The sequence below is a fragment of the Maylandia zebra genome, linkage group LG20 (genome assembly GCF_041146795.1).
Source record: "Maylandia zebra isolate NMK-2024a linkage group LG20, Mzebra_GT3a, whole genome shotgun sequence".
In the NCBI taxonomy this organism is placed as follows: domain Eukaryota; kingdom Metazoa; phylum Chordata; class Actinopteri; order Cichliformes; family Cichlidae; genus Maylandia; species Maylandia zebra.
The window spans coordinates 4,942,019-5,086,197 of NC_135186.1; the positions used below are offsets into that span (position 1 = coordinate 4,942,019).

The 144,179-nt window shown below is 42.1% G+C and overlaps 5 protein-coding genes and 1 long non-coding RNA gene across 9 annotated transcripts in view; 5 read left to right on the forward strand and 1 right to left on the reverse strand.

The window, feature by feature from the left end:
• Positions 1-28,234: 28,234 nt before the first annotated feature.
• Positions 28,235-29,678, forward strand: foxl2l (forkhead box L2-like). The gene has a single exon (XM_004554201.2). The coding sequence runs from the start codon at positions 28,318-28,320 to the stop codon at positions 29,122-29,124; it is 807 nt and encodes a 268-aa protein (XP_004554258.1). The 5' UTR covers positions 28,235-28,317; the 3' UTR covers positions 29,125-29,678.
• A 645-nt stretch (positions 29,679-30,323) lies between these two features.
• Positions 30,324-42,439, forward strand: tmem201 (transmembrane protein 201). Its single transcript, XM_004554200.3, has 11 exons — positions 30,324-30,514; positions 30,935-31,055; positions 31,150-31,344; positions 31,432-31,611; positions 32,471-32,835; positions 32,927-33,127; positions 38,376-38,578; positions 39,344-39,406; positions 39,533-39,823; positions 40,034-40,162; positions 40,636-42,439. Exons 1-11 carry the CDS (start codon positions 30,387-30,389, stop codon positions 40,731-40,733), a joined length of 1,974 nt encoding a protein of 657 aa, XP_004554257.3. The 5' UTR covers positions 30,324-30,386; the 3' UTR covers positions 40,734-42,439.
• Positions 39,626-70,224, reverse strand: LOC143414276 (uncharacterized). The gene is made up of 4 exons (XR_013094795.1): positions 69,869-70,224; positions 69,584-69,783; positions 40,018-40,183; positions 39,626-39,806 (listed from the first exon to the last, which is right to left on the reverse strand). It is a non-coding gene; the product is annotated as an uncharacterized LOC143414276 (long non-coding RNA).
• On the forward strand, positions 48,969-68,485 carry pik3cd (phosphatidylinositol-4,5-bisphosphate 3-kinase, catalytic subunit delta). The gene is made up of 23 exons (XM_004554198.3): positions 48,969-49,309; positions 50,123-50,320; positions 51,065-51,293; positions 52,636-52,862; positions 53,187-53,363; positions 54,414-54,569; positions 55,043-55,132; positions 56,139-56,360; positions 59,403-59,499; positions 59,809-59,939; positions 60,228-60,278; positions 60,381-60,548; positions 61,307-61,428; positions 61,518-61,661; positions 61,777-61,876; positions 61,968-62,134; positions 62,490-62,599; positions 62,767-62,845; positions 62,941-63,108; positions 64,288-64,411; positions 64,614-64,759; positions 65,066-65,198; positions 65,285-68,485. The coding sequence occupies exons 2-23, from the start codon at positions 50,180-50,182 to the stop codon at positions 65,420-65,422; spliced, it is 3,120 nt and encodes a 1,039-aa protein (XP_004554255.1). The 5' UTR covers positions 48,969-49,309; positions 50,123-50,179; the 3' UTR covers positions 65,423-68,485.
• ctnnbip1 (catenin, beta interacting protein 1) lies at positions 69,692-94,951 on the forward strand. Its single transcript, XM_004554197.6, has 4 exons — positions 69,692-69,841; positions 80,226-80,340; positions 80,836-80,926; positions 91,631-94,951. Exons 2-4 carry the CDS (start codon positions 80,245-80,247, stop codon positions 91,687-91,689), a joined length of 246 nt encoding a protein of 81 aa, XP_004554254.1. The 5' UTR covers positions 69,692-69,841; positions 80,226-80,244; the 3' UTR covers positions 91,690-94,951.
• A 25,840-nt stretch (positions 94,952-120,791) lies between these two features.
• clstn1 (calsyntenin 1) overlaps positions 120,792-144,179 on the forward strand; it is a 44,090-nt gene continuing 20,702 nt past the window's right edge. For 2 of the 4 annotated variants that reach the window (XM_004554195.4, XM_004554194.4), the window contains exon 1: positions 120,793-121,074. In XM_004554195.4, the coding sequence (XP_004554252.2) occupies positions 120,993-121,074 (82 nt within the window). In that variant the 5' untranslated portion in view covers positions 120,793-120,992. Of the gene's footprint in view, positions 121,075-144,179 lie in introns of all 4 variants that reach the window. The other 2 variants (XM_004554193.5, XM_004554196.5) reach the window with 2 other exon arrangements.

Below are 144,179 nucleotides of genomic sequence, written 5' to 3' on the forward strand. Positions count from 1 at the left end.
CAGCACAGGATGCTTGGTAATTCACAAAAGGAAAACAAAGGTTGATCGATTGATTGGTAAACAAACAGGCCCTGGGAGCCCGGGCCTGCTTATCTTCCACATGTGGCATCTCCATCCGTCATACCTTATTATCAGAGCTGGGTCGAGAGGCTTGATGGGGATGATTACCACTACTTAAATGCCTGCTTTCAAACCTTAAGACATTGCAAACATAAGGACAAACTTTTAAACTTCCTCAAACATAGAATGGAAAATAATTTCTTAGTAGAAAATATTTTTTTCCTGCTTCTTTGTGTGCACTCAAAAGAATATTTATGCCCAAAATGCTGACTTAAGTCACTGGATTACATGTAAAATTCCCATCTAATTTGATACATAAGTAAAATAATAAATGTAATGGAATCTGATCAAATAAAAATTACTTGATTGGCAAACATGCTGTTTAAATAAAGCATATTTTCCTTAATGATTTCTGTTAAATGAATAAAGTTTTTATTTTAAATATTTCATCTGCAGTTTAATCAAAGTTATTGCTTCATGCTAATGAGGGTCATTAATATTGTCATAATGAGGGTGGAATGAGGACCCACATATGTAAATGCAAGGAAAAACAAAAAATAACCCTACAAAAATAAAAGTTCACAAAAAAGTGCCATGACGGAAATGCAAAGAGTATCACAAGAGACAGGAGTTAAATCCAGAATGAGGCACGAGACCTAATGAGGAGATAAGTAATAAATAATATTAATAGCAATAACAATTTTGGGGGGACTTTAATCAGCACTCTGCATATTACAAAGCATAAAGCTACACATGAGAACTCTTTAATAATTATTGATTTTTATTGATATTTATTGCATGTATTTATTGAGCTTTTAAATCAGTTTGTCTTCAAGAAGGTTGAACAGCTCTTCAGTGTACAGTAGACAGATGCTGCAAGATAAAAAGGCAGCACTAGCAAGAAATGTAATGGATTACTATGTGTTTGGGGAGAAAGGTGTGGGTAAATGTGTTTTTGCGATTATTGTGAATAAGAGTGCTGATTTTATTCCAAGAGGAATCATGGTGTGGCACTCACTCACCTGTTTTGCCTTGTGTCCTTTCCACGGTGTTCAGGTAAGCATGTCCCTGGTGGTCTGAACCCAGTTTAAAGCTTCTGGGAGAGACACATATAATACGCAAAGTTATTCTGAGAAGCTAGGAAACACCCCGAGCCAAATGTATTGAACCACATGTAGTTCATCAGCAGCAGAAGTAGCTGCGCTCGAGCTGTATAGAGGTTTCATAATAATCTGAAACCCATCTTCACCGTGACTCCTACTGGACACTTTTGCTATCAACGAGTCTTCATGTTGCTGCTGAACAGCAATATGAAGCTGAACGGGCTGCACAAAGGAAAAGCTACATATAAAACTAGATAGTCCATAATTGTGATCGGTACATGTTTTGGGGAAATCCACACAGCAGGATGTGACTGTAGGGAACAGTGTGTGTCAGCAAATTTTATTTTTCCCTTTTGTGTTTCATTGGCTTCGTAATTCAGTCCAGTGCACAAGAAACACTTTTTTTAAATCAAAGAAAACTGTTTATTTTGTTAGCCAAATAGGTTTTGTAAATTTGATTGTCACCGACTTTTTAGTTAAAATGCTGTAAGTACAGCCCACTAATCTTTGGGAATGAATGTAGCGAACTGAGAAAATCAAGTAACAATGTTTAAATCTGTCACGTGTAAAACTGAGTCCGTTTCTTCTTTTCTTTCTTTTTTTAAAGAAATCATCTTCCTAGCCTTGAAAAAAATTGATTTCACATTGCACACTTGCAGATGTGAAATAAATGTGCAGAAATGATAGTTATTCATTATTTATTTATTTTTACTTTTTTTCCAGGCTGTAAAGCTGTGGATATGCAACTCATCCCTGCTGATAACCTACTGGATCATGTCCACTTCAAACAAATACATCAGTGAGGGACCTTTTGATCTCTACAGGTCCATCAGCAGTCACACTCTGGATATTTTGGGTTTCACAAAACATTTACCACAGACTTGTCTGTTGATTCGTTTGCAGTGGTTTCTGGTGCAGATCCTGCTGCTGCTGACTTTCTGTGAGACTGAATTGTCATTAGACTTGTTCTACACTCGTTCAATCAAAGGTAGTGGCAGCAGGGAGTCACCTGTCAAAAATGAGGTGAAACACACCAAGACAGTTAGCCATGGTCAGGTGACATGTAAGCGTCAATACTGACAATCCCTAGTAATCCCCTACTGATCCTCACTATTAACATGAATTGTTTGATAAATTTAAAGAAAAAAAGGTGGTCTACCAAATCCTGCAGTGACTGTAGCCGATAGCTGCATAATGGTCATTTGTCACAGGCTTGATTATTAACCCTTAACAAGGGAGTAGGAAACACAGGAGGACCAGTAACACGAAGGGAGGAATCAGACAGACAAGGAAACACTGAAGGAACAAAACTACCACAAGACTAGAACCCAAACTGATAACCATAAGGTAAAAGCAAAACTCTTCTTAATAATGATAATGTCAAACTAAATCTCATATTCTATAGAATAATAAAGGGATCCAAAGTTCACCAAATACAAGAATTAAACCTCACTATGACAAAGAACACCAAACATAAGCCAAGACTCAAATATATTATTTTATAATCCAAAAAAGAAAAAGATGAAAACCTCCAGGACCACATCCAAGGACCACGAGAGTCACTGATGAGCAGCTCATATGGAACATGTGTATTTAATAAAAACAAAATGTGGGTCAAAATTAGATCTCCGTGGTTATTTTTTATTTTATTTTATTTTTTGTAAATCAATCACCGCAGAATCACTCTTTTTTTTTTTTTTATAGGTGTAACACGAGTAACCTAAACTTCACATGTGACTGAGAATGTCTCATAGTGTCTTGGCCCCAGTAACTATATATAACTTAGATGATAAAAGGTGTTTATAAAGTGGAATTACAACCAGCTCCGGGCTAAAGATCTGCTGAACATTGTGTAACATTTTCACATTGTTATAATGTTCCATATTTATATGAATGATCAAAGTTAGTGAAAATAGCACACGTCAAAAGCATGGCGGGTAAATAGACACATATTGCACATTCTCTTGTAACACTGGAGCCAAGCTCTGGCTTCATCAAATACAGATGCCTGGATGATCAACTTGACAATGTGCGTGTGCAAAAGCACGTCTGAAAGCAGTAAAGGAACATCTGTGATTGAACAGCTCTGACACTGTTAGGCGTTGGTTGTGCAAAAGCTACTAATAACATCTACGCTGGCAGCTAAAAGAAAAACTTAAGTTTGAGATACAGTCCCAGGATCTATGAGTGATATGTAATGGTTGCCTTTCATTTGTTTAACAAGCAGGCCCCACCCCAGGCTATGGTCTGGGTCAGAGAGTAAAGATAGTCATCTCTTACATACCCAGGTGTCAGGATGGTGTAACCCTCCCTTTACTCTTTTTGTGCTCTCCTCTGCATAGCAATGAGAAGTAAATTGCAATATGTTTGAACTGTCGATGTGGGCGAGCGAGGATTGTTGAGGAGGTGAGGTCTGCATATTAAGAAAACACGGAGCGAGAACAGGCATCTGAAAAGACCTTTGAAAGAGAATCAATTAATTTTCATTTACCTCCATTAGCACTGGGCTGGGATTTGCATCTGTGAACCCATTGCCAAACTGGCAGTGGTCTTTTTAGCTGAGGGAGAGGGCCACATTAAGCTAATGATGGGGGGCAGAGGCAGAGACAAAGGGCTGTATGCGTGGGAGGGCAGGCCTGGCCGTCCTCTTCTCTCATTAGCACCTCAGTGCCCTGCACTGCTGTCACACGGTGAGCCCTCACAGGCAGATCATTAACCACTAGTTTGAATGTGAATCTTACATAGACTGAGAATTTTTTTAAAAAAAGGGGGAAAAACAGAGTGTTCTCATCTACTGAGCACCAGAGGTTTTATGGTTTGGTTTGTGGTTCTTTCTGCAAGCCTATGTGCTGTATTGAACATATTATGCACAGAAGCCAGCGATGCAACAATAAAATTTGGATCTAAGTAATCACAGGCACTGTTTCAAGACTGCTGCAGTTACTTCAATGCTTTCTGTGCGCATTACCCTTGTGCCATTTCATTAAAAGGGACATCTGAGTCAGATATATGCTTTGAAGTGAAAGTGAGGCATCATTAATCAATAATGTGGAAATCTGGAAAATGGTAGTTGCTGACAGTTGAAGAAAGTGAGTGATTAAAATGTCATCTTTTTTTTGCAAAACTGCATCATGCAAATGAGGAAATCACAAATCTGCATATACACTTAAAAATATCTTCACACTCAAAGATGAAGCAATAACTTTGAGTAGAAGGCAACTGAAATATATCAAATCAAGGTTTAATTCGTTAAAAGTATGTAATGAAAATTGTCTTTTCATTAAAAAACCAAGAGACAATTCCAGCATTTTAATAATTCCATGACTGCCGTGGAAATATGTATCTTAACTGAGCATGTTGATATTCTTCAGAAATATCTTATAGCATGCAGACATGCACCACAAACATAAAGTTTACAAAAGGCTTTTTGAAAGTAAGTGATCGGAGCAGCAGTAGGTGACATTAAAGCGATGCTGTAAGGGTGGATGCCTGCGGAGGAGGGTCATCTTTGCAACACCGCTGCGCAGGGCCTTGCCTCCACGCGCTGGGAGGAACCCAGACAGTATGAAATTGAGCGGAAAGCATGAGCAGAGAAGAGGATGAAAGGAAAAATGGGAGAAGGGAGCAGACAGGGTCACAGATGTGACATTACATTAACAATAGGAATGGCAGGGGTGAAAGTGTGCAGACAAGCAAAGCTGTCTCGCAGCTGCTTGCTTTACCTGTCTATTAAAAGGGAACATATTTCTTCCCTTCTTTGCAGGGAGAAACATATTTATTAGCCCTAAAGGGTCGGTGGGTGGGTGGGTGGGTGGGGGAGGCTTTTATAGCTGTTTGATTGTTAGACAGGAGCCAATAAACTTTTCATTTTGCATACATATCAAGTATTCTATTGGGGCAGAATGCATATAAGTATTAGCCATTAACAGATTTGTAAGCAAATTAATGTTAAGGAAAAAAAACTCGACATTTGGATGAACCTCTACCCAGAGAGTTTTAAGATATTTATGAGCACACGGTGATACATTAAAAGCCCAGACAGATATTGAAGTGACCTCGAGCCCTTTCCTGTACTCAGGCAGCCCCGTTCTGAAACAAAGCAGACATGACCAGAGGAGAGGGGGAGAAATCAGATGGCTTAATTGTTCCTTGACAATTAGGCCATCACTCAAGAGAACACTGAGAAACCCAGCAAAAGTAGCAAAAAGGAGGAGGGGACTGAAGAAAGGGATGAAAGAAGAGGGCTCTAAAACACCCACTGAGTGAGAGGGAGTGAGAGGGAGAGAGGGAGAGGGCCCGGCTATTGAGGACCCGACAGGGCAAAAAGGAGCAAAAAGCAATTTACAATACTGTACAATGCTGTTCTGCACCATTAAGTGGCATGGAGGGCAGGGCTGGGACAATGGGCTTCTGTCCCCGAGGAGAAGGCCAGCCGCTCCAGAGGAGTCCTCCTTTTCAACCCATATGTCTGTGGGTGCCTCACAGGATGCTCCTCCTGCCATGGCCGCATGCTCAGCATCTGGACACATAAGGTCCACCGTCTCTCTGCAGTGACCAGTGCAGCGCTGGGGAGGGCAGCAGGGTTTCCCCGGTAACATAGTAGTGATACACAAGGATTCAGGGCAGCACTCGAGAGATTAAGGAAAGGAAGTACTTCTAGTCCGATTGTATTGGATTTAGAGCCAGAAAAATCACAGCGCAAACACCAAACACGAACGAATCCCATGGCAACAACAAGCTCGGCTTATTAAAAAAAGAACGTCGCCTACACAGTGACAAAACACGTGTAATAAAGTTTTCTAAGGCGCTGCAGATGAAAGGCATCAGAGTGTGGATAACAAAGTTCCTAATTGCAAAACCCTTGGACATCATCTCTGATTTCTTAGTTTTTTCAGGGTACTCCTTCACACGTGTTTGTAACACATTTATTTGCATCAGTGTCACAGTTGGACAGTTTATAAAAGGACCACTCGCACCAAAGCTTTTGTCCAAACAAAAAAAAAAGAAGTGTTTTTTTCAAGGAAAAATCCAATTGCTTCTAAACAAAAGCAGATGCATGTCTAAACCATTTACATTACTTTAGCTAGTGTATTTTCCTTCATGCCCAAAGCAACTGTGACTCCTGCCTCCTTTGGATTGGTGACAAAGAGCTGTCAGAATGATAGATTATGAAGCTGCTGCCTGAAATTCAAACAAGGAGCCTGCCTTAACTCCTGTCCACCCTTAAACAGACCCACAAAACCCCCTCCAAAGGAGAAAAATATAAGCAGAACGACCACAAGAGAAAAGAAGTTGGGGGCGAGCCTGGAGAAGAAGAATCTTAACAAGTGTTTACCCTCTTTCTGTTGCCAGGCTGTGGAGCAATAACCTACCGTAGCGAAAGGCAGTGCCTGATCCAGGAAGAAAGGCTTCAGTCTGCGGGGTCAGGGGTCACTAACTCCACCATTGTGTCTGACAGGGCAAGCACACTCCAGCTTTTCTCCAGCTTTGAAAGACCCATGATGGGGGTGGAAAGATAGGCCTGAAAACACTGGGTCAGGACCAGGGACTTTATGGTAGATGAGGAAGAAAGATTCGGACCCCAAAGGTTAAATGAAGAGCGAAAGGGCCCTTCTGTCCAATTACCGAGGGACAAATGCTCTTCGCGACCCATCGGGGTCAAAGTTCAGCCGAGCCATTGGCAGAGGCACACTCTGGTGTTTTGTGGACCAGATGAGATGAACCTCCACTGTGTTTATCTAAGTGACACCCTGACCGATGGTAAAAGCATAAATAATCAGGGTGGTGAGGGGTGATGTGCGCTGCCACTTAGCAGAATTAATTTATAGTCCAGTACTTTGTGGCAACACTTGGCCGCACTGTGGAGCAATTCATGGAAAGGCTCTTGCAACTCTTTCACAGACAACATGAGTAAAAATATTCAAGAGGAAATTTTAAGCGAGGAATGCCAAGAATGAGGATATTCGGCTGATAAGTAACAGAGCATAATATATGCTGAGATTTAACCGCGGAAAATAGAAAAAGGGGGCACATTAATGAAAAAGCCATCCCACCCCTCCCCTTCGTCGAGCACTCAGTCAACCCAGTCAATAGTTCTCCTAATCATGTGCCCATCTCAGTCTCGGGCGGCACTTGTGGTGTTAATACCTGCTGATACAAAGGCCCAGTGGAGCAGCACGGTGAGAGCGCCCCATATCCGGAGATGACTGGATTAGAGTGTTTGAGAACCTGTGGGCCGCCGTGGATTAAGTCTGTGAGTTTTTTCATTTACATTTGTTAGGTTAACAAGCACGGTACAGTCATAAAATGTATTCAAGCACCTTTCTGTAATTTCTTTTTTATACTTCCTTAAACCTGAAAACAGTACGTTTTGTGAGAGTGACAGAAAGATCAGCTACTTTGAACAAATTTTGCTATTCTTTAGATAAATACAGATTAAGTACAGTGACGTATGCGCTGATAGAGAATGAAAAGCAATATTTGAGCTCTGTGACTGAACCCTTTATTGATTCAATTAAATACAGGACATTCATTAGAAAGCAGAATTGAATCTGTGGTCATACAAATGCCCGGATGCCCTGGCAGTGCTGGGTAGTTTACGTCTGATTTTGCAAAATCTCTAGAGGATAGAGAATGAACCTGAGAACAATCCATCAAAGGCCTGAGATGCGGCCACCTGGAACACACTGAGAACTATGAAAGCTTTAAATCCCTTCCTCTGCAGAATCCATTTAGCATGGCTTTGCCACACTCGCAGGGGGGTGCTTCGGCTGGATACCAGGCGTGGTACTGCTAGGATAAATTATGCATCCAGTGTTTGTGTGTGTAATTCCTCGCTTGTGTTTTCTGTGTGTGTGACTGTGGGTTTGTGTCGTGAATGTAGAGGATTTTCCCCCCTCTGAGTCTCCGCACTGCAGGTCCTCTCCATCCCTCATGAGCCAGCATAAGCTTGTTGGACACACATCGGAGCAGTGAAGGGGAGTTACTGGGAGTGAGCCTGGCTCCCAGGGTCTTACAGGCCCTTAGAAGGAGTGGGATGACCTATAATCAGGGATCAGGAGTCCGAGCTGCAGCTGGAAGCCCACAGGAGCACTGACTATGGCCGAGGCCCCCAGGTCATACTACCAGCTGGGCTGTCCACCTTGAGCCACTTCACTGAGGCAGACTTAGGCCGGATGAAGTGCTCAGTGCAGGCATGAGGTGTACTTTTATTACAGAGTCTTAACATTCATCTGCAAAGTCTTCATCTGCATAGTCTGAACGACATCAGCAGCATGTTGTACCAGCAGTCTCACTCGCTTCCACCTAAATCTCCTTTTTATCTTCTTGTTTGCCTTTTTGACCCCTCACATCTGAAACTTAAGTTTCAAAAACAATAAGTCAAGTGTTCTGGCAGTGACTGGTGGAAAACTTTTGGGTGAACTTGCTTTCATTGTTATCGTTACTGAAGGTAGTGCCAAGATGGAATGATGAGATGTCAAACTGAATGACGTTAAATGCTGAAAGCTTCTCTGCTTGGGGTCAGTGCATTTGCCAACACTGAATTCTCAAGGACTCAGTGCACTGAAAGGGGTACTCCATTTGTTTAACACTGGACGTCTTTACCATATTTATATTTAATAAAAATATTAGATTCATGCAACAAAGAATGATCCAAATCAAATGTGCAGATGACAGTTTTAAACTCTTTTTTTTTTATCACATAACCCTGAAAAAAAGATCATACATTTTCCATGTTAATCTTCCTAAATGCCCAGTTTTCTCTGGAAAGCTTCTTCCAGGATTTCACAAGATGTTAAACTGTTGTTCAGAGGAAAAGGACAAAAAATGAATCACCCTTTCAACTGATCTTTAAGCGGAAAATTAATCAATTAACAATTAAGCCCTCTTAAACATAAAGTCACATAAAGTGCAGTGAAAAAGTTTTGGTCATATGTAGAAGTTGCTTTTAATCATATTTTTAAAAAATGCATTCATAAGCTAATTTTGAATTTGATGACAGCAACAAGTCTTAAAAAAATTGGGACATGGCCATGTTTAACACGGTGTGGCATCCTCACTTCTTTTAACAACGGTCTGCAAAACATCTGGGAACTGAGGAGACCAGCTGCTGGAGGAAAGTTGTCCCATTCTTTTCTGATATTGGATTGTAGCTGCTAAACACTGCTGGGTTTCTTTGTTGCATTTTACATTTCATGATGTGCCAAATTCTTTTGGTTAGTGAAAAGTCTGGACTGCAGGCACTGGGATGCTTCTGTGACAAAGTCATGCTGTTGTAATAGATGCTGGTTGCAGTTTAGCATTGTCTTGTTGAAATATGCAAGGCCTTCCCTGCAAAATGCATCATCTGGATGGGAGCATATGTTGCTTTAAAACCTGTATACACCTGTCAGCATTGATTGGTATCCTTCTAAATGTGCAAGCTGCCATTTCCACAGGGACTAATCCATAGTCCCCCATACCATTAGAGATGCAGACTTTAGGACTGAGTGATGCTAACAAGCCAGATGCACCCTCTCCGCTTTAGTTTAGAGGAGGAGCCATGCACGCGTCCAAATATGAATTTTAAATTTCAGTTGGTCTGAACACAGAACCGTTTTCCACTTTTCCTCAGTCTATTTTAAATGAGCCCTGACCGAGAGAAGACGTACAGCCTGATATCACTGTGTTGGTGTTGTGCATGTAATTTGACAGTGAGCCAAACTTTATAATATATCTATTTCTTTTTTATATTGCATAAATTGACAAAGAAGTATCACCAGTTGATCCAGAAGAGAGTTTTGTATGAACTCTTTTCCCCACGTTGCAAAGCTATGACATCACAACACTGCGAAAAGTCAGTTGCAATGATGATCCCTGACCAACATGACACTGCAGGAACAACACCGACATAGTGATATCAGATATACCGTTCACAGGATTATTTTTGGAAGTGTTCCTGACCCAATGCACTGATTTACATGACAAAATCATGCCTGTTTTAAATGCTGTGCTTCCTGTTATGTACTGATAAGATATTCAAAGTCTTTCCAATTTTAATGTTGAGAAACACTGCTCTGAAATAATCCCATCTTCACTACTGAAAAACTTTCTCTAAGATGCTCTTTTAACGGAGAGATCACTTAACATCGATGGATCCTCTGTAGGGGTCGTCAAGAGCCCCAAATTCCTTGGTATTCACCTGGTGGAGAACCTCTCCTGATCCCTTAACACCAGCTCCATAACTAAGAATTGCCAACAGCGTCTCTACTTCCTGCGGAAGCTGAGAAAAGCCCATCTCCCAACACCCATTCTCGCTACCTTCTACAGAGGGACTATTGAAAGCATCCTGAGCAGCTGCATCACTGTCTGGTATGGTAACTACACCGTATTGGATCACAATACCCTACAATGGATAGTGAGAACAGCTGAGAAGATCATTGGAGCATCTCTTCCCTCCATCACAGACACCTATTGCACCAGCTGCATCTGTAAAGCCACCAGCATTGTGAAGGACCCCACGCACCCCTCACACACACTCTTCACCCTGCTGCCTTCTGGCGAGAGCTACCAGAACATTCTGGCCCTCACTGCCAGACTGCAAAACCTTCTTCCTGAACACCCAGTGACTGGACTGACATACACACACATACCTTTGTATAAGTCACTACCTCAAACACTTATCTGCACAATTTCATACACGCACACACCCACACACCTTCATACATCGAGTTACTTTTTGCACAATGCTCAATGTTTTTGCACAACCCACTGTCATTGTTGCACTCTTGCGTCTGCACTGTCTGGTTTTGCACTGTCTTTGTTTTTTTGCAATTTATGCAATTTTTGCACACTTGCACTTACATAATCTTGTGTTGATTGTCTGTTATATGTTGCACCATGGCCTTGGAGGAACGTTGTCTCGCTTTACTGTGTACTGTAACACTGCACATGGTTGGAATGACAATAAAGCCACTTGACTGACTTGAATTGACTAATAGCTGATCATCCTACTGACCTGTTTCCAGTTTACCTAATTTGCAAACTGCTCCTCCAGGTCCAACATTTTTTTTGTGCTATGTTACTGACATGAAATTCAAAATCAGCTAATATTTTTCATGAAGTTTTCTATGCCTGTTTTCTATGTTCTGTTGTGAATAAGATACGTGTTTATGAGAGTTGCAAATCACTGCATTGTGTTTTTATTTACACTTTAAACAGTGTCCCAACATTTTTGGAATTGGTGTTGTCCACAAATTTAATGGATTTTTGCTCATTATCAGAAAGAAAAATTTTATAATTTGTCCTATGTCTCCACAGTCTACTTTTACTCTTTGGTTTCCATACTTATTATATTATTTTATTATACAATTATTATATTATTCAAGACAAAGATACAAAGATTAACATGCACTTGCCCACTGGGAGCATGGGAATAGCTGGTTTCACACATGAACTCCAGACAATGTCGAAAGAATCAGGTCGACACCCTGTCTGCAGATGGCCTTTCTTACGTGCAAAACACAACAGGAGATTCTCTGCTTCTAAAACGGCCTCACTACTGGAAATTTTTGTCTGGGAGTTGCCTCAGTGGGAGGCGTGCAGAAAGCAACACGCAGGGACAATTTGCTTGTTCTGAATTCACGGGACTATTACCTCCTCTGTTCTCACAAGCACAATCGGACATCACGCTGACTCTGCAATGGGGAGCTGGCAGGTTAAAGACCATTTAATGCCCAATTTGACTACACTGGACATTAGAAAACTATGCTATGGACACACACACACAGACAGGCGACCACGATACACTCTCCTGCCACCTAGGGGAATGCAACCCCCTCCCCTCTGTCACCCACCATGAGGATTAGCCCCCTGCCCCCACCTCCCTGTGCACTACCATCCCCACTTGCCCTATTATCATATTTGATCCACACTCACCCCGCTTTACTTATTTCACCCTCCAATATACACCACCAGCAAGGCATGCCCCCTTTTCTTTGACCACTCTTAGGGAGAAGAAGAGGAGGATGAAGAGGCAGGGGCTTTCATGGGGAACAATCTGCCAGGGAGACGAAGAATGAGCGGGCACTCAATTAAGGGCTGCCCATTGAGACTGCGGAGTGAGCCTGAATGTGGGCCCCTCCAAAGGAATGGAGTCCCATGAATAGATTGTGGGCCTTCATGAAATATTAAAGAGCGGACGGATTTCCCACAATATTTGTACACCTCCCTTTGTGGGGATTTCTCCCTCCATTGAGCCTGAAACTGTTAACACATCCGCTCTGAAGCACGGCCCGCAGACTGTGCTGAAGAGCCCCACAGTCCAAGCATCAAACCCTCCCCACCTTTAACTCTTTCTCCCTGTCCCCTTTACCACATCTGTCTCTTTCCTTTTGTCTTTCTTTCCCCATCTCTCACTTTTGCTTTCTTTCTTCCATAGCCTTGCCCATGAGATATTCATGGAGGGGATTACAGCAGTTTTAATCACCACCTGTTCTCACTGCAGCACTGTGTTGTGGCATGCCAGGCCAAGAAGCAAGCACCCCTCCAGTATTAAAGGGTCACGGTGCTAACTGGTGACCCCTGTCTCCACTAACACAAGCCTGACAGTGAAAGCCAGCCAGACGGCTAACAACTCTCAGCATTTCTTATCTCAAAGATACCCACAAACAAGTGTGCGGGAAACGCAAAACTCAAAGAAGCCTCGCAGTTTTGAACAAAGTGAAACAATTCCTTGATAAAGATGCACTTCGTACTCTGTACTGTACCCTGGTTCTTCCATATCTTACATATTGTGTGGAAGTGTGGGGAAATACATATAAAAATACAACTAATCCATTAGTCACAGTACAGAAACGAGCACTGCGTATTATTCACAAGGCTGGTTATCTAGATCATACTCACAAATTCTTTCTTCAGGCAAAGTTACTTAAATTCCAGGATCTGGTTAATTACAATACATCCATAATTTTGTATAAAGCTTTTACTAAACTTTTACCGGCAAATTTACAAACTAGATTTGAAATTCGAGAAAAGGTTTATAATGTGAGAGGCTTTGGAGAATTCAAATTACCCAGAACTCGAACAACCCGTAAAGGCTTTTGTGTGTCTGTATGTGGTGTGAAAATCTGGAACAGTCTGAGTTTACAATTGAAACAATGCAAAAATATTCATAGATTTAAATTTCTCTACAAACAGTTGGTCTGGTCACAGTATACTCAATGATGGGTTTTAGTGTGCTCTGTAATGTCTGTCCTCTTACCATTGCTGGTATGGATTCCAAAATAAAAAATAAAAAATAAAGTGTGCGTATGTATGTACATATATGTACTTGTGTGTGTAGATATATATGTATGTATATGTATGTGTGTCTGTTACTTGTAGTTATTACTGCCTGTTACCTGTGGTAATGCAATTTATAATTTATATATTCTGTATTCAGTTATGAAGGCTCTAATTGCTGGTTGCGAGCTGCCGCTTAGATGCTTGTATCTGCCCGGGGCTGTTGATGGGTCTGTATGCAATGATGGGCGTAGCTGCGGGAAGTTTATTGTTTTTTTTTGTTGATGAGTGAGTATAGGGGTGGGATTTAATAAGTTTTCTTCGTCCCACTCCTTTTTCAGGCAAGTTTTGTTTTTTGTTTTGTGTATTTTATGTTCAATATAGGTATTTGTTGTGCCTGAAAATGAATAAATAAATGAAAATGAATGAAATGAAAGGTGCAAAATATCAAATAAGGTGTCTTTAGCTGGCCTTAATCAGTCATCATTGTATGAGACACCAACTTACTGCAATGCAACTCAGCAAAAGTTAGATTCTCCTGCATACACACACTCTCTGTCTCTCTCTGTCTCTCTCTGTCTCTCACACACACACACACACACACACACACACACACACACACACACACACAGGGATCAAGTTGAGTGGAGCTGTATAGAGAGTGAGAGCTATGTGGTTAAGTAGGTGGTTAAAGCTGCCATTAGCATCAGAATGACCACATATTCTGCCATGAGTCAACATTAGTTTGTGTCAGAATTGAGGGGTTGAGGACAGGCCAGCGACTCTCACTGACAAGGGTACTTTGTTCATAGTTTGATTCATGGGGCTTAGATGATTTGTAAATGTGTGAAAGTGTAAATGAGGATGTTACTGTTGCTCAGGTTTTTGGGTTGGTTGTGGGGGGTAGTGACTAGGACACTTCAGGCGATTATGACCTGATAATATTTGTTCATATCTGACCTCTTGCACGCACTTTTAATTTTCTAAATATTTTACAGGTTAAGCATTCAACATGAAGGCCTGTTGAGTAGCTTCAGCCAAGTAAAACACACTCTAACGGAAAATGCCAAAGGCAAGCAAGGCATCCATGCTTCTCCAGCTCTTTACTGCTTGAAAGCCGACCAGGAGCAACCCTTGAAATCCTTTTCTGGACTGAGCAATTTCTGTGATATCTCAGGCCTGCTTATAGAACAAAATGACTGAGTGTGCTTTACTCTTGGAAGAATCCAGAAACTATTCTAATGGTCATCAAACCAAGTATTTATTGCTACATACTGTCAAAACTTGTCCTTAAGAGTACAGGGGAGGTCTTCAAATGTCGTCTTTATGGGGGAAAGATCTAGAATAGACTGCACCGCCATCCAATACGCATACCACATACCAGCTCTTTTTGGATGAAATAGTTTTGTCTTTAATTTTGCTTACAAAGAATTGCCCCAAAAGGCTTTTAAAAAGGACAGCACGATGGTGTGGTGAATAGTCCTGGGTTTGAGTCTACCAGCTGGCCCCCTACCCCGTCCACTCTGGGTACTCCGGCTGCCCAACCACAATCAAAAGATATGTTAGACTAATTGGCAATGCTAAATCTGCCATAGGTATGAATGTGAGGGGTTGCCTGGCTTTTTCTCTGCTGGGTGTATCCTGCCTCTCACTCTGTGACAGCTGGGATGAACTCCAGCTCCATGCAGCCCCGAACTGGACGAGCCAAAGAAAATGAATGGATGAAGTTCTGATTTCAAACGTTGCCCTCGATAGCACACAAATTGGTGTCTCTAGAAACATTTAGAGCTTCTTGACCACTGCTTGTAGCTCTTTGGGTCCAAATGATGTTGGTGTTATATTAAATAACTCTTCCCTGATGGACATTTCCACATTTAATATGTCATAGAATAGAAGAAAAGTTGTAAATCAAACAGGTAATGAATTTATCCTACTTACTTTCAGATTTTTTTACATACACGTGAATACAACAGTGCAGTCGTTATTATTATAAATACACCCTGTGGTCTCCCTTCTGTGCTTTATCCTAAAGTAAGAGCTCTAAGAAAGACCTTCTGTATTGGAGATGTGACAGAAATCTAACAGAAAGTAAAAGTATGGCCTGATATTGTTAGAAGTAAATAAAACAAAAAGCTTTCTTTTTTGATGGTTTGTTTTTGTTTTGGAATAATCTGGATGAACTGACCTTATGAGCAACTTGTCTGTGTTCATCCAAAAGTTTAACTCTTCAGGTTAAACTTCACTATAGAGCGTGTAGTCGCACTAGACTGCTGCCCACTCCAGCAGAGACCCAGCTGTGGAGCGCATTGGAGAGCAGGACGCTTGGTCTGGCCTCCATATGCTAGGGTCTGGGGTCCAGGCTGTCAGCGTAGCTCCAGCACATGGAGGGCTGTTGGGGGTGTTGTGAGGTTGTGTGTGGTGGTCGGGGGGGGGGGGGGGGGGGCTGCCGTTCCACCAGCATTGTACCATGAGGACAAGAGCTGAGCACTACCCAGCAGGAGAGTTGGGGGGGTTTCTAAAGAGAGATCAACTGGAGCTCCTTTTCTCACACCCAGCTCACTTTGCCCTGCTCCGTGTCTCCTCCCTCCCGTTCCTCAGCAGATTGATACACTGGCTGAAATGTAATTTTCTTGTGTGTCTCATATGAAACTGCGTTCTTCTGTTTGCTTCGCCTTCCCACCCACTCATCTGACCGATTCTCGAAGTGGAATTGAGCTGCTTTGTTTCTCAGGCATCTTGTCTACATCTACATCAAAGTCAGTCGTGAGAAGATGGTTAAAAAAAATAAAAGAAAGAAAAGGAGTAGGGGGCCAGGGACGAGACAAATCTCTTTGGCTTTCCCTCCACACAATGGTTCTCATTTGAATTTCCCCATATATTGCTGATCACCAGTCTGAATGGTGCCCCTGATGAAGTGTTGTTTTTGTGGTTCCACACATGAATTCCAAAAACCCCAGGGATACATTTTCCTCTTTTTGTCTTTGCCTTCAAAGTTATTTGGAACGGGACGTGATGGAATGAAGAAACTGAGAGGTCAACAGGTCCAAACGCTCGATGCTGCTTACCAAACTTCTCACCGTGTCAAAGAGCATTTAAACTGACTGCAAACTAAGCTGAACAAATTTCAAGCAATCAGACTTTGACATTTTGTTTTAATGAACTTTCTGACGGGTTACACCTACAGGCAATCCATGCATAAAGCTCCATCCTGTCTACATCTTTATTTTTGATGACTGAAGTTAGTATTTTCATAAACCTGAAAATGCATCAGCTTATGCCGCAGTCACTTGTTTGAAGCCTGTGAAGATATATTCCAGCATTATTTCTCTGTTTATGTTAGTCTGCTATTTAACATAATATTATCTCATTTTATTTTAAGAGGCTGTATAGATAAGCTTAAGATATTATATAGCATTAGTGATTCTTGGCTCAGTTTAATATGTATAAATCACTTCACAGTGTAAAGGTATCCGCACATTCATTATCCTTAAGTACCGGGAGGTGTCACCCAATTTCACGTTGCAGGCTTGAACGCGTCACTCTGCTGCCCCCTGCTGTCAGAACTTAGAAGAACCGTGGAGGCGTATATTTTTTTGATGTCATGTATCAGTATCTACATTACAGGCTTTTTTTGTGACTGATATACACGTATACATCTGCAATCTTCTGAATAAATTGCACGCTTACCTTTTTTATTCTTAGGTTTTCCTTTTTTTTGGTTTGCAACTTATTTATTTGGTTATTTACAACCATAACTCAAAAAATGCTGGGACTCTAGCAAAAATGTAAAAAAGAAACTAAATGCAATTATTTGCATATCTTATAAACCCATATTTTCTTCAGAAAGAACATTAAAAGCTTATTAAGTATTTAAAATGAGATAATGTAACATTTTTAGATGATTGATGGGGCAGTGCCATGTTTACCACTGTGTAACATCCTCTCTTCTAACAGCAGCCCATAAACATCCAGGAACTGAGGAGACCAGCTGCTGGACGTCTGGGAGAGGAATGTTGTCCCAGTTTTGTCTGATACAAAATCCTAGCTGTTCATAAGTCCTGGGTTTTCTTTGTTGCATGTTTTGTTTCATGATTTTTAATTTGATTTTCATGAGTGCAAGCAGGTCAGTTCATTACCCAGACTCTTTCATGAAGGAGTATGTGTTTTAACATTAGCGTGCTGAAATAAGCACGACACTGTCTAAATGACACATCTGGATGTTCCTCCCCGCTTTAAGATTTCCAAGTTTCAATTGGTTTGAACACAGAACAGTTTTTCACTTTGCCTGAATCTATTTTAAATGAGCTTTGGCCCAGAAGCTGCGGATGTCACAGTGAACCGTGTTCACAGAACTATTTCTGGAAGTCTTCCTGGGCCTGTATAGTGATCTCTATGACAGAATCATGACCATTTATAATGCAGAGTTGCCTGAGGGCCTGAAGATCACAGGCATAAAATATTGATTTTCGGACGTGACCCTTTGCGCAGAAATGTCTCCAGATTTTCTGAATCTCTTTTGATGAATTTCTTTTGATGACACTATGCACAGCAGACAGAGACAGATCTTAATAATTTTACATTATTTGAACATTATTCTGAAATAGTTTCATAATTTGTGGAGACGGCTTTTTGCAGAATGATGAAGCTCTGCCCATATTTACTTCTGGGAAGCTCAGAAGTCCTTTATCCAGTCATGTTACTGACCTGTTGCCAGTTAGCCTAAATATTTGCACATTTTCCCCCCAGTTATCTCTTTTTAAGACAATTTACTTTTCTACAGTCCCAACTTTCTTGGAATTGGGGTTCTAATTTTATTATTTTCATCCTGTGGATCGGTAAACGCTTTTTAAAGATGGAAATAACTTTTTTTGTGTAAACTTTATTGTTTATTAGATCGTGGTTATTACTCTTCTGTAAAGTGACCCAAAACACCGAGTATGGTGAATTTTGGGTGACGATGATAGAAATTTTTCCTACTCATTTATGTTAGGGCAAGCACGTTTGTGCCACCTCTACTGTAATTTGGTATAATTCTGCATGCATATTTGTCTTCTCCCTTTCAGCCGTCCAGTGAAAAAGCTGCACTCATCAGTGAAAGCAGCTGTAATGGTTATGTCTAAGACAAGGGATTTTAGAGTCCACATCTGTTTTGGTGTCATGTGTGCAATGTATTGATCCATACAGGTACTATATTTGTATTTTAACTCCAAGCTACAAGTGTGAACTTTAGAAGCAATCAGCTCATGTGATAACCGTGACAGGGTTATAGGGTTAGCAATATCTCTGGTCCAAAATTCAGCCAGTCCATGAACATTTTTGTGGTTGACTGGGTTTCTGCACACACCAAGAGTTTCAGAATCAGAATCAGAATCAGAATACTTTATTGATCCCTGGGGGAAATTATTTTTTGTTACAGTGCTCCATTTTAAACCAACATTAAGACAAGACAGACAATACGCTAACTAAGAATAGTACAATATATACATATATATACATACATACATACATAAGTCACTTATAAATAAATAGTTGGAAAAGAAACATGTGTAGTTGTAGCAGCAAACAGTGTGTTAAGTGGATGCGTTGTACAGGGAGATGGCCACAGGCAGGAAAGATTTCCTGTGTCGTTCAGTGGTGCTTTTCGGTAATCTCAGTCTCTCACTGAACGAGCTCCTGTGACTGACCAACATGTCATGGAGTGGGTGGGAGGTGTTATCCAACATTGTCTTTATCTTGGACAGCATCCGCCTCTCCGACACCACCTTGAGGGAGTCCAGCTCCATCCCCACAACATTGCTGGCCTTACGGATCAGTTTATTAAGTCTGTTGGCATCTGCGACCCTCAGCCTGCTCCCCCAGCATGCAACAGCATAGAGGATCGCACTGGCCACCACAGACTCATAGAAAATCCTCAGCATTTTCTGGCAGATGTTGAAGGACCTCAGTCGCCTCAAAAAATAGAGACGACTCTGGCCCTTCCTGTAAAGTGCTGTGGTGTTTTTAGCCCAGTCCAGTTTATTGTCAATGTGTACTCCAAGGTATTTATAGTCCTCCACAATGTCAACACTGACCCCCTGGATTGAAACAGGGGTCAAGTGTTTCCTGGTCTTCCTGAAGTCCACGATCAGTTCCTTGGTCTTTGCCACGTTGAGCTGCAGATGATTCTGCTCACACCACGTGACAAAGGAGTCGACCACAGCCCGGTACTCTGTCTCATCATCCCTGCTGATGCATCCAACCACCGCAGAGTCATCAGAAAACTTCTGAAGATGGCAGGTCTCTGTGCAGTGGCTGAAGTCTGAGTTTGATCTAGATACTATAAGTTGAGGCATTTACACTACAAGGTGTGCTTATTTTCTATAAACAGAGAGTACCATTAAAGAGTCGATTCCTGATTTGGTTTAGTGCTTCAAAAAAAAAGACCTTAAAAAGATCAAAAATCCAGCTCACTTGAAACAGAGGTGTCAATCTCACTTTCCATTTGACACTGTCCTGGATGAGGGTTGAGGACAGGCTGGCGTGCAGTCTGGTCTTTGTTATAACAAGCACTGTGTCTTGAGAAGACCTACACATCTGTATTCACTGCCAATATGTATAAAAGAGAGTGTGTTTTAGTTACTTTACCTTTAATTGGAACCAGTTCAGCCTATAAGGCCAAACTGGAACAAAGGTCCACCTTTTCCTTTCTTTTCTTATTTTAAATTCAATAGCTAATACTAAAAGTTTTTAAAATAAATTAAAAGATTGTTTTCAGAAAGAAAAAAAACTACATAAGATATTCATTTGTAAGGGATAATTGTGGTTTAAATATTGCGTCACTGATGGCTTCTAGATTCTGAGGTAGGTTCTGGGGTAAGTAGTTCTACATATTACTTTGATCATGCCGTTTCCTCTTTAGTTCACCAAAATTAAATGCTGGTTTAAGCTGTGTTTAGTCCTTACATTTCCATTCTGCAATTTTACAGACAAATGAGAAGTCAGCTGTTTGGTAGTCAACTGGTTACATGGTATGCCACATAAATGCATCCTTCAAGAGTTAAGTCTTGCCTGACACTTCAATAATAGTTTACTCCCTTGTTTTTATTTCTATTTTATACTGTACAAGCAATCAAAGCAAAAGACAAAAAGCAAAATAACCCAAAATTGGAAAAAAACAATCTGCCTCAGCTTGCTCACAGTAATCTGTCCACACGATGGCGAAGGAGAGTAAAAAAAGGATAACGAATGCCTGTTGGTGTGTGCCAGGACCAGGTTTTTAAAGGTTTTTAAAGCAGAAAACGTGGATCATGTGCACATCCAACCGAACTGAGACATATGGAGAATTACTCTTCTTTCTTTTTCATGTGTTTAAAATGTATGTTAAAAAAAGGTGAAATGGTCATTTGTATTACATTTCCTGTACGTGCTGCAATCCTGTCTTTAAGAATGTGTGTTAATTGTTTAGGAATGTACTATCTTAAGTTGATCTAATACAGCAGGTAGAGATCTAAATGTTTTTGTTATTGTTGACTGTGTATACATATGCTGCTTTTTTTTCATGGATGTTTGCATCTTGGGAGACTTACGGTAGCATATTGCATGTTTATAACTAACATTTCAGAGCATTTTCATTTTTCTTCATATACTTAAATGATTTTTGCAGTGAAATTGAGCAAAAAAGAAGAAGAAGAAGAAGAAGAGAACACATTTTAATTGCAAAAAAGGACAACTAAGGTAATGCACAAGAGCGCTAAGAGGACTAAAGCACAAGGAAAAATGACAACGCATTCTCATGTGGGAACATGCTTAGTGATCATTCAACCATGGCTAGAATTTGGCAGTGTCCTTATCACATAAGTGAGATCTAACTTGAATCACTCATCTCATGCCAATGAGGAAGGGCACTGAGTCAGGCAGAAATCATTTATCATTGAGATGTCATGATCTTTGCTTTTATTTTGTGGTCTTATGTAGTCGTAGCTCTTCTGTGGAAAGGGGGGGAAAAAGGGAAGAAAAGGTGAGTGTAGTGTAGCAAAAACAGCTTCAAACCAAGAGCGCACATGTGGCAGCAGGCTAATCTAGAAAACAAGAAAGAAAACAAGTCAAACAGGACAGTTGTCAGTTTGATTTAGTCCAGTACTTTTTAGGTCCGATACTAACAAGTTCCTGTAGATGACTGATTCCATCCCTGATTGTGCAAGCTGAACACTAACTATGCGACTGTAAGACTATTTAATGCTACACTGAGGCTTTTAGCCTCATCCCAGTGACAAAGGAGTTTCCACTTTCAATCTGTCATTGAGGTATTCATGTTGACTTTGTCTTGGCAGAGTTCTTATTGTAATATCTGACATGAGGGTTCAACAAGGTTAGTCTTGATGCATTCTCAATCATCCAGGAAAGTAAATCTCCAAAAGTTCTGTTCATCTGGACGTAGCTTTTTGTGGGAGAAACGTTTCGTCACTCATCCAAGTGACTTCTTCAGTCTCATCTGACTGCAGGTTTCCCCGAATCTTATAAACAGTACATTTGCATAATGACTGAAACCAGCCCACTGAGGGAACAATGGGCTGGGAGGTCAGAAACCTGCAGTCAGCTAAGACTGAAGAAGTCACTTGGATGAGTGACGAAACGTTTCTCCCACAAAACGCTACGTCCAGATGAACAGAATCAACTTTTGGAGAAGGTTAATTTAGCTGTAGACCTGAAGCCAAGGGATACAAACGACAAAGAAAATGTGAAAGAAATTTGCCAGATTACCTGCCAGAGTAAATCATGGATTTAAATATATGTATATGTTTAACAACCAAGAACACTGGCATTCACTTATACCTCAGTAGTGTTGGTTCGAGTTGGGAGTGGTTTGCTGGAGATGTGGGCTGCAGGACCAGACTGGCACAGGGCTGGCTGTCGGGCAGTCATGTAGAACCCCACAGAGCAATGTACTCTGGGAGGTGGTACAGGTCAGTGGTAGCGTGAACTGAACGGGGAAGTGGTGTAACCCGTCTGAGAGCACGCCACTCCTGGTGTGAGAATGTAGCCAAAAAGCAATAGCAGACAAGCAAAAGACATGATGGTAATTATCACCTGTCATGTGACACATACAGCCATTCTGTAAACACAGAGGATTATCAGTGTTTCACGTGGTATTACATTTGTGATTTAGCATTTGATTTAGCACTGTTGAATCTGATTAGTTTTGAAAAAATGTTGACTTTTTGGTTTGTTTGAGAGCCAACATTGTCTGGTCTGTCACTACCAGAGCAAAGTCAGGCATCTTGTAATCCGCGGATTAGGAAGGTCTGGGAGTGGTGCCTGAAATGACTACTAAAGGAGCAGGCTGCGGTTTACCATATGTGCTTGTGTTCAGACAGAAGCCTCAACACATGCAGTTATTTCCTTTCATCACTGATGCACCTTTGCAGGTGCCCCAATGACAAGTCACTTCCAAACTGCTCTTCCCACTGTACTCAAATATAGACATGCGTAACACTCATTATTTTCTCCACACAGTTTAGTGGTCAGCCCCTTGTGCTGTGTTATGGTTATGAATTACTCACAAGTCAGTTATTAATGGAAACTAAAGCTATTCTCATTTTTGTAATGAAAACTAACTAATTAATTCGTTTCGGGGCATGGTCTTCACCTGGCTCACTGTCACTCTGTCAGCAGACACCCAGAGCGATCGTTAATGCGAGTAACATCTGTGTTTTTCCTACTATTGCAAACCAAAAACATCAGGTGTGAAAAAGCGGTCTGGTGTGCAGGGTTATCTAGACAGTGCATAGCCCAAAGCAAATTCATTATTGTGCATTGATGGTTAAAGTATGTAAAAATGAATGAATAGTGATGGCAGCATGAGAAGTGTAGTGGTGGGAAAACGTGGGTAACTGAACATCACTCATCTCACTTATAAACGTCTGAGTATCGTGTTTCACAAACCTGAGCAGGTTCAGACCTTTTTTAGCCTCTTAGCAGATACAGCATTGTACCATGTGTCAATCAATCTTTATACCCATGTCAGCATGCAGGAAGAACAGGAGGAAAGGTGTTGAGCCACCTGATCTGTTACGAGAGTTTGGTTTTCTGGACTAGTACAGTTCTGTAGCCACTGTCTATGCATAAAAGGTATTCATGGTATGACTGCAGGGGAGTTCCTGATTGTAGCAAGGTGAAAAGTCTCTGTTTTTCTTTCAAGTACCTGTCCTGGCAACTGGTACAGTAGCTTGCCAAAAACCGGTGTGGCAGAAGCATTCTACTGAGCAATGCTTCGATGTAAAAGTGCTCCGACCACTTTACTGCTTTGACTTTGACTTTTCTTTATTGTTGCATTGCTGATCTCCAGGAAAGAAATTTCAAGCACAAATGAGAAAGACTAGCTTTTCTTAGATTATTAAAATATGCATCTTATTTATATTACAAAACTTTAACTCCTCTCAGTGAGCTTACAGACTAATCAATCAAATTACAGTTTACATCCATATTGGTCTGGACTCATATACAGTCGTGGTCAGAAGTTTTCAGACAGTCATCATGGGTATGAATTTTATAGTGATTTGTAGGTTTTAATAACTTAATTGAACTCTTCTTTTATGAGAGTGGAAAGACTGTACATAATACAACTTTAGTGACTTTAGAAAACAACAACTGGGTGAAAAGGTTTTGAATTTATTTTGGATTTTCTCTAATCCACACAGGATGAAAAGTATACTAATACTGGGTTAAATGTTCCTTAGTAAGTTACACATGGACTCTGACACATTTGGCACCCATCAACAAGCTTCTTGTATAACACTCGCTTGATATTTGACTATTCTTCTTGGAATAATTGGTAGAGTTGATTTAAATTAGTTGGTTTGTTGGCATGGACTCTGCTTTTAGGCAAATTTTAGACAGAAGTGACACTGAGGCTTTGGGAAGGGCCATACATCCAACGAAATTAGAAATATGATCAGTCTGTCCTTCTGTTCCTCAAATCATTATGTCACAATTAAATTTGCCTTTGGGATATACTGGTCACTTTATCCTATTAGACATTTGTGTGGAACTTTGACATAACTAGCAGCGCGTAGCTTGAACCAATCCCACAGGGCAAGAGTACTAAGTGCCACCATTGCACACGTTCATATCTGGAGTCAATTTAGAATTTAACTCACGCTAACTGTGGAAACAAGTTCCTGGAGAGAACATGGAAATTCCACACAGAAAAACCCCAGACTGTTAGTAGATTTGAACTCAGGACCTTCTTGCGTTTGGGCAACAGTGCTAACTGCTGCACGTAGCATGGAAATGTGTTTCATGGTGGTCACAGTAACCTTCATCTATTACCACCGAATTCAAACCAGTTCATCCTCGATTTAATTTCTCACATATTTAAAGAAACTCTGTCGTGGGTTAGATGAAATATCAGGCTCATGAGAATGAAATAGACCGTAGGAAAACATAATAATAAAAAAATTTCTTTTGGACTTCATTAAATCTGCTTAGTTGCTTTCCATCCTAAAGTAATGCTTCTGCACCCATACGTGAATGGTACATTAATGATGGTATTATTTATTTAAATTTTTTTTATAGCTGTTACTACTTTGTTGACTGATGCATGTATTTATTGTTTATTAGAAAGTCATAGTAAAAGTTGCTGAATTGGCTTACAGGAAGACGTTATCTAATACCCCAATAAACTCTTAATATCTATTTGTATCTTCAAGAGAGCTTAATTGTGAAAAAGTGAAAGTACTCTGCACAGGAATCATAATCTATTGTGAAACACCAACACTTTAAATGAAGAAGTATGGTTGGAACAGACTGCAACAATCTCATTTTAAAGTCAACTTCAGCATATTACTTTAAATCTGAAGGCTGTTTAACACTTGCAAACATGGTTGCAGTTCTCTGGTGCAGCCTTAAACCATTTTTGCCTCTGTTATTGTTCTGGGTCAGAACTGAGAGTAGTGTTCATGATCTTTGTTTTTGGCAGTTTTGTTGCATTCTTCTTTAATCTCAGATAGTTTCAGGTACACAGATTGTGTTTAGCCTGGCGCCTGTCTTCACTCATGTAACATCAGGAAGTAAATCTATCTTTTTCTCTGAGAAAATGCACAGTAGGCAATCTAATTTCCCTTTGACGTTTTTACATCTCTGCCCAGGGCACAATAATTATTAGTTTTCCATTACTCCATTCTGTCGACACCTCAAAATTGCCTTGAGGGGATTTCTTTAATTTTGTCAAAAAATATATGATTAAGCTACTTTCACAGAGCCCTGAATTTTGAATTTTTCTACACATTTCTGAAGACCGCATATGCAATAATGAAAGTCTGTATGATGTCAGATTAAAGCTACGGTCAAACTGAGTAGCGAGCAGCTAACATTCTGGTTTATTCACTGCTTGTGAGTCATGCCTGTTATCTCCTCCGCAATATATCCATGCAGCTACCTTGCCTAAACTACAAGGAGTATTTCCAACACTGAGAATGCATCTGAAAAACATTACTTCCAGGTGTGAGAAAAACTGAGAAAAACTGATAACGGTGTAGAATATTCTAAGCTCATTTTTCCTGAATTGCAAGAAGTTCATGTGTTTGGCTGGCAAGTTAGAATCAGTGGTTAAACCTCAAATTCATTATGACCACACAAAACACATGATCATTACTCAAGAACTCACACATATTATTATTATTATTATTATTATTATTATTATTATTATTATTATTATCAATGGTAGTAGTTTTACTATTTTGCTTCTGGGGATCCAGACTGTTGTCATTCTTTAAGCAATAGTTTTCCAGTGGCAGGCCTAAAAAAACTATCTACAGCAGATTAACAGTATCTGAAAGTCATGTCCTTAACAGCTAAAAATAGGTCTAGCAAAGACCTGATACATGACCTACATCTGACCCTTCATTTAATCCCTCTACTGTTCACTAAAAACTCATCAGAAATAGTCTCAGTGGTAGGGTGGCTGTCAAGAAGGCAAAAGGCTTTGGTATGCCAAATTACACAAGAACTGGACTAAAAATCAGTAGCAACATGTCTTGTGATTAATCTAAATTTAAAACTTCTGGCTCAAATTATCATCAACGTGTACTGAGGAGGTCAGGAGAGAAACACAACAGCAAGTGTCTAAAGGCGTCTTTAAAACAGGGTGGAGGCTCTGTCAGTGGTTTTGGAGTCGTGTCAAAACTGATGAAAATATAAATGAAGAAAAGTCAGATTTTGATGCACCATGCAGTACTATCTCAAAAGCCTCTGATCGATATCGACCTCATATTTCAGCCCCGAAATTACCCCAAAGTCATTGCCACTGCAGTTAAAGCAAACCTGGTTCAAAAACACAACAGAAGTCTATCAAACCTCAAAATTATTAAAGCAATGTGGAATCATCCCAACAGAGAACAGAACAAAGAAGAGAACTAATGAAATATCCCTTAAGAAACCTGGAGAACTACTTATTTAGAGTACATCAAGAAATTACAAGAAATCTTTCCTAAGAGAGTTCAGACTTTGTTGAATGCTTTGTAGAAATATATACAAACTCTGTTTTTCCCCCTTTGAAACTGTATTTCCATGTATGTTTTCACATGATTAAATAAATCACTGCACCTTTTTAACATTTTCCAAGTAAACTATTAAAAAATAAGTGTGGACCATTGCACAGAAAACAATCGATTGCACTCATATTTGATCACATACATGCAAACTATCTGGTGCAAAATGTCGTTTACAGTATATGGTGCCCTGACCTGCAGACTTGCTCAGTGTAATACATATTTTCATAACTTTTAATAGAAAACTTCAGATGTGTTGTGTTTATATGCACTATGAGAGTTAAAAGCACATTTTAGACAGTATAAATAATCAAAATATTATATGAGTGTACTTAACTTTATTAAACAAATATAATGGTGAAAGCACCATTCATTAAATATTAATAGATTTACAGTAACAACAGAAGCCAACTGAAATACCCTCAAATCCTCTGCAAACACATACTAGTTTTCTTTCCACTGGTTGCTCTCCTATTGAGATCAGTGTTTCCCTATCAGTTCAGGGGAGACAGACTGTCTGGTGAGAGTAGGTGATCATTATCTACTGTCCTCAGCGGACAGACAGGCCTGCTGTTCATGCCTCACTGTATGTGGGTGGTATGCTGAGCTCTGATACCTGTGCTGCTAGTACCTCTGTGCTTGTAGCAACATTAGGAGCTGGAAAGCCCCAACCACCACGTGTCTCAGAGCTGAAACAATGTGTAAAACTGTAAAAAGGCAGCTGACTGTAACAGATCACAGATCAATGCAAATGTGTGCACGTTTGTGCTGCTGTTAAGACTTATTTTAATAGTACATTTTGTCATTATTGTGCAGCATGCTTTAACGTCTTCGACAAGTTCAAATAAAATAGTAAAACTATGTGAAGAGCATTGCTTTTAGCAAAATGTCATATATAAACAGCTTTCTTGAGTTGTTAGTTTAGGGAAGATCAAATCTACAGTTTAATATTACATATGTTTTCCCACCTGTTGCCTTTCCTAAGGTCGTGGAGATCAAATGTAGATAAGATTTTAGGATTGCTGTGTGTTAGAACATTACTTGTCACTCACGTAAACTCAGTACACCTAAATAAGTCTTTGATCGCCCCGCTTCAAAAGGGGGAATATTTTTGACTGAAGTTAAAACACAGCCTCTTGACCCCTGCTTCAACCTAAACAGCCTCCACGGTTTCACACACAATGGCATAAACAGTGTGAGAAACCCGGTGAGATCAAAGCGGGCAACAACAGCTGCGCGGTACCTGTGGGAGGAGTGTGTGTATGTGTCCGTGTGCACCTGCAGACACAATCATAGAGCTGCCTTGCTTACCGGGCAGATAGCAGTCGCAGCCGGACCCACAAACAAACCGATAGCTTACCTGAGTCATGGATGCAGAGAAGTCCCCCCAAGGTGCGCAGATTCTGGACATCGGCTCAAACTCGCCCCCTTGTGAGCCTAAAGGTGCGCAGGAGACCGGACAGCTGGAGAAGCCGCCGTATTCATACGTGGCTCTCATCGCCATGGCCATCAAGGACAGCGAGAACAAGAGACAGACTCTGAGCGGGATCTATCAGTATATAGTGTCCAAGTTCCCCTACTACGAGAGGAACAAGAAAGGTTGGCAAAACAGCATAAGACACAATTTGTCTCTCAACGAGTGCTTCGTCAAGGTGCCCAGGGACAGCGGAGGGGACAGAAAGGGCAACTACTGGATGCTGGACCCCGCATTTCAGGACATGTTTGAGAAGGGAAACTACCGACGGCGGAGGAGGGTGCGGAGACCCTACAGACCCCCGAGTGTGCCTTACCTGGGCGGGAATCCCGTGGAGTACTCTGAGTCGCTCTACCTGCAGCCTTACGTGAGCAGCTCCTGGAGCATGTGCCAGCCCGGCTCGACCCCACCGACGGGATATGCGTCAGCTACGGTCAGCACGGGACACAGCCGCAGCGTGTCCCCGGGCACCTCCATGACCTCCTACTGCACCCCTCCTCCCCACTTTCACCATCCTCACTACGGCGCTTACCGCCGCCACCCGCCCGTGCTGGTCCCCCACAACGGGTATCCTTACGGCGGGGTGACCCAACCGATGAGCCCGGATGGAGGCACCGTTTCCGTGGCTTGCAGCTACCAGCAGTTCACCTCCTACGGCAGGCCAGCGGACCCAGCCCTGGCTTATTTAATGGACCAGTAGGACTTTTGAGTTATTTTGTGCTTTGATGGCAAGTTCACATCTGAGTTCGCCTCTCACCATTTCAGTTCGGCTGTCACTGGTTTGTCAGGTACTTGGTTTAGTTTGGCAGTTTCATATGTCTGTTATAAATAATGCTGTTGATGATTTTGTTTGTATAGATTTTGTACAGTTTTTATAAAGTTTGGGTTTTTGTAAGAATTACAGACGGCAGGTCTACCATATACCATGTCATTTTATTTCAAACTTGCCCCCATCAAGTGTGAACGGCAGGAAGACAGCTGATCTAAGGGTCTGAGGTTTGAGGTTTGCATTTTTATTTTGTAATTTTTTTTTTTACTGCGGGTTATGGGCTTACAAATAAGCAAACTTTTGTTCTTTTTCTCTGTTTTTTTTATATTGGTATATAATTTTGAATAGGCCTGTACGTTTGCTGTAACGTTATTTATTTGTTTTCTCCGGATTTATCCAAATGTGTGAGCTGCTATAAAAGATGAATGACATTCAAGCACTGACCCGTTTTCTCATTCGATTGTGAATGTTTGTTTGATGTAAAATACATCACGTTTGTTCAAATAAAGTTATTTTTGCATCAGAAACTTCACCCTCTCCAATTTGTTATCATTATTATTCATTTATTAATGATGATGATGATGATTATTGTAGAAGACTTGATACATTTTAAGCGAGGCTACCTGAAAATGCAGGTTTTAAAATGGATATTAGCTGTAATATTTCACAGACCTGTATGCTTTGTTTAAACTGTTTCTAAGTATTGAAGGTTTTTACTTGTGTAAAGTGATGGAAACTTTTTCAAGCGGAAGTACTTTGATACTGAGGAAATATAGGAAAACCTGATATTTCTAAGAAAAGTTCGGAAGCCAATAACAATAACAGTTAATAAAGTTTTATGTCCCGAACACGCTTTTTAATCTGGGTTAATACCCTGTCCCGCATTCCAACAAGATCATAGCATGTATCCTCTGCACAGCTATTTACTTACCGTCGAGGAAAAACATGCTTAGTTTCTTTCATTTTTAATTTGTTTTACTTTAATAAACACCGCCACCAAAATGTGTTATTGGGCGCAAATGAAAAGCAGCATCGTAAGCGTTAGAGTGGACAGCAAGGATTTAATGAACCCTATTGGAATGCGTCCAGGTATTGACGTACTTTCCGTTTCCGTTACAGGGGCGTGAACAAAAGGAATCGTTTGCCGCGTGCGCGCTCGCGCCGTGTTTTGCAATCTTAAAACACTACGTTTAATGTTTTTGCGAAAAAAGATGGAGACGCTTAGCAAGCTTCTGCTGGAATACCCCGAATTAATGTACAGCGGAGTCGGAGCTACGGCGTTTGTCGCCGGCGGAGCGCTCATATATAAAATTGCCACCAGGTAACTTCTCCGACTTCTGGCACCGCGGCGGTGTGTTTGTAGCTAACGCTACATTCACGCTAGCACAAGTTAATGTGTGTGGAATAAAAGAAACACACCAGTTGATTTTTTTAATTGTGACATTAAAGAAATAGTGCTTCCTGTCCTGCTCCTATTGCTCCTCTGGAGAGATCTGTGTATTTACGCTAGCCCGGGCGCTCACTTTAAGAGCAGCTGTGCCGCTAACTAACTTGATGCTTTGCAGTTTTGTGAGTCCAACTTTAGCTAACCCCGTTTGATGTTTACAGTTAGTATTTATGTCACGTGACATCAATACAATGGGCATATTCAGATGTCTCAGGCTAGGTTAAGTATTTTTGCATAACTGAACAGCAGCGGTTGCCACTGAATAACACGCTGGATTTACCTTGTTGCTTACAGAAAGAAGCCCACCCATGCAAGTGTTAACTGCTGGTTCTGTAATCAGAACACAGTTGTGCCCTATGGGAACAGGAACTGCTGGGATTGCCCCAATTGTGACCAGTACAATGGCTTCCAGGAGGTAAGTGTTATACACTATGTAACTTGTTTCTTAAGTGTGGTAATTCTTTTTCTCTAACGCATATACATTTTTTTAAAACTGTCTGTGTTTTCAGAATGGGGACTACAACAAGCCCATTCCTGCTCAGTACATGGAGCATCTAAATCATGGCATATCTGGAAGCCTTCCTTCATCGGAGACACCTAAGACTCTGCAGTGGGTCAACTGTCAGATGCTGCTTTGCCGGAAGTGTAATAACAACCAGTCTGCAAAGATCAAACAGTTGGCCTCATATATCCCGAGGGATGATGTATGCACTTTGTTTCTGTCACATCATAGTATTGCCCAACATGCTGTTCTGAAGAATAACACCAAATGCCATTTCTTTCTCCCGTAGGAGAACTACGATGAGGAAATTGAAGCCTACAAGCATCACCTGGAGCAGACTTATAAGTTATGCAGGCCATGTCAGACAGCAGTGGAGTACTACATTAAATATCAGAACCGCCAGCTTCGTACGGTGCTTCTTAATAATCAGCTGCGGCGCACCCGGGAGTCAGACATGGGCTTTGTAAAGGTCAGTGCAACCCAATCTCACCCAATCAGGCAATATTGTGAATTATTTAATAAAAAAAAAAATCACACATAAAAGACACTAAATGACCAAATGCTGTAGCATGCAGGGTGTTTGACCTTTAGCCAGATACTAAATAACATGATTATTTTAGCTGAGACGAGCAGGAAACTGCCTTAATTTTAACTTTTTTTCTGTGATACCATCTTGTTGCTTTTTCATGTTTAACATAATTTGTTCATCTTGAAATGTAAGAGGGAAACTTTCATCCTTTTGCTCTTTGTTGTTACACCTAATGACATAATGCCTTATCAGTAGCTATTTAGTGTGCATTCGGATCCTCTTTGACCTACTCAAACAAAATAGGCAAGTGTTCAAACAGTGAAGCGATCAACAGGTTTCTTGTTTTCATGGGTCTGCTGATAAGGATTAGCGCTTTGACACAGTCAAGTCCTGCTTTTCAGCGTTTAAAGTGATTAATCAATTGTTACCGCTTCTGCTCCAGTGTGATCTGTGACGTTAGGCGTCATGTCTAATTTCAGGTTGTGTGAGGATACGAGTGAACGATATTTAACCACTGCTGTGGCTTTAATGGAGTGCATTAAACTTTGACTTTCTTATTCACACTAGTGATTCATTAATGTGGTGCAGTCCTGTTACCCGTTTCTTGGTAAAGCACTGAACTATAACTAACAGTGCTTTCAGTTCGTTTAATTGGCATTCAGACCCCTGTTGTAGACTTTATTAACACTATGTTGACATTGTATGCTATTAATTTCAGTATGCTGTGAAAATGTCACAATAAGAGCCTGTTTTTTTTTTTTTTGTTTTCTTTGTTTGGTTTGTTTTTGTCCTCCTGCAGAGTGCCCAGTCCCTGTCCTCTCCCATGGGAGTCGTACTCTTGCGGGGCCTTGCCTTCCTAATATGTGCTTTCCTTGCTGCCACAATTTTCTGTGAATTGCCAGACCAGCCTTCGTCACCTGATGGCTCGCAGACATTAAGTGGTGGGGTTGTTCCTCCAAAGCCTCAAGTCCACAATGAGTCTACCCACACTGATAACAGCAGCAGAGTGTCGCCTGTGTGGCAGAGTCTCCTGGAGCTGATCCCAGACAAGGCCATAGAAAATGCCGAGCTTGCGTGGCAGCATGGGAAGGACAACCAGCTGGCTGTAGTCTCTGTTGGCCTGTTAACTTGTCTCACTGGTATCTTCTTAGCTGGACCTGCAAGGTAAGCAGCCACCATTTTATTTGCCTTTGGATGGACTGTTCATAGTTCCCAGTTTAATTAAAACAAAAAAACTAATCTTGCTGCATTTCAGGTTGAGGAGAATTGATGCTGTAGCCTCTGTCCTGTGGTTCTTCATCCTGTGCCTCTACATGGCCGAGAGCTACATGACTGATGCCTTGAGCTGGATGTACACAACGAAGCTTGTTGGCGTCTCCCTCTGTTGCCTCGTCAGCTTTGCTGCTGCCGTGGCAACTCGTAAACCGCTGGGCGCACGGAGAGCCAGATACCGAAGGTCAGAACCTGAGCAGTACTGTTCACATTGTATTTGAAACCGTGGATTATACAAAAACATGCCGTCTTTCCATGAATGCTTCGCATTCATAAGCATCGGATCAAAAAGCATCAATCTAACAAGTGTTATTGGTGTATTTTTAATGTTGTCATTTCTTTTCATTTCTGTCACTGTCTGTTTTTAAACCTTCAATCTTCCAGCTCTGTGTGAGAATGACTGTGATGTTCTGACATGTGAATGATAATCTCCAGATATGGCACACGACCTGAAGCTAGTCCCTTCTCCTTACCAAATCCCACCTTCAGCCACACAGCCACGTGCTGAGCAGGTGCTTGATGCATCAATTTTTGGCAGTTAAAACAATTTTGCATCAGATAATATTGTTACCTCATGGTAGTGCTTTGTCCTTCTGCTTTGAATAATTGTTATTGTCATTGTTTTTTATCTATTCACTGAGAGAAGCAATGAGGAAACATTTCAGTAATCATAATATCATAAAGGTATTATTTATAAGCTTACTCTAATTATTATCAGTTATAAAGTCCTAAGAAGGTTAACAAGTAAACTTTACAGGACCTTCTGACATTTCAACCTATTGGTGTTCTCTATTCAAATGACTGATTATGTATTTAGCATCATTATTACTGCACCATATATGTGAAAAAAATGATGTTTAAATAAGCTCGTTTTTGCAACCAGTATATTGGGTTATTAACATTTTTGGTTTTAGCTACTATTAACTGCTTTACACTTTACTAGATTGTTTTGAATGTACTCGTTTAACACTGTTAAAGCTGTGGGGCTTCTAACTACAACTCACTGCATGAAATACTAATTTGTGTAAACACTTTATACCACACATAAGATGTGGTATTTGCGTAATCACACTCTTTCTCTATCGCTTCACATCACCTACAATTTTTATTGGCGTTGGATATTTTCTAATGCAGCCTGTTCTGGTGTTTTTACCTCATGTCTTTGGCAGCACCAGGAGGTGACGTGGAGCATGATGTGTAGTGATGTTAGCTGACAGAAAATTTGCATGCCTGCAAAATCTGCGAATTTTAATCGACATTTACTATTGTAGTTTGTTTATTTATTCATTTATTTATTTTACAATGGTTTAAGTATTTAGCTGCCCGAGTTTGTTATTCCCAAATTCTGCAGTTTTTCTCCTGTCTCCATTATTGTTGTGACCTTGTACCCTTTTGATTTACTTTTAGAACATTCAGTATTCGTCTAAAGTTGCATGATCTTGACTTTAAGCAATTTTTGCAAATACACATTTTCTTTGAACTGTATCATGCAGAATTGGCCAATATTTGGCCTTGCAGTGGCATTAGTTCACCTTGAGACAGTAGCATGAAGTTTCTCAGTGTACTTGGCAGATCGGTTGTTTGTTTCTTAAAGCTTCTTTGAGAACTTATCAGTTCTTCTGTAGATTGCCTTTGTTACTTGTCTCACTTAACACTGAGTCCAGTATTAAAATCGGTTCTCTCCGGTGGTTATTCATTCATCAGCAGGGCTCCTTGCGTTGTCTTGAGTTTTCGATACTCTTACTGGTCGCTTCGTTACTTACTGATTGCTAGTACCAGTTGGACCCCCTTTTGCCTTCAGATCCATGTTAATTCTTCAAAACAGATTTAAGAGGTGCTGGAAACTTTCCTCAGAGATTTTGGTCCATATTGATATGATAACCTCACACAATCTCCCGTTTCACCTCATCCCAAAGGTACTCTATTGGATTGAGCTCTGGTGACTATGGAAGTCATTTGAGTGCAGTGAACTCGCCGTCATGTTCAAGAAACAAGTTTGAGATTATTTGAATTTTTTGACGTGGTCTGTTAAGATGGCGACACTGGCCATAAAGGGATTGACATCCAGCATAAAATCTTGGCCAAATCAAACATGCAGATCATGAATACATTTAGTATTAGGCCTTTTTCCATTACTTCCTACTCGACTTGGCACGACTCGTTCTTCATTACTAAAGAGTACCAGCTAATATGGTTGAGGTCGTTATAGCAACGCGGTGGAACATCCATTGACATCATTTATTTGCGACATAACAAAGGTGGACGTCGAGGCGATGTGATACCTGCTGCTCGGCCTGTGGATTTTTGTCAGGTCCGTGGTGTTGTTTCTCTGTCGTTTCCCTTGTTTCCAGGTTACAAAAATGGCGGTTTTCAATTCCGTGAAGGAGATTCTCTCCTGACTCATCATGTGACACCACTGACTAGCTGATCAGTGGTATGCAGTCTGTTTAAATCACATTTTCAGATCGCCTCAGAACCCTGGTCGCTTGGAATACTGGTCAAGTAGGTACCAAAAAAAGTGAGCCCATGCGAATCGTAGCCTCAGTTTACGGTTCTTAGCTGTTGGAGATCAGCGATGCTGTAGCCCATCTGCTTCAAGGTTCAGTGGGTTTTGCATTTAGAGATGCTCTTCTACATACCTTGGTTTTAACAAATTGTTGTTTTGGTCGCTGCTCCCTTCCTATCAGCTTGAAGAATTATGGTCATTGATCTCTGATTTCTGGGGTTCAACAAAGCTTTTTCACCCAGAGACCTGGCACTCACTGGGCATTTTCTCTTTTTCACACCATTCTCTGTAATGGTTATATTGGAATATCCCAGTATATTAGCAGTTTCTGAAATACCCAGACCGTTGAACAGGTTTGTGTGTGTGTGTGTATCCGGCTGTATGTTTGGGCTCATTGTGACATCGAGGAATGATCAGAGCCCATCAGAGGCCTCTGATGGTGCAGCATGATAAAGATCTGCATATGCAAAGTGTTCAATGGTTTTGGAGAGTATTTATGTGTACTTCTTTGTGTCATATTTTGATGCTTTTAGCTGTGGGCTCAAAACTCAAGTTCAAAATAGCCTGTAGGTGACTACCTGACAGGTACTTGGCTTGTTTCAGCATTTGAGGTATCTTGTGTAAGCATCAGTTCCTGGTGCCCCACCCCTCTTTCATTTTTAATCGGTGCTCCACTCAGCAACATCTTGGAGTCTTTTCTCAGGATCAATCTTAAATTGTCCTGCACAAGCTCTAAATGAGGCGATTTACAGCTAAAATGACGACCTTACATCACTCACAACCGTATTAGCTTCCATTATAACTAATGCTACCTTTGCCAGTATTTTAACAAGTTGATATGTGATAAACACTAATGACCGTTTTAAGTGCACGTGCTAACATTTCATCTAACTTGTTTGAGTTTCATAGTTATGTTTTACTTGTGTTGGATGTAGGGGGTATTTATTTTACTCTGATGTGAGAAGGTGTTACAAAATAATGGGAGACAAGGTGCTTAGATTGTGATTGCTCATCAGTTTTGTAGTGTTGTAACTGTGGGTTTAAACTGTGTTGCGCTGTTCTGTTGAGAGATTTATGTTGTCAAACCAGCGCCTGTGGTGTAGTAGACTTCACATGCTTTGAGTCTAAGATGGTAGATGATTGATCAAGTTATGAACTTGTGTGACTTTTCACACCTGATATACATCAAAAAAGCACAATGCAATGCTGTATAGTGCCGCAGTTTTTAAAAAGAAGAAAAAAAAAGTCATACTGGCTGTTTATACTGTGACGTTAATTGCTAACGACTTGAAGGCTTTTTTTTGTTTTGTTTTTTGAACTGCCGCATGTGACAAACTACATCTTAAACTCAAAAGTAACGTTCATCACAGAACAAAACAAGCTGTATTGGTTAGTTGTGTGACGTACAGGGTGTATCAAAAAGAACCATCACGAATTCAAAGCGCTTTAATCCTGCAGCCGTTCACCGATAACGGCCGAAACGCATACCGTTAAAAAGACGGGGCTTGTCGGTTTTAATGCGGTCGCTGGTAGCACCAGCAGCTGCAGTGGCCCCAGACATGCTCATACAAATATGGGAGTTTGACTATCGTTTGGACATGTGCCATGCGTCCAGAGGGGGGCCAAATTAAGGACAACATTGTATGTAAAAAATTTTATATTCAGCCATGTAGTTTAAAATTTACCACAAGCTTTTATGTCCAATATTTAAAACGATAAATAAATAAATCCTTTTGAAACTGAATGATTCGTCTTGCTACACCCTGTATTTGGACCATTGTGTGTACTAAGGGTAAGAAAGAAAGTATTTTTACCGTTTGGTTTGCATGTTTTTTTAAATGATATTTGCATAATGTCTGGTTTGAGTGTTTCTATTTCTGCGTGTTATTTTTTTTTAGAGAACTCCTGTTTCTACCTGATGAGCTGTATGACTGTAGACCTCTTTGTGTCAAGTGTCTAGCTCTAGAAGCACTATGTTCAAAGTGTTAACTGTAGAATTAAGCTACTATATGTGACAAATTATTGTACTTCATTATTATACTACTGTTACTATTTATCCCAAGTATGTTTATCTAAATATTTTAGTAGCGTCTGTTGGAGAAACACTTGGTACTTTTTTAAAAAAGGACCCGTTGTTATGCGAAATCTTGATACTTTTTTACAGTTTATCACAGTTTGATCACCGACGATGTGTTTATATATCCTGTAACAGCCTCAGAAAGGAGCTCCATCCCTGCTCAAAGGTTTCCTGCAACATGCTCGATGAAACACTTTGCGTTTTGGGTGCTTAAATGGTTCATTTGGGTATCTTGCTTTTAATGATGTGCTCCATTTCGGAGGCTTTGTGGTAATGCTTGCTGTACATGGAATATAATAAACGACTGATAAAAGGAATTGTCTTCTGCTTGTTTTTCCACCAGCATCCTGTCTCCTTCTGCATGTCTCTTTCCAGTCTGTAAAACTTTATTACTCAACTTTGGAGGCAGTGGAAATAATCAGAAGTGACCTGATTATACAAAGAAGCTTTATGTCGCTGCTCTGTGTGGACCCATGAGTGTGTGAAGCGTTTCTCTCGTCTCTCCCCGTCAGCTGCTGCGTGCTGTCACACAGCTGCTGCAGCGTTTCAGCGACAGCCTTGTCGTAGCCTGCCTCCATTAGTGCTGACATTAAGGGGTTGTCAGAGCTCATTTCTAAGTGTGTCCCCAGTTTTCTTCTCGCACTTGGTCTTTAAATCAGCATATGTTTAATTGTGGTAAGCAGGTAAAATTCTTAATTGTGTTTACACTATTTGCTCTATCAGTACCCAATTTCCTCTCCTCAGAAGTATTATGTTAGACTTTCTGTATGTAAGTATTTGTATGTTTTTGCTGCTGTGTTACAACTTTAATTTCAGGTAGTAGACCATTCCGTTGCTCTTGTGTTGCAGATACCTTGCAGGCAGCTCCACAGTCCCTCCTTTGAGCTCCACCGATGTGGCGGACACTTTCATCCCCACTCCGCCCCCTAACCTCTCCCAGCTCATCAACCGCCACCACGGTCGTCACGAGCGGAAGGCTTCCCCCTCCTCTCTGCCCGGGCGTCTCAACAGAGCCCTGTGCCTCGGCACCATGCCCTCCCTCACCAGGACAGGTAGCGTGGGATGTTTTCCCTTTCAGTTTGTGCTCGTGCTGACAGATATTTCTGTGTAATCCTTCTAATGGCTTGTTGGCGTTTATCTGTGGTCTAACGGCTCAAAAAATAACATTTCAGCAAAGGGAACCGACACATCTGTGCAAATTAATCAAGTAGCTTCAGGTGTAGGTTGGGTTTAGTATTTGGAATTGTTTGTTTTTACAGTCAGTTACACTGTAGCACTTTGCATGCTCATGAGGTTTCTAATTACGTAGCTCAGTTTTTATGGAATATCAGCTGAAATATTGCCTCTGTTTACACAAACGTATCTACAGTATTTGCATTTCTTACTAAGAGGTCATTTATGCTGAAGTGTTTGCATAAATATACATTATTTTTTTAGACACTATGCAATGGAGACAGGATTTTTCAGAAATCTCTGGCACATCTGTGCTTAAATTTCTCAATTTTATTTAAAATGCAAACATTAAAAAATGTGTGTTTGCAGTGTAAAGCGTATGTTTTAGGAGCAGTCGTGGTCCTACAGTAGGCGGCCCATTTGCAGCTGCTTAATCTGACAGATTTGTCACTAATTATTTACTAATATTGTGGATTTTTAGTGTGAAGACTATCAATTTTTCTTTGAATGTGATAAACTAAAACCTGAGTCTCAGCATGAAGTTGTGTAGTTTTAGGTTTATGAGAAATGCTGATGCAGGTTTAAGTGAAAACATCAGTTTGTGGTGAAAAGTTTTATTCATTTATTTATTTTTTAATTTTCAGATTCTGGTTACCTGTTTAGTGGAAGCAGACCAGCCTCACAGTACAAAGATTCACAATCTTCAGGTATTGAAAGTCCTGGCGATTCTGTGACCTCTGTTCAGTTTTTCATTGTAAGCAACAGCTCGGTGCTTTTTTCACTAAGACGTTGCTTAGTGAAAACATTTTTCACCGCTCTCTTTTTTGGCACAGACTACTTTTCGCTCAAGTCTGGGAGCCGCCCATCATCCCCGGGTCCCTCCCCAGCTCCTTCGGTAGCTGGTTCTGTTACATCCAGTTCAGGTTCTGCCAGACAACGGCGTCCCCTCATCAGCCCTGCTCGTCTCAACATTGGTGGCCAGAGACTCCGGCTTTTCTCAGCAGAGCCAGAACCCACGCTCATGTTCCCACCTGCGTCTCCATCACATCTCCTGTCTGAGCCGACCCCTTCGGTTTACAGCGGCTGCTTTTCACCCGATGTGTCACCCTTTCAAAGTCAAAATGGCAAGTATACATAAGGCTGACTGTTATAGGAAGACTTCTGGCAATATTTCTTATTTTGTTTGTCTGTTATTCCTGAAACTACCACCAGGTGGCAATATAAACTTTTTTGGGGGGGGGGCAAATCCACCACACAATGAAACAAATCGACTTGTGAACATGTTTAGATGGTTTGGTTTGTGGTTTAATGATTTTACCTGATTGGCCTTGCAGATTTGAGCTCCTTGTTAAGAGACGATAGTGTGATTGAAGAGGAAGAGAAGCGAAGCAGCTCCTCAGGTTCTTCTGCTTGCCTGGTCGGTACTACAACTCAGTGTCCAGAGGGCAGGCGTTCTCCAAAAGGTAAGCAGTTTGATTTCAACCCTGCAGGGAGATGGATGTATCTATGTCAGAAAATTTAATATTTGTATCATGCCTGTTGGCTAACTGGGTTTTAAAAGACTTCAGTCTGCTTGGGCTGATACATGAGAATGTCTGTGTGTATCATTTGAAGCTGCTTTTGATCTCTGTAGATCTCTACAGTGACTGCAAACAGATTTCCTCTTAAAGCAATTTCAGTTTAAGTGACGGGAACTAATGCAGCATCCCATGTATGAGGGACAGAATATTAAGAACACTGCTACCACACAGCTACCTGTGGGTCTTTGCTTCATTAAAATCAATTCAATGAACTTGATTGTAGTTTCTGTAACTTCTTCTCTATTTGTTCTGATTTAAAGGAGGGGGGAAAGTATTTTGTGACGCAGACACAAAATGTAAAACCAGATGTGGTTTGATGATAGGGCTCATGGCTCACGTTTGCCTTTTCTCTCCAGATTTTGCAAAGCGTCTCATATGGCCGGGGCTTCTGTTTGCAAGCCTGACTGCCAACCTGTTCTTCGGCTGCCTCTACATGTACAACAACTGGAGATGAGTGTCGACAGAGCTGCTGCTGCTGCCCCGTACAGAGCAAGTGTGCCTCTGGCCCCTTGACTAACCTGTTGTTCCTGCGCAACGAGAGGACATACAGCAGTGCAAGAAAATATCACCTCTCTGGTGCTTTACCTACTGTTTGCCGATGCAAATTGCAGATGTCAGAAGAACTGTGCAGTAAAATCAGATCTTATATTTGTGAGTCATTAGTGCTCAAACGTGAAATGGGTTTTGTTTTTGCCTTTTGATCACTGCTCCTCTTACACAAAGACAGGTGCAAATGATAAGAAGGGGCAAAAAACAAAAAAAAGATGAAATTGCACTGATGGCTTTTTAAAACCTGCGCTGTGAATTGTGCAATAAACATGTACTGTTCAGTCGACACTGCTTGGGCACAAAGTCGCGTCTTACCTACTTACACTGACCGAGTGCATTACCTCCCTCAACTGAACATCGCTGGATCTCTACAGCAGCCAGAAACTGGTAAATGTTAAGCGACATGTTTTCTTGTGGTTTAGGTTTTGTTTTATTGGTATTTGTACTGGTGCCATTACATGTCAGCTGAGGAAAGTAAAAAGTGGTGCTCCGTTATTGTTGGCCTATTTAGGGTCAAAATAATTCCTAACATTTCCATCTCATAAACATTTCTCAGCAGTTCACTACAAAAAGGGTTCTCACCAAAGCGATTCAGTTTCGGTTCTTTCTTACTGTAAAGCTATTCATAAGCAAGTTTGTAAGTGTGACAGCTCCTAAGGTCAAGTGTGGTTTAAAAATAAAAAAACATTTCCAGTATATGGAAGAAATTATGTTTGCTGTCTCTCTGTCTGCACAAGCAAGCCGCAGAGAGGGAAGTTTTCCTGCCAACTCAGCTGTGAACTAATTTATACATTACTTTTGTTATTACTCATAGTCAAGCATGTACGTTATTACAGATTGGAAATATTTTTGCACTTGTTTTTCTGAATTGGCGGACGTGTTCTACTTTACGTGATTTAAAAATTGTTTGAAATTGAGAGCACGGATGTTTGATTGTTATTTGTGTGCATGTTAATCAACCGATTCTCAGAAAACTTGTGCATTTTTAGACTCGCAAGCTGCAATTAAATAGGTTTGTGTTTCTTTTGCATGTGATGCAAAACAAAAGTCGTATGAAATTTGGAAAGATTTTGTTCTGTTCAGCTGATTATTGAATTATTAAGTGAGTAATTTGACTTTGTTGCAATATTAAGTTTACTTATTGGTTTATGCAAAGTTACTTTGAACCAAAGTTATAAATTATTACATTTGTCTGGCAATAGTTGTAGAAAACTATCAATGGACGGCTTTCTAATGATTTGTAGTGTTCATTTTAATCATTCAGTGTTGTATGCAGATATTTGTGCTTGACTTTTTTTTTTTTTTTTCCTGACTCTAAATTGACTCAGTCATTGAAAAAGTATGAAATGTGCTAAAATCTTGATGCTTTCTTAAATCCCAGTTAATTTTCTCTGGAATGGACAAGCTATCATTATTTTTATTCACTTGAAAGTCAGTTTGTTTGAACATGTATTTGAACTTAACTGTTTTGTTTCGCAGCCTACGTCATCAGTTTTTAAAATCAGAGGTTGTCTAGTTGTTATTCCCTTGTACTAAGCAACACGTTTGATCTGTAATTGTGGAACAACAGTGGTTTCATGTGGACCTGTGCTTTTTTTTTTTTTTTTTTTTTTTTTTTTTTTTTTAAATAAATAAATAAAATTCTTTCCCTAATTACCTCTGTGTAATTACACCTGCTCTATCAAAACAGATGTTACAAAATATTGCCAAAAGATATTAGCTCATCTGCCTTCACACACACACATATGAACTTGAGTGAAGTGCCATTCTCAATCCATAGGAAAAGCTTTCCATAAAGTTCAGGAGTGTGTTATAGGGATTTTTGACGTTGGATGAGAAAACCCGGCTCGCTGCCTTCACGTCAATTCAACTCAAAGGTGTTGTGTCGGGTTGGGGTCAGGCCAGTCAAGCCAGACTTGCTCATCTGTGTCTTTATAGACCTTGCTTTGTGCAGTGATGGCGGTCATGTTGGAACAGGAAGGGGCATCTCCAAACCTCTCCACAGTTTGAGAAAATATTCTGCATACCTAGCTGCTCCATTTTATACACATGGGGCCATGAAAGTGATTGAAACTTGTGTTCAGTGTGCTTCCAAATGTTGTGCCTTAGCCTACCTTAAGCTCGCCCCCTTCTGGCACCGTTAGGCATTGTCTGAGTCTTTAAATATTCTGATCTCTGGCCTGCCTCAGCAAACTGAAGCTTGCACTGAAGTGTTAAAACATATGATTATCTTTAAGGGTTGCTATGGCAATGAAAAGCTGAATTTACACAGCTGATGAGAGATTAACTGTAAGTGGACTGCAGGCAGCGGTCAAGGGTGAAGGAAAGAGTCTTGTAGGAGGGAAACTTCGATTTTATAGCCACAAATTCACTCCACTATAACCATGATGGGTTGGGATCTTTTGTTTTTAAGGTAAATGTGTGTGTACCCTTACATTATAGAGCCACTATATACTTCTTTTCATCAGAACATTTTCTTTTTATTAGTTCTAAAAAGGCTTTAGGTATAAAAAATAATTATTTATGACCAAATAATACCATAAATCATGCCATTATATCTTTCTGACCTATCATGGGTAACTTTATGACTCTTTCTAAAATAACTTGCACATAATAACAACATGAATTATGTTTGCGCTCTGATCTTAATGTGTTGTTTTCTTGTCCAAAGTTCATAAATAGCCATCTTCATATCTCATTATTCATCATCTGTGTAATTCTTTATTTCCTTCCCTTTAAGCCCTGAGCTGTACTCCTCCACTTTTGTTTTCTCCACTTTCATTGCAAGTTAAGTTTTGATGTTATTTTTGGTTCTTCCTTTTTCCAGAGAATGGACGACCCATTCTGCGTTAACGTCAGATAAGTTATTTTGTTTTTTCCTCTCTGCATATCATCTCACCTTTAATCTTCATAAATCGCATTATCATCTTAAGGAAGGGAGCCTAAGCTTAACACTGAGTCATTGTTTAGAATAAATGGTGAAATACAGCAAATGTAAACGGCAAACGTGTTCGAGATTGCTCATTGCACCCTCTGTAACAACCATGACTCTACAAACCTGAATGCTGAATTAATCAAACAAATTAAATTGTGCAAACTTGTTTCAAATCTTTTAAGTGATATTTTCTCCCTTTTGAATTTTAGAAATTCAATATTTTTTGATTAACTTCAACCATTTCGCATTGAAGTTGGCATCACTCACAAGTACATTTTCACTCTACTTACTGAACGAGTGAGAGGAAAGCAATCGACATGAAACCTCTTAAGCAGGGACCAGACTCCAATCTGGACGCCAGTGACCAGTTATAGTACACCAAAATAAATAAGTTATAGATTTCTGTAATTTTAAACATTTACTACTTAAAATCTTTGTGTTGTAATAGCACTTCATTTTCTAAATAACATATCTCAAAGTGGGTCATATATGACCCGTGATATGAAAGGAGTTTAACCTCCCTGCACCACTGTCTATGTTCACTTTTTTTTTAAACAAACACAAAACTACCCACAACATTTTGTTATTTCAATTCATCATTTGTAAGTTATGCTTTCTTAATCCCATGGAAAACATGAATGAAAGTAATATAGTTTTTCATTGAGCTGACTTCATCATTTTAAATCCAATCAAAAGCTACATGCAGAAGCAAGTCAACATATTTAAACTGTGAAACACTGGAAGTTTGTTATGCTGACTTCATCACTAATTATGTGCTGATGTTCTGCAGATATGATGCTTAAAATGAGAAGCAGCACTGCAGTTTAAGTAAGGTGGAGGTGATGAGAATCGCATTACATTTGCAGTTTTTGAATATTTTTGGAAGAGTGAAATATTTTCACCAGCTGAGATGAAGAATCGGGTGATCCCTGCGGTTAGTAAGATTAATAATCTGGGAAACAGACGACTCAAATGTCTGTACAACAGTGTCATTGCCAGTTCTTCCACTTGGAGCTAAGATGTTTAGCTTTTCCATCTAGAGCAGTGTGGTAGAATCTGACTGGTTGCATTAGATCAGACACTTTTAGAAATAAATGCATTTCTTTGAGTCACTGCAATTATATTGAGACATTTTGTAGATTTAGGAAATGAAACTTCTATAAATTACTAAAATCTAATTTTAGTTACTAATGCTGCTGTTTTTCTCCTGTGACACAGCACTTCTCTGGACTTATATTAATTGCAAAGCACTGGACTGTAGGGGTCTGCGGGTCTACCCTACAGTGCCTGACAGAACATTTTCCGTCAGCAAGAGCAGTTTCTCATCCTCTTTGCTGGAATCCCCTGTGCACTCCCTCAAAGATTAATCTTAGGTCCAATCCTTTCACAGCACGCTTCCTCTTTTTCAGATCATTCAGACACACCGCATGAATTTCACGGCAAAGGGTGTGAAATACATGCATCAAAAGCCCCCTTGAAACTGCAGGTGGGGCTAACCAAGTGAAAAATACTAAATTAAACTAAACCGAATAGATATGTTTGCATCCAAAGAACAAGAAGAGGAGTTTCCTGATGCTATTGTGCTTACCTTTATTTAATTCAATCCAATTTGGATCCTGTTTTATTCTAGATAACTAAAAAAAGTGCTATCATGAGCTATGCTGCCTTTGTTTGTACATGTATTCATGTCCAGTTATTTACTAATCAGTATCTCTCAACTATCTCAACTAATAATTTCCCCCAGGGATCAATAAAGTATTCTGATTCTGATTCTGATTCTATCCCCTACCCCCAAATAATGTTTATTATTATAATATTTGGAATAAAATTCCAGCTGTAATAAAAAAAATGTACTAGCTATAGTAACCATGTGCACATAATATAGTATTTTGGCTTTTTTTCTGTCTTTTTTTCTACTTCTATTTTTTAATATATCTCTAATTGACCTTTTCTTCTTGTGCTGCTGTAACAAGTGAATTGGCTAAAGAGGAATCAGATCTGTTACCATTAATTTTATGTGTCATCTTTGATGCTGTATGTTTTTATATTTATTTGTTGTTATGTGTTTTCTTCTTGTACTGTGAATTTTCATGTTGTAATTTTACATATTGCTGTCTGAACCATACTGCTGTACACTGTCTGATGTTGTGTTAACTTTCCTATTTTATTTTATTTTTTGCTCTGACCTGGCAGGTGAAAAGTGACATGTTGTTTATTAATATGCACTGTTCCCTTTAAATAAATCAATTGAATTAAAATGTATATACAAAATACAACACCCTTAATGTAAGGTTTCCTCTTCTTTCCGCTTCTTTTTAAAATGTTTTACTCAACTATTGCAACCAAACTGGGCTCATCTTCAAATCTCTTCTCATCTCTTACTCAATTTTAGTTCCACAAAAACTACATTGGGTGTCTGGAGAAGTCACGAAACTCACAGGTAGCATTTAAATCTCTTTTCATCTGTGTCTGACCTCACGTGAGATGATCTTTAAGGGCAGCAGCAGAGTTTTGGCTGCAGACTGTAAAACCATTTGGGGAATCTTATGAGTCAAAGTGATGCAAAGAAGCTCTGAGTATCGTGACTAGACGGCGAACAACGTGCTTTAACGTGGGTGAACTCAAAACCAAATGTGCTAAATTATGCCAGCTGGAAAACACGACTCCTTTTCAGCACATTTTATTACATTTTAATCACATCTAGGTGATAGACTTCTCTAGTGGATTGAAAAAAAAAAGAAGAAAACTTTCATTTTCTACCTGAATGTGAAACTGGTGGGGATTTCTGTCGCATAAATGAGCCAAACCGATGTTAAACAGCGGCTTTCTCTGAACCACAGAAATGGGGACCTGATAGTACTGACAAGCCACTTTGCTCTGTCGTATATTACACAACCCATTAAGAAAGAAAGTCGAGGGACAATAAGAGAAAAAGCATATGAATAAAAAAAGAAGCACGAGCTCTTAAGAACGCACAGAAAGGAAGTCAAGACCCTTTTCCTGATGCACCACAGAACTGTGGGTAAGCTTAAAGACGGTAAACAAGGCACACACGTCTGAACATCCCGTGATCAAACTACATGTGTTTATATGATGACTGTAAAAGTTTCCTGTCTAAACTTTGTTGGTGTTTTTTTTTTAATTTTTTTATTGTGCCATGTGTTGGACTGCCTGATTAACGGCTATGCTTTCAGTTTTATCGAAACTGTAACTCTAATGTTTTCTTAATTTGAGTTTAATCTTGAGTTGCCATCAGATTCGAGATGAATAGCGCATTTACGAGATTCAGCTCTGCAGCTTGTTTACTGTCGAGGGGTTTTTCTGGCTCGTAGTTGAAAAATAGTTCCGTTCGGGGCAAAGGGTGGGAAGCATTCATGCTTTCAGTCTGCCGATCTGGCCAAACAGTTTCTCTTCTGCACAATCACTTCCTGTTTTTTTTGTTGTTTTTTTGGGGTTTTTTACCAGCTGGTCTGAGGTGAACTCACAAACACATATTTGTGTGTGTTCTCTAAATACTGATCAGAATCTTGTAGCTCTTGAGTGCTCAAGACAGTAGCCTCTCATTAAACAGGAAGCTAACGTATCTAGCAGCACCAGACCACAACTCAGAAATATCAACACCTGCAAACCAAACTGAACAAACACAACTGAGATCATCTATTTATTTGCATGTTATGTGACTTGCTAAGAAAAAGTCTGGCACAGAATTCAGAGAAAAGAAAAACCTGTTTTGTCTGTTTGCTAATGTTAGTTAGTGAACAGTTGTAAAGTCACGCTGCTGTTGTTGTTGGCCCCTGCATTTCCCCTTTCTATGGTAGTACAACCGCCGTGGTTCGGGAGCCACTTCCATGATGAGCGCGGTGTCTTTGTTCACTGATTGTGGTAAAGCTTAAGTACAAATAGTCTTAAACAGATATAAGAAAACAGGAAGGCAGGCTTCCCAGCAAGATTTTCACTTTGACAGAAGACGGCAACATTTCAAGAAGAAGAAAAAAATTGTCTGAAGAAACACGATTAATTTTGTTATTTAAGATGTTTGACTGGCTGCCAGCTGGAATCTACTGTCTTTCCTCCCCCACAAAATATCTGCTTCTTTACATTTATTTGCAGCTATAAATTCAGACATAAATAACTGGGAATGTACTGAATTAAACTCTGTGTGAATTCCAAAAACTAAAAGCCTCGTCTGATCTATTTTGGCTCGTGAAACTCGCAAAAGTGGAAGGAAATCAAAAGAGGAAATAACCTACTTAAATTTATCTTTGTTCACTGAAAGGTTGGCAAAACTTTCCTAATTTGATGATGTTGCCAAATCAAGAGGCAAAATGATGATTTCATTCATTAATCTAAAGATTTATTACATGAATAACTGGTTAATTAGTTTGCCTATAGAATAAGTGAGACTGTTTTTTTCTCCTTAAAGCCAAAAAGGTTGCATTGGACTGCTCTTTAACTTCTATACCATCATTGAAATTAAAGCATCAGCTTACAAACTATGTCCCTATTACTCAAAAATATGTCTCGTTCATGTCACTCATTCATGAATGAAACAAGCCAAATGTTGCATCCCTCACAAGATTTTCAAATATTTCCCCTCAGGAGGGGGGGATCCTTTTGTGTATCCACATTGTGGTATTGCTACTTTGAAAGATTTCCACCACTACCGCTACCTTCCAAATCCCACGTTGCCTTTGTAGTCACGTGTGACAACGCGTTGTAACACACACACACACACACACACACACACACACACACACACACACACACACACATATATATATATATTCTCCAAAATGAAAGAAATAATAGTTTCCCATCGACTCGGTGACGCACTGAGTCCTCCTCTTATTTAACATCGACAGAATTATTAAACATCTCTTTCATCACAGGCTTTTACTCACGCAGGTGCTCCCCTGCTGCCTGTATACGGAAATTAAATCAGCGTTAATAGCGTGAAAGTTCCAGAAAGTGACTCACTTTTCAGACACCAAACATGCCCTCATACCTGCTTGCGACTAATTCGGCTTCTACTTAAATTCTTATAAATTGGTTTTAGTTAATTGTTTCATTCTTTAGCTTGAAATATTTTTTTAAAGTCTCCTACATACATCACCTAAGACAGGAGGAGGGCGGGAGGTGGAGAGAGCGGTGTACTTTCACTTCGCGCAAACTTTTGGCGGACGGTCCCTTGGCCCGCGAGCAGAGAGAGAGAGAGAGAGAGCGAGAGAGCTGGTGAGGCAGCGCGCAGCCGCTCATCCGTCAGGGTCAGCGCAACATCAGCGCCCCACTGATTGACAGCGCACAGCACCGAGGCAGGGAGGCACTCCACTGCTTCACAGGAGCCGTACGAGCGCTCGGATTTACAGCACCTCACCCTGCTCATCTCCTCCTTACGGATAGATCCTGCAGCCGCCGGATCTGAGCGACCCACGTCTCCGTGATGTTCCGTCTTCCATCTTCACTGCGATAAAAAACAACAAAAAGAAGAAGACGGGGGGAAAAGGGGGGAAAGCCATGAAGAGATGACCGGGTTGTAGAGCTGACAGGCAAGTGTGTGCGCTAACAGGTTGGCAAGGCTTTCGCCATGACACAAGTTTTACTGACAACGGCGCAGCGTCACGTTTGCGTGTTGGATTGGATGCGCCGTATCTTTTTATTTCCATTCTAGCCTTTCATTTCAAAATATACAGATATATCACAGCGTATCTGACATCCATCCGGTCCTGTGAGCTTCATTTTAAAAGCTTAACATTTATTTATTTATCATTGTTTAGGCTGTGGGCACAAGTCAGCCTACATCTGTTATTCACATGCAGCGCACACAGCGCAAGTTTCCTCTTACCAAAGAAAATCAATAGTGTAGAATTACTTTACGTTGCAAACCCTACTTGTTCTCGTTGCACACACACTTCGTTACATTTGCGGGAAGCAGAAGCACATTTCCATTTTTCTGATTTGCATTTTATTCAGCAGATGTACCAGAAAGCTGAAGTTTCTTTAAGCGCCGTTTCACCTGATTTGACCCTTGAATATTTCCTTTTGATCATTAAAGGCAGAACTGCACGTAGTAAACGTGATAGAAGCACTCAGGTCGTCTTAATCTTCTTTTTTTTTTTAAATATCTGTGTGCTCTTATATCACCATCAGGAGGAAGGGGATCAGGTGCAGGCCAGGCCCTTCAATAAGCTACCATTCATTCACGTTATTTACAACCTGCACGTCCTCTTCCTTTTTCAACTACAACCTCTTAAAGATGCATTATCCAGTGTTTTGGGAACAAACAGCAGACAGCTCGTGCAGGGACACTTGTTAATAGTGGACATATTAACCCCGGCTGTGCTTGCTCTGTGTGTGGACAGCCGGCTCGTGTTCTGGTGAGCAGCAGAGGAGCTGGCAGTAAATGAGAGGCCGTCACCATGCCCCCAGGGAAGTATGGGATGCAGGAGGAGTGGGAGAAGGAGGGGGACCAGGCGATCAACATGGACTTCCTGCTGCCTACTGGGATCTTCCTCAAATTCCCCGTGTCTCGAAACGACACCATCAAAAGCATCAAAAAGGTACAGTGTCCCTCCCACCCCAACCCAACGCTCACATGCATCGGCATCTGCTTTTAAAAGGGTCTCTGAAACCTCAACTCCTCACTGATATGTGGATGTGTAATGTAATCACACGTTGCGTCTATTATTAGAGAGCACTGTATTTCCAGGAGACTGTAATTGATTGACTGCAGCATAACAGCTCAGACGCTCAGACTGCAAAATCTTGTTGTCAGTCACAATAATACGCTTTTAAACAAATTGGTTGACTTAATGTTTTCTTCAGACATTAAACTAATTAAAACGCAGCCCCCGCTCAGACAATGCTCCCCGGTTCTGATGCTTCCGACAGAGAGGGAGCTTGCAGCTTTCCTCCCTGGGAAACACAGCCAGCACTCTGCCGAAGCAGATCTGCTGTTAAAATGTGAACGTGCTGCTGAACGGGCCAACACTTCTGCCACTACGGGCTGTTTGATTTAGCTGCGTTAGGTAATGATACTCATGGATGCTGTTAGGATGATTAATAGATGAAATGGCCCTCCAGTCATTGCTAATTCACTAGGAATTTTAGGAAAGCTTTAGAAACAATGATTTTCTTGCTTTATTTCAGCTCATTAGATTAATCAGAGGATCATTTGCTTTTGTTTTAATTTTGAAAACAGTAACTGGACAGTCTTGTTTTTTTTTTCTCATGAAAACTGGGCATGGCAGCTCATCAAAACTGGGGCTCTTGTGTTCATTTATCCCTCTTGTCTCTTATTTCAGATGGTTTGGAAAAATGCGAGAAGTGAGGCCCTGTTCTGTGGACTCGGCGATCCTGATGGATACGTCTTCACCTGCATCAACGAGACGGCGGAAAGGGAAGAGCTGGAGGAAGAATCGAGGCGCATAAGTGATGTGCGGCCCTTCATGTGTGTTCTGAGGCTGGTGGCGAGGGAGGGCGACCGGGTGGAGAAACTCACCAACGCCCAAATCAGCCTGTTAATTGGCAAAGGTGGGCCTCTGCAGTGTCTATAGAGGGTTTTTTTGTTTGTTTTTTTGTTGTTTGCTTTTAAGGGTTTGTGGTACTGTTCTATGAGATTAAATCAGTCATGATTACAGAGAAGAGTTCTTGTCATTAAGCTATAGAGATATTCCAGTCTGGCTCGAGTCCCCTGAATTGCTGCCCAGTCTACTAGATTTCTCAGAGTCAGACAGAACAAGTGACTGTATGCATTTAAAAAAGAGAAATGAAATGAGAGTTTCTGACTTGCAACACTCATCCTGATAACGTCTTAATGTTTGCACAGCAGCTTTGATCTCATCCACTTGTCACCATTACTGTGGCTCTGCTATGTTCTTAGTGCCACAAAAATGTCTTCTTTTGCTCAGTTGTTGTTGCAGGGGTCTGGATCAACAAGTGCCACAGCACACTTACAGCATGAGAACTGATGAAAAGTTGCTGTGGTTGTAGTTTTGAAGCCTTGGTTTGGCAGAGTTAAAATGCTAATTGGAACAAAAGTATTCTTATTTTTCGGAGACTATAAAGTTAGCAGAATAACACTTTGCTCAAAAGAAGGAACTATTAACAAAAAAGCATTTTCTTTCTGAGTTACAGTATATCCACGATGCTAATCGTCTTTTTTTTTTTTTACAAGTAAAGCAGGTTGCTGGCTAGCTATAAGCCAATAATGTCAAATATAAAGCCTAGGGGCCAAAATCTGACCAGCAGAGATTTCAATCTGGCCCGCTTCACAGCTTTGAAAAATGTGAAGGTTTAAATTTGAGATATAGGTTTTACAGCCATTGCCGTTCATATTACACAAAAGTAATCATTAAATGACAGAAGCTTTCTTGTTTTTTCACTGCTGTAGGAATTTCTGGTTTTTACAGTAGGTTCACAGTAATTAAAAATAATGATTCTGTGAATTAACCAAAGATACTATAAGCTAATGTAGCTAACCTGAAAAAGTAGGGCTCGGCTAGGCTAACTAGCTAAAGCTAATTTATTTGTTTAGCAACCCCCCCATATTCTCATGTATTCTGAATATATTATGAGTGGAATGATAATTATTCTTTAGATAGTTATAATATGATTCCACTCATATTTTACGTGTAATTAACTTTTGAAAAATTCAGGGATAAAGTTTTCAAATATACAGACTTAAAGCTAAACGTGGCTAATAGCATTGTTACATTTTAGCCTATGTTTCTTATAGATTTAGTCAGGGAAAATTTGCTATTCTGATGGCATAATTTCTTTTCTATGTTTTCTTTATTCATCTGAACGTTTTTCGTGTTTCAGTTAATTAAATGATAAGCTAAGTTCTCCTTTTACTTTTTAACCAACTTTCCAGGTCTGCATGAGTTTGAAGCTCAGAAGAATGACGAGGTAAATGAGTTTCGGACCAAGATGAGGGCGTTTTGCGAAGAAAAGGCTCAAGATCGACAGAGTCTGCCCTGGCAGAAGTGGATGGAGTACAGCTTCCCATGTGAACTGGAGCCATGCTGCTCCCTGCCGCAGAGCCTCAAGACAAAAAACATCAAGAAGATCTTCATTAATGTCAAGTTTGAGGCTTCTGACGTGAGTTCATCAGTTGTTGTTTTTTTAAGTTGTCATGAGTCATACAGTCCAGTTTGTTCAAACTAATCAAATTTAATGTTCTGGTATGATGGGGCAGCAGGGAACCCGCAAAAAGCAAAGTAGCTTTGATTGGAAAAACTGTGGTTCCACCTTGTGCAGACACATTGTGGAGGTGATTTTAAGTAAATGTGATCACCTTTGGAAAGCCCCCTCCCACACCATAAACACTACCTTCAAAACAACACTCAGGAACAAGCAGCAATTTTAAGATTTTCTGTAAAGCCGTACTCTTTATTTGAATGATGTTGTCTGTTGCTCTTACAGGAAAGCTTCATGCTACAGCAGGACCCTCATGACCTCCCCTTGGTTCTGATGAAGAGCGCTCTGAAGAAGAAGGCTACCGTTTTCCGCTTAATGCGACAGGAACCTGAAGACTACACCTTACAGGTCAACGGGAGGTGGGATTTCATCTATGGGAAACACCCACTGTGTCAGTTCAAAGTGAGTTAATCGAATAAAATAAACTCTTGGAGCAGAAAATTGTGTGAAAATGCAGCATAGAATTTTTTTTTTAACTTTACCACTTTAATTATTTCTCTTTTTTCACAGTTGGTTTTGTTGGTTTAATGACTCAGTCCCATTTTTGTTTTTTAACCAAATTCTGGACTAGAAATTTTAGATGTTCGTATTGTGGCTTTGAGGCAAATCCTGTGTAGGTTTGTCAAATTTTATTTTGGGTTTGTGTTTTTGTTGGATGATAATTCCCAAGAGTCCAATTTTCTTTCAGGCTCATTTTCTGCCATGATAGCTTTTGTATTTCGCTTCTAGACGAGTTGCAGAGAGACATAAAAATGTGCTAACAAATAATCAGCACAGATGTCATTTTTCTTTCTGTTTTGCCACAAAGAAGTGTTTCGGAGGGCACCTAGGGGGCCTTTATCCTCCTCGTTCCTGTGGGCATGTGCTAGACTCAGTATGAACTATTCTACCTAATTGATTTCATATCAGCATCCGTCTTTAAAAAAAAATACACATGCTCTTTGACATATTAACCCACAGCGCCTTTAAGATGAAGGTTTATCTATTTATTCACAAACTGAAAAACGAACTGTGAAAAGTTGGACTTTCTCTGCTGATCTTTGTTGAAACTGTGAATTGCATTCTCTATATTCTAGACAAGCTGTTGTTTTCTCTGTGAATGTGTGCGAGTTTCTGTTTAGTGTCGTTTGTCTGCGTTCAGCCTGTGCAGGTGGGTCCATAATAACTGAAATGACTGTCGGTTAGGAGTAGGCTAAGTCAAGATTTTGGTGGCCGGAGACTCCACTGTTGATTTTGAAACTCCAACTACCTGCAGGGGTGACTCATATCTGTATAGCAGCCCTGCAGAAAGGAACTGCATCCATCCACACATAATGAGATTTGAGCTGCATTAACCTACAGCAAATGAACAGCCTTCAGGAGCTAACCAGCGCTATCAGAACACTGGGAAATATCTGTGGGTGAACTGACTGATGGCTGTGCCAGTAAATCTTCTGTTGTCTCTCTCCTCAGTACATCTTCTCGTGCTTGAGAAATGGCCAGAACCCCCACCTCACCATGGTGCACTACTCCACCGTCACCAAATGTCAGGAGGAGCAGGGCAGAATGTGCAACCAGGTGTACAAGAGTCGCTCCTTATCCAGACCTCCTCCTCTGCCACTGAAGAAGGTAAGAGGTCAGGCGGTAGCTGTCGTTCATTAAAAGAGGAGCACATGCTCTTTTTTTCCCCCTTTTCTCTTTTCTTGCAGTTGTTACTCGACTAGCCTGCGGACTTTGGCACACTTGAAATAAGCCACGCAGCTCGGTGTAGATAATTTACATCTGACGGCTTGTCTTTCATTTGCTGTAGTTGCGCATGCAGCATACGTTGGAACTGCTTTAGCATAATAAAAAATATCGTTTTATAATGTTTTGAAACTTTTATCTGAAGCTCGTCAGATAAGCAGCTAAAAATCTTTTGGCAGTTGTCTTCAGTTAGAAAGTCCCCCCCCCCCCAACTTTCTTTTGAAAGTAGATGTTACTTTGCGTCTACCCTCTTTTCGTTTTTTTGAGTTGTGGCCAAACAGGAAATTGGAGCAACCGTGTGAATGCAAGGCAGTGAGAAATTAAATTCCCTTTTTTCCTCTGACTTCTTCCTACAGCAAAACACCTCCTCTCTGTGGTCCATCAATGAGCCTTTCCACATTCACCTGGTGCAAGGCAAACGAGTCAACGCAGACGAGGGAATGAAGGTCGGTGTGGTTTTGCGTGGGTTTTCTCTCACTTTGCTGCTCAATGAAATGTGGCATTCACTTGTTTACCAATATCTCAATTTCAGTTGTAGGAACAGCGGGGCTGACATGTAAATGACAAGGGGGGTCACATGGTACAGACCACACATTTCCCATAATTCATCAAGGCGGTTGGTTAAAACTTCAAAACAGGAAGTGGGGAGTGTCTATCTGGTTTTTACGTCTCATTCTGAGGCCTAGATTCTAAGAAAAAAGACAGACTACATGCTCTCCCTCTTTCGCTTTCAAATGCACTTCTTTTTTTGAAGGCGTTGCATGTTACTATTGCAGACGGGCTCCTGACCTATCTCAAAATTTGACAACTGTCAGTGAGCGTACGAGAACAGCCAAAGGATGTGGAAACATCCGCTGATACTCCATGCTCACCCTTCCGTGTCAGAAGAAAGAGTGAAAGAAAGAGTGGGAACTCTGTTAATGTGTGTCTGTCTTTGTAATTCTGTTTCATAACTAACTACATTACTGTTTGGATGGGTTATTAAGTGCAAGTGCACTCCTGGGTGCTGCTGCCTTAGAGCATCATGACTCATGACTAATTTTTCCTGCTGCATAATTATCAGTCATGTCTGTGGATGTCAAGCAGAGGTTTGAAAACACAACCCCTGGAGGGAAGGGGGGAAATCAGCTCATATATTTTGTAAATGTTAATTCGGACTATCTTGATTTGGCGAAAGGCAGGAGCTTAATGGTCGTGCAGTATTAAATTACGTCTCTGGCGGTTGTTTTTTCATTTGTGTCTGACTCTGCACGGAGACCTGTTTGCGCTTACGAATGTGTAAACTCTTTGACTCATAGCTCGAATTACACAGGAAACTCTGAATCATCTCGTGAAGTCTGTAAATCTTCCACAAACAATCACCTTCACACTAAAGTGCTAAAGTCTTCGGCTTCCAAACCACATGTCTTGCCTCCATCTAATCACTACTGTGTATCTGTGGTTCCCCTGCAGCTTGTAGTGCAGGCTGGTCTGTTCCATGGCAGCGAGCTGCTCTGTAAGGTGGTGACGAGCTCGGAGGTGACAGTGAGCTCCGAGCCGCTGTGGAATCAGAAGCTGGAGTTTGACATAAACGTGGCCGACCTGCCCCGCATGAGCCGCCTGTGTTTCGCGCTCTACGGCGTCATTGAAAAGACCAAGAAGCCCCGCGGCACCAAAAAGAAGAACAAGAAAGCGGTGAGTGTGTCAGTAACTCGTGATGCTTTTGGGGTCTCAGCGTACTACTCGTTCGATTGAGTAGGCCAGTGTTTTGGGCTGGTGGTGTGAATTTGTTCGCAAGCACAAACAGATCTGTTTCCTCTCTTGTGTGTAGTGCGTGTAGCTTCTGTGTGGGTCTGTTGTTTCTGCTGCGTCGGGTTGTGCAAGTGTGCTTAGTGGCAAGGCTGCGGTTAACACTTCATCCGCTTCAGCCCTTTTATCTGCACATCGGTCCAAGGAAGGAAGGAATTGGCTAACATTTTCAAGGAATTCTAAATTCATCTTCACAGCCCTCATCTCTCTCTCTCTCACACACACACACACACACACATATATATACACTGAACCTTCTAAATTTACATGCTCGCTGACAGCTTAGAGGGGGAGGGGGATTAAGACATTACAAAGCAATTTTATCTACAGCAGGGCTTTGCAACATTTTTTTGATTAACAAGCATGAATTCAGAAAAGCCAACAAAGAGAAAGGCACAAGAAAAGTGCACACATTAAATCCATGTAGTTGGATTTACACCTGCAACTCTTCTAGCTGTTTTAACAATTGTTCAGCTGCATTTTCAAAGGTTTATTCTGCTGTAAGGGCTGCAGCAGAAGACAAACTCTCTCTTTGATTGACTCTTTGCTAGTATATCGCATTACGACAAAAATTGAATGAGTGAAGGAGTGCACTAATGGGCCACGCAAACGGCTACATTTTTATAAAAGATATATATCAAACTGAGGATTAAAGACCTACTTCTCACTGATGTTTTAGGCAAACAAACACAACACAGGATATATATATATATATATATATATATATATATATATATATATGTATATATATATAAATATGTGTGTGTGTGTGTGTGTATATATATGAAACAAAGAAACCTCACTGCACACAAAGGCACACGTGCGCCTACAACAATAAGCATGACAGACAGCTTTTATATATAGCTTTGCATACATTTATACATGGCTGGCAAAGCATGCAAAAATGATGTGAAATTACATTTTGAAGAGTGGAGCACATAGTAATAATGGTGATAATATAAAAAGCATTGTAATCGTTTGCACAAAGCTTTACCGCTTATGATGAAGTTTTATTTCTAAACAAAAAAAATCATAATAATTTGTGGTTTAAACTAGTGGTTTAACAATAAGATAAGCACATAATTGTTTAGCTACAGCTCCATCATTGAAAATAATTAGTATTGACTAAGAAGTATGTGATACCAGGGCGACACTTCAGTGTAATTGTTAAACTGAAAAATTAAGGCTGATCAGGACACCTGAAGGTCTGCGAGGCAAACACTCCAAGAAAGAGTAATTTGTTTGCCAAAATCCAGTCAGTAACTGAACGCTGGTTTAGCTGACTGGGTTCAGCAGGACACCTGTATTTTGTTTGGCTAATGCAAAAAGTTCAGATCCGCCCAGAATCCAATTACAGTGTGTCTTCCCCTGTGTCCTGACACAAGGAAGGCCCAAAAATATAGTTTAAAAAAGCACAAAATGTAGATACTAATGACAATAACACCTGATCTGACATTAATGCACCAATTATCTTTAAAACATTTATTACATTAACTGCTGAATCAGTCATTCAACTGACAGAAATTCATGAGCAGCTACTAATTATTAGTAATTTAAGAGAATTTATGCTTTTCTTTTCTATATAACAAGAAGTTTCCAGCATAGAGAGATTTTTAAACTTTTAACCTGAGGGGAAAAAACATACTTTTGATAAAATTAATTAATTGACACCAATGCCATACACATTTCTGTTTATGGTCGAAATGACAAATGTTTGTTAAAAAAGCTCCACTCGGCATGTTACTAGCAAACAAATGACCTCTCATTTTATTAATACATGCAAAATTTAATATGTTACTTTAACTATAAGCAAGTTGGATTCAGTTGGATGCTGATTGGCTTCAGCAGCTTCTTGCAGCAGCTCCTTTTATGTCATATAAATGAATATAAAATATGTCCTGTTCAGGACGGTGCACAGCTGCTACAGTGGTGGCAGTACACTCAAATACCACATTTGAAAGAGCCCCAACAAACCTCCCCTGTATACAATGAAAGGTACAGTGAACAAGAACAACAAATTCCCCTTTTACTGTAGTCGCAGTATCTTCTGTTTTGAAGCGACGCAGCAGCTGTGCGCTCGAGTTTGTGCAGACCTCCAAAACATGTAGCCCAGGTGTGTTTTATAGCCATTAAGACCACTTCTGCTTTCTGAGCCACTTCTCTCTTTGTTTGCCTGGAAGAGAAGTCCTGCAGCCAGACGGCAGAAAGGCTGGCGGAAGTTGAGCTATTTTAGCCGCTCTTGTTTATGTGCACTGCCTTTTTTTCTTCTTTTTTTTTTAAACTTGAATGTGTTAACTGTGTTTTTGTTGTTTTTAACACACTGAAATAATGGAAGTCATTTTTCTACTGATTTCTTGGAACTCAAATTCTTTTTATAGAGAACTTTAGAAGTTAGAAATACAAACGAATCATTCTCCTAACGTTTTATTGTCATGTTTTTGGAGGCGGTTCTAAGTCTAACGGTGAATTAAATTAAATATACCGCAATCAAGGTTCAGAGTGTTTATTGCAATTAGAATATTAAAGTTTTGAATTCAAGTGAACCTTTAAAATAAAGCACATGTTGGGCAGGAGATGGTTAATTATTCAAAGCATTTTAGATTAAAGAATAAAAAAGCTTTGCCTTTAGAGAATCTTGATTTTAATTTTTTATGATGCAAAAAAAAAAAAAAGATTTCTCAGTCAAACGTTTTTATCTTCAGAGAGGAAAGAGCTTAAATATAAAAGATTTGTATTGCCCAAGTATTGCACATGATTTTATTACAACTGAGGAAACATAATTCAGCTCAGGCTGCAAGCTATGCAGGTTCGTTTTCCTCTGTACATCTTTTACATTCTCTGACTCAGTTTTAAACCATTTCCAAGATCCTCAAGCTTGAAGATGGTGTGTGAAGTGAAACAATAAAGTTTCTCTCTTTGTCTTTTCAGGATTGTCCAATAGCCTGGGTGAACACCATGGTGTTTGACTACAAGGACCAGCTGAAGACTGGGGAGTTCCACTTATCCACATGGCCGTGTGTTCCTGGTACTTTTCAGCCTTGCCTCTTCTTACATTTTCATCCTCTTCAAAAAATTTAAAAAACACCTCCTCCACAACACTTTGAAGCACGCAGAGAGCTTCTGAAATGCCCAGAGTGACACGTCTTGCCGCCCAAATCACACATAGTGACACATTTTGTGTCTTATGATGCAATAAGATAGCCTGTTTGCAGATGCTGAAGTACCTGTTTGCCAGGCGGGGGAGTGGTTTTCTTAGACGAAAGACTAAAAACTGAGAAGAAGATTCCACCAAATGGAACATTTCATCATTTCATATATGATATTTTTATCACAGATGAGAAAAGTGACCTGCTGAACCCGATGGGAACTGTTGAGAAGAACCCTAATGTGGACAGCGCCGCTGAACTTCTCATTCATTTTCCCAACATCCGGCCACACCCCCTCTACTACCCTCCACTTGAAAAGGTACTATCTCCCAAAAGACTACACAAAAAAAGTTACAATTAAAAAAAAAAAGGTGAACTAACGTGAAGTACAGTGTAAAATTTTATTAAATTTAATGGAATATAGTTAAATGAAATTTATAGGATTTGTATACATTCAGTTTATACCAAAAAACATTTTCCTTAATGATGAAGTCATTTTATGATTTTTACACAGAATTATTGTGTCATGTTTATTGAGGCTGAAGCACATATTTGGATCTTTGTTTGATGACAGTCAGTCCAAGCAATAATCCTCACGTGTTTTCAGATATGTGACATGGAGAGGAATGGTGATCTAAGTTTAGCCACTAAAGACGAGGTAGGACTCACATGTGACAAATTTTACATAGTTAGAATTTTTGTTTTGTTTTTAAAGCAGAAAATTTAATAACTTTGTGTGTGGATCATGTGCTCTCTGTAGTACTTTAAGCTCAAAGAATTCATGGACAACAAAAACTACACCGAGTTTTTCGAGGACGAGAAAGAGCTCCTGTGGAAGCTCCGCACCGAAGTCCGCGATCATTATCCTGAAAGTCTGTCCAAGCTCCTCCTCATCACCAAGTGGAATAAGCGTGAGGATGTAGTTCAGGTACGAGTAAAGCGTTATTTATTCTTTGTATTTTTCACTGATGTCTGTAAGTCGATCTGGAGATGTAAAACCTTTTGTTTCAGATGATTAGCTTAGCTTTAAGGGTTAAAGTGGCCAAAATTTCAAACAAGGAGTGAACGAATCAGAAAAAAGCTCAAAGAAGTCAAATTTTTCATCTGAAATGATAGTCTATATAGGATTATTAAAACTGGGATGAATACTATGTAGTGTAGATAAGTGTGTATCTGTGTGTGTGAGTGAAGGGTCTATAATTCTTTACAGTTACACATATCCATATCAGTATGTATTCTTAGTTTCTTATATACAGACAACTAATAGTTTATATTGGGTGTTTTATTTTGTTTTAGCAAACATCCATGAATGCCAGCTGTACTTCATTCTTTTACATTTTCAAAATAAAGTTCTATCTATAGAAAACAGGCAACCATGAGCTCTGATCTATGTAATATAATATTTATTTATAATATTATGTTGGTAATATTTACCAACCACAGAGGTCTTGCAGTAAACCTTTGTTGTAACAAGAGCAAGAAAATGTGTGACTTTACAGGTTTTTGGAGCTTCAAAACTAAGGAATGTTTTAACAGTGAATCATGCAAAATTATAGTAATGTCACTGCCGCAGAAAGAAATATCGAGTTGTGAATTAACATCAGCAGCCTGCTTTAATCTTCAAATTGTCAAAATCTCCTTGATTTTTCTCATCATGTTAGAAAATAATTCTTGGATTCTCCTCAGATGGTGAATTTACTGAGGAACTGGCCAGACCTCCCTGCCATCCACGCCTTGGAGCTCTTAGACTACAGTTTTCCCGACCCAGCGGTTCGTTCTTTCACTATCAGATGCCTCAGAAAGCTCAGGTACACACACATCTGTTTCAGAAGCTTACAGTGCCAGGCATGCTGTGTTGTGACTGTTAACCGCATAAGCCACATTTCTCTGCACACAGTGATGATGAGCTGCTTCATTATCTGATCCAGCTGGTCCAGGTCCTGAAGTACGAGTCCTACCTGGACTGTGACCTTACCACTTTCTTGTTAGAACGGGCACTGTCCAACAGGAGGATCGGACATTTTCTGTTTTGGCATCTCAGGTGAGTGAGAAGGGGCTAGCTTTAAAAAATACAAGCTAGTTAGAAAAAAGGGAGCAGAAAGAAAAACAAGATCGAGTCAGCTTTTTGTTTGACTGGAGATTTGTGTCTATTGTAGGTCAGAGACTCATGTGGCATCTGTGGGTTTGCGCTTTGGCCTGATTCTCGAGGCCTACTGCAGGGGAAATATCCATCACATCAAGCTCTTAACCAAACAGGTAATCACCTCCTGATTCTTACTCACCTTCGCTTTGATCTTGTGTGTTTTCAACTGATTCTCAGTCTCTGTGTTAACTCTCACACACTCAGAATGAGGCTCTGGGCAAAATGAAGGCTCTGAGTGACTTTGTCAAGTTGGGCTCCCAGAAGGTGACGGCAGAGGACCTGAAGCAGTGTATCAGACAAGAGTCCTACCTGGAGGCCCTGTCAGACCTTCTGTCACCACTCAACCCGAGCATCATCCTCTCTGAGATCTGGTTAGTGGCCCAGAAAAACACACAAATGCAAACGCACACAAGAGAGCATAATTGTTTTATGCATTATTGTCCTCCTTATTGGATTTTGCAAAGGCCACTTTGGCTCCTTTTCTGGCTTTACTGAATAAAAAAAAATACATTTAAGTGGTACACGGAGAAATTAACTCTTCAGTTGATTCAGGATCACAGCAACTTACTCTCATTTCTCCCTCCTACAAACATATGAGCGCATTGTCAGTGTCGTCATGGACAAAAAAAAATCATTTTTATACAACAGCTCACAAGGGATATCAGTTACTGAGCAAAAATATATGTACAAGGATGAAAATGAACATGAGCATTTTTGCTGTTACAGTACTGATAGATGCAGATTTATGGACTCCAAGATGAAGCCACTCTGGCTGATGTTCAAGAATCCCGCAGTTGAAGGAGACATGGTGGGCATTATCTTCAAAAATGGAGATGGTAAGAGACAAGAAGGTCGAACATGCCTTTCTCAAGGTGCCTGTTTTAGTTTAAGGGCTGGTTTGCACATTCAAATCTGCTGGGAAGATAAAAACTGTGGGTTTGGAACGAGTCATGCGAGAGAAAAGTTAGGATTAGATATATCAATTTCTCCTTGTCACCTTTAGACCTTCGACAAGACATGCTGACCCTGCAGATGATCCAGCTCATGGAGAATCTGTGGAAGAAAGAAGGTCTGGATCTCAGGTAGGAGCTGGTTCTTACACTAATTGCCTCTTGTGCACGGGGAAATCTTGTCCACCAGCCTTAACGCTGTTCATTTTTCGACTTGGCAAACACAGGATGATCCCGTACGGCTGCCTGTCGACCGGGAACAAAATGGGGCTCATCGAGGTTGTGAAGAACTCTGACACAATTGCCAACATCCAGCGTAACAGCAGCAACAGCGCCGCTACCGCTGCCTTCAACAAGGACGCCTTGCTTAACTGGCTCAAATCGAAGAATCCCGAGTGAGTACGATGAACTCTGGCACAATGGCAACTCTCAGAAGCTCTCCGATTGTCATCTTATTTGGTGTAGACACTCTGTAGAGGTGATGACCCTATTTAACCTCAAAAAGCAAAGCAAATTAGGTGCATTATACACACAGCCAAGCATGACATAAAACCACACAGAAGACACAGAGCAGGAGTGGGGTGAGCTAATCCGCATATGCACCCTTTTCCCCCCATAAACCTCCCTCAGGTTGTTGTGGGGACTTCCCCAAGTCCTCCTAGGACAAGTGTCAAGAAAGAAGTTTTTCAATTTGAAATTCGCGATAACATCATGTGAATTTTCCAAAGCGGCATCTCATCATTTCATCGACTCCTCTTGATTTTAGCACAAAGCAGCCGCGTATATTGAGCCACAGATGGGTATTGATATTTTTTAAGTAAAACAATAATATGTTTGCGATCAATTATCCATTTTTGTTCATGTGGAAAAGAAGGGGGAGGGGAAGGACAGAAAATAAGATTTAAGAATATGAAAAAAAGGGTGTTTAAGGCACACAAGCCTTCATCCTATTCCCAGTCCCATTCAGGAAAACTTGCATAGTTTGATATAAATATTTCACTTCTTGTGAGCAGTAAACAGTACTGCTTCATCTTGTAGTTTCTTTTTTTTTTTTTTACTTAAATTGTTTTCTTAAAAGTGTTTTTTCCTTGTAGCATTTTAAAACCGGATAGAGCAGCACAAAGTGCCCCGGCTGGCAGCATCTTTAGCAGCATTAAATGAGAGTAGATTTTATTTGATGCCAGACAGTCTGAAGGTCTTGTCTATTCTAAAAGCTCCTTGAAGAAGTAATGAATAAGCCTCTGTACTTCACATTGGTGTGTCCAGGCTGATGGCCCCACAGAATACAAAGATAATTAGCGCGGACACTGCAGCGTGAGAAAATTAGTATAAAAAACACAATGAACCCTCCACACGTCTAGGCTGCGAAAGGATGTGACGATCAGGCGTTAATCAGCCACAGGAACTCCTCTTTGAACATTTCATATGCTCTGTCACCGATGACACTCTGCTTCATGGCTGCGTTTGTGTAATGCAGGCTGATATAGGAAATATAAGAGAAGTGTGAAAGCACTGTAAGAACACAACTCGCTCATGTTCTGCTTCCTCGTTTCTGTGACCTTTTATGTCACCAGGGACAAACTTGATCAAGCGATAGAGGAGTTCACACTGTCCTGCGCTGGCTACTGTGTAGCTACTTACGTCTTGGGCATCGGAGATCGTCACAATGACAACATCATGATCAGGGAAACTGGACAGGTAAGATTTACTGCACGTTTGAATCTCAGCAAAATTATGTTGTTGATTGATGTGTAATGTTTTTGGTTGGAGTTGGTAAAAAAAATGTGCTTTGTAATATTCTAATAATTTTTTGGTGAAACATGCTGGAGTCAAATTGTTTAGGTCAGTCAGTGTTTGGGAGACTCAGACGTAGTGACTAAAGTGAGACTTTGCTTTTTAGCTGTTCCACATTGATTTTGGGCACTTCCTGGGCAACTTCAAGCGGAAACTCGGGATCAACAGGGAGCGCGTGCCTTTTATCCTGACGTATGACTTTGTCCACGTGATCCAGCAAGGACGAACAAACAACAGTGAGAAATTTGAGAGGTACAATAAAAACATGTAACTCTAACACACGTACGTAGTTATAGTTATAGACTTTGGCACAGTGGTGCAGTGGCAAGCGCTGTCCTCTTACAGCAAGAAGGAGTTGGGTTTAAATCCACCTGTCAGTTGGAGCCTTTCTGTGTGGAGTCTGTGTTGTCTGTCTTGGCCCTGTAATAGACCGTGTACCCTGGCATAGGAACCAGGCACCTTGTGACCCTGAATTGAATAAGCAGTAAAGGATGGATGGATTGTTCTGGGGTTCTGCTAACTTATGAAACGTGTTTGTTTTTGCATCTTTTGCATCAGGTTCAGGGAGTACTGTGAGCGGGCCTATAAGATCCTGTGTCGGAACGGGACGCTGTTTGTCAACCTCTTCGCCATGATGAAGGCAGCGGGGCTACCTGAACTCACGTCCTTCAAAGACATACAGTATCTAAAGGTATGCCACAGTTATGATGTAGCAGTTAATGATTATGAGGAGAATGACAACAATGTTAATAATTAGTGGTTTCTTGTTTTTAAAAGGACTCTTTAGCGCTGGGCAAAACAGAGGACGAGGCGCTGAAGAACTTCAAAGTAAAGTTCAACGAAGCCTTGCGGGAAAGCTGGAAGACCAAGGTCAACTGGATGATGCACTCACTGGCCAAAGATAATAGACCATGAAGAACACTGAACCAATGAAACATGAGGCCCAGCCAAATACATGGATTTTTAACTTATACACATAAACACAGTCTAATATTTTACTTGACAGAAGGAATTCAAAGACTCTGAAAAGCTCTTTAGCAAACGTTTACATCTCAGTGGCCTGTATGTGGTAAATAACAACTAAGCAGAGGCATCCAAAGATAATGAGATAATCCTGGAGCATCACTTCCACACACACAAGTATTTTCACAGTGAAGAAAATCCATCGCACTCATCCTCCTCCCATATATCAGTGGAATGTCTTTGCCACGAGGAGCATTTCAACCCAGAGAATAAACCTGTTTTTGATTTGCTGAAATTGCTACTTGAAAACCACCTGCTCATGCAAAGTGTCATGAATCACCGAAACAGAAAGTTCATCTCATCGACTGCATTACTCAACAGGGAGCAAGCTGCAAACTAACTTTATGATGACTTGAGGCTCTGTTCAGCAGGGAACAGCAGTTTCACCTCAAGACTTTCGTACGGTTTACAACCCACGATAGCTGTTATGAGGTTATTTCCTCTCATTTCAACTGTATCTTTGCAAAACGTGTCTTTTTAAAAAATATATATATTATCATTATTGTATTTTTATTTAACTGTGGTAACTACTTAATGAGTGCTGATGTACTTGTTAGGTCGCAAAGAATATTTCAAAAAGAGGTGATGCTTTTTGTCGTTCTAACATTGTTGTCTAATGTTGCCTTGAAGAAGAATATGTGCCAATACACATGAAGCATTTTATAGTATAGTCTAAGAAAATGTAGGACTTTTATTTTGAAAACATGCCTGTGTACCAGGCTGTGTGTACCTATAGCTAAAGGTACCCTGATACTACTCTTATTTTAAGAAATACACTTACTTGCCTTTTAGCTTAAGTGAGATTTAAGTATACTAGGTTTATCCTATCCATTTTAGGGTACTAGGGAAGGTGGAGCTTATATTATGTGGTATTGAGAAAGGGGCGGGGTAATGTCCCTCCTCGCATCCATGGACATCTATGGACCATTTTGGATGATTGGTTAATCAAACAAGCATATCTTTGGACCGCGGGAGGAAAAACCTCACAGGGATACGCACAGGAGACCATGCCAACTCCACCACAGCCCCCACTGCAGACCAGCCTTATTTCTTTGAGGTGACAGTGCTCACCACTGCAGCACTGCGCACAGTCCATGTTAATTGGTGATCTTTAAAAGTGACTGTTTCCTTTAGAAAGACTAGCTGTTTTGCTTTAACTATGCTAAGCTAAGCAGACTGTCTGCTGACTCCAGCGTCATATTTAAAAGACACCATGAAAGTGTAATCAGTTTTATTTTAGATTTTGAAGTTACAATTCTATTTTATTTTTCTATTCCCTTTTTCTGGAGAAATATACGATTTTTTTTATGCGCAAGGCAAAGATCTCATATATGTTTGGTGAAAAGAACAGAAAAAAAAAGCTTCAGCAGGTCCCAGAATAAGACAATCCGTAGACTCATGTAAGCCATAGACTTGTGGATGTTTTTCTCAAAATGCAGTATTGATGTCATGCCTTCTTTGAAAGTGTAAACCTGGACTAGGTCTATGATCTTAGAAAGAGCAGTACGCATCTGTGAGTGTGTGTGTGTGTGTCTGTGTGTGTTCTCTAATATTTAAATATGCACTTAAACTGTGATCTCCATTGCATTTTTTTAATGGGTGTACAAGGTGCCATGAGGGCGATTTCATGCTTGCAGTGTCAAGCACAACCACACTTTGACATATCTGATGCTGTAAAATATGGCGTTTATTTAAAGTGAGCTCGTATGCTGTGTCATTTCATTTTGTGGTGCATTCGCATTACTTTACATGCTGTATGTCATTCCGTAAGTCGTGCAGGGTCCACTTGAATGAAAGAAAATAATGTGCTATTTATAGCCTCTTTTATTTTTGCAAAACGGTTTAAAAGGTCTCTACTTTTTGTACAAGTCTCTGTACAGTTAGAGCAAGTGTAGGTGTAGATTACACAGCATGAGGATTTAAGGTACCTTAAACTACTGAGCGATTCACTGTGGAACAGACCTAAAATACAGCTCGCCAGTGTCCTTCAATGTGGGCTCCACTAAGCACTGCATGTTTAAGTCAGGAAAAACAAATTAATGGGCTACTCTTTGTTGTGTGTGTGTTTTTTTTATTTTGCAAATTGTAAAGTATATTGCTGAATCAGTTTCGGGCTCTGCCCTGATTAACATGCGTGCAGCTAAAAATTATGAGATGCAGTATAGACTTTTCTCTGCATCCTGTTTTTACTTGTGCTTCAGATGCTATGAGGAGGTAAACATGATGTCAGTAAACAGAGTGTAAAGGGAGAACTTTCTAGAATCCAAGCCATTTGTTAACTGAATGTTACGCTCGTTTTTGCAACTTCAAATAGGCAGATTGATTGGAAAAAGGCCAAATCAACCAAAGTCACCCCCATGTTCCATTTCTCCCTAAATATTCATCAGCATTTCAAGTCTGAGGGACTTGCTTATCTCCAACTATTCTTTAGGTCATATCAGTCTGGTGTGCAACACCACTACAAAAATAAATTACTAGTTTCAGTACCTCCTTATACACAGTAGCCCCCTTGTTTATTAGAAACATTCGCAGTTTAGCTTCCATATTTGAGGAAGTGGCAATAAAGTGATTTGTGATAATGTACAGTGGTTTTTGCAGATGTGATAAAGTCCAACAAATGTGTCCGCATCTGTTTATTGTTTTGGTATAGATGTTGGTCACAGATATTGCAGTCTGGCCTGATTATCTGTATTAAGTATGAGTATGTTGTGGAAGCTATGTAAAACCATGACTGCTTTTTTGTGTTTTTCTCTCTTACTTGATCATATTTCATCGAAATATTTGAGAGTGGTAAAGCAGTATCAACTTTTCTATTCAATTGGCTAATAAGTTTCTTGCAGGAATGTCTTTTTGAAAAGTAAGAATCTGAATTGTTGGTTGTTTTTTTGTTTTTTTTTTCAACAAAAAAATTTGAAAATTATATTTTTCATTGGACATTAATTAAAAGTGCTGCAAAACTAACTGAGTGGTTCTTTGCAAAAGAATTTTGTGAGCTTTCTCTTAAATCAGGAGTGTCACATTCAGTTTTGCTTATAGGGCATATATGGCCGAAAACCTTTGCATGTAATGAACAATCCAGACACAAAACAGGTGATGAACAGCCTGAGGTATCTTATTGAAAAACTATTACACACGGAAGTGGCTCAGAGATGTGCGATGGTGAGGCTCATTTAAAAACATATTACAACATAATCCCTACCTGTTTGACCCAAGTGACTCCTTTTTTTACTTTTATTTTTATTAGTATTATTTTTCTTTTTAACTTTTTAACTAATTATAATCACAATCTATAAAAGCTATACTTGTGTAGATATAAGTATAGCTATATGAAGCTATAAGGTTCTAACTTGTAGTTAGAGACTCATTTATACTTTAATAGCCATATGTATGATGATAATATGTTGAATGATAATACTAACAAAAAAGAAGATGACGATGACAATGGAAATAGGAAATAGGATGATGATGATAATGATGGCTATTAGTATTATTATTTTATTTTATAATGGTTATAATTATTGTTATTAACTACGTTTAATTTATTTTTTCTTCTCTCTCTTGAGCCAAAAACTAACAAAAGTAATGCCTGTGTTCAGCTTTTACGCACTGCACATCAAATACACCTTCAACATTAACCTGTGTTGTTGTTTTTTTTATTTGAATGTATGTTATTTGTATTTAAATGCACAGTTTGTCTGTCTTGTCCTAATTTGTCCTGTTGTTTTGTTAGTGTAGTATTGAAAAAAAAAGGCATAAAGAGTCTACACCACAGTTAACCTCCAAAATAAAAATAAATAAATAAATAAAATTAAACAAACTAATTTTAAAAAGAAATAATCAATAAATAAATAATTTTATGCTCACAAACTCACATGAATGTAATTTAACTTGAGTTTATAGACCTAAACGAATATATTATTTTACTATTTATGATTCCTTTAACTTATGAAGAGCTAGAAATACCTTCTGTACATTCTCACTACTTTGTATTAATTCCGGCATCACCTTATTTATTTCTTTAAAAAGACCAGCCATACAGAGATCCGAATTTACCCTTTGGTGACCCGGCTGTCGGACCCAGACCACGTTTCACGGCTCAGACTCCACTGATGAGTGTGCAATGATGGCTGAGCCGGTGGCGCCCCTGGTGGCCGGCAGGGGTACCGGGGAGCCAGCAGGAGAGTCGCTGCGTTGAGTCAGTTCGCCGTAGCTCTGCCGACTGGAGGGATGTGACCCCGGAACAGGACGCCCTCCTACAACAACACACCATTCAAACAGAGCACAGAAGAAAGTAAACCTGGACCAGGAGGGGTAAGCACAAATCTCCAGTTTTCTTACGAGGGAAACGTTGTCAGGGGGTTTAGGAACGATGCGTGTGCTCGAATCCCAGCGTTTGCACCTCTGGCGGAGCAGCGATACCTGGATGGTGTTTGCACCCATAGGAACTTCATTCAGGCTTTTGTCTGGGGCATGCTAGCGAGCTAGCTTGGTTAGCATCGCCCGCTTTGCCAGTGTGTAGCGCCTGGTTGTTGTTTTCCCTTTTGGTGGAGACTAAATGAAGCGGGTGTTTACGTTAAAACAAAAGCCACTCGGAAGTTAAAGAAACGAGTGTGGTCCGTACATTTTTCCTTCCCGTGAAGGATATAGCTTAAGACCCGCATCGAAAACGGACTGAGGCTCGCCGCTTGCTAGCGAGAGCGCTGCTACAGTTTGAACAGTCTGCGTCCCGCAGCATGACAACGGAACCAGTCCACGGTCGTGCGTGCCCACCTCTTAGAGAAACAGCTGTTTTTATTTCACTCTGGGTTTCCGGGCATTTCTGTTGCTTTATTCACATTTGGGGAAGATTTAAGAAGACTTGTAAATGACCCTGCGATATCGTAGCTGTTTGAATCACTTGCACTCACGCTCACGATGTTCACAATATTGTTCATAACGTGTCTCAGATAACGGCTCCTTCTGTTTCCTGCTGGAAATTCCATGCGGTGCACAGTACATTTGTCCCAGTCCCCAAACACCCACCCAAAGGCAATGCTTGGGCTTGGAGTTTAAAATTTAAACATGAAGCTCCACCAAAGCGTTTTTGGCCACTTTCTTGTGTTCAAGTTTGCTTTTCACATAACCCACAAGCCTGCTTTTCTATTTTTGGATGGTCTCACCCATGGATGCATTGTGCCACACCGTCAGTTACCCATGTCTGCTTACACCACCACCACCTCCTCCTCCTACATGTCAGAAAGCTGACAATTCCTAGAGTGGCAAAGCTGGCACCCTATTGGGAGCAGGGCATTGATGAGTGTGGGTGTTGGGGCTCTGCCACATTGGCAAGCACACTTGAAATCTCCTGACGAATACCAGTCACGGACCGCAGTAATGTAAAGCCTGCCTTAGTTTGCACATTCTCCTAGCTGTCTGGATTTCTCAGAGAGATTAGGACCACTGGCCTCCTCGTGCTCGCTGCTCTTCAGCCTCCTCGAGCCCCGAGGGGACCTCATCAGCTGCCTGCCAGCAGAGTTTGGGAGGCAATGCTGTTTTATCTCATGACTGCTTGCTCTGTGTTTGGCACAGCACTTGTCATCCTGTCAGCATTAACCAGGCCACGTAGTAGACTTTTGTGGATTGACACCGCAACACTAGAACTGCTTGCGTCTACTCGTGGCTTACACGCCCAATCTCATTCCCAGTGAACACCAGATTAGATTTTTTTTTAAAGAATTGGACTTAAAAACACTGTTTTATGGAAGTTAAGAGAGATGCTCATGTCTGTCTGTTCTATTGTTCCAAGCACATAGATCTCATAAATCAGAATTTAGTGCCCTGCCTTTAACGTTGGTTCTTTTGAAAATCTTGCAGCCAGTGCCCTCGAGGGGCCATCTTAAGGCAGCAGCTTCCGTTTCAACTTGACAAGCTTGACAAGTTCTGTGATCGTAAAAAAATAAATAAAATTATTTATTTTGTAATATGGTACAGTCTGTGGGAAAAGTGGCTTTATCGAATTAGACGTAAGAAGACAAAACCGCAGAATCAAGTCGTGTGAATTTTAATGTAAAATGTTTCTGCAAAAAACTTTTTTTTTTAAAAATTCAAAGGAAAGCCGTGACATTACAGATGTAAATTTGCAATTAAATTCTGAACCATCTAGGAGGGGAAAAAGTGAAGTCGGGATGGACGTAAAGAATTAGCTGAAGAATAGTTGAATACATGGAGAAGCCCTGCTAAAGCTTGAACACTTGGGCAGGGTTGAGTTCATGCCTCACATGGTGACAACAAGACATGACCTACTTATCAATCATGTTCCCACAAACTAGTTCACGGCCATTGTCCCCCATTTACTGTCACCATTGTTGGGAACATTGTACATATGAAGAGGTGACAGCATGCAGACAGACACAAAGTTCAAGTCGGAGCCTTTCGGCTTGTTGTGTCGGGACCTCGATCTGCCCGTTCAATAGGGATTCAATTCTCTGGGTGTCAAGTAGACTTCCTTATGTGGGATGTTTGGCTATGACAATTTAAAAATTTCACTTAACAAGGCCCGAAAACTCTCAATAAACCACAAAATGAAAATTACACTATGTTGATATTTAATATTTAATCATCTCAGTGCATGCTGCATCCCCGTTGTGTTAGTATAGAATTCACAAAACTGATAAGATTGGGCTAAATTTGCCAAACTACAGTGTTGAATGGCAACATTGTGCCGCCCTAATTCCAGTCGGCTAGTTTTAATACACGCAATGACCCATTGGTAGAAAAGAGCATGTGTTCGTAAATGTGTGTACCTGCAGCAGCACAGCTGCTGTGCAGAACCAGGCCAGGTTGTTGGCAGCTCAGCTGGCAGCCACACCAAGCTTACTTAGGTTTCTCACACATTTGCTCGGGATGTTGCAGCAGCCCGTGACTCCATTCAAGTTATTTTACAGTCTCGGCTTTTCCTCCCCCAGTTTAAGCTGTTGACCTATCAAGAGCCCTATGCAGTTGAGTTCTGCTGGCCAGAGGAATTTGATTTGTAAATCAGATGTCATGCATCATGTGAGCAGCTGATTGCAGAGCCAGTAACAGTGGCAGCCTCCGCCCTGCTTGACCCTCAGCAAATGTGAAGACCTATCACATTGCATCCTGTAATCCCTGGCAGCAGACCCTCATTGCACTGTTAGGCCAGGCCAGAGTCCTGAAATGGTCTTGAGAAGTTTATGTTTCTCAGAGACACTAATGGGTACCAACACACACATAATCACAATTCAACACAAAATATTCAGCATGCGAGCAATAGGCTTGTCTCTATTTTTAAAGTGGCATTACTGAATGTGTAGTGGCTTTTAAGAGATGTGGCACTGCAATGACATTTGAATCAAGCATAATCCCATTTGCTGGAGTGGGAGCAATCTTTAACTGTGCACTTTTAGCAAACATTGGTGACAGTAGTCATTTTAAAGTAAGGCCTTTGCTTGTTATTTCCATCTTGGCAAGCATGACACGCGTGTCCCATGTTTCACCCTGATAACAGGAGAAAACGCACTGATGAAAAAAGCAGTACAATGTGATCTGTCATTCTGGTTGTTTTACATGCAGACACTAGTGGAAACAATAATTGCCTCCATGTTTTTAAAAAGTGTATATATAATGTTAGTGGTGCACTGCAGCCTCACTGCAAGAAGGTTTCTGGTTCTCGAATCAAGTTTGCATGTTCACTCTGTGCCTGTTAGGTTTTCCTCCCACAGTCCAAAGACATGTCTATTAGGTTAATTGGTGATCCTGAGCTGAATGTTGATGCGAGGTAGATAAAAAGCTTAAAATGTGTAAAATACTGAAGGAATGCATGATTTGAGTACATATTTCATAACACGTTGAACTACACAGTTTAACGTGAGATTTATTTTCCTGCACGTTTATCATAACTTGATTTAAATTTTAATCTGAAAAAGTATTCATAGAGACCTTTTACTAATCCAACCAAATATGAGCTCAGAGGTGGGCGATAAAGCCCAACAGTTATATCATAATTTTTCAAGGAAATTTGCAATAATGATATTTCTGAGGACAGTTTTATTGATGTTTACAGCTTGCAGGCAACAACATTTATTAGTGCAAACAAAATCGTTCTTTTGAAATGAGACAGACTACGTAATTCAAAGTGCGAATCTGCTGAAACAATGTGCCAGCAGTAGCATTATGGTGCACCAGTAGGGCAGCAAGGACAATATAGTCACATATTAAAGCTGAAATTAAAAATATTTCCTACCTGATATTTTTCTCTGTTTGACCAGCTGCTTAAAGCCCTCCTTTTCCACAATGCAACCCCATCAGTAATTTCCCTCCAATGTTTGCTCTTCCTGTTGTATGGAGTGCACTTAGCCGGCACTCCGGCGATGCTCGGTTCAGTCATTTGTTTACTTTTGGGTTGCACATCAGCAGCTGCTAGCATCTCTTCACACACCTTCGTAGCCTGGTTTTACACGACTGTGTTTTTCTTTTGCTGTGAGTGGTGAAACAAATTTGTTGTTTCCACGTTTAGCGCGAATAGTTTTGTGGGTACTAAATAGTCATCGGAGGCTGGCGTGCAGCTCCTGCTGTCAAAAACAGGATCTGGCCTTGTCTGATTGTTGCGTGCACTAGATAACATAAACACTTTACATGTTTAATATATTATCGATTGATGTAACATGACACTGTTTTGTCAGTTTTCTGCCTGTACTGTCATGGATGGTATGTTGTGGCACAGCCCTAGTATGACTTACTGCAGAAGTCAGAGATACTTAGTCTCTTACCACATGCAATCAGGGCAGGGCATCTCAGTACTTTTGTTCATGTATAGGCCGATCTTCAGTTTAAGCTAAACCTCATTTATGTTACACCCTGATACCTGTAAATGGGGAGTACCCATTAAATCTGTTTATTTTATTGAAAAGGGACAATGCACTTTAACTGTTAATGACCATTTAGGTACATCATATAAATGGGCCAGATGTATGCCAATCATTACACCAGCATAAATATCCCACAATGCAATGCAGTAGTACATGAAAGAAATTGCTAGACAGAGATTAAGGCAACTGAGATCTAAGTCAGTAGCTCTTCCTTTGAAGTGTTTAAATATATGGTTTCACTTTGCTAGGCATAATATACTTTTAAAAATTTTCCTAATCTTTACTTGGTTAATCTTAAACGAGGTTGGGTTACCATGGTAACATATCTCCAGCCAGTTCTCAAGTAGTAATGTGAATGTACTAAGTAGTGCATCCGTAGAAATGTATGCTAATAGTAATTCACAGGATAGGCTGAACAATGGCACATAGCTTGGGATTTCAGATGCAATGCCACATTAATCAAAGACATCAAAGAACTTGGACTGCGACTAACTGTTGTGTATGCCCACACCATGCTGCATAACTGCCCTTGTTATTTGAAGGTTTAAAAGTCATAAATTATAGAGGGTTGAACTGAAATTGTTAAAATGAGCACTGTAAGGATACACACTCAGTACAACTGGAAATTTTAGTCCATTTATAGGTCAGTCATGGACAAAACAACTCTTAAAAATCCATAAAATAGAGACAAAAACACGATAAAATTCCAGGCATTCTCATTTTTAGACTCTTTAGTTTAGTTTCAGTGATGATTTAGTTTAGCTCCACTGCCTAGAGGGGCTCAGAGAGCCTGATGTCTCAGCTCAGCCCAACAAGACAACACTGACAAAAGCACAACACAGGCAGAGAGGGGGGAGATTATAGCTAGATCAGCACAAAAGAAACCCTTTGATTATGTCTGGAATATTAGCCGTATGTGTCTGGGGCTGGCTGAGTATCCCTCGAGGGATTAGCTTTGAGCCAGCCCACCTCTAGAACCTAACCTCGGGAACATACAAAGGAGTCTGACAGGATCCTTATTGTGGTCCTTGAAAGGATTTGAGACGTTACACAGCAGAGCACACCAGAATATTGCTAGCATGATCCTAGTAGGCAGCAAATATCACTATGCCTAACCATGTTTATATTCGGAGCATTTCAGCAGAGCAGGAGACAGTTTTACTCCTATATTGCATCTTTAATGTCTGAATCTTTTACATACATATACAATCATTATGAAGTTTTCTGTTTTAAATCTTATGCCTTATTGTGCTGATTAAAAGTATCAACTTTTGAAGGCATGTTATCTAGTGGTAGACACCAGATGTGTTGTCTACTCATGAATCACAAAATTAATGTTGAGATCACAGCAGTTGACTTTCTTTCGAAATAAGAAGATTTAGGTGAGCTAGCAGCTAGCGATGGTTGGACTCCGGTGCACGTATTTACAGTATAGAAAAATCTGGTCAAAGAGGCGTTGCTGAAACTTGGAAACAAAGCCTATGCGAGAAAAACCAGGATGTGGAAAAAATAATGATAGACACTCTGGACAGATGAGTCAGAAGTTTAAAATATTTGGTTGTAAATTTATGGTAGAAGAAGAGCTAAGAGCACTACAACAGGCAGCGCTGAAGAATATAGATTCTTGAAGGTTTGGGTCTGGGGTTTTTTTGGCAAAGAATTGATCAGAATTAGTGGCAAATGCAGTTCTACTGTTCATAAGTCTGATCCAGATGCCTCCTGGATGATATTGTTAGTGGTTTTCTGTGCATGTTCTGAAAAACCAGAGTAGAACAACCTGCAGGTTTTTATCTATCACGATTGATGGGTTTTATTGACCCCCAAATTAATTTGTGCAGTGTGATAGCAATCCTGAGCATGTAGTCAGATTCGTGAAGATTTGGCAACGAGAAGAGCCGACAACAGATGGCATGGCCCCCACGGAGCCCCCAGCATCAAGGAGTCATTCTGAGATAACATAAAGAGGCAAGACAGACTAAATCCACAGAAAAGCTGCAGCAGGCACTCTAGGAAACACCTAATGACCTTCGTGCGAAGGACCTTTCAAAGATTGATGCTGTTAGAGGCATAAGGTGGTCACATCTCACTTAGCAATAATGTAAGTTTTGCACTGTGCATGAAGTCACTGACTGAAGTTTGATGTGGCTTTTTTATTTGTCAGATATGTAAAAGTAAACCCTGCATGAAATAAACATGATTGTTTGGACACACATTGTTATATGGTTTGAAAATCATCTCAAACTGGACTTTACCCTACGCTGGTGGGTTGTTTGGTTGGTTGTCTGTTTTATTTTGAACATGTAAATAAAATAAAATACATTGTACACAGTAAAATTAAAAGGGAAAAAACATTAATTTGGCATTGATATCTTAGTGTTTATCAATTTAAAATTAGACAATATACATATAGAACTACATATTCTGTTTTCTGCTCTCCCACTGTCACTTGTTATTTAAGCTTAGTTTAGCCTTCACTGAGAGCATCTACAGAGTACATGTGAATTATTGTTGGGTAATTATCAACGTGGCTGGAAAATCAGTTTGTTTAGTAGGATTGCATGTGTGAAACTACTCGATCTATAAGCATCTTCACAGCGTTAATTACAGCGTTGTACATTTTGTAATCCGGTTCAGTTTGTACCAGAGCTGTAATTATTTTATTTTATCTCTGTAGCTGCTCTGCTGCCCAAAATAGTCATCTGTGAATTAATCCTTCTGCTCTCTACCAGCCAGGAGAAGCAAGGATGAAATCCACAGAAGATTCTTTTTTAAGTGACTCTCAAACACATTATGATAATGTAAAAAATATCTCTGATCGTCCTGATTTACATTTTCCACATTGTTTCTCATTTCTGTCGAAATTGTCCTTATGGGACTATGCGGCATGTTTGTTCTTCTTACAGCAGATATTGCTGTGAATGTGAGATAAAATAAAATCATTTCAGGCTGATAAAAATACAAATTGTAACTCTCTAAACAGTAGTTAGTGAGGCCGGGTAGACATGGTGCTAAATATGGACAGTTTTTAAACTTCAAAAGGAAACATCAGAGGACCTGAAATGCCTCAGTCATGAAAGCAGTAGGCCTATTTATACAGATGGTGAATTTTGAATATGTCGGTCCAGCAGCAGGAGGGGGAAAATGGTTACATTGTCACATCTCAAAATATGACAGACAACTGATGGGTCTTTGTTCCATCATCATTTCAGCCTTCATAGATCTCAAGACAACACTTTTTGGCAATTAGTCTAATGTTTCACTTCAGACGCTCTCCTCATCCTCTACTCTTTGTCTAGTCATATTCAATGACTGTCATATTCCCAGTGTGCAGGCAGATCGGAGCTCCTGAGTTTCATTCATTCTTCATGCTGCTCGTCTACGTGCTGGTAGGTCTCTTTCCGGGAGTCTTAGCTCTTGTGTTTGTCTGAGGTTAGGTGCTCGGAGAAGTGATCAAACGTGTCGCTGCTGCTGATCTAAAGACACTGACACCTCCCCGGCACCCTCTGCCAACATCCTCCCTCCATCACTACCCCCATCCAAATAAATTCACACAAGATCACCGCCAATCCCCTGAAGGTTTACTGAGCAACCGAACTGATGCTGGCAAGCTCGTCTCAGTCTTTTCATGTCTTTCTTGCTTTGAGTCTTCTGGAGCAGCTCTCCAATTAAGCTACAGCTGATGCTCAGGTTGAAGGGAATAACTAATGTATTTATCTGCTCCTCGTTCAGCGTCCTGCTACTTCCTTTAGCTGACAAGGAGACGTCAAGTACTAGCTACTTGCAGTAAACAGTCACCAAAGATTGCTATAATTACAAAGTGCCAGAAGCATGGTCTCCAGCTGCTCTGATCTGGATGAATCCACATGCTCACAGTGGCAAACGCTAGCCAGTGGCCTACGGTACCCCATTCATCCTCTTTCCCCAGGGCTCTGGAAAGGGGGAACAGCAAGCCAGCTCCTCAATTAAATATAACCCTACATCAAACAGCCTGTCAACATGCATTAGTGGTCCTTTGTATAGATAAGAGGCCAAAATAAATTGCAAGTGCTATCATAGTCACTGTGGCTCTTATGAAATATTCTCAGAAGAACAAATCCTGCCATGCATGCTGATATTTTCTCTCTATTAAATCTTTTTTTCCTTACATAATTTATCCTTTTTAATGATTTATTTTGCTCTTTTGTGTGAATTGTTTCTCTTGTGTGTTTACCCTTTGCGGTTAAATTCAGGGTTGATATGAAGACGTGCTGTATGCTTGTCTGGTTGGTGCGGCATAAAAGAGATCTAATGTGACAGCAGCCGACCTTGGCGTGTGTGTGTGTGTCATATCACAGCAGAACCTTTTCCTGTCACACACATTGGATTTGGCAGCTCCTTTTATCACCTTCTTTTTGCTCCCGGTTTTTTTTCCCCCCTTTGCCTGTTTTTCGCATCTCTGCAGACTGACAGTGAAAATAGGTCATTAGTTAGATGGAGAATAAGAGATGGAAACAGGCAGGGGCGAGCTCTGTGTAAAAACTGCCATGCAATATTAATGATGCTGCAAAGAGCCAAACCTGCACTTTAACTATATGAAGTAGTCTGGAAGTACTGGAAGACTGTGGGTGTGGCTGTCCGATATATCTACATATCAGAACTGCCTTATTTTTTTGTGGCAAAGCAAACAAGGTGCTGGAAAGTTTCCTCAAAGATTTTTGGTTCATGTTGATATGATGACACAGTGACGGTGACTGTGGAGGCCATTTGAGTACAGTGAACTCACTGTCACGTTCAAGAAACCAGTTTGAAATTATTTAAGCTTTGTGAACTGTGGTCATTAAGAGTTGGACATTGTCATGAACAAAACTCAGGTAGGCTGTTGAGCCTAAGAGCCTTGATTATATTCTGTTTCGACACGGACATCTGAACATATGTTTGCCCAGTAGTCATTCCTGTTATACTTTAAAATCTGCGGCCTGTTGTGGATATATATTTGGTACATTTTTTTATCTAAATTTTAATCTAAATGCTCAGTAGAAAGATCCTGATGGACAATGCTGATGAAATTTACATAAATCGTACCCAACCAGACCGACCAATGCAATAAGTACAATGAAGGCCAAGGTGTGGCACAAAAATATTCTCCGCACCATTACAGCACCACCCGCCTGGAAAGCAGGATGGATCCATGCTTTTGTGTTGTTTGTGACAGTTTATGACTCTACCTTCCAGATGTTGCAGCAGAAATTGAGGTTCATCAGATCAAGCAGCATTTTTCCAACCTTCTGTTGTCCAATTTTGGTGAAATGAAGCTTCAGTTTCTTGTTTTAGCTCACAAGAGTGACACGGGGTGTGGTCTTCTGCTGCTGTTTATTCTCACCTGCTTCAAGATTGGAGGTGTTACACTAACAAAGATGCCCTTTGACATACCTTGACCTTAGCTTTTGAAAAGTGGTTGTTTGAGTTACTGTTGTCTTCCTGTTAGTTTGAAGCAGTCTGGCCATTCTCCTCAAAACCCTGATATCAAAAAGGCCCAGAGAACTGCCACTAACTGGATATTTTCTCTTTCACTGACCATTTTCTGTAAACTCAAGAGAGAGGATCAAGTGGGGAAATTCCAGTAGATCAGTCAATTTGTGTCTTTAGTTTGGTCAGGTTGAATATGCAGAATAACACAACTGCTGAAGATACTCGTTGAAATGGTCTAATCTTTATTGCCTAATCACTCTTTGAGCTTGGCTCTTGTCACACTGTGTCACTGAAACAACCCAGTTGTCTCATATCAATACTGTGTTTGTGTAACTGATTTTCACAGATCTTGTGTAATGCTGATGTGTTTGTGTGTCCAGAGCCACAGGAGCAGGGGGGATGAACCGCGAGGAGGCCCCGGGAAAGTCTCCTGAAGACATGTACATCCAACAGAAAGTGCGGGTCCTGCTCATGCTCAAGAAAATGGGATCAAATGTAAGGAGACACATTGATTACCGCAAAACTTTGCCATTTGAAGTTTCAGATTTAGGCACGCACAACTCATGCACACTGTGGTTATTGCTTTAGTTGGCAAAGACACACATTATAATAACCTGAAATCCATTCCCTAGCCAAACCTTCAACTGATCTATGCAGTTTGCACAGGTCATCACCTAATAATGTTGTTGTTAGAGTGAAACAACAACAGAAGATAGTCCTCAGTTTATTTGGCACACATTTTGTTTGTTCAAGCAATGTGTGCTAAAGGAGCAGAGAGAAGAAAAACAGATCAATTTCTTTGAAATAATTAATGTTAAAAATCAAAATATTTTGGATCTAAATTGCCTCATGGCTGTTTCTGGGAGAATTGCTATGTTTCATTAATCAGCATGTTGAACAGAAGTATTTGACTTAGTCTTTGAGGTCAGTATTTCAATTTGTTTTTACTTTTTTGTGATTTTTAAAGTGACTTTGTTCACTCCTCTTCAGCTTACGCCGAGTGAAGAGGCTTTTCTCCGAAATTACGCAGGTGTGGTCCACAGTCAGATGAGCCAGCTACCGCAGCACAACATAGACCAGGGTAAGGCTGTGACACACACACACACACACACACACAGTTTAACGGTGCAGTCATTTTAGCTGAAGCATTTTTTTATTAGGAAATATTTGTTCATGTAGTTGCAAAATACATTCATGTGAAAAAGTTTTCTCAGCACTTCATGCTGTTCTGTGAAAAATGAACTACGCCCTTACTGCTTCCATAGAAATTAACAGGGCAAGTAGCCACTAGGTGCTGATAAACAAAAGCACTTTATTAATTGATTATAAAATCAGATCTGTTTGTCAGTTGGCATTAATTTAGGTCTGGAGCATTAGGTGTTTAACACACTGCCACACTCTTCCCTGGAAGAATGTCTCACTAAATTCACCCCAAGGTCAGACTGTTCAATACAGAGAGAAATTGCAAAATATCCAAGAGCTACACATCAGACTCCGCAGGTCTCGGTTAGCATGCTAAATGTTGATGTTCATGGCAATACAATTAGAATAACACTAAACAATTATGGCTAGAAGGGTTGCCAGCAGAAGGCCTCTTCTCTCTAAAAAGAGCTGGGCAGCATGGTGTAGGCTTGCAACACTGCATCTGAAGAAACCACAGGACTTCAGGAACAATGTCCTTTGGACAGATGAGACCAAAGTGCAGATGTTGGTACTCTAGAGTCAAATGCGAGGCCATATCCCTGACAGCTGAAGCTTGGCCCCCACCGGGTCATTCAACGGGACAATGTGTTGCAATGACCCAGACGAAGTCCAGACTTCACCCACATTGAAAAGTAGTGCCAGGGCCTTAGGAGAGCTGTACATGAATGATCTCTGGCAAACTTCAATGAACTGAAGGAACTGTGTAAAGAAGAGTGGGCCAAAATCCCTCCACAATGATGTGAGAGACTGTTGAAGTCATACAGAAAATAATGACTTAAGTTAATGATGCTAAAGGTGGTTCTACAAGCTACTGAACCATGTGGTGTGCTTAGTTTTTCATAGGACTGCAGAAAGATGGTTTTGGCACGCCCCAGTAAGTTTTATCCAGGGTGAAAAGAAAATCACTGTTATTGTAAAAAGACAAATTTTTAACTATCTTTGTTTATCAAATGGCAGCGAAATTCATAGAGATGAGATGAGGCCTAGTATTCAACCCCCAAAGGCTCAAAAACCCTGTTGTACTCCTATTTTGCATATCAGTATAGTTCTAATTTTCATAGTTTTTTGTAAATATGTACAAATCAAAGGTGTTTATGGCAGCGTGCTATTGCTAAACATTTATAAAACATTAGCCCACAGACACCACCCTTAGAGGAAAAAATGCCCGACCAAAAACAAGGGGAAAATCCCTCAACACACATCATCCTTTACAGTATGCACCCCAGCAGGCCGAACTGGTTCGCTGACTGTGCACAGGAGGCCGACTCAGCAGCCCACCAGCGCTGCGAGATTACTCACGCCACAAACAGCATGACTGGCTGGAAACAACTGACTCATCCTCAGCTCAAGCACATCACTAGTTTCTCCTCTGCTTTACTTAATGGATAATATTTTGATGTTTGCTCTGTAAATCACTCTTCATTACAGATGTAACCTTACAAATGCTGGTCATGCCTTGTCAAGACAGCAGAGGATGCTGTTGAGCTTTCTAAACCTGTCTGTGGTGCTCCTGAGCTTAAGCCACCTGAGGGCGCTATATTTAACAAAATGTTATATGTGAAAAGGCACTGCAGTTACCTAAAAAAGCAGCAGCATTGTTATTTTATTTATTTATTTGTGAGTAGACTTTAGCTCAGTCCAAAAACACATCTGCGAGCTCGGAGTCCCGCTGTCCTCCTGTGGTGAACCTGCTGGGGCTCCGGTCTTGCTTTGCCCCTTATGATATTGGGTTCCCCAGGGGAGCTTCCAGCTTGGAAAATTGGCTTTGATGCTTCACCCAGAGGGAAGTGTTAGGTGTCCTTGTCTGCGTCCTTGCTCTGTGGGGAAACAATCATGTTTGAATTTAGAAACATCACATTTTCTGCGTCGAAGGGATTAGGCTGTGATTATATAAGGTGTTGAGTAAGGTGCGGGTAAAAGGTACGACGTGCTGTGCCGCGCCGTGCCGCCGAAGTACATTGACATTTTGTTAATCGCGCCCTCACTGTGCAGTGTGGGACGCGACATTGAATTTTTAATATGGGTCATTGCATCACTGATGATGTGTATTTCATTATTAGACTGCGTTCCTTCATCAGGCAGCAGAATATAAAGAACTGCAGCAGACAGGACGTATGATCGTGTCATATATTTCAAACTACAGCACCCGAATGGGAGATCAGTACTGGTTTGAAGTCATTAATTTATGATGTACATTTTTCTTTTTTTAACTGCAGTCTAGCTGTCAGTTTATGCTGCTGTGCTCGCCGCCTCTCACTCCATGCAAAGTCTTTGCTTTGTCAATAAAGCTAGGAAGAGTCTCATCAATTATGGAGGAATATGGCGCTCCAAGTCTGCATTATACATCACAGAAACGGACACATTTAGTGTCATTTGGCAGCATGCCACTTCCTCGGTGTGCCAGTGGATAATTTGTGGTCTGCACTATGTCTGAGGTATTGTGATTAAGCATCGTGCAGATTGCTGAGAGTTAATCTGTTTTAAATATTGAGCGCTGTGCTGAAGGACAGCGGTTTGTAGGGATCAGCACACATGGGATCTTTTCAGTTGGTGTGAAGAGAAAGTCCAGTATTTGATCTCATTTACACTTGGTAATTGGGGAGTAAAAAAAGATGAAAGGAAGTATATTTGTTGCCTGGTAGTGAGTCACACAGCAAGCTGATAAACATAGGTAATTATGCTAATTTTATTCATACACTTTGAGGAAAGGGCGTTTGCACTAGAATGTATTTGAATGTGTATTTCTGCTGCTAGACAAATTCTGAACACCTGTACCGAGAGGTTTGACTCATGCTGTACTCTATCTAGTTTGCACTGCTCACACTTCATTATAATGACAGGAGACCTGTACCATCCCGCCGGATGAACCAGCAGAACTGTCTGTACCAGCGAGTTATCTTCAGTTGTTTGGGGTTTTCTTTGGTTGCTAAATGAGATTGGCAAGGATGTCAACACTGTTACTAAAATGTTGCCATAAGTGAGGGTGGGTCAAGCTGGCAGTTGCATCTCCATAAACTTCTGGTTAATCTCTGCAGCAGATGCTGAAGCTACAGCTTTAATTATTATTCGCTTCGTAGTACTTAAGGGGTTGATATTGATAACGTTTTATTAATACCAGCATCATGATCATGTTGAATTATAGGCCTCTTTTTTTTTTCAATCTCCTTATTGAGTTTTTCTGTCTGGGGAAAAATTGGTCTGCCCATGTTCTCAGCGTCGCGAACGGGTGACACGGTCATCAATACTGGTTTGTGATTATGTGAAACGCAGCGTAGTTTGACCATGCTGACGCAGGATGCTCTGATACCAGCACCCTCAAGGGGTGTCAGCATGGAGCGATAGTGTCACACACGGCGTCATTGATCAGGTGGTGGGGTGCTTAGAGGGCGCTGCGTGCACAGTGGAGTAGTGAAAATGTCCTCTGATGTTATTCGAAATCAAGGTTAGGTTGTCTGCAAGACATCTCCTAAGGTGTAGCTCTACTGATGTGACTGATCCATCAGGGTTGCTGTCTGCTTAGCACGTTCTGGTGCAAAAATGATGTGCAGCAGAGAAGTGTTCAGTCTTCATCATGTCGAGTGGACTGAGTGGGAATGTAGCTCACATGAGACTCATTTTCTCAGACTCTGCTCAACTGCCAGATTTTTTTTTACTGGTTCTTCCTTGTGGGGGGAAAAAAAACAACCAAACAAAAAACAATAGAAAATCAGCTTTCTGCCACTCATATTTCTTGTAAGAGTAGGGGTCACTGGATTTGCATTTCAGATAGTTTTAATTGGCTGATTACCATACATGCAAATACAGAATTTTGTTTTGCGATTTTAATCAGGCCAAAGAGGAATTCTCTGCCGAAGGCTCCGTAGCTGAGACGGGGGTTTTTTCCACACAGCTTTTTAATGTAATGCCTTAATGAAGTTGTTTTTTTTAATCTGCATAGAAGGATAATAAGCTGTGCTTAAATGCTGTTACCATGTTTGGCATTGAAGTGAGAAATCCTGAAATTGTGTTTTTTGGCACTCCCTTTGAGTGTTAATTGCCACTTTTTGACTAATACTGAACAATAACTGTGTCTATTTAAAGCGAATTAACATGTTATGATGCAGAGACCTCGTTGACACACTAGTTGACGCGCAGTAATACAGTGGTTGTCTTTGTAATAGGGCTTTTTATTCCTCCTCTTTAGCTCTTTTATCCACAGCTTTCTGTAATTGGCGTCATGTCACTTTAAACAATACGGTTTGTCAAAACGCTCATAAAGGCAGCAGTCTCGGGGCTTGTTATCCTTTCTGATTTGACGAGGGAAGTTTATTCCTCCCAGAAGGATGCTGCATGGCCTCAACAATAGAGGTGGAGGAGGAGTGGGGTTGCCATGGCAACCTCAGATGTCCCAGGAAAGCTGACCTTCCCTTCTGGGCCTCGGTGGTGTTGTGACGTGCTACACTGGTAGGAGTGGAGCAGGTGTCATGAAAGGGCCAGGCTGGGGTGCTAATTGCACAGCCTGGCTGTGATGTTCGGGTCTCTTTCTGTCTGTCTCATCCATTCATTCACCGCAGCCATGTTTGATCATTCAGACCAGGTCAGAGCACTGAGCAAACCCCCTCCCCCCGCTGTGTTTGGCTTCTTGGCTTGGCCATAGCCGTATTGATCCTGGCTTTATCCGATTCCTCACTGCAGCATGAGTCTGCTGCCCAGCACTCAGATTTATTAAGTACCACGTCTGCCTCAGTTTCTCCTTATATCTCTATTCCAAATCTGCCAGAAGGTGTGTTAGAGTATGTCTGAAAGAACTGCTTTATGATCTCCTTAACCAAAACTGATTTTTAGTTCTTTTCTCTAAAAACAAATGTTGTTACAAACAGATCAAATCTATCTGTACAGCCTTGTTTATAAAGGATAGCATTAAAATAGTCTTTTTTTATTTTTAAACCACAAAGTTTTTGAGCTTTATCTTGTTTAAAAAGACCGTTTAAAATTATGTTGTTGTAATAATTACTAAGCAGGAAGAAGTGCAGGGCTCTGAGCCGACAGACCCACTGTGTTTGGTAAATATTTTGAGCTGGACCACACACACTTCCCCGCTGTGTGTCACGCTTCTTAACTCGCCCCTGCTGTTGTTGAGTTTGGGGGGATGATGGGTGTCCCACGCCTTTATCCCCTGGCCTGACCCTGCACAGATTGTGACCTGAAGTGTTGCTGGTGCTTCCTCGCTGCTACACTAGAGTCATCATGTAGAGGCTGGAGACACCCTCGGGAGTGCAGCTTGGCGCCTTTGACATCAAACAAACTTCTTTTTGGGTTAATTCACAGTTTTCTTGTCCTCTGAGGTTTTTCTGCAGGCCTGTGTGTTTTGCAGTTAATCCCAGGCAACCACATTTTGATTTGTAGTCTCAGAGAAGCGAAGAAAGGCTGCTTGCTTATGAATATGTTCATGTGAACGCATTAATGTTCTTATTTTTTTTCTTTTGGTGGGCTGAGCACATTTACTGTCACTGTATTCATATAATCCACCATCCGGTGTTGTGCCGCTCTCGTGTGGCGAGGAAGGAGCCAGTGTGAGGTGGATGGGGGAGCAGGAAGGAGAAAGGGGGCTGGACGCAGAGCTGCAACGAAACAGACCGAAAGCTTTTTGCTCATAGGCCGCAACGGGAGTGATGCAGTCGTGATTTTTATCTGTCGCTAGGCAACAGTGTTGAGGGACCTGACGTTTCCATTTTGTTGGCGAGAGTGTGTGTGTGTGTGTGTGTGTGTGTGTGTGTGTGTGTGTGTGTGTGTGTGTGTGTGTGTGTGTGTGTGTGTGTGTGTGGCAGGGCAAAGTGCTCAGATAAAGCCCTTCCATCCATCTGTGGAAGTATTTGGAGAAACTATCAGCTGCTTTATTCTGCCCAAGTTGCTCAGAGCGTGAACCGCCCGCTACACAATAACGAACTCCCATCACACAAAATAATTCAGGCAGGCGTTTATTCTGATGAATGGCTGTTATTACACGCTGCTGCACCAAAACATGATCCGTGCTATTCAGCAGAGGTGTAATTCAGGTCGACTCTCCTATTGTGTGGTATTACATAATTGTCTCTTTTTCAAGCACCATTTATCCCCACGTGGTGTCTCAGAGCAGATGAGGTTTGTGTTATGAGCTGAAGTCAAGCACCATGTTTCTGATACTGTTTTTTTCTTTCTTGTACAGTAGTCTCTTTTGGGTAAGCCAGGGAGCTCCCATGGGAGGGGGAGCTTGAAAGATCACATTAACCCTCCGCCCCGCTCAAAAAAATCTTGATCTCATCAAGCTCCAGGATGACCTGAATGCGCTATAGAAAGATGCAAATTATTTTCCCAGAGCGATAGCAAATTAAAAACAAAATTCTGCTTTTTTGGAGGGTCTGTGCCGTCTGATGAGGAGGGTCCGCCCTTTGTGCCAAATACATGTGAAGGCTCACAGTCCCTGGCCTACTTTCATATCTCCATAATAATTAAATCTAACACGCACTTCAGGGCTGAAGAGAAGAAAGGCTTTTTATAGCAGGCACACACGAGGTGCTGATAGAGATTCTTCTTAACCATTTGAAAAGGTGTGGAGCTCGGTGTTAATGAGATTTCTTAGATGTTGCTTATTAGATGGTTTTTATGTCATCACATGCTCATGCGTACTGTGGATGTAGACTATTGCACCTTGCTATCGTTTTTCTCCTCTCATCGTTGAGGTAGTTTTTTTAATTTAAGGTTTTGGGAGACATTAATGGGGTCTCCCACGTCATTCTCAAATGAATCAGGTTGGGACATTATCTTCCGCTAGGCTTTTTCACATGTAACACGCAACAGTAGACTTGAAATACTCTATTTAGCTTAGATGAGGGTGCTGCCTGCTTAGAGCTTGCATAAGGGAGGACACATGACCCCCAGTCACTCGTTGTGATTTAGCTAAGCCACTGTATTATCACATGGGTGCAAATCAGCCTCTCCGGCATCACTCTGACTTGAAGAGCTGGTGGAGGAAATGCCCATTGACATCCTATCCAGCAACAGTTATGCAGTGGTGCAAAAGTACTTGATAGTCATGTGACAAAGAAAAGACAGCGTCTTAAAAAACACAAAATCTAATAAGAATAAACAGGTATCTGCACCTCGAGAAGTAGCAGAGGGTTTGGAAGTTTGCTGTTTCTGCAGCATTCAGGTGTGTGTTAGCATGATGCCAAGGAGGAAAGCCATCTGTCGTGATCTTAGAGAAGCAATAGTTGCTGGTCCAACAATCTGGGGAGGGTTAGGAGGCCATTGCCAAACAATCATTGCCAGTGTGCATCCCAGCAAATTCACCCCAAGGTCAGAAAAACAAAACAACAAAATAAATAAAGTTTCATCTCAGCTTCTGCAGGCCTGAGTTAGCATGTTAAATGTAAATATAGCTTGTCTGGAAGCTTTGTCAGGAGAAAACCGCTTCTCTTGGGTTTGCAAAGTTGCACATTGAGAACAATAACCTTCAGAGTTGCAAGACCAAAGTGGAGACGTTTGGTTATAACACACAGTAACACATTTGCAGAAAACCATTTGCCCGCATCATTTCAGCACAAACAAGTCAAACCAACTGTCACCGCAGTGGTGGGGATGATGATTTGCGCTTGTTTTGCAGCCTGTATAAGTATTTAGAGTCAAATGTGAGGCTGTCTGACAGCTGAAGCCCACACTGCCTCATGCAGCAGGACAATGAATCGAGCAAAGCAAAACATCTGTAAGAATAACTGAAAAAGAAAAGAATTAACATCTTGCAGTCAAAGTCCTGACCTCAGCCTGATTGAAATGCTGTGGGGGGGACCTTAAGAGAGCTGTGCATGAATGAATGCAAACACACATCAATGAACTGAAGCAATGATGTGAAGAAGTTGTGTTGTCCTGTATGTAAAACCTTAAAATTAAAAGAGGGAGAGTACTTCCTTTTTGACAACTAGATATTTTCTTCTTTGTTTAAACTCTGAATGCCGGAGTGCTTAATATGAGAGAACAGCTGAATATATGAGGCACTGAATTACCTTTGTATATTTTATTTAATGTTATGTGAACAGAAGTGGAAAATGTATATCCACTTATGAGAGTAAAAAAACACACTCGGTGGGTGTGTGTCCAAATCACTTGACAAATCACAGTTGGCAGCAGACTAATGAATGATTTCTTGTTAAGCAGAAGCCAGCTGAGAAAGTCCTTTTTGTGTAGCTGGCAGGATTCATTAGTTGACTCAACACAAATGAGGCTGTAATTATCGGTTGGTCCTCATTAAGGTGGCAAAATGAAACGAGCACAGAAAGAATAAAGGAAATGGTAAACACTGATAGTTTTTTCCACGAATTGGAAATCTGCTGGATTCTCACACAGTTTACTGGCAGACACACTTGTACTACAGCAGAGGACACTGACTGGTGCTGAAGCCTCAGATTTAAGTGTTATCATTGCAGAGCAGGATGTAGGAGGTCAGTGAGCCACTCAGGGTGTTGCAGTATCTCCAGTCAGAGTGCTGTGATTTCAGATTGAGGAGGGTGGGTTCCCACAGTAGGTGATACATATATGGCGATACACGAAATTACCTGCATGCACCAAAAGGATTTTCACAGCAGGGTATTCCCCTTCGGCTTTATAGTCACAGCTGACAGGATTTACAGGATACCGACGGGATCCTAGGACCTGTGGAAAACTTGTCTGGCTTCACACTTTGAACTCAAACGTGTTTTGGGTTTTCCGATAGCACAAAACATGTGGAAGACTGACCAGGATTAGGGCTGCCACGATTAGTCGACTAGTCACGATTATGTCGACTATTAAAATCGTCGACGACTAATTTAATAGTCGACACATCGTTTGAAGCTTTGTAAGATCACAAAGGACGCAGGAATGAGTAGTAGGATTTAAGAGTGTAATAACGGACTGAAACAGAAGATGGCAGCACTGCATGTACAAGGATGCCAGCTGCCATTAAACCCCGAAGAAGAAGAAGCTGTGTCCCAGAATTCATAGCGCAGCTGTCAACAATGGCGGCAGCTAGTTAGTTTTAACTTTACTCTTATTATTCTTTCTGGGTCACAAAATAAACCTTTAACATATTTTCAGGCGAGAATGTAGCTGTGTAAACCTCAAATATCTGCTCAGTTTATCAAGACACCACGTATTTTCAAAAGCGCTCCGACGTTTTCGGAGACGTCTGTTACCCACTAGCTCGTTAGCTAGGCGGGGGCAAGGCTAACTAGAGCCGTGAGAACACCGGACTCCCGGCAAATCGTTTTCAAACCCACCGCCGTCTTTCGCTAGTCAGGTTAAACATATATATAAGTCACTTAGATAACTTAAAAATGTTATTGTTTGGCTTTCTTTAGTATTTTATTTGTTCCTGAGTAAATCGGTTTGGCTGAGATTAAAGTTATAGTTTTTGCACAGCTAAAACTGTCAAGCAGACAGCTGATTATCAGAAGCTGGAGAATATACTCCGGTGTCCTGTTATATTTTAGAAAGCAAGGAGTTTATTAAACTTCACCGAAACAATCTGCAAATTTCATTAAAAATTAATAAACTACCATCTTGTCTTTATTTTTAGTTAGCACAAACACTTCAAGCTGTAAGCTAATGATAGTTATAAAAGACCAGATGTTGCTGGTGCAATAAGCTGTACGCTGTACCTCCTATGGATGATGATCTGATTAGTCGACTAATCGCAAAAATAATCGGTGACTAGTCGACTATCAAAATAATCGTTTGTGGCAGCCCTAACCGGGATAGATGCATGTAGCTAGAAGAATGCAATTTGATCCCTCACGGCAGAGAGCGGCCTTGTTTTTTGTGCATGCAGCCCAACAAATGTTTCGCAGACTTGACTTTGTTGTAAATGCATCAGGTAACTTTCATAAGTCTCTGCCCGAGGCCTCTTCTCAAATCTTTCATGACTGGCGCAAAAGTTCCTTAGTATTTCTGTATGGTTGTGTTTGCACTTACTGCTTCTGTGCCTAGTCCAATATTTAGACCGACTCTAAGAAAAGGCAAAAACACGTTTCCTGTTAGTCAGAAAAGTAAATAGTTTCTTTTAACAGCTTATCTTCTGAAGCTGGAAGTAAAGTTTCCTTCCCAGTTGATAATAAAATCCTTACCTTTTTTGGTTTTCCATCATGTCCTGTCCGGGTGGCTACTAGAGGTGGGAAATATAGCCTCAAAACGATGTCCCGGAATAAAGGAAATTTACGATTATTTCTGACAGTCTGAAAAAGAAACTCTAAATAGCTTTTTATCGATGCTTGCAGCTTGTGCAGGCGGCAGCATTTATTAGTGCGAACAAAATGAAGGGCATTTTCCATCCTTTTCCAATGTGCTGTTGTCACTGATGACATACTACTTCATTCAAAGTGTGTATCTATTGCCACAAGGGCCCAGCAGCAGCAGTGTTACAGTGCAACAGTAGAGACACGGCATAAGTCAAATGTAAGCGCACAAGTAGCCCAAGTAGTGTTTTTTTATTTCTTTTTTATCCTTTCTATCGTACTTTATCGATCGATGCTGGTGTTAGATAAAAAGCATGTCACATTAAAAGTCTGTATTTGTGTCTCACGTTGATTCTCAGGTGCAGAGGATGTGGTGATGGCGTTCTCACGGTCAGAGACGGAGGATCGACGACAGTGACCCTGGCTCCCGCGCCCCTCGTCCCACCCACCTCACCCCCAATCCCTCCCTGCACGTGATCCACACCACCTTTAATCTCCACAAACACGACCCCTGCTGAGCTCAGGAGAGGAGGTGAAGGGAGGATGCCTGAGAGGGACAGAAGAGGATGGGAAGAGACGGGGCGGGGGCTGCCTCACCCTCCACCCGGCCTTTTCCACCCCTCGACTCCTCCTCGTACAAGTCGGCGCACCATTACCTGAGATGCACTCAAGTGTGGGTCACTGCGGGCTGAAGCTTTGGCACCAAGGCAGTCAGTGAAAACACTCAGATCGTGTGGATGATTATCATTGGGTTTTTTGTTTTTTTAGGAGGGTTTGGATGTGTATCGTTCTGTTTGTATTGGGACTTCTTCTTTTTTTTAGCAGTGTTACATGTTGTATCTGCTGTTGCTGGTAGAATTGACCAGCGGGCTGACCGAAGCAAAGAGAATTATAGTTTTGGTCAAGCAGCGAGAGCGATGATTGATGAGTGTTAGAGGAGAGATTTTGATTATTTCTGCTTACCCCGCTGGGCTGAAGTTGTTTTTGGTTTAGCTGTTGTGTTATAAAGGCTTTTGTTTGCTTTCCACCAGGGGCCTCATTTATAAACATGAAAAATGCAAAATGCTCTCCCCTACAGATACAGATGTTAACTCGACCCTGCATTCTGGAAATAAAGTAAAATGCGTTGAACCCCATCAATAGGACAAAAAAAGACATATATTATTTTGTAGTTCTGCGGAGACGTAAACATTCCCATTAGTGGAGTTTCCGTGTAATTTGGTAAACATCCATCCATTCTGCCACTTATCCACGTCCAGCTCAAAGGGAAGGCACTCTGTGCTTAGATGCTCAAACCTCCCTCCCCCATAGCAGCTGCCTCCAACTCTCCTACAGGGACACTGAGGCTTTGCCGAGCCAGCGGAGATGATGTTATCTCTTCTAGCTGGACATGCCCGTAACATCTCACCTATAGGAAACCAAGTGCTCTGGACCACCTCAGCTAGCTAGTTTTAGATGGAGGTGATAGCAGGGTTACTGTGAACTCCTCCCGGGCGATTGAGCTCCTCAGACTATCTGTTACTCTGCTCGTCTTTCTCAGGAAGCTCGTTTTAGCCGCTTGTATCTGTGGGCTCATTCATGACCCAAAACTGTGCATGAAGTTGGGAACATAGATTCAGTGTAGACCACGCCAGCCCGTGTGTTAATCTCCCGCTACCTTCTTCCCTTCCTTTGGAAACTCTTCCACTAGACACATCAACTCATTTCCATCCCAGAGTTGGCACCCCATCCTTTTCTGCCAGACAACCACGCCAGATTTGGAGGTGCGGATTTTTAAATTCGCCCCTTAATACTCCACACGGAAATGTCATCAGCTAAAAGAAGTAAGCCACAGTGATATCTAACCCACCTCTGCTCTCCTTCATCAGATTAACCCAGAATGTTTTCAAAAACAAGTATGACTTGAGATCTCTGGAATTTTCCGTGTGGCTTGCATGAATACTAGTACGATCAGCTGATTGATGTGTGTAGTAACACTCTCAGCAGGCCCGTCATTAATCATTCATCTTTGACTACATGGGTTAGCAGGCTCACGGCATGACCAGCGGGGTCTATGTAAATGAAAATCGACACATTTCTCTTTTTCTTTTATTTCTTTGTGAAATCCATGGATCGGTTTATAAATGAGGCCCCACTTGTTCTTTCTGACGCTTAGTTTTCGACCCGCAGGCTGTAAAAGAGAGAGGGAAGAGTTAAAAACACTACCAGACGTAATCACATCAATCATGAAACACAAGTGTGCACGTTCACCCCAGACGTGACATGTAAAAAATTTTTTTTTTAATTGTACAGATAGTTGGGAAATAGGAAACATGAATTAAGTGTGCCAATTGTTTGACTTTTTTATTTCTTTATTTTTTAAGTTGTAAGATGAAATTGAGAGTTAGGAAGGAAACAGGCTGTAGTTGTAATTTATTGCTTACCGAGTCGACAACCGGCTCTTCAAACACACCATTAAAGGTGGGAGAACCACGAGTCGCTCTGTAACGTCATCAACCATCAGTGGCTCTTTGCTCACACTAAAGTCACAAACTCTAATTTTTAACTACCTGTAACTAAAGACATGGCGCCAAACACGAGGAGTGCGTGCGATACTCTGAGAATTTAAAAACCTTTCCGCTTCCTTTTGCTTCAGCCGACTTTCAGAAAGGTAACGCAAAGCGGTGCGTTTCTAAATCCTCGGGAGTATGTTTCTGACTGTACTGTATCTATTGCACTATTATCAGTGGGATATTTGCAAAAAAAATACATTTTGATATTTAGCACAGAGAGTCTGTTTGGTTCAGTGGATTTGAGAACAAAAAAAACTTTGTAAACACGTTTTTATCCTGTCAGTGTTTAAAAAAATAAAAAATAAATCTTGTTAATTGACACGACTGGAATAGCTAAGCGGATAACACCGGACATGCTTTTATTTTCTAGTGAACTGCTCAGTATTAAATGTGTTTAAGTACAGTTTGTTAACTTGTATAACTTAAAATAACTGTAATGTTTCGACGCCGAGCATGTCTGCCTCGTGGCTTTTAATGTTCATTCAGCCGAGGATCTTCAAAGCCTTGCCACAATGACCATTGTTTGTACATTCTTGATGTTTGTGGAAGCTACTAGCTCTTTTAAAAATGTTTCTGGAGAAAGAAAAACCAACAACAACTAAAAAGATGATCTCTTTTTTTATGGGTAAGTGTTATCCAAGTGTTATATCCTGTTGGCAATAACTTCTATTTGAATGTCCTCAATCATCGCAATGTAAAAGGCCAACACAAGAAATTTGTCTTTAGGTTGACTTTTATTTTGAAACTTTTTTTTTTTGTTGTCTATGCATTGATTTGTTTTCTTTGTTTTGTTCTCTCTGAGGTGTCTTACTGTACTTTTTTGCCTATCAGGGTTGTTCTGCAGCCTTTTATTCGAGTTGTGAGTGAATGTCAGTTTGTGCGAATCATTGAACTTTCAGCATGCTGTTGAGTTGAGACTAGGACTGTGCGTCTTTTTACTGTGATCACCTGACGATGGCTAAATTGTCTTCTTTTTTAATGTATGTGTGTTGCCTTTGTTTTTTTTCCCCCTCTCAAGTCGATGTTAATTAGTTGGTTTCGTTTTGTATGGCTGCTGACCATGTCTTGACTCAATGCTTCCAAATCCTATACCAACTGAACAATTAAAGAACTTTTAAACGGTGAAAACGTCTTCCTCTCGTTTCTTCCCGTTAAAGTCGATCAAACTCAAAGAAACTTTGAGGTGAGGCCAGATCCAGGGAACAAAAGCATTCTGGAGTCATAATAAGGGCAAAATCACAGCTGTTTGTGTTCAGCTTATCTGCCTTAGAAAGAGAATTAACCTTTTGTTCCTGTTGATAAGTGAAAAATGTAGTTTGTAGACCAAACCAAGGGGCCACATTTGATCAAATCTGAATTTTAAGACACTGATCTCAAAACTGCGGGAGCTTTAGCTTGTGAGCTTGAGCTGCAGCAATGGACATATCTACTGTGACATCTCCCACTGGTTTTGTACTCTACAATTTTGAAGTGTCAAGGTTTTATTTTTATCTTTGTTTATGCTACAGATACACTAGGGACAAGAGTGGTTGGAGACCACAACACAACCAATAATTATTGCATCCATGTACAATGAACTCACAATCTGCTGCATTCAAAATGGTTCCTTTGAAATGTCATTGAGACTGAAACATGCCTGCTAGCAGTTTGCAATTGAATCGGTACAGGCTGACAATTACATGCAGTCTGTTTGTGATTTTATAGCAATTAACTGTGATAAATCACAGGCTCTATACTCAGAAATTCACATTAAACAGAAATTCCTCCACAAATAGTGACATAGGTGCTACAGGATGGCAATTTATTTGCAGCTGTTTATATTCTTCACCCTCATTGGCAGTCGTTTCAATTGCTCACCTCAAATTTCAGAAAAGTTTGACCCGCCCAGTTTGCTTTGCCAGTTATTTCCCTTGTCGTTGCTGAATGTCACTGAGTTTTCATGGTCACTGCTTACTGCTTCGAGTGTACGACTCCTTAAAGTTTGGCATTTTAACATTGGGGTGTAAGGGGAGTGACTCACTTTTGGAGGCAGCCTGTAGTGGCTGTAGTGTTTGGCACTTCTTTGTTGGCTTACTTTTTCTAAATTGTCTCCAAAACAAGCAGGTAACTGTTTCCCACATACATCACAGTGATAGTGCCGGATTCAGAACCCATCTACAGGCAAACAAGACATGAAGCCAGAATGGATTTCCTTGAATTGCCACTTAATCCTTGATCCAACATCAAGTAAACCTGCATAGACAAACATGTTAAAATGCCAAATTTTGCAGCTTAAAATACATGTTTTTAGCCTGGGACAAAAACCTGTTCTCTAAAGCTAATTTACCCCTTCATATCAATAAGGCCAGGGTAGGAAAAAGTATAAACCACCAATTTAAACTTAAGGCTTAAAGAAGAGATGTGACTGACTGGCTAGTGAATGCCGGCTGTAGCTGAGAAGTGATCACCAGGACTCACCTCCTTCAATCAAGTAACTAAAGTGAACCTCCACATGATGTTTGTGGTGTTTTTGTGGGATTGTCTTAGTGCTACTTACAAACCACCTGTGAAATCTGTGATCCAGTTTTGGTCCAGTTTGTTATTAGTCTGATGATGGTCGCTTAAGAAATTAACACAGCAGCAGCCGAAATGGTACCAACGAGGCTTCAATGAGGTTTCACAAATGACTGATGTGGCAGCGATTGTGCCCAACCACTCTGGGACCAACATGGAACCACAAAAGAAGGTTTCAGATAGTTTTACCTTCATTTAATTATTAGATTTATGACCCTACCCATAAAAACTTTTAACAACCGTCCTTTGAAATGACACACTTTTGCACTGGCATCTTTCCAAATGAAAAAAGAAAAATTTGAAGCTCTCTCATTTACCTCATTATCTAGCAATAACCAACCACAGCACTGTGCAATTCCCTGTCGGCTTTTCATTGAGGCAGATGTTTAAATTACCGGGGGCGCTACTTGGTCGCCAAGTTGAAGAAGGGATTCCCTCTTTTTTTTTCCCTCTGCTAATGATGAACATCTGTTTACTGTTCCCATACCTTTATCAGCTCTGGGGATAACAAGCCAGCTGCTGTAGATGTCTTTTAACTGTAACTGGACCAAGGTGTAGATGAAAGTGTGCATATAATAAACTTGCATGGGTTTTTTTGTTTGTTTTTTTAAAAACAATTATGCATATCCACATGGGGAAACATTTTTTGTCCATCAGTTATTTTTAACGCAGCCTCTCAGACAAACAGGGGAACATCAGTGCCCGACTCTCATCTGCCAGCATGTGAGAGGACTTCTCTCTCCCCGGCAGCATAAGCTCCCACTCTCACTGTACACGTGAGCGCTGACGTTGTGTTTATCTGATGTCAGGCAGATCAGACCCAGAGCTCGGCGCGCAGCAGCTGATCTGTGCGCCAACCAGCTGATAACTGCCACCGGCACAATCGCATTGCATTACGCAACTCTGCGTGTGTGTGTGTGTGCAGCGCTCATCATCATGATGTTCATATACTGCGGACAGCTGTTTAAGAAACGTTTCAACTGTGTGATGCGCAGTCACATCAGTGCTTGTGAATTTAAGTTCTTTAAAATATGAAATAAGTTTGAAAGGATGGTTTTTCTTAAAGCAGCGCCTGTTGTTGCATTATAAGGAAGCGCTCTCTGGAATATTCACTTTTAATTGAATAGTGCTGTGTTTTGTATATATTCCTTTTCTTTGTTCTTTTTAAACGTACTTTAAGAAGTTTGGTGTGCATGTGTCACTTTTTGACTAATAAATCATGAAGATGACCTTGAAGGTCTTGGTGGACAAAAGCCCGCTTGCAGTCCCACTTACACACAACTTTACTTAAGTTTGATTCTTCTGATTTCAGTGTTTCAAGAAAGAAGAAAATGAAGATGAGGGAAAGAGCTGCTGAAGTTAGGTTAGGCTAGCAGAGAGGTGACGATCAGTGAGCAGCAGTATGGCTTCATGCAGAGAAAAAGAACTACTGATGTGATGTTTGATTTGAGAGTGTTGATGCAGAAGTATCGAAGAGTTCTGCCGTGTCTTTGTGGATCTAGAGGAAACAGATGATAACATCCCGAGAGAGGAACTATGGTATTGCATGGGGAGGTCAGGAGTGGCGGAGAAGTGTGTGAGGGTGGTGCAGGACAAATGTGAGGACAGAGAGACAATGATGAGTTGCACGGCAGGAGTGACAGATGGGTTCAAGTTGGGAGCAAGAATACAACAAGGATTGACTCTGAGTCCCTTCTTCTTTGATGGACAGGTTGAGTTTAAATACCTGGGGTCAGCTACCCAAAGTAACAGACAGGTGAAGAAGAGAGTGCGGGCGGGTTGTAGTGGGTGGAGATGAGTGTCAGGGATGATTTGTGAAAGAAGGAGAGCAGTAAGGGAACATATTAAAGATGGTAGTGAGAGCTGTTGTGCTGTTTGGTTTGAAGACGGTGACACTGACAGAAAGAGACGAGGTGTTGCTGGACGTGGCCGAGCTAAAGACGCTCAGATTTTCTTTGGGAGAGATCCGAATGGACGAGATTAAAATGAGCGCATCAGAGGGAAAGCTCAGGTTGAGCAATTTGGAGGCAAAGCTAGAGAGGCAAGGTGAGGAGGGACAGTGGATACTGGACCAAGGATGCTTATTATGGAGCTGCCAGGCAAGAGGAAAAGAGGAAGGTCACAGAGGAGGTTTGTGGATGTAGTTAAGGAGGACATGCAGAGAGTTGGTGTGACTGAGGAGGATGCTAGGGATGGGGTAAAATGAAGGAAGAGGGAGGGAGAAGTTTAGGAGGATGAATGTAAGGTAGGGGTAGTTTGTCTGCCTAGCCTGTAATCAATTTGTAAACACGACTGTAAGAAAAGAAAAAAAAAATGCCTATGACATTCAGGACTTCAGTATTTTTATTAACCTATCTAAAAAATTAATTATAAGATTTGATTATAGAAGATATGAACTTCTCGGTAGGTCTCCATCGATGTCTTGAGCAGTTTGGACTGCAGCTGTGGGGGAGTGTCATTGCCATTATGGAGCAAGGTTTGGGCAAGGACGCAAGCTTTCCCAGCAGTGGCAGACCTTTGCATTGCAATGAGAAGATTAATGTCATTCGCTTCACTTGTCAGTTGTTTTAATTTTGTGGTTGATCGGTGTGCAATTGAAAAGTACTGCTTCTTTTTCTTTTCCCAAGTGGGTTCTTGGACTCCTGACAGCATTCTGAAAATTTTACCAGAGTTTAAAGTCAGCATTATTGAAAGTAAGAAACTTTAAAGCCACATGACTCTCTGACCGGCACTAAAAATTACTCCACCCCCATACGTTTGAGGGGGAAGGATATAATTTTATGGGACAAATGAATGTGATCAGCTCCGACTTTCATCTTCAAAGCGAAAAGCGAGTTGAAAGCGTGGCAGCTCCAGGAGCGAGGGAGGTGACGCTCCTTCCTACCTTGTGACTCAACACATTGGGCAAAGCCAAGAGTATCCAGAGAAAAGGGAGGCAGGCAAAGAGGGGCACATGTGGAGTAATGCAGCACTGCACAGTCACTCATGGGCATGCACAGAGCTCTGCAGATACACACTCCCTAAACCTCATGACTAATAGATGAGATTTGCTCCAAGTTTCATCTACTTGCAGCACCTCATGCTCGCTTCACGGAGAGAAATGAAACCGGTTTTCTGCATCAGATGCTCTGCTGATAAGACAACTTTGATCATTCTTGTGCTCGTCCGCAGCATGACTGTTACATACAGAAACGCATATTTTTATGAAGAAAATACAAGGCAGGTTTATTTGTGTTCTTCAAAGCGAGCTTTCCCCGAGACATCAAAGGCTTTTTCAGCGAGATGAAAGAGATGCGAGCCAACATAAAAGACATCCTAACTGGCAGGGCTGGGTTATTTTAAGAGTAAAATAAAATGAAAGCGAAAATACAATCAGCTCCATAAAATAATGAAATTTAGCTGGTAGTTGCAGTGCAGTGCAAGATATGCAAAAAATAGGCCCGAGTTTAATTGAACAAAATGCAGTGACAAGCAGAAAAGTCTACATACCTGATGATACATTTATTATTTTGGTTCTATGTTGGTGATGCATAAAACTGACTACAGGTCCATCCACATCCAACAATAATGCTGCTTCTCCTTGTTTAGTTAAGCAGCCATGTCACATGACCTGAGCCTGGGACGAGCCAATCAGAAAGATGCTTTTTAAAAAAGTTGGACTGATGTGACTCCCTTTTCTGCAGCAACAACAAGCAGCGCTTACAATGGTTTCCTTAAGTCTTTTTGAAGCAGACCACCTTTATTTCTCAGCTACTCTTAAAGTTAATACTGAAGCAGCTTCATGTGGATAAAAGGTTTAGGCTTGAGTCCATACTTTCCACAAACCTTCTGGCTCATTTTGGAGTCTGCAAAACTTCTTTGGTGCACAATTGTCTCAGTTTTATCTGTTTTACTCGTCATGACTTTCTCCAGTGCTCGATAAAGCGCGAGCTCCCCACAGCTCGTGACCGCACATGAATTAAGGATAGAGCTGGGCTGCCACTTTTAGTTCACCTACAGCTGTCTTGGACATGCAGATGTGCATACAGCCTCACAGCTTTGCCGGTATGGCTGTGAACTCCTGTCTTACTGTTATCCTAAACATATTAACCCTCTTAGTAGATAGTACCTGCTGAAAACTCATGTAACTCTATACCCCTGTAGGGTGTAGAATAATCTCCTTCCATGGTGTGAGACTATATCTCACATGAATCTGTCATGTTTTATATATTATGTACTTGAAGCTTAATAATAAAAAAAATTGATTTGGCTGGACTATCTTATCATATCATATTCTCTGTCAGGCTTTCTCTTCATGCTCCCACTCATCCCATCAGACTGAAGGCACTGCTTCATCTGCTAAAATAGAATTTTCCACAAAACTCAATAATGTTGCTAATTTAGTGTCTAATTTCCAAAGATTCTTCACATATTGCTTTAACTCATCCATATTTTGAACACCACAACAAAGAAATAATTTAACTATTTTTTAAAAACAACTTTTATTTAATTTATGTATATCCTGAGGGGAATATCACCAAAACTCACCTACGTTTGGTACATCCTGCATAAAATGTGTCCCTCTGATGTGCCGATGCTTTAAGGAAAAGGCGTCTGAAATTACATACCCGCCATTACTGCTCTCCATTTCTGCCATGAAAGTAGAGGAATTACTTCTCACTGCAAATCGATTTCTTCCTCATGCTCACGTGCAGTCCTGTGACAGAGATATTTCTTTCACAGGACTCTCTGCAGTCCTGTGAACACCTCATGAGTCAAGTAATAACTTGAAGCTGTTTTTTTCCTGTATGACTTTATCAGTCTCTCACATAATTGTGAAAGAATTCTTGTAAGGTCCCACCACAGCATCTCAGTCTGGTTGAGGTCCGGACCGGGTCTGCTCTGGATCATTCTCCTGTTGCATGACCCACTTTCGGCCAAGCTTTAGCTGTCGGACAGACGGCCTCACATTTGACTCGAAAATACTTTTGTATACAGAGGAGTTCATGGTTGACTCAGTGACTGCCAGAGGTCGGGGTCCTGTGGCTGTAAAACAAGCCCAAATCATCACCCCTCCATCATAACTTTCACAGTTACTATGAGGCATTTGTGCTGATGTGCTGTGTTTGGTTTTCACCAGATGGTATGCTGTGCAATATGACCAAACATCTCCACTTAGATCTTGTTTGTCGTTGAGTCTTGTGATTTGCCCAGATGCAACTTTGCAAACCTGAGGCATGCTGCCATGTTCTTTTTAGAGAGAAGAGGCTTTCTCCTGGTGTGTGCTGTCATGAATCTTAGCATTCAACATGCTAACTGAGGCCTGTAGAGTCTAGTGCAGCTATTGCTGAGTTTCTTGCATTTTTGTGAGCATTGAACGGTTGAATTTGCAGGTACGTTCACTCCTGGGAAGATTGTAAAATTCTGTTAATAAACACCTGAATGTGACGGACCAGCAAAATGCCAAAACCTCTGTTTTTATAGAGGTGATCACACATACTGATGATCAGTTTACCAAGGGTATTTGATTATCAGCACTTAGCCGCTACTTCCCCTGGTGTTTTATTATTATGCTGACCGTACCTGCTATCAGTTTCAATGCCACAGTTGCATTTGTATTGTGTGCCTTTAAATGCTGTTTAATTCTTAACAGCATTTCTTTAGTGCAGTAATGAAACATTGCTTTTCCCACCAGAGTCAGTTCCACATTCTTCCATGCTGTGCTAAATCCCTGCTGTGCCTGGTAGCTGTGAAACCAGGCTATATGGCCATTGAGCTGCTGTGGGGTCAACCACTGACCATAACAGCCAAAACAGTGGCAACAAAGACCCACAGCTTCCACTCAGTCTTTGAGCTCCCCTGAAGGCGTACCAACTCCCGCCATCTGCTCGACTTCTTTCTAGCTGTGATATCATTTTGACAGAAGCTTATTTCCACAATATACTCTCGGGATCAAAATACCTGTCCACCTCCAGGATTCCCACTCCAGTGCTTCCTCTGAATGAGATTTATTTCGTGCACACATTACAGCGCGTAGGCAAAATATATGGAGATGTCATCTCCGCTCTTTGCATTTGACACACTGAAAAGGAGAATATTGTGGAGAGAATTCACAAGGGTGTGTTGGATAATCAGAGACTGCATGTGTTAAACCATTCTAGAGTAAACCCAGAACTTACAATGAGATTTGGAAAGCTAGTCTAATTTTTGTATCTATTAATGGTTAATTAATAGTTTCTATGCTATCAGAGTGTAGTGACATAATTTAACAGGTGGTAAATCCAGACCCAACATCCTGTATATGTGCAAATACAAACAGTTCAAAGGGTATAAATATAATTACTATTCAAGAATCATACGCACAAGTTTCCCCTCAAGCCTTAAAATATCAACACAGGTCTGTAACTTGGTGTCAGTTTATGGGTGCGCCATCAGGCCTGAAGTATGTTGACTGAAATAAGCTTGAGTGAGTGAGGGTGCTGTTGCTGGATGACCGGCATATTCTTAGACTGTGTTTAGAGAAGATCCAGCTACAACAACAACACGAGTGCTGCAGCCAACTACAGTTGTGCCTCAAACAGGACAGCTGGATTTCACAACTCAAAAAACTGGGAGCAAATTTTGTATTTTTAGATACTGACCGCCCGTCTTCCAGTGACAGCAGGGCTCAACTGCAGCCTCTCCTCACAACCCTGGATTGGTTGGAGCGTTTGTCGCAACTTTGTTTATTTTTGTTTGGTTTGCAATGAAAGAAAATGAAAAGTAGACACTCCATAAAATTCTCCAGACTCCCTCTCTCATTTCAATTCACCGAATGAGTGAGGGAGGAATGTAAAAATGCTCAAACCTTAAAGTGATAAAATTCCTCCCTGAGGAGGCAGGGGAGGAGAAGAAAGATGAACAGCCAGCAGCAGCTCTGGCATTGATTAATGAAACAGACTCGGAGCTCTCAAGTTCAAAGCTGTATTTATTACTCTGCTTTCTTTTCGCTACACGATGGAGTCTGTAGACTGAGATTTCTGTTTTCCCTCGCCTGAAACTCAGGTTATAAACTGGAACAAACTGTTGATGCAAGTGCTAAATATGATAAACTATCAAATCAGACTCATTCAAAGCAGGATAAAGAGTGATGCACGGAGCTATTTGTGGATTTTGACCTCAGGTAAACATTCGGAGCATTGAAGCCGGTGCAGCGTACTGCTGAACGCTGGGAATGCGATAAATGACTCAGCGTTCTCAGCAGGAGCTGGCAGAGCTGACATCCATCACGCCACTGTGACGGTGTGGCCGTAGCCTATAGTGACTCCTCTGACATTATAACTCTGTGCAGGTGGAGCAGACACTGCTGACTGCAGAAGAAATATTAGTCTTTTTCTGAGCAGAGGTCAAACTAATCTGAGGAGAAGTCATTTCGAGGAACAGCCAAACTATAAACTGTGATTAGGTCTGAATGAAGACTGACCGTCTCGGTGGGATTATGCCTGCTTTATAACAAGCTGCAGGACCTCTGGTGCAAACATGAGTCGTGGGGCATCTTCATTAAAGTTTCCCTTAAGCCCCCTTAAGTAATTAACAAAAGCTCCAATGCTTGGAAACTATCCTGCCTAGCTAGATCTTTCTCTTTCAACACCACGCCAAGTTTTTGTTTGTTTCCAGAAATTAGCACAAGATCACTTCTTCTTCCCAGCTTCATCCCTTTACACTAACAATGAGCAATCAGCCTGAGAGAAACAGGCCTTTCCACTGACAGAGCCTAGACTGAGAAACACATCATCCAAAAAGCCCATCACACTCAGAGCAATCACTACCTTTTGTAACTTTCTTGCTTCCCACAAAGAAAATGGACAAGAAAAAGCTTCAACACCTTCTACAAATGATTACAATCTAATAATGATAACACCACAAGCCACAGCTGTAAGAAATCCCCATATTTTACCTCTGTGTCAAAGAATCAATAACATCACGGAGGTTCAAATTTGTTTTGATCTCCTGCAGCCCCGGCGCTGCTACATCTACCTTTGCCCTGCACACAAAACACAGTTTTTATTTTTCACTCCTTTTTTAACTCCTCTCGCCTCCTCCATCACAGGCAGCAGAGGTCGGGATCATCTGGAAGACGGCACCCTGCAGTAGCTTCTCTGTGAACCACCTCAGCAAGCCTCTGGCTGAAGGACACACTCTGGAACGCCTTATTGACCTCGTGCATGACTCCCACGTAAGAATTTGGAAATGCATGCGCCAATACCAGTTCCGGAAAGCGTTGCTGGCACGATTGTAATAGAACCAGCTTTGATTCAGAGCATCAGTGGTCTGATGCTAATGCACTGTAATGAACCAACTGGATCTTATGTAACAGCAGCAGCAGCTCCTGTTAGCACCTGTTAGCATCAGATGATGATGCAGATATTAGTGACTGATGACAACATTTCAAGCTAGTTATTTTCAGGTCTGGCATATGGACCAACCAGATCACACAAAACAAGTTAGTTTTTTCTTTCTTGACATAAATTATATATTTTCTCATTTAACAATTGCCTCACTTGCACCAGCAAACAAACCCTTTAATTATACTCCCATGACACAGGGGGAGGTGTCACTGTGAATGCTTTCCTTGGATCGGCAGATGGTGTTGCCACGGCAACAACAACTGAAACTGTCATAGTGGATCATGAATTGACTGGTGGAGATGGGGAGTGAGGTTCACTCTTTGCCCTTAGATCAGGTCCTGACCTCCTCAGGAGGGGTCCCTTGGGAATGGTAGTCAGAGGTGCTGGTGCAATGATATTCTGCCACGCACATGCAACACGCAGCTTTCTTACTGGTTTTAATATCCACTGGCTCTCAGCTCTCTCTGTGACACCCATATCCTCAGGCCCTCCACTTAAAATTAGAGAGCAGCTGCCCCCAGATTGTCTTATCCCGAGACAGATTCCTAAAATACCTGGGACAGAATTATCCTGGGGGTGATGCAAAGAGGAGATGCGGGGCAGAGAGCCTCTTTTAGAGGTGAGTGCACATAAATGACCATTTTGAACTGTGTTGGTACTCAGGCAGCAGCCTGGCAGGAATGAATGTTTGTGTTTCTATAACAAACTGCCAAAGCTAGGGCATCACACTTAATCCAGTGCCTTAAACCATCTATTTTAGGATTATATGACGTGCTTAGTTGTGTATTTCATTTTGTGTGTCAGGATGTTCATCCATCCATTCAGTTTTCTACCCCTTATCAGGTCCAGATCCAAACCGCCCTTTCCCTGGCTACCTCCTTCACCTCATCTGGGGGCTCACTGAGGCAAGCTCGTGACTATAGGTGAGGGTAGAGATACAGGATGATTGTTATTCCTGCCGCTTCACAGTTGGCTGCAAAATGCCCAGTGTGAGCTGGAGGTCACCCAACACATTGAAGCCAACAGAAGCACTTCATCAAAAAGAAGCAGAAACAAGTTCCTCAGCAACTAAAGTGGATCCTCCAAAGGATGTGATTGAATGCCTTTTCAAAGGCCACATAACAGACATAGACTGGTTGGGAAAACTTCCATGCACCTTTAAATCCTTGAGAGGACAAAGACCTGGTCCAGCGTTCCATGACCAGGACAAAAACCACATCATTCCTCTTGAATCCGAAGTTTGACTAACAGACGGACTCTGCTCTTCAGTACCCTGGCGTACCCCATTTGAGGACTGTGATCACCTTAAAGTTGGAAGCCAGTCACTGGTCTCACTTCTTAAAAGGCAGACTACCACACCAGGCACTGTGCCAGACTTTTATGTGTCAGCCAAGACACTCCAACAACATCCAGAGAATTGAGAAACTCGTGCTGCATCTCATTCCCCCCCGGGGACCCTGCCAACAAGGAGTTGTTTAACTACCTCACTGACCCCTGCCCCAATAATGGGCTCGTCCTCAGACTCTGCTTCCTGTATGAAAGGCCTCAGACTTGTCATTCCACGAAATGGAACTACTACCCCTACTGAGTTGCCAAAGAGTTTGCCAGAATCATTTTAAGGCTGAAAGAGTATCTTGCTCATTCGCCCCACCAAATTCCTCACACGCCCGTTTATGCTTCAGCTACTTCGAAGAGTCACGCTCCAATGGCTTGTTGGTACCTGCCAACTGCCTCCAGAGTCTCACAAGCAAACCAAACCTGACAGAACTCCTTTTTCAGCAACTTCACCTCCAGTGTTCACCACCTGATTTAGGGTTTACTGTCACAAAAAGCACCAACTACCTTGCAGCCACATCTTCATGCAGCCCCCTCGGCAATGGAGATGAAGAACATGGGCCACTCAGATTAAACGCCGGCAGCCTTTCTGGAATGCAATCGACGCGTTGCTGAAGGTGGGAATTGAGGACCTCCGTCGATTTCTAGCATACTTTCACCACTTGGCTGGTGATGATCAGTTGACAACTCGCTCCTCTTTTCACCTGAATGTCCAAGACATAGACAAGCAATACAACTACAAAATCACTGATTGATCTGCAACCTGTGGTTTCCTTACGAACACCTTTGTGCTCAAACATCATTATAGACAATCAGTGACAGAAGTCCAATAACACATTGGACAGGCTCTTCCTCTCATTCACACACCTCCAGATCTTGCTGTTGTCCCGCACCAGAACAGTGGAATCCCCAGCAGGGTCACCTGCAAGCACAACACCCAGGTACTCCAACAAAGCTGGGTACTCTGAACTTTCAGTTGACACATGAGTTCAAAGGCTCCTGAGGACCGATTCCCAGACCCTAAGGTACAGGGAAACAATCCGATTGTTCACTGGAGAAAACCCCCAATGTGCAGTCAGAGAACCGAAGCAGATACAAGTATACCCACCCCCACTCAACTGTCTCTCACAAGGGACAGTGACATATTGGAACAGAGTCCAACCCCTCACAAAGATACACAGACATATGCTCTATATACTGTATTTTTGTCTCAATGAGTGTCTGCTTGTCACTGGGAATGTGGCTGTTTGCTTTTCTGTGTGTGTGTGTGTGTGTGTCCTTGTGGGTTTGGTAATAGAGCTCCAGTGAGAACTGTGACAGTCTGTTTACACTGGTGTCTCAGAGAACTGGGCTGGTGCTCTAAAATATACCTCATGTGGGTGTAAACACATCCAAGGCTTTCTACGAACCGACATCTTTTCACAGGAATCGCTTCTCATCGAGAGGCTTGTGTCACCATCTCCACAGAGAACTAAGTGGATCTGACCAAATAATATAATTCACTGATAGCTATAACTCAGGGGGTGTGTGCTCTCAGGGGCGTTGCAGGTAGCGTGAGCTCCCATTTATCTCAATCTGAGCTCCGACAGTACAAATATACGCCAGCACCAGGAGCGTGCAGTGTTTAATGAGATCGTGTGAGGCTGTTGTTAGTGCAAGGAGAGATGCTGGATTATTGATGCCTCTAAGGTCCTTTGCTGGGCTCATTTCTGGCTGTCTTTTCAGGGTAGAGGTGTGCTTACTCACCTCCAGTTTCAGTGACAGCCCGGTATGAATTACCTTCCTCATTCCCCCCTGCTGACACTGCAGCTAGCGGCCAGCAGCGACGCATTTTAATATGGAGACAAGACAGGGAGACGCACATGAGGGAGAAGCGAGTGGGAGAGAAAGGACAAGACGAATTTGGTGCATGTGCGTTTGGGTTGCTATGAGTGATTTTGTGTTTTGGAAGAAGAAGAGCCGTGAAGATAAAGGGAGAGGCGGTGGCACAGACGAGAAGAAGGAAAGGAGATGAGAGGCGAGATGAGTCCTAGTGAGCTGAAAATCAATAATTAAAAGGTCACACGAAATGAGAAAGTGAAGGTCCTTTCACTAAATAATCCTCTCAACACACAGCTGCCAAAATCTGCTGCTTCCTCATCCCATCAGGTCTCTGGGAGTGCTGACACCAATGTACCCAGGGCTTTATTAATGCAAAATATATATCCTGCTCTACCAACACACACACACGCATATGTGTAGTGTACATACACAAAGAATGAGTCCTGAATTGGCCGGTGATGTGTGGTTATTGCTGAATAATATACTGTTGTGTGCCTCTAACACTTGACTCATGCATTATGTTAAACACACGCTGGTATTCACTTAGTGCATGCCAAAGGAGCATTTGAAAAAGCACTTGGTGACGGTGCAGAAAAAAAAAGTTCCCTTTTAACAGGAAAAAATCTCAGAACTAGGCTTAACCGGTTGGGCTGGGAAGTGTGGGGGTAGTAAGGCAAAGGAAGAGCATGAACTAGTGGAACATGCCGATCGGGAAATGTGGCACTTTAGATCCAGAAACAGCTGCAGAAATGTAGAAGGAGAGAAAGTATCGAGGGGGAAAAGGGGTCAAACCTTGGGGAGAGAGAGGACACAAAGTTAATGACATGCAGTAGTGATGATGGGTGAAAGAGAGCTCAGTGGGAGCATTCCTGGGCCTATAGCAGCATGGCTAGGAGACTAATCGTATCCAATACACCCAAACTGAGCTGGTTTCACGGGAAAGTAGAGGAGCCTGATAGCTGATGGCTCCGCCTCTCGTTGTCCAAAGGGCTTTACTGCAATGTCACCATGAGGTCATTAAGATATGACTGCGCTTGATCTTTCAGGACTTATTATATGAACAGAATATTTAATATCTGCCCTATAAATCCAGGTGATCCCGTCAGCCTGAATCAAAGTGACCTCAAAAACGTCCTCGGTTTGATAACGTAGACAGAGCTTTCTCACCTAAGCCCGGCCACTCTCCTTTTGAATGCTTAAGTCCTTGTCTGGTCTTTCTATTTGCTTGCCGCACTGAGATTTTGAATAATCAAATAAATTCAATCACCTTGTGCAATGTGTCGCATTGAGGCACCCAGAGCAATCAGTAAGTGCATCACTGGCCGTTCAACTTGGACAAGAGACAGACTTTTGTAGAGAAAAGGCCAAGCTCAACAAAATCTATAATGAACGAACCCAATTAACAAAATGGATGCATTAGAAGCAGCTTTCCACCTTCCTGAGCATCACGCAGTGCTGATGCGTCCATTCTGACAATCTTAGCCGTGGACTTTGTTGCAGAGTCTAAAGGACATCTTAAAACATGAGCCTGGGGATCATGTGTCACACTGTGTTAAAGCTCAGAGTCATTTCCAGTAGCTCTAACTGTTTGGGGTTTTTTTAGCTGGTGGGGGCATGAACTGACTTTGAGTGTGACCTGGGAATACTTCAATTGCTCCCCTTCTGCAGCGCTGACCCGGTCAGTTAATAATCGCTGATCTGAGTTAATGGCAGACTAACTACATAATTATGTGCAGTCTGGGAGCAGGACACAAACACTATAACATAATGGGACCTCAGTCAAGCTGACTGCACAGACCCTGATATGTCCTTTGCTCTAATGTCTTAACACCAGCTTTACATGTGTTGAGGGACATGAGGGTGAACTAAGTAACTAAATACCACAGGAGGGGATCAAATATTGTTTGGGGAAGAGATTAAGAGAACAAATTACTGTCATTACAGCCCACAAGACTTACAATTTCAAAGGGGGGAATATTTCTGCTCTTTAATTAAATTAAATTGATCTTTATCTTTATGATCTTATGTAAACACCTGAAATGAAGCTTAACTTTGAGTACTGAACCTTCCTTTTGTATTCTTTTCAAATCTCTAAACTTACTTGAATTCATTGGATTTAGCAGATTTCTTTCTTTTTTGGTTTTTTACAGCTTCTGGGTCAGCATGCTCCCGACTACACTGCTCAGCCAGAAATCATGGAGCACACCACACACTGGCTCTGATCCATTTCTAACCTCCACTTTAATATAACCCACTCACCATATGGGCCTCCTTCAAGGGTAATGATGGAGAAGACTGCTCACTTCCCCCTGTCTGGACAGCAGATTTTCCTATATACAAAAACAGGGACAGAGATTTTAATCACAGACATGTCTCAACTTGGGGGTTGTTAAAATGGGTTAACATAGGTCTGTGTTATTAGCTTTATCCGGTGTGTGGGTGGACACATTTGTGTGTGTTTTGTGTGAGTGTGTGTCAAGTGTTATGTTTGTTAGCTAAAATAGGAGAAGCCTGTCAAAACTTTATCACCCTCACGTGTCTTTTTCCAAACATTTATGTTTTAAGTGGATGATATTTTAAAAAATGAACAGGCTGAGGATCATTCATGTTAACTTTATTAGTGGCACTGTTGGAATCAGACTTTTGAACACAACTTTTAGAGCTTGAGGTATATCCAAAGTTTTGGTCCTAGAGTTTCTTCTTCTTCATTCAGCTGATCCCAGTGGATCATCTGTGTGTCGCCCTATCCCTATTATCCTCTTCAGTCATACCAACCCTGTGCATGTCCTCCTTGAACCTTCTCTTTTGTCTTCCTCTTATCCTCCTGCCTGGTTCCTCCATCTTCAACATCCTCTGCTCCATCTATTTCCTAAGCTTCCTCTGCACATGTCAAAACCACCTCAGCCTTGCCTCTCCAACTTTGTCTCTAACCCACCCAACCTGAGATGTCCCACTCACATACGAATATCACGTCCATCCTGCTGGTCACTCCCACTCAACACTTCCACTTCCAGCTCTGCTTCCTATCCGTTTGATACAGACACAATCTTCATTAGTCTTTTTGTGACAAAGAGGCACCATCTTAAATAGGGAGTGGCTGTTAATAGACTTTTTGTTTGTTCGTTTGTTAGTTTTAAGCTGAAGACTGTTATATACTAAAATCTAGTGTATAGGAGTCTGTTTGCACTATTTGACTGTTCTGAACTAACCTTTTTCAATTATTTATTAAAGGTTGTGCATTAAAGATGGGCAGAGCTAACTTTTGTTTCTGGACTCAATATTTTAAAACCTCATTGTTAACTTTTTGGCCTGTAAAATGTTTTTTTCTTTGTAGCCAGAAGCCTGTTGAAGTTAAGGGTCTGGCTGCTGGGCTGCAGTCAGCAGACACTTTGGGTCCTTGTCTAGCTTAGCATTAGCATACTGTCTGTGCAGGTGCTTGTAAACAGCCAAAGTGGTGTTAGCAGCATAATGCTGTTTTGCACTTGTCCTGGATACAGTTTCCACTTTACCATCACCTTCTCATCCTTTCTGAGCCTCTAATTTTCTCCTCTTGCACAGGAACTGAAATCAGCTGATTGTAGCACAAGTGTAAGCGGAATCAATAAGCGTATCAATGGGCAAGAAACTGGTCACAAAGTGATGTGTGGTGGTGCATCGAAAACTACCTTGCAAATGTTTTGGTCGCTTGCAGATTGCCACAGTGACTGGTAATTTCTATGGAAGGTGGTGATTTGTTTGCAAACTCAGACACTCAGCAATTTCCAGGAACCACTTGCCAATGAACTGGGGCATACACATTTTACCCTAGCAACTGCCAGAAGGCCTCTAGGCCTGTGTGACTGAGGCCTAAGGTGACCGACTTGCCTCAAGTGGCCAGAAGCTGCAGTGTTTTTATCTCATTTACTCAGTAAATCTAGCAAATTGTTTCTTTTACTTATCTACTTTATGGTTTATTTCAATTGTCAGCTATTATTCCAGCAGCTGTTTTAATGCTTTAATCATTTCTACTCTAATTTATGAAATTATCAGTGTGAACCATTTTTTCCATCACTTATCATCAGCGTTTAAACTTCTCCCCTCGATTTCCACTTTTCATGCACTGCCACAGCGCACACTGTTGGATCAAGTCCTGCTTTATATTTGCTGAGCAGGTGCTCTGCTCTTATAAGTCAAGTTCTGAGTACCACCTTGGCATTTTTAGTGTCTGTGGTTGGAAATCGCTGGTACTTCATTTACATCTGAACACTCCAACTTTGTCCGGCATGTCTGTATTCATCAGCTGCCATCCCCAGGCTCCTAATATTCAGCGCTTAAAATGAAAGACTCTGGGGAGTCAAGAGACCTTGCATATCACAAATGACTGATTGGAGTTGGGGCGACAGCCATGTTAGTGCCCCCTCCCTAAACTCTCCAAGGCAATAAAGCCAAGGAGGTGAGAGTTTCACACCAGCTTGACCCCCTATGAACAGTCTCCATGGCGTGTCAGAGGTGACCTTCTGTAGGGTTCAGGGGTGAAGGTCCTAAAACAATAATATAACAATCATTGCACCCGCCCCCTTCTGAGCAACCTGATGCCCATCTGGAATCCACCACATATTAACACAAAGATGGCTAAGAATTATGTTTAAGCTCTGCCTTCAAAATGAAATCAAACACATGTGATGTCTGGTACCAGCGTTAACCTAAAATGCAGCTCTCATGAATATTCCTGAACGTGCTGAGTGAAAGTTTAATCTGCAAGATCCTTGAACCCTGTTGAGTGGACCACAGTGCTCTGTTAGGTTATCACGCCTCCATCTGCTACATTCCCACTCACTCCGTGTCTTTAATCAGTAACAATGAGACCTGAGGCACCGCTAAAACTGCAATAGCACAGAGGGACAAAGTGCTTGATCAGGTTTTGATCAGTGTGCATATTACTCCACATATATCACCCCTAAAATAAACTGGGCAGCTGGAATTCTGCGGAAAATGAAAACAAAAAGAGAAATGCACAGATTTCTGTGTCTCATCACGTCGGCTCCGTGCACTGACAGGATTTGTATTGGCTCCTGATTAATGACGGTGGGACTGTTTAAAAAAAAAAATAAAAGGACCACTGACAGTGCATTTTCAGGCCATTTGTAGACAGAGTTTGTACACATTAAGGAAGAGCATATGTTTAATAAATGACCACAAGTGACAGCCCAAGGCAGCAAGATAAATGAGAGCTTCTTAAGTGGAGAGGAATCAGTCACCACGGGTATGTTTTAAACGTTCCCTGTGGGAAATGTTTGAATTAGATGGCAAAGGCAGCTTAAAGGTGCACAGCTTAGGTTCTTTGTGTGATTTGTTGCCGGGCTCCTGCACGTATAGCCATCGGCTTTAAAATTTCCTTTGGAAGAACTTGATATTGTCCCGAATTTCTAAAGTGAGATTTAATTTCTCCCCAGCTGAGGGTTTTTTAAAAACTGCAGTCATGAGCAAAGTCAAGGAGACACCCGTACCGAAGCAGAAAAAAAAAGCCTCGGTTTATAGAAAATGAATCTTTCAATGAAAATGTTCTCAGAAAATTGAGGATTACAAATGGATGAGGCGACACAAATTCAGCATGCGTGGGATACATTTTGATCTTCAGATATAGAAAGAGAATGTGACTTTAAATTTTTTTAAAAATGGAGGGAAATTGGCATGAAAAACTTTAATCCACTAAAATAACTTTGCTGAGCTTTGTTTTCCTGGGGCCAATTAAATCCTGGGACGAATATGCTGCTCCTTTGTGAAAGAAATACTAACAAAAACAAATAATTTGGTCTGTACACATCATTAATATAAATTCCCATCTAGGAAGTCATTACTTAATGTTTCTGTTGTGCCAAACAATCACCTTCTGAATAATTATTCTCGGTAAAGCCGGTGCCTGTTATCAAAAAAGTAGGCTTAGGGCGTCGGGGGGTTCCCCGGAGGCATCTTCCTTGGGGGGCTCAACCCGGGGTAGCGGTCATGTCCGGTTAGGGGCTCTGTTGGCTCTCAGGTGACTGTTTCCTCGCGGCTGCGTGCAGCGGGGCTAGGGGAGGGTCTGTGCTGACGGACGTGGGTTACTGACCTGGTAGCCTGGCTGCCCCTGGGTGGGTCCGGGATGGGCGTGAGGTTCTGGGGGCGCTCCGTCTCTGGGCTGGGACCCGGACCGGGCCTCGGGGGCTTGGGTCCTGGTTGGTGTGTTGCCGGGGTTGTGGGCGGGTGGGTGCATGGGGGCCCAGCCCTGGAGCGGGGTGCCGCCGGTGCGTCGAGCCACCTGGGGGGCTCTTCAACTGGTGGGGGAGATTGTCACATCTTGCAGGAGCTTTCCTCTCCTCAGGAGCTCCCTCTGCAGGAGGGGGAGATACAGGAGAGGTGGAGGAAGATCTCAGCCTGGGTGTTTATTGTCTTATGTAGTCTGGAAGATGAGTGGATGGTGGGGTGGGTGCAGTTTTCTCTGTGGTGGGGTTGGGTGGACTGTCCCGGGCTCTGTGGGGCCGGGCGGCGCTGCTGCACTGGGCCCGGTCTGGATGGGCCTGGGCCCCCTTTCCCTGGCGGGTCGCGGAGTATGGGGGTGCCTACTGAGGTCAGCGGGGGAGCTGGCCCCAGGGAGGGGTCACTTGCCCCTCCCTTCCTTCCCTCCCCATCTCCAGCTGCCTCCCTCTTCCCGCTCCACCACAACCACCCACACATGCAGGACCTTGGAGTAGGGGTATGTCACCAGGGTGCAGAGGAGGCTACCCCCCCCCTCTGTCCCCTTCTGGCTGCCTCTGCCTCAATTTTATCCCACAACTTAGACATTCACATTACTCACACTCTCATTACACATACATATAGGATCTTGGGGGTGGGCACGATACACGGAGTCCAAAGTACCATCAGGGTGTACACCCCACCCCTGGCATCGTTGCCCACCTCTCAATTTTAAATACACGTAGACATTGAGGGCTAGCAGGAGGGACCATGCGCTTACCTGCTGCTCTCTGGCAGGTAGCTCCAAGCCCTCCTGGGTTTTAAATGCACCTTAGAACACACATGCATCAACATTACAATGAGCGGGTGGAGGGAGGTTTCTCTCACCCCCGTTCTCTGCGACCTGCTGGAGCAGGGGGGCTAGGACTAGGAGGAGGAGTTGGCCGTCCGACTGCGGTCTGGAGTGTGGAGCCTTCCTGCTGCTGCGGAGTCGGGGCGGTCTGCCTCCCCCCACCGCAGGGAAAAGGGAAACACCACCTGGGTCTGGGTGCAGTTCCCCCCTCCAGGGGTGGGGGCACCTAGACCCGGTTTGTAGAGTACGCTTGGGGAGTGTGATTGTGTGTACAGCGTCTCTTTATGTCTGTCTCCACGTTGGTTGAGTGTGGAGTAAGTGCATATGAGAGCATGAGGGTGGGAATGGATGTTTGTGTCTGTGTGTGCCTGTATGTCTGTGTCTATATGTCAGGTTGGGTGTCAGGCGCCACCTCTCTGGGGACATCTCAGGCCCTCCAAGGTTTGGAGGCCTATCTCCCCCTACCACCACTTCCCCTGCCAGTGGCGGACCCCCTCAGACTCGGTGCATTGGTGGTTCTTTGTGTCCGGGGATGGGCGTCCAGGTACACACCGGCTCACTCCTTGGCGGCCGCTTATCGGGGCCTGGAGCCTGGGGCTCGCTCGGGCCACTTCGGAGGTGGGGTGCCCCCGGCCTCTCGGCCTGGGGCTCGGTCACTCAGGCGCAGCTGGCTGCCGGCGGAGCTCACGGGCGCGTCACTGCAACTCCCCCTGGCTTCTGCTCCGCGGCTGCTGAGTGAGCCCTCATCTGGGACTCTCCTCAGCTCTTTCTGGGACAGTGGCGCAGCTGCCCCTCTGTTGGTCTTACTTGGTCTCTTGTGTTCTGGGGGCCTCTGGATGTCTGGAGTTTTGATCTCCTCCACACCTGCTTCACGCCCTGGAGGACGGGGCTGTGGCCCCCCCACACCCTCTAGCAGATTATTACATGAAGGAACCTTTTAAAAAACAAAAAACAAGCGCGTCCATGCTCACAGGTGTACACACGGGTGATCACACCCACAAACTACACCCTTTTTGGCTCCTACCTCAAAGCACACTGTGTTCTGTTGATCTTATGTGCTGCACAATAATGTTTAACATTTAGTATTTACTGTCATATTCCCATATATCATTGTGATGTTGTTTATTCTATTACTCTTGTTCTCTTCTGCTTGCTTTCTTTTTTCTTTCTCAGCAGGTGATCCAGGTGATTGATATATGCATTTTTTTTTTCTCTGCCCGTTCTGTTGGTTTTTGTCTTTTGCCCTTCTCCCCCGTCCCTCTTCTCAGCTGTTTCTCTTTCCCTCTTTCTTTCTCCCCTTCTTTCCCCCAGTCAAGTCTGTCCCGTATTCAGTAAGTGAAAATAAAATAAACAATAAAAGGTGAATCAAATGGACCATTACGACAAGGCTGGGATGGTCAGTTTGGTAAAGTAAATCCGTTGGGCATCTTTCTTTGCCTTTAGACAACAATTCTGATGGCAAAAGAGCCAAACGGGACAGGCCAAAAAAAAAAAAAAAAAAAAAAAGTAGGACAGATAACAGAAGTCCAAATTCTCCTGGGAGGAAAAGCCAAAACTTTGTGATCTTTAATGACACAAGCCGCAGTCTAGACATGAAACAGGAAACAGAATATTGAGAAGCCGTAGTCTTTAATGGTCACGGCCACTTTGATTCCCATGGTAGCAGTCGAGTCTTTTTCATGCTCTGTTTGCTGCCAGCCGCCCACCATGATTGCAGCCCACAGTAACGTCTCTGATGGTGTGATTCCTACGGTCAGTGACTAAACACGTTCAACCCCTGCTGTCCATGCTGTGTGTGCAGCGCGGGCAGAAGGATGGCAACTGAGGTGGAAAGGTTTTTAAAGAATGTGAGCATCCATGAGGCATTCATGACCTTCAACCATGATAGCCTTGTAATGTATCTAAACTCCAAATCCTTGCCTGGAAGATGAAGAAGTGTGGTCGCTCTCTGTGATGGATAGCTATTTCATATTCTATTTCATGCTGAGGAGCTCGGCAGTGGAGGGGAAAAAACTGTTGATGTCTTCTTTTTTCTTCTTCTTTTCGTTTCTGACCAAGAAACGAGAGGGAAGCGGCAAATTCTTACATTTTAGAAGCTAGAAACTCTTCTTAGCCTTGATTCTTCCACACAGCCTGAATTCTTTTAGCCAAGCTTTCTTGTCATTTAATAGATAATACTTCTCCAGGCTTCTACTGAAACCATTTCTGATGAGGCTTCAGTAAACAGGCTCAGATTTCTGTCAGGTAGTGTGTCAGGTGTTTGCACGATTTCTCCCTTTTTGTTAAGGAACCTGACTTTTAAATGCTGTTCATCGGATGTAGATTAGTTTGTATGGCTGCCACTTCTTTTGTCCTCCAATTATCCAGTTTCCTTAATTTTTTTAAGGACACAGTAAACACTGTATTAAGATATGCTGAGTTTTTAGCTAATAGTTCTGTGGGACTCACCTTACTGGTTCAAAAATACAATTTCATGCCTGTCAAACTGTGTTATCTTTGGTATTTTTTCCACATTCAACGAAAGAAATTGGGGGAAAAAATTATTTGTTCTTGCCCCTAAACATACAGTTTAAAATCAGTACTTTGCTCAATTGTCTGTTGTGTGTAAACACAACACTGTTTCATCTCCCGAGTTGTGTTTTTTTTTAATGATTTGCACTTCAGGGTTGAGTGTGTTAGCAAACAAACAAGGTCTGGACTGAAAATGAGGAAAACGGTTGCCAACATTCAAAGAACAATATGAAAGATCTTCACCTGGAAGTTGTTGCTCAGGTTTGGTGCTTGGAAGCAACATTTAAAGCAATCAAGGGTGGCTCAAGACTTTTGCACAACACTGTACAAAATCCAAAATGTCATATGTTATTGCAGCTTCCCTTTGTTGATCTATCATATTCCAGTCATTCATTTTCTCCCTCTTATCCAAATCAAAGTGGCGGGTGGGCTGGAGCATATTCCAGCTCTCATAGGGTAAAAGTCAGGGTACACAAAGAGACAGACAACCATTCACACCTACGGCTACTTTAAAATCACCAATTAACCTGACATGCATATCTTTAGACTGTGGTGGTGATGGGTGGGGGTTGGGTCAGTCTGCATGCAGGCAAATTTGCCCAACACACCCCTGCTGCCCCATAATATACTCCATCACAATCATCTCTCGTGACTTCTCTGTTGACTTACACTGATTTCTTGCAAATAATCCGAAGTCACTGTTGAGTCACTGTTTTTTTTAATGCTCGTCTTCATTGCCATAGCTTGACTCACCTTCATTGTTTAGAAATAACAAAGGACAGATATCCTGAAACCTTTTTTCCCCAAAACACTGCTTGGACTAAGCAAAAAATCCGTTACCTACCAACACTCATGTGTGGATATTAGTGAGGCTGACAGGTACAGCTCTGCTTATGGAGCCAAACCACTGCTCCAAATGAGACAGACTACTAAGTTACTCTTAGTAAGAATGCATTCGTAGCAGACATTAAACTATCAGCAGTTGTGAAAACCCCTGAAGAGCACAGTGTTTCTCTCACAGTGGGTAAAATGCTCCTGAGGAAGTTGCACCTACCTGAGCTTTTGTTGTTGTCTCACACCTATTCACTAAGCCCTCCTATTGACTGTCATTGTATCCTAAAGAAATGATAATGGCCACTCTGTCTTTCTTCCAGAGTGGCGGGGATCTGTGAGAGAAGCCTTGTGTGCGTGCATGTGTGTGCATGTGTGTGTGGTGCTGGGTGTCCACTTTCTCTCGTTCACTTCATGTGTTGCCAAACTGGAAACAAACAGGCATTGTGCTCCAGTTCTGCGGCGGTGGCCCTGAAGTTCCTGTTTATGGACCCATCACTTAATTGTGGCCTCACACAACTATGCCCATTATCTGCTGTTTCCCTGTGAATACTGTAGCCAGTGCGGCTTTGCTGAGGTCTAATGGAGGGCCTCTATCCTTCCAACATCTATATATGATTTGTTTGGGACAGTTTTTGAAGTAAAAATCAACAGATATGTAACAAGATTCCTTGCTTCACAGCGAGAGTTTGCATCATGGGCTGCTGACCTTTTCTTTCTGATTTCCCAAGTAAAATAATTGAAGCTACATGTGTCTGAATTTGCATGAGCAGCAGCCGTAGCAAAGTTCTCAGTGTGATGCAAATTTAGCGATGCAGACACATCTGAAGTAATTCTTTGATTGCTTCGCATCCTCCTCTCCTTAGGGGTGCTATCTATATCTGAGGGTGTTGATTAGATAGCAGTCTCCACCCACATTTGCAATTCAAGGAATTGCTATTCTCACATTGCTATGCGCACCGCCGTGTGGTTGTTCCGCAGGGTGAAGACTGTAGTTAACTCATAAATGATCAATATGCCATACAAGCCTCTTTCACAGAGAGTGAGCTTTCTGAATGTCCCTCTGTGGAATAGAGACGGGGTGAAATGCATGGATGTACTTTTGATTTACAATTCCCATCTTGCCTGTCAGGACTAAAGGATTAAAAACAGCTTTTTAAGCTTCGCACATAAACAGTTTCATACATTTTGTCACATTCTGGTACAGACGTCTTGTTGAAATATCAATTTTTACCACGTCTGGATTATCCATCCAGGGCCTTAACGCATCGGGCACTTATGTGTTTAATCTACTCTCTGCCAGCAATGTTCTCTGTCCTGTCCAGTGGAATCCTTTGAGATAACTGAGGGAACTGAGATCTGCAGCTAGTGATGACAGCCTGCGTGACCATGGGTCAAACACAAATTTGCAAGTAAACTGGAAATTTGTCAAGCTGCCCTTTGTTGGCCCCTATGTTTCATGTGTTAAGTACTCTGTTCAAATCAGCCATGCACTTTAAATCATGGCGACCACTTAGAGCCTGCTATCCCCACAGATCCCCACATAGCACCGGAAAGCATCTGACCCTGGACCTCAGTCTTAGTTTAGCCGCCCGTGCTAAACTAGCTGCACGCTCCCACAATAACAGTATTGACGTCACTGACCATCATTGGACACGTGCTGCCTTCAGGTGCTCATTTTAAACTCAGATTTTGGATATTTGGAGAGCTGACATAGAATGGATAGAGATGGAAAGAAGAGACAAAATAAATAAATAGATAAATAAAACAGATAAAATGCAACCCAGTAGGCTTCATTAAACATCTAACAGTATTAATTTGATCCTAGTGCATGTGAGTTATGGTTATTTAAGCAACTGGCCTAATATGGATGTTTTCTGATACTTAAATATGGATGCATTTAAAATGTACGATGTGCCATGCATTCCGGCGCTTCTCATACATGAATGTGTTTACCTGCTATGGGGACTGATAAACTAATATTTCCTTTCCCTACACACAGCCTTACATTTGATTGGCACCCAGAACACTCGATTCAATATTTAAACTAAACTTTAACACATAACTATAAGTAATCTTCCCTGTAACAGCGCAGCATTTATTTTACTTCAGGTTTGGTACTTCTCCCCCAAATGTAAAAATTAGACAGATGCTGTGACAGATGCGGTTTTCCTAATAGATAATATTGAATTTTGCTCTCATACGATAAAGTTAATTAAATACAGTTTTATTTAGGCTGTCCTTCTTCGTTTAATATCGGGAATCCCAGCTTCATTGATACATTTGATACGTACGAGTCTGTTTTGATACATTTAACATTACATTAGGTGAAACAATCTCAATACACGCCTCCTTTTTGTATTTACACTGTGACTAGGTGGTTGCTTAATACACAAACGGTGTCATCGGGCGCACACCCATGAGTAAGATTTAGGTCTGTGTGTATTTTGGTACATCCGGACAGGTCTGGGAATTCTTTCCGACAGTCCCTGAACGCCTCGAGCTGCAAAACTGCGAGAGAAGCGGTGATTGAAGAGGAGAGCGGCGGTGGCGACGACGACGGCCATCTTAGAGCTACCGTGGTAACCGACACACTCATCTCCTGGATTTAATTTTTCATGTGAGACAAACACTCCGCCTGACTGACGAAGGGAAGAGGAAGAAGAAGACGGCTGTTTTTAACTTCGCCGCGGTTGAACTCGAAGTCGGGATGCGGTTCCGAGGGAACAAGCAATTTGCATCCGCAGTCGGACTGGTCCTCGGACTATTATGTGCGGTGGAGGCAGCTAAAGGTAACTAAGCTGGGATTTAGATCCCGTTGTGTCTCGTGAGTGTCAGAGGCAGACAGTCTTTTATTTCATTTTATTGTTTGTTTGCGGCTGTCTGAAGCCACTTAGTCGCTCCAGGACGCTGAAGGTTACAAAGAGCGGTTAGCAGACAGGGGCTGTGCGGTCCTGAGGGGGGATGCGTGTCCAGTAACCTGCTCCGGGATTGCCAGCCCCGGAGCCGCAGCGGATGGATGTGGCGAAGTATCCCGCCGGTGGACAAGTGCATCCCGCGATGCTTTGTCCAGTGCAGCCTGAAGCAGAGGGAAATTAGCCATTATGGTCCAACTGCACTTATTCCCTGTCCTGCTTAACATTGCCTCCTTAGTGCAAGAAGTGTGCCGCTTTATGAGATAATATCGAGGCTGTGAATGACCCCCTTCTGTCATCCGCATCGATTCTATTTTTGGCATCTAGTCACTTCTTTAAACTCCTTTTTTTTATCTTTGTGTTTTGTATTATTAGGATTAAAAATCCGCTTCAGCCGCTGCATGCTTTGTAATATTGCCCGTGGCTGGCACTCCCTGTACTAATCTTGTTTTTAAATACGTTTGAGTACATCTGGATTAGGGCTAGTGGTGATATGTTTCTTTACCCCCAACCCACCCAGTTTTTTTTTGTGTGTGTGTGTGTGTCTGTTTTATGGCCATGCTGTTAAAACCACGCAGGTTTATTTTTCCATTAGTGGGTTTAATACTTGGGGTTTGGCAACGTTGTGTTCGCACCAAGATCGAGTGGCTTGGTTGGCTGCGCATTGCAGATCCTCTTCACCCTGTCCCTGTTTCGTTGGTAGATTTAAAAATTTTATGTGGTGTGATCACGGGCTTAAAGTGGGGGGAAAACACACACACGCTCAGTAGGTCTGGGCCTACTTTTGTGCAGAAACTATGCAAGACCCGAAAGTGCATCTGCCCTCTTCTTGTGCAACGTCACCGGTGGGCATTTGCTGCAGGGCGGTCCACCTCTCCTGCTCTACAGTGGCTCCAATCTGACCACCGTCGATGCGTGATTTACACATCGTGTTTCATCGTTAAACTCCCAATCGGCACACTCCCTAGCGTGAGCTTCCTGTTTCAGGGTGTGTAGAGGCAGGTGCGACTTAATCACCGGCCATATCGGCATGCCCAGGCAGGGCTACAGAAGCCAGGGTGTGCTTTTGTCTTTGACAGTTATTGTGATGAGAATACAGGCGGTGAAATAGACACAGATTTTTAAAAATGTCTGCACAAATAAAGGGTGGGGTGGGGGGATTATTCTAGTCGTAATTCAGTTGTTTCCAGGTTAAGCAGCTGGGAATGCACCGCTTGTACAGCAGTAACTTCATTTCTTTTTCCATCCATCAAAAGAAAGAAAAGGCCTGTAGCACCTAGGCCTGGATAGTGTGGCTGCCTTTTAATGATCTACTAAAGAGCGTGCGTGAATGCATGCGTGCAAAGTGCACCTGCTGCCTTTCCTGTGCTTATCAGCGGACAATACCTGTGAACTGGGCATCTTGATGTTGGCTTATCTTTTATTAACCAAAGATTACTTGCTTGTTTGTTTGCACTCTTCCCTACAGCTTTGTTTTCATTGCTTTTTTCCCTTCTCATTACCAGCCATCTCGCAGCACATGAAGAAACCAGACAGTCCTTGGGTAGTGGTTCTTGTTCCCTTCTCTCGGTGTTAGCAAATATTAGCACTATGGAAACTGATTGAGCTGAAAAGCTTGGCACAAACAGGTGATTTGGCAAACTCTGACCCACAACTCAGACCGATAACACAGCCGTAAGACGTTAAGGATGTGTTGAAACGCTATCTTTTTGGCTCCACCTATGATCATATGATCCATCCGATTGGTGTGTGTACCAATAAAGTCAAGAGCCAAACAGACACATCACTTGTTTTTCCGAGGTCTCACCCGTGTAACTTATTTAGTTTTCTGTATACTGTGAGCAGCGGCTGTGTGTCTCCCATGCTCCAGAGTCAAAACATTAGGTCTGCTGGGATGCCTGAGTTTGTTCTGTGCACACAGGGTCAGACAAAAGAGAGGCCGGCTTGTTGGGAAGTTCCTTCATTCATCATTGAATTAAGCAATTGTAGTTGAACAAATCGGATGCCCTGCTTTGTGGGGTGCAGAGTTAACATGTGCGTTCTTCTCGCATTGCTGGGGCTTTTTCAAGTCAGAGACACCCCCCCCCCCCCCCCCCCCCCCTGCACGCTGCCCAAAAAAAGCTTCCTAGCCCTGCATTAGCTGCAGAAGCCCATCACCAATCAATAGTTACAGTTAAAACAATGTAAATAAACTATTTATTTAACAGCTCAGCTCTGAGGTGTCTTATGGCAACCTTATTAAAACATTCTTCAATGGTGTAATTAGCTCAATTAATTAGTTATTACATCAACATTTTGCTCAAATTACTAATAATTTCATTTGTAATCTAATCACTTATCTCGTGCTTTTTCATGGTTAAACAAAAGCTTCATTGCAAAAATGCTGCACTGATTGAAACTGCTTGCCAGGCTTATAAAAAGCCCCTCATTCCAGGGATCAGAGCATCCCAGACACCAAGTGATGGATGATTGCCATTTGTGACTTTGCTGACCTTGAAGGAAATATATACTCTTACATTTTCTACATGCTGCCGACTGTCTCAATGGAGCCCATTTCAAGCCTTCAAACTAGCAGCGATCCGGCTGACGTATGTTATCTTGCCGTGTTATGGCAAGCAGAAACTATGTGGATGCACACAGCTGACAATGACTGCATTGTTTGCCTCTTCCATGCAGCTCGAGAACCACTGTGGCGTCCTGCTATTCAGAGTCAGTCCAGAGACTTGTGTTTTTCCTTAGAAAGTATGCCAGTAAGTATGGGGTTGGGACAAAACATTGATAAAGTCATATCTCGCTGTTTGCTCTCGAGATGCAATTATCGGGTGAAAATGTCGATCTTTTAATAAAACGTGCAGCAGCGGCTCTAAACAGTTTCCCCTGATAGTTTGTCTTAGTAGAGTCACCGCTTTATGACTCCTCCTCGTGGTGCTTATCAAATGATTGATGGTAAACTGAACCGAGGCTGCAGTGAAAAAGAAATTTAAGGGGGAAAAAAGACAAATCGCACATTTAATTTCACACATTCTTGAAACTGAATGCAAATTATAATAAATATGCACAGACCACACTGCAGTGAGTTAATGCATCACTCTTGCTTTTTGCTTTGTTTTTTGTCTTTAATTATGCAAATATTGTGATGTATTGTAGGCAGTTTTGTCTCAGAGTCGCTCATTGAGGCGTTATCATGGTCTTAGCATACAGTGATATTAGTTAGATGGCATGGCAGCAGCTTAAGATCCAAAAGTGTGATGTAGCGCTGAAATTAAAACTGAGCTCACTTAATTAGCTGATACGTGTGTTGCATAAAAGATGGATTGCTTCAACATTATTTTAAGTTGTTGAAGAAGGAAGCATCTAGAAAGAACTTGTGGGAGGGGGGAACACACGTAGCTTTCCTGAAACATGATTAAAAATATGAAACGCATACCCCTTTTTTTCTTTAAACTGTTTGAATAACAAAAATACAAACCTGATTGTGACTCGCTCTGTCATTTATTCTTAATTTCCCATTCACCCATTAATCCTTTCATCAGAAAAGCATGTTTGAACTAGGTGTGAACAGCTCCACAGGGCTACAGGAAGGTGGATGCTTTCAGTGCAATTACTGCCTTGTTTTCAGAAACTTTGCGCGCTTAATGTTTCTTTGTTATGCTGGTGCACCACTTGCTGCGAAAATGTTTTGGGTGCATGCCGTGAAAAACTGATTACATATTTAGATTGTGTAAAGGTAGTTAGTTTTAAATACATCATGCCCACCACACATTGGAAGTTTTCTGCTTATCGAGTTCAGGTATTTAGGTAAAGGTAGCCATGTTTGCAAGGATTAAAAGCCTCAATGATTAAAATGCTTCATGCAAACCCACCAATTAGAAGATCCTGCCTTTGTTGAAGCTAGTGGTAGAGACGGAGCGAAACAAAACTGGTCTGTATCTGACAAACCTTTTATTGGAAATCAGAGCCATTACTACTTCGACTATTTCTGGAAAGTTAGACAATTGTGTGCATGTGAAAATTCCTTTTTGTTTTGTTTTTTGTTCAAATGGTTCATGTGTATGCTCTTCATCGGCTAGCCTCATGTAGGATCCGTGTAAAGAGTGAAGCTCTAATATGAATTTTAATCAGATTGAAGAAATTTTGCACATTTAACACGGCTAGTGGGCAAGAGGTTGGGTGCACCCTGGTCAGGTCGGTTAGCAGTTTGGGGCATTCCTACAGCCAATTTAGAATCAGCATTTAAAGTAACAAACATGTCTTTGGACTGTGGGGAGGAAACCAGAGGATATATCTTGGATATAAATGGGTACAATGTGACGATCCTGGAAAAAAAGAAAGAAAGAAAACGGTACTTTGTTCTTCTTGGCACAGAATTTAAGGGTCACACATTTTATTGTGAATGGCTACAGGGTGATATAATTAAATCTAGTCGTCTGGGTCATGGCCTACACCAGATTTCATTAAAAATGTATTCACTGAGATCAACGAACATCATGTCCAAGCTGGATTTAATATTGAATGTTTCTTCTGTGGAGACTCACAAGAAGCATTACAAAAAAGTTGCCCTCTTTTGGCCTGAATAACAGTTTGCTTGCCCTGAAGGGAAGCTCCAGTCACACTCGTTACCTCTTAACATTTTTCAGTATTTATTCAGAGATTTCTCAGAGGAACAAAGGGCTTTTATTGGCTAGATGTTTGGGGGGGGTTGGGATCTCGACTGATCACGTCACAGTGCGGTCACTGTTCATGGAGTTGCGCCTCAAGCCCCTGAAGAATGTGTGTATGAGTTAATCCCCCGAGAGTGCTAAGCATTTCCATTTGGTAGTTTGCCACTTAGGCCACGACAATACTGGACTCAATTTGTGTCTGTGATGACTTTCCTCTCATTGGTGCCTTCAGGAGCTGAAAGGAGTCAGTGAACTGTCAAGAATGGGTCATTCAGTTGTGAATATTAAGCCGGCCAGAATACTGGGAAGTTGTGTCGACCACCAAGAAAGGAGTCTGGAGTCAAGTCAGCCTGTGGTTGTTAACTTTTGCGTGAGATATAAAAATAACAACGTGAGAAAGTGCTTTTTCATTAATTTCCCCGCTTAAATCTGCCTTAAATCTTTTTTTTTTCATATCTCTTTCTGCATTTGAAACTAACACTGCAATAAACTACCCAGGTCTGCAGAGAATGTAATAAAAATATCCCCTTTCCTCATAAAAATGTCAAAAGTGAAACCGAATGCATAGAATGCCGTAAAGTAATAGCCAGTGATGATTATCCTATTGTGTTATTTCTATAAAAGTGTAATAAAAACCAGAGCGAACAGGGTTTAACTGAGTTCAGCAGCTTATCTGGCTGTTACCTCCTACCATTGCTGCCGGGCGAAGATATTAACCCGCTCAGCTATTCACATTTAGGCGTGTTCTCATTAAGATTTGGTTTCCCTGAGAAGCAGGTAACCAGAGAGCACATCACCTGCCGCAGGTCGGCTACACCCGAGCATCTGGTTAGTTTCGTCTGTTTTTCTCTTGTGTTTTCACTCTCACTGGCCCCTTTTGTGCAGCTCGCACAGAGAGGTGATTGAGTTGCGTTCAAGGCCCCGCAGCTCCCCACCCCCGCTTCAGAGGACCGCCGTGTCGTCCGGGGTGTGTTCACTCTGTTGGGCGGTTGTGACTGCACGGAGGACAAACAAATGTTGTTGCCTGGCAGGGAAACTGAGAGGCTCTCCTGTGTGAGCCGAGTGTTTAAGGAGTGAAGGGGGCCTGAAGTCTGGGCTGCGTTAAGGGTCTTCGGGGTTCTGTGAACAGTCCACAGTCTGTGATGGAAGTAGCTTACGTCAACAAGCTCCAGAGCTTTTAAGGCAAGGCAAACAGAGAAGTGTGCCTGCTTTTTCACACCGTGAGCAGATTATTCTTTGATTATTTCTGGTCCACAAAAATGGACTAAATAGTTCAAGTCATTCCTTGGCTCACATTTGCAAGCATCACATACCTTAAGCTGTTTGGCCACAGCTTCTGTTTCACTGTGCTGCCTTAAATCCCTGAAGTTGTCATCTAATTTGCAACCAAGGCACACCTGTCTATGAGGCAAACTTTTCTTCTGGCTAGCACAAAATTATTGAATAATTTTACATAGTTAAAATGCATATGCTGAGGCAGGGGATATAGCTGGGGCATTCAGCATATTCTTCTGTTAGAATAATGTTTATTTAAGTTTCTAGACTCTCCATGAAAAACCCATAAGGTCTGACTATTGCCTCAGTGCACACACTCCCTCCTTCTTTTCTCAGTGCAGCTACTCCTGCAGCTAATGGGACAAATGTGATCAACCTGGCAACAACAGGCTTTATTTAGTCTCAGACAACACACTCTGCACGCGCTGCTTGTAGACCAGGGGTCACCAACCTTTTTGAAAGTGAGAGCTACTTCTTGGGTACCGATTAATGTGAAGGGCTACCAGTTTGACACACACTTCTCAAATAACAAATTTCCTCAGTTTAACTTAATTATGTGTTATCATTAATAATTAATGATATTCATCTATGTACGGACACTAATTATGTTAATTATTTTTCACCATAATTATAAAGAATGCAATTAGGAAACAAGGTAGGAAACATAAATATCAATATGCAACGCTTTATTTCTATATATCTCTGCAAGTATTTACATTTTGAAGTGATCACTTCTACAACATTTTCACTTACCACTAACAAATTTTAACAAATCATGCACTGTTACATACATTATTTTTGTATGTATGTAACATACAAAAAATCAACTTTCAAATTTTACAGAACTTTTCACCAAATTGGCAGCATTTTAAAGCAAATTGTCACATGTTACACTTAACAAACACATTTGTTTTTCAATAATTAAATTAAACTTTGACATGACACTGTAATGTTGCCACTGAGAACTGTTCTCAAACTCTTGACCAAGTCGGTTTATGACTTGAGTGTACTTTTCTGCAACTTTGTCAAAAGTCTCAGATGCAGAAGCATTGTCTTTCAGCACCATCTGCACAGAGGGAAAGTGCAGCACCTTTTTTCTCTGTAAATGCACAGAGAAAATGTTCATCTGGGCTTTAAATCCATTTAAAGCACTTATCATGTCAGCAACAGTCTTACCTTTGCCTTGCAGCTCACAGTTCAAATGGTTCAGTTTCCCAGTAATGTCTGTTAAAAACGCAAGGTCAAGTGTCCACTCAGTGTCCTCCAGCAGAGATGTGTCTTCCCCTTTGGATTGCATGAACTCCTTGATTTCACCCAAAAGTGACAAAAAACGAAGCAAAATCCGTCCCCTGCTGAGCCATCGGATTTCCGTATGTAGTAGCAGGTCACCATATTCAGCTGACAGCTCCTCCAATAGCACCTTGAATGTTCTGTGCTGTTTAGCTCTGGAGCGGATGCTGTTTATGATCTTCACGACGGGAGTCATGACGTGCTCGAAGCCGATCACGTTTGGGCATAACGCCTGCTGGTGAATGATGCAGTGGTAATGCATGAAGTTTGGGAACTCTGTGTCACCTTTACAGTGAACGATGAATCCCGTATGTCGGCCGATCATAGCAGGAGCCCCGTCGGTAGTCACTGATACCAGCTTTTCCAACGGTACCTTTTTCTTCGCGAAAAACTCCTTCACCGCGTTATAGATGTCAACTCCCTTCGTTGTTGTCTTTAGCGGCAGTAGTGTCAGAAGTTCTTCTTTTGTGGAGAAACCATCAAATACCATCCGGCTAAAGACCATCAGCTGTGCTGTACTGCTGCTGTCGACGGACTCGTCACACTGGATGCTAAACCAACTGCACTTTGCCAGATCCTGATCCAACTGATCGGCCAAGTTCCCGGACATAGCCGACACTCTTCTAACAATTGTAGTTGCCCCCAGCTGGACATCAGAGAGAGTGGAGATTACATCGTTTCCATATTTCTCGTCTTTAAGCACAGTTTTTGCAATTATCATCATTGCTTCTTTGAAATACTCCCCGTCTAAAAATGCCTTCTTTTTCTTAATCATGAAATGTGTAGCTCTAAATGAGGCTTCGGTTGCTTTTTGAGAGTTTTTCACCGGTCTCGTGAAAAAAGACTGCTGTTTGCTCAAACCTGCCTTTAATTCGCGGGCCTTTTCCGCTCGCAGTGTGCTGCCCTTTGGGTAGTTAGCATGGTAGCTTGTGTGACACGTTCGGAAATGTCTCTCCACGTTGTGCCGCTTTGCCGTTGCCACAGTTGCCCCGCAAATGAGACACACGCATGAATCTTTCACAGTGGTAAAAAAAAACTCTTCCTCCCATTCACTGTGAAAATTATGTTTTCTTCCTTTTTTCCGCCATGTTTTCCTCATCTCCTCACCTTTGCCTTTGCTGGTCTTCACGGCAACTGTTTCCGTGGAGACCAGCTAGCACTAAATATTAGATCATGATCTAATATTTAATAATAAACATTTTTTTAATATATTATCTCTAACAAATTAACGCCAATGCAATTGTGATTAAAAAAAAATAGCAAGAAAAAATAAAAATAGATGCAGCTTACTGGTAAGTTGTTATGGTGAGCTATTTTTAGAACAGGCCCGCGGGCGACTCATGTGGTCCTTGCGGGCGACCTGGTGCCCGCGGGCACCGTGTTGGTGACCCCTGTTGTAGACCATTCAGCCACTTGTATTCCCTTGATTGGCCAATTTTCCTACTAAGTTTATTATATTTCTCAGTCTGGTTAATCAATCAGTGGAATGAGGCTGATTATTCTGTGTGTGTGTGTGTGTGTGTGTGTGTGTGGTATATCATAAATAAAATTTCCATATACTTGGATGTATGTGATAGGCATGAATGAATGCTCTAATTGTTGCTGCACAAAGGGTAAGTGTTGCTCTGGTGTGACCAGCCATAGCTCTGCATTTGCATGTAATCAAACAAGATTTCAAGACTTGCAGGCTGCCGGCCTGTCAAATATAAAATCGACGAAGCAGACCTCCACTGAATGTCACAGGCCTCACGTGTGACTGCAGCATCATCATTACACAACAGGTCCTCGGAGGTTCACCGGCATTACGAGGCTTGATCTGATAATTACAGACTGATCATCTGCTGCTATCATGCAGCTACAATCTGGACAGCTGTGGCATTTTTCTCTGGTTCTTCTAGAGTAAGGACGAGTGAGCCGTGTTCTTATTGTGTTTGGTTTAATCTGTACTGTTAGGGAGGATTATACAATGAAGTGAAAACTTTTGGCAAGTGGTTTGAGATTAAGATTTTTATCCTTGTGTTTCCCTTAGGGGAAATATGTTGTGGGCTCAGAGTTGCTGCCAGAGTGTTGGTGTTGGGGAGGAGGATTCACAGTCCTGGCATAGATGGAGAACGAGTGTAAAGGCTGCCTATTGAATCTCAGGATTACCAGCACCTATTGTGACTCTAACGTTCTCGCAGGAAGTATTTCATCACGGTTAATAGGCCAAACTGTATAGGTTAGGCTTCTATAAAAGAGCAAGGCAACCATAGTCGGGACTTTGTCTTTGTGTCCAAGTGAATGGACAGCATGTAACCCAGTGCAACTCCACCACAGATTTGAGGTTTTCTGTTGTTTACTTTATTTCTTTTGAGCAGATTTGATCTCTATCTAGCTGCAGCACTTGCCAATCGTGATTTAGTATATATGAAAATTGAAACCTAAAATGCTGAAAAGGAAAACACAAATCTTCATTTCAAGTCCTCAAATGCCCCTCTGCTTCATGAGAGCTCAGTGCAGGTGGCAGAGACGCAGAGCTGATTAGTCGAAGGCATGCCACAGCACAGCTTGGCGCACACAGACAAATCGAGTACTTGATCCTGGTCCATCTGTGTCATCAGTCAGCTGTGTTTCAACTTTGCTCTCCAAAATGTTCTCGATCTCTGTAGTTCTTCCTGTCATTTGAGCATCTTTTATGCTCACAGCTTAACCCTGTCTCATGGTAGCGCACGCTGAAAACCATGTCCATCCGTTATATCAGCACTGGTGTGGCAGTATTGTCTGAGTGGCGACACTTATCGTTCAGGAGAATACTGTGGCAGCTACCTGCGCTTTAATGGCGGACATAAATAGAACTGACTGTGTGATAAAGATGTGGCGTTACGCAAAGTGGCCAACGTGGAGGGCATACTGGTGCCATTCTATGCTTTCAGCGTCCACTAGGATCTGCTTTGGTTCCTATGATGTAAATTTCAGCATCAAACGGTGTGGATCTGGAGGGACCAGTGAACAGATAATTTACATTATAATAAACCACTTATGCTTGCGCCCAAGCAGCAGACTTCAAAGAAGTGTAGGAATGACTACCCGGCTGTCGGGTCTCCATGTGTACGTGTCCATATCCACAACTGGGTATAATCTAGGCTTTAGTCTTGTCGTGGTATCATGGTCACCTCTGTACAAATAGTATATTGGTTTACAAATCATCTAAGAATTGAAAGATGCTGGTTTCAATCCTGGGAAGAGACACAAGTCCCTTTTGGAATTGCATCAAGAAGGGCATCTGGCTTAAAAATCTGCCAAATCAAACATGTGACTCTACCTGTTGTCGTGCCCCCCCTCACCCTTGTGAATAAGGGAGCCCGATGAAAGTAGCTCCATGCCGACCTCTACATGTACACGATCAGAATTTGGCAGGAATTTGTTTTCTCCAGGTTTCTTTGATGTCTTTATATCTCGCTCGTTGCACGACCTTGTCATTGAATGAAATAGACGCATCCCATTATAGGATTAAATGACATTGGCCTTATTTGCTGTGTAACAGGATTGCATGGCGCTGTGTGGTTGCCGGCCTGGAAGTGCATCCAGTGGCCCACCATCTGTGCACATTTAGTAATAATATCTCGATATGTGTGTTTGTCTCCAGCTTCTGACACATTCATCCCTCAGAGGCTTCTTGTATATTTTCATTTTTCCCGTGTCTATCTTTCTGTGTTTTGTGAACTTATTTGTATTCATGGTTATTGGCGGGGGGATAATGCTGCCTGAAAAGACTTTATTACACCGCAAAAGGCCAAGATTGGTTTCAAATGTCTGTGTATTTATGGCCCAGCTCTGCATATAACATTTATACTGAGTACAAAGACTTGCTTGTGTTAAAAATAGGATGGTGAATAACTAGTCCATTTTTCTCTTAATCTTTAAATATATGCATGTGTGTGCAGTGGTTAAAAATGGCTTTCCTTTTCTGTTCACCTTTTACCTGATAAGTCTGCACCACAGAATTTAAATGACACATTAAATGTGGTTAATGATGCACCATCCCTACTGTTTATTTCTCTAGGCATCTTAAAAATGAGCGTGTTTCTTTTCAGTCTGTCGCAGTGATAATGGGGCCAGATACTTTAAAAAAAAAAAAAAAAAAAAAAGAGCTTTATTTTGCATCCCGTTAAAAATGGATTTAACGTGAAACTACTTTGTTCCTTGTTGCTGTGACCTCTTTTGAGCCTTTTAACTCAGAGAGCATCTTGGCAGCTCCTGCGGGCAGTTATTTTATGACCAGGACTTAAAAACTTCATGTATAGAATCACCAGCCAGTAAATGCTTGAAGTTTGTTGACTTTGCTTAAAATTATGGGGAGGTTTTTGGGTTTTTTTTTCAGTTTGATAGTTTGACATTACAGGTTTATGTACGGCTAAAATCAGAGTGGTGGCACAATCGAGATTTCTGGTGTGTTCCACTGGAGCACTTCAAGAAAAATCACATCATAATTCACGTATACTTGGTTACATTTATATGACAGTATTGAGTAGATGTATCACTACACAGTTAGAACTGTGGTGGACCTCCTCTTTGCACTTGCGGCAGTGCAGCAAAACAATTGTAAATGTAATATAAAATTACTGAGGGGCTCTTTGGGAGAGAGGTGCAGCATATCCACTACTTTTGGTATCATAGAATATATTTATGATTACGGTTCTTTAAGTGCTTTTTCTTTCTCTGTCTCCAATTTTGGCCTCCAGTTTTCTTTTCTGCTCTTTCACATGTGAAAAACTATTCTGATTAATTTTCAGTGATTTTGATGATCAAATAAAAATTCAGTTTAACAAATTTTAGGATTAGCTGCTTATCATTTTTAACATGGTCATTTTTGGCATTAAAAAATACAATTAAGATTAGTTGGTGGTTAATATAACTAGTGTAAATCTGATTTATTTTATTTGTTTTTTGCTAACACAAGACACAGTAAGGCCAGTTTCAGTTTAATGTTAATCACTCAGCTTTCCGCTGAATTATATGCTTTGATTTGTATGAAGACTTGAGTCTGCAGGTTATAATTGTGCTGGTTGGGCCTATGCACTGCATTAGATGGATTCATTTCCTGATTAAGTTAAATTAAAGAAATGGCACTCGTCCAGGTTGAAAATCCTCAGTGCTGCAGCAGCAGGCCTTTAACAGGCTGCCTTGTTTCAAAGGCCTTACTTCTAATCTCATCCCAAAGTCTCCCCCTTTTTTTTTTATTTTTTTTTTATTAAAAGCAGCCAGTCCATCCCTTAAAACACATCTTCTCCCCTTATAATCAGCTTATTATTATTATTATTATTATTATTATTACTATTCAGTAAGTAAATTATTCAGATTTGCTCATGTTCCTCTGTGTCAAATGTTGTCAAAGCACAACAAATGTTCTCACTACTCACTGCAGGCTTGATGAAGCGATCTTGTCAAAAAGGCTTTGTTGGCAATTTCATGCAATCCATGTGAGATTTCCCACTTTAAATAAAATAATGTTTTAGATTTGATTTCCTGGGAAGTGTCTGTTTGATTTGGGCTGTGTTTTTTGACAGCAGTACGGTAGCGGTAATCTGTCAAAGGTGTGCCATCTGTTTTCTCAGACATGTTAACATTTTTTCGCAGGCGTATACATCACTATTAATTATTTTTAGTTTTGTGTTATACAAAAAGCATGCTTCAAACTCAAACTTATAGCACAATAGGTTTGCACAATTAGACAAACACATTTATAAGCTACAATATCTGTGAGTAACTCCAGCCAGTTAGAGTATTCACACAGGACGTCTTGAGGTGTCCTGTGGTGTCTGGCACCCTAGATTGTTGGCAGCAAAACCTTTTTGATTAGGGCAGGCGAAACGGATCAACGTAACATCTTTAGGAATCTCAGGACTCAAGGTTGCCCAAAAGAAGTAGCGTTGTCACATGGCAAGATGTTCCGTGCTATACACCTGTCTGTCTGAGAGTATTTTCTTCATCTACCTATTTTTATTTTCTTTTCTTTTTCTTGAGGGGAATGGAGGCATTCCACTTGGCATTTTTGCTGTCTCAGTGGGTTGTCTCCTTGAGAATAAAAGCCTGTACAGCTATACATAATTTAAATGGCTCATTGAAGCTATCATTTGGGGTTGAGCTCCATTCTGCACATCCTTTTTTCACTGATTTCCTTCTTTTACAGAGCAAAGACAGCATTCGGGGACGTCCTCTGTATCCTCAGTGTTGAATTTTAAAACCTCATATATCAGTAAAGATGTGGGTTGACCACCATTAGACTAGCTACCAGGTTTTTCCAAGGTTTTCTAGTCCTAGTAAGCATTATAGGCAGAGATCACCCTCACGAACTTCTGATGCACAAAACACATACACCTCTGTGAATATATCTCCAACTGGATCAATAGTTGCCAGTAGAAAAATGGTATCTGTCACCTAGCATTGATAAGTAAATGGGCATTGTGTTTAATATATTGGGGCAAATAACTCTTAACTAGTGCAATTCATTGCTATTCTATCTGAGAGATGTCCTGTTTGGTTCATCTGATGGGCGATCGTGGCTCAAGAGTTGGGAGTTTGCCTTGTAATCGGAAGGTTGCCGGTTCGAGCCCCGGCTTGGACAGTCTGTCGTTGTGTCCTTGGGCAAGACACTTCACCCGTTGCCTACTGGTGGTGCCAGTGTGGCCCGGTGGTGCCAGTGTGGCCCGGTGGTGCCAGTGTGGCCCGGTGGCGCCAGTGTCCGGCAGCCTTGCCTCTGTCAGTGCGCCCCAGGGCAACTGTGGCTACAATGTAGCTTGTCATCACCAGTGTGTGAATGGGTGGATGACTGGATATGTAAAGTGCCATACAAATACAGGCAAGATTGCAGGTTTATACAAAACATTTCAGAGTCTTGGAGGATACTGCATGACCTCTTGCCATTTAGTATTAGTCCTGAAGGCCATAAAGGACTCGTGAACAAATGTGATCATGTGACCTAGCTCACAGTAAGTGTGAGTCTGAAGAAGCTAGAGCTGATTATTGTAGTACTGGTCTGTTCTGGCAATCTGTCTGAAGATATCCACTTCACTTCAGGGTCACGAGATGCAAAGACTATTCGTTAGGCTCGATCAAATCAAAAATTACTGGCAGGCAAAGCAGCGCCTTCAATCAAGGCACTGGTGTAAAGTTGTGTCAAATAAAATGTTTTTTATATTGTTAAAGACTCAATTTGAGTTAACATAGTGACGTTTAAACTCAGTTTGTTGTCATAGCTGTGCAGTATTTTTGTCCTTGCTAAGACTAGACTTGAGGTTATTACATATTGTACGGTTCAGACACACTTTTAACGGGTTATCAACTGTTTCATAATGATTATTTAATGTCACAGCCTGTATAAAGTGTATAATTGTTGTAAGTCATGATTGAAAATCCTTGCTTGGTAGATTGTGCCAAATTCCTTCGCTGTAAGGCTATCTAACTAATTTCTGGGTAATACTGCTAATGCTTGGTGATGCGTGTGTCGTACAAATCCCGTGCAAGTAGCTTGTAATTAATTTCCATTGATTGTGCAATAACTGAGAATTACACTTAATTATGCAATGACACAAATGCAATTCATTTGCTTCACTGAAATTGGATTTGGCAGGCTGTCACCAAATGTCATCTGAAAACATTTACATTGTGCGTTTATGCTTGTGTGGGTTTTCTGTTTACATCTGTGGCTACTATTTAAAGCTCATAATGTAATTGTAGCCCAGACTCTCTTGGAGAACATCAGGCACCTTCCTATTAGTAAAGTAATTTCACTGCATGCCATATTGCAATTGCTATGTAACTGTAAAAAGTCAGGTAGGAAAAACATCTGAAAATGTGTGCGTTTTGTGTAAGTCTTAGTGGAACGACACACATTTATGAAGGTCTGGATATCCTTTGGGTCAGTTTGCTTACTAAAAGCGTTTCTGGAACAATTAGTTATCAGTTATTGAGTGTAAAAGTTTAACAATACACACATTCATGTGTACATTCGTGAGAATATCCGTGAACATTTTGAAGCACAGATCCGGTAATTAATCGTAAAGCTGTTTGTTGTCTTGTTAATGAATTTTGTGCATAGGATCAGCATTATCATGTGCAATTAATTGGTCGATTTTAAGATTTCTGTTCATGTAACCTTTTATCTTTTTTTTTTCTTTGTTATTGATGTAAAGCAACCAGAAATGTAAAAATGCAATTTTGAGCTTTTAAACAAGGTGATTAAAGGAGAATATGGCTCATGAAATAATTATCATGCTGAGCTATAAGCGTATTTGAGTAACTGCCAGTTCCCTTTCAGTCGATTCACTCGGTACAACACATAAGTATGGGATATCACGCCCTCGCGTGTCCTGGCTGAAGAAACCTTTATTCACGCCTTTACGGCAGATGACGTGTGATGACCCGCGCAAGGCCCCGCCCGCACATATAGCCGCTGCCATCACCGTCATCCCTCAGTTCTTACGCTCTTCACCTCGCTGAGAACACCTCTGCTGAGTTGGGCTAGCTAGCTACTGCTAGTTAGCTCCGTTGTCTGCCAACTTGAACCTAGCTTAACTTCCCCTGTTGGTGTTAGCCTCCACCGCCCAGCTGGTGCGTAGGCTGCCCGCGGAGCGCTATTTTCAAGTTTTTCTTGTGCAGCGTTTCGCTTTGCGTTTTGGGAATGGACTCCAAACCGAAGCGAGCAAAGCAGAAATCTTCTGTTCGCCCCTGTCCTCAGGGATGTGGTTTCTCTTTGCACGACAGCGACCAGCACGATGCCTGCCCTGTCTGCCTGGGGATCGTCCACGCTAGGAGAGCGTTGACGGAGCCCGAAGCTTGTGCGTTTTGTCGCCAGCTCCGACGCTCGACCCTGGAAAGACGGGTGACGTTTGTGGAAAGAGTGCTGGGACGCTCGGCTGTCGCACGGCATGACCCTCTTCTTTCCGAGTCTGGAGCCCCGGCTTCGTCCGAGTCCGAAGACGAAAATTTTCAGGTCGATGTCCCCGCGATTAGCTGGGCTGACCACAGGGAATACGTTGACGGGTTAGCCGATGACGGACCGGAACCATGCAGGAGCGCTGACGGGCTTCAGCCTGGGTTGAAGCCCGCCAGCGCTCCCCAGGAAGACGATGACGTGCTGGACATCGGCCTGGACATCCATGGTTTGTCGGAGGATGAGCAGGAGAGCTCATTGTCGACCCAATATGCCGCCGCTGCTGCGCCGGTCGGCCACGATGACACCTCTCTTTTCTCCCTGTTTCGCCGTGCCGCTGAGAAGCTGCAGGTGGACTGGCCCTCTCCTCCACCAGCTCGGAAGCCGTCGCGGTTTGCGGGTTTTTTCCTTCCACCGGAGCCCGCAACGGCCAAAAACTGCCTCCCCATGTTCCCAGACTTTCTCTGCGAGCTAACAGCGTCATGGGACAAACCTCTGTCTACCCGCGTCACTGTGCCCGGCTATGGACAGTACATGGAATTGGACGGCGCCGAGGGAGCTGGTTTAGCTAACCCACCCCCTATGGAGCCGTCTCTGGCTGCTTATCTGGCCCCGTCCCATAACCATGGTGTCGGTGGCCCCGCAACTCTGCCGTCCAAGCACTGCAGATTCTCGGCCTCGCAGCTGGAGAAGATTTATCGGGCTCAGGCCGGCACCGCTCGAGCCATGAGCTCCGTCACCATGCTCCAGACGTACCAAGCAATGTGCCTGGCGGAGCTTGGATCGCTGGTTCCGGAGGACAGCCCGCTGTCACCTCTTCTTAACGAGGTTAGAGTCACCACGGATTACATCCTCCGTGCGTCTCGCTGTGCAGCGCTCTCCCTGGGCAGAGGGATGGCTTCGACAGTGGTGGCGCAGAGGCACCTGTGGCTGACCCTCTCCGACGTCCCTGATAGAGACAGAGCTGTGTATCTGGACGCACCAGTGTCTGCGGCTGGGTTATTCGGACATTCACTTGAAGCCATTCAGGCTAGATTCGATCTGAGGAAGAAGCAGACGGAAGCTCTGCGCGACATCATCCCCAGACGCCAGCCCCAGCCCAAGCCCACTGCTAGCTCTCACAGGCCCGCCGCTCCTCTGACAGCTGGCAAGAGACCGGCGCCCACTGCTGGAGTGGGAGGGCCGCCGGCGAGAGCACGTACTCCGGCCCGAGCTCCACGCCAGTCGGCCTGGGGCAAAGGCCCTCCCCCGGGCCCCCGACGGGACCCGACGCCCAGGAGGAAGAAGCCTCAGCCCTCCTAGCTGTGATTGCGAGTGGGGAAGGGATCCGGCAGCAGGGAGACGCTGCTCTTACCCCTCTGTTGCCGCACAAGAGGTGCCGCTTAAGTTCTGTTCAGGTTGTCAGCCCCAGAAGGCGCTGCACTTCCCTATCGCGGTCTCCCAAGCACATAACCCCTGCACACGGTTCAGATGTGTTGAATGTTCAAGCGACCACATCGAGTGTTCCCGCTGTTTTTCATTGTTATGCCCCGGAAAAGGTGCACCCAACAAAATGTATAAATGTACATGTTCCCATGTTGCAATCAATAAAGAGTGTGGTTTACTCTCAAACAATCTCAAAGGCTCAACCTGCAGGCGAAATGAGCCAGGGCAGGCAGGGGATGCAGTCCCCTGCAGACACACTGGGGGGCGACGGCGCCCCGCCGTCAGTGCTGCAGGCCAGCCGGCTGGCTGCTCACTTCCCTCAGTGGCGCGCTTGCGCCCCCTCTCCGTGGGTGCTGCAAACCGTTGCCATGGGTTACCGGTTGCAGTTCCGGGTCAAGCCGCCTCGTTTCCAAAGAGTCGTGAACACGATTGTCAACCCCGAGGCAGCCTTGGTACTCAGAGAGGAAATACAGGTGCTATTACAGAAGAGAGCAATACGGGTGGTCCCCGCTTCGGAGACGGACAAAGGTTGGTACAGCCGTTATTTTGTCATTCCGAAGAAAGGGGGAGGGCTTCGTCCCATCCTCGACCTGCGAGTCTTGAACACGTACCTGCGAACGTACAGGTTCAAGATGCTAACACTCAGACAGCTCCTGAGTGCAGTCGGCCCGGGAGATTGGTTTGCGACAATCGATCTAACAGATGCTTATTTTCATGTCGCTATACACCCGAAACACAGGCAGTTTCTGAGGTTTGCATTCGAGGGCGTAGCCTACGAATACCTAGTGCTGCCGTTCGGGCTGTCGCTCGCTCCCCGCACCTTTACGAAATGTGCCGAGGCAGCGCTAGCGCCCCTCAGGAAGAGGGGCATCCGCATCTTGGCCTACCTGGACGACTGGGCTCTCGTGGCTTGCTCCAGAGAACAGGCGGAGACGCAGCTGTCGCGGGTTCTGTCACACATTCAGACACTGGGGTTCTCTGTGAACTTTCAGAAGAGCTCGCTAATCCCAGGTCAACAGATCGCTTTTCTCGGTCTGGAAATATGCTCTCTTTCCAGCCGCGCACGGTTGTCAGAGCACAGAGTGGCCGCGTTTCATCGCTGCCTCGCTCAATTTCAGCTGGGACGCAGACTGCGTTTCCAGACGATATTGCGCTTGTTGGGCATGATGGCATCTATGATCGCCGTAGTGCCGCTTGGGCTGTTGAAAATGAGAGCGTTTCAACGCTGGACTCTCTCTCACCGTTTGTGTGCTTCGCGTCACCTCCGGAGGAGGCTGCCGGTAACTGCGTCTTGCATGCTAGCTCTCCGTCCTTGGAGGGAGCCCGGGCTACTGCACCAGGGCTCTCGGATTGGGAGGGTGTTGTTTCGCAAGGTGGTGTCCACAGATGCTTCCCTAAGTGGGTGGGGAGCGCTGTGCGAGGGTGCGTCAGTGAGAGGGATCTGGTCCGCGGCTCAGCGCCAGCTGCACATCAACCACTTAGAGCTGTTAGCAGTGTTCTTAGCTCTAAAGTGTTTCCGTCCAGTCCTGCAGGGCCAGCATGTCTTAGTCAGGACGGACAATTCAACAGTGGTGTCTTATATAAACAGGCAGGGAGGAACACGCTCTCTTCCCCTGTTGCAGCTGTCTCGCTCTCTGCTGTTATGGTGCAGTGTTCATTTTCTGACTCTAAGAGCCACCCATGTCCCGGGCCACCTGAACCTGGGGCCGGACCTTCTCTCCAGGGGGGGTCCTCTGGTGAGAGAATGGAGGTTACACCCTTCAATAGTGGCTCAGATTTGGGATCTATTTGGCGAGGCGCAAATAGATCTTTTTGCTTCCAGGGTGAATGCTCACTGCCCCCTGTACTTCTCCATAATCGACCACGATGCACCCTTGGGCTTGGACGCGCTAGCGCACCAATGGCCAGACGTGCTCCTGTATGCATTTCCCCCAGTGGAAATGATATCTCCAATTCTGGAGAGGGTGCGTCGGCATTCCCTCTCTCTGATCCTGGTGGCCCCTTGGTGGCCCGCGAAGTCGTGGTATGCAGAAATAATCAGCCTGCTTGCAGCAAGTCCTTGGCAGCTTCCTCTCCGCAGGGATCTCCTCTCTCAGGCGGGGGGGGAAGTGTTTCATCCGCGCCCGGACCTGTGGCACCTTCATGCTTACCTGCTGAGAGGTTAAACTTGGTTGCTAAGGGTCTGCCACCTAGTGTGGTAGCGACGATTCAGAGCGCCAGGGCCTCGTCTACTAGAGGCTTGTACGCTTACAAATGGCGAGCCTTCGAGCGATGGTGCCAGGACCGCCACACTCTCCCATTTCAGTGCTCTATTGTGGATGTTTTGACATTCCTGCAGGAGCTGTTGGATAAAGGCCTTTCGTTTTCGACGATCAAGGTTTATTTAGCGGCTATATCTGCTTGTCATATCGGTTTTGACGGGGTGACACCAGGTGCGCATCCCCTCGCCGTGCGTTTTCTGAAAGGGGTTCGCCGGCTGAGGCCCGTGCTTAAGTCCAGTGTCCCTGCTTGGGACTTGTCTTTGGTGCTGGAGGCCCTTTGTGGCCCTCCGTTTGAACCCGTTGAGTCGGTAGATATGAAACTTCTTTCGTATAAGACCGCATTACTTCTCGCTTTGGCCTCGGCGAAGCGAGTGGGGGACCTTCATGCGCTGTCTGTGCATCCTGCCTGCACACAGTTTTCTCCTGATGGCCGCAAGGTCGTATTGCGTCCGAATGCCGCCTATCTTCCCAAGGTCATGCCTGCATCTTATAGTTCAATGGAGTTTGAGTTGCTGAGCTTTTGCTCCCCTCCTTTTGAATCTGAGGAGCAGAGGAGGGTGCATTCTCTTTGTCCGGTGCGTGCGCTACGCACCTACATTGAGCGCACTCGGGATGTGCGGTTGTGTGACCAGTTGTTTGTCTGCTTCGCTAATCCGAATAGAGGTAGAGCTCTGTCCAGACAGAGGCTGTCCCACTGGATTGTAGAAGCTATCTCGCTGGCATACAGCACCGGAGGTTTTGCGTTGCCCCACGGGGTGGGAGCTCATTCCACCAGGGGGATGGCGACCTCATGGGCTCTTTTTAGAGGGGTGCCTGTGGCTGATATTTGTGCAGCGGCTAATTGGGCGTCGCCGCACACTTTTGTGCGGTTTTATCGGTTGGACGTTACAGCCCCTTCGGTGGCTCATGCTGTCCTTTCTGCTGGGTCCACCACTCACTGAGGATGTGGTGGTCCCGTTCCGGTTCGGTGGCTGCTCTGCGGGGCGTGTATATAGGTCCCATACTTATGTGTTGTACCGAGTGAATCGACTGAAAGGGAACGGTTAGTTATGTCTATAACTTCTGTTCCCTGAAGGAGAGGAACGAGGTACAACACAGGGTGGCCCCACTGAGCAGTTGGCTCGGTGAAGAGCGGCTATCGAACTGAGGGATGACGGTGATGGCAGCGGCTATATGTGCGGGCGGGGCCTTGCGCGGGTCATCACACGTCATCTGCCGTAAAGGCGTGAATAAAGGTTTCTTCAGCCAGGACACGCGAGGGCGTGATATCCCATACTTATGTGTTGTACCTCGTTCCTCTCCTTCAGGGAACAGAAGTTATAGACATAACTAACCGTTATGTTTAGTACTGTGCAAAGAGTGTTTGATTATAATTACAGTTTGATGTTATGCCAAAGTTTTTATATTGTGTGAAAAATGCCAAAGTGTGTGTGGACAGATACAAAGCATTGATAATGGACCCTCCCACTGTCTTTTCTTTAAATCCAGTTTGTGTCTGACACTCTCAAAATGGTCCTTTTAATAGCAAACCAGGCTTTTAGAGGCTATTATTTAAGCAGTTCAGCACTGCAATGTTTCCCTGCAGTGTTGTGATTAAAAGTGGAAAAAGCTCATGAAGCAGGTAATTGATGTTTAACTTGTTTGTGGAAAGTCTGTATCTGCCCTATTGCTTTTTGTCTCATCTTAGAAAATTGAATGTTACAGAAAAGGCTTATTTACATCCAACAGCAGCCTGAGGTCACTTCACGTGTGCTTTAACAGCTGTAGCATTCTTATCAATAAACCCCCCAAAAGTGCCTGTATTAACACTGGGAGTTTTTCTCATCTTATTGATTATTAAAAGAGATCACTCTCAATCCTACCTGTTATATAACTGGAAATGTTTCCTATTTGTGAGCCTCCTAATTATGCTGTGATCAATGATTTCCTGCCATTGATTGTTTAGGCTATTGCAGCACTTCATTGTTAGCAGGGATTAGATTGTTTCTATTCAAATTTACCATCTGAATAAGAACTGCGGTTGGTCGGGGTAGAGGCAGCGTGTCTGAACGGATTTCGGCAAGCTCTGTTTGTTTGTGTCATCACAGTATAAAAAGTAGAGCTGTTATATAATATTTTCTTAATGTGATATTATGCCTGAACTAAAGCTACAATTCCAAAATGCAGTGAATCAGCGTCAGAGCGATTTGGACGTATTTATGTGTTGTTGTGCCTCGTCTGGTTACCTTTTCGACCGTATCTGTCCCCCACGGCGTGCTGTCAGCCAGCGTCAGCGTCACCTTTGCAGATCAGTAGCACAGGAATACCGCCCTCCCTCGCATTCTGAAGTGCTCGCATATTGGCTGTAAGAGAGCTGTATCTCCCCGCATCAGCGCCATGTTCTGCACCATCCCAAATATGTCACTCACTGCAGCTTTTTACTGCAGCCGGCAGCTACAGCCGAGTCCCGTCTGCAGCTGGGCTTCGTCTCAGGCCGATGAGCACGCAGTGATGTAAACGGCTCGACTGCCGCTCCAAAAACTGGCCTGAAAGTCTTTATCACCCCTGAATCTACTGTCAGGACAAATTAACTCATGCAAACTGTGGATCATGCTTTGTAACTTGTACATCTTAAAACTGAAGCTATAGAAGGATGTTCAATACAGGGTTTTTATTAGTGATGAATATTGATATTATTGATATTCCTATGCATTTGTCATCAGTTTTAACCCTTTAAATCCTGAACCAAAAATTCTTTTATTTTTAATTGAAGCTTGTGAGATTAATTTTTCCTCGCTGATGCTGTCTGAAAAATGTGCCAGTATTGATACACATGCTTGGCGGCACATCAGTGTTGGACCTGCTCCTTCCTTCTGTAAACAATGCATGTTCTCATTCCTTCAGGGCTCATGGTTGCCAGTTGCTGTTGTATGTGATCTTTTCTTGTTTTGTGTTGCTTCTAATGTCGTTTCTAAAAATACCATTAAAAGCATCCAAAACCTCATTAAAAATGTATTTAAGCTTCACTGGTGAGGGGAAAGAAAAGTCAGGCCAGCAATGAGATCACACACACACAGTGTCAGTTTGTTATTCAGCATTGGTGAGAGGAAAAACAAGTTGCCAGCTCGATTGTGGACAGATATTTAGTGTTTTTACTTTTTACATACTCTTACATTTTCT

Bases quoted from the DNA above. Each gene is read 5' to 3' on its own strand.
- foxl2l (XM_004554201.2), top strand. From the start codon at position 28,318: ATGGATGCAGAGAAGTCCCCCCAAGGTGCGCAGATTCTGGACATCGGC.
- ctnnbip1 (XM_004554197.6), top strand. From the start codon at position 80,245: ATGAACCGCGAGGAGGCCCCGGGAAAGTCTCCTGAAGACATGTACATC. The intron at 80,341-80,835 runs GTAAGGAGACAC...ACTCCTCTTCAG, and splicing joins TCAAGAAAATGGGATCAAAT to CTTACGCCGAGTGAAGAGGC. The intron at 80,927-91,630 runs GTAAGGCTGTGA...GTTGATTCTCAG, and splicing joins GCAGCACAACATAGACCAGG to GTGCAGAGGATGTGGTGATG.
- pik3cd (XM_004554198.3), top strand. From the start codon at position 50,180: ATGCCCCCAGGGAAGTATGGGATGCAGGAGGAGTGGGAGAAGGAGGGG. The intron at 62,135-62,489 runs GTTAGTGGCCCA...TTGCTGTTACAG, and splicing joins ATCATCCTCTCTGAGATCTG to TACTGATAGATGCAGATTTA. The intron at 62,600-62,766 runs GTAAGAGACAAG...TGTCACCTTTAG, and splicing joins TATCTTCAAAAATGGAGATG to ACCTTCGACAAGACATGCTG.
- tmem201 (XM_004554200.3), top strand. From the start codon at position 30,387: ATGTTTTTGCGAAAAAAGATGGAGACGCTTAGCAAGCTTCTGCTGGAA. The intron at 30,515-30,934 runs GTAACTTCTCCG...TGTTGCTTACAG, and splicing joins ATATATAAAATTGCCACCAG to AAAGAAGCCCACCCATGCAA. The intron at 31,056-31,149 runs GTAAGTGTTATA...CTGTGTTTTCAG, and splicing joins AGTACAATGGCTTCCAGGAG to AATGGGGACTACAACAAGCC.